At 44.6% G+C, this 144,179-nt stretch overlaps 2 protein-coding genes across 8 annotated transcripts in view; one reads left to right on the top strand and one right to left on the bottom strand.

Annotated features, from left to right (window-relative positions):
* Positions 1-41,992, bottom strand: part of N4BP2 (NEDD4 binding protein 2) — a 54,148-nt gene extending 12,156 nt beyond the window's left edge. For 2 of the 4 annotated variants that reach the window (XM_083164352.1, XM_083164588.1), the window contains exons 1-8: positions 41,824-41,992; positions 28,253-28,527; positions 23,471-24,443; positions 18,821-18,945; positions 13,295-13,383; positions 6,271-6,347; positions 4,635-4,772; positions 75-2,032 (exon numbers count right to left, since the gene is read on the bottom strand). In XM_083164352.1, the coding sequence (XP_083020478.1) occupies positions 75-2,032; positions 4,635-4,772; positions 6,271-6,347; positions 13,295-13,383; positions 18,821-18,945; positions 23,471-24,443; positions 28,253-28,460 (3,568 nt within the window). In that variant the 5' untranslated portion in view covers positions 28,461-28,527; positions 41,824-41,992. Of the gene's footprint in view, positions 1-74; positions 2,033-4,634; positions 4,773-6,270; positions 6,348-13,294; positions 13,384-18,820; positions 18,946-23,470; positions 24,444-28,252; positions 28,528-37,213; positions 37,239-41,823 lie in introns of those variants that run through there. The other 2 variants (XM_083164527.1, XM_083164441.1) reach the window with 2 other exon arrangements.
* A 16,484-nt stretch (positions 41,993-58,476) lies between these two features.
* On the top strand, positions 58,477-137,138 carry PDS5A (PDS5 cohesin associated factor A). Of its 4 annotated transcripts, none has more exons than XM_083164088.1 (34): positions 58,477-58,788; positions 59,206-59,357; positions 70,169-70,372; positions 70,911-70,997; positions 72,131-72,228; positions 73,813-73,939; positions 76,342-76,452; positions 78,606-78,746; positions 85,601-85,716; positions 89,354-89,448; positions 90,345-90,490; positions 96,148-96,299; positions 97,733-97,846; positions 104,886-104,967; positions 105,828-105,876; positions 106,528-106,667; positions 106,991-107,106; positions 107,582-107,687; positions 108,318-108,478; positions 115,808-115,931; positions 117,162-117,320; positions 117,420-117,488; positions 118,944-119,080; positions 119,216-119,339; positions 121,349-121,553; positions 121,841-121,955; positions 124,248-124,380; positions 126,064-126,183; positions 128,345-128,407; positions 128,785-128,930; positions 129,534-129,630; positions 129,808-130,160; positions 131,865-132,009; positions 133,203-137,138. In XM_083164088.1, the coding sequence occupies exons 2-34, from the start codon at positions 59,247-59,249 to the stop codon at positions 133,224-133,226; spliced, it is 4,170 nt and encodes a 1,389-aa protein (XP_083020214.1). In that variant the 5' UTR covers positions 58,477-58,788; positions 59,206-59,246; the 3' UTR covers positions 133,227-137,138. The 4 variants fall into 4 exon arrangements, with proteins under 4 accessions (XP_083020214.1, XP_083020142.1, XP_083020285.1 ...); XM_083164016.1 differs by having other exon boundaries at positions 131,862-132,009; XM_083164159.1 differs by having other exon boundaries at positions 58,478-58,788; positions 76,372-76,452; positions 131,862-132,009.
* Positions 137,139-144,179: the final 7,041 nt, after the last annotated feature.

Genomic DNA, 144,179 nt, shown 5'->3' with positions numbered 1-144,179 from the left:
GTCAATATTTGATTCCTGACACTAGCTCTAGGATTACAAGACTGTATGGTCTTTCACAGATCAGCATTATTTACCTGGATCGATTCCAACAGGACCAAACAGTTCAGTCAGCTGATAGGCAAATTCTGGAGGTAAAGACAATTCCAGGTAATCAAATTGCAAGGACTTCTTGGCCCGTGACCCAGAGTTGTTCGTTTTATTTTTGTTCTCCTCTCCAACAATATCTACAGTTTGTTCTACAGTCTTGTCAACCAACGGATCTTTCTGGTGAAGGACACACGTTTCTGGGAACATATCTGTGTTAGGAACATAGAATTCCTGAGCACTGTTACTTTTGGTTGGTATCATGCTGACAGAGGAATCTGGTGCACCAAGCTGTCCTTTTTCTAAATCAGGAGCACATGGCTTATGATCGGCAATGATGTCTGTTTCCATTTCCTTGTAAGGATGAAGACTATTTGATTCAGTGGATACTTTATGTTGATAATCATGGGTAGTATTTACTCCATTTGATGATAACACATTGCAATTTTTAAATTCTTCTGCAACAACTAGGTGCATATCATTTACAAATGTGACATTATCAGAAGCTTTCAGACTATCGTCTTTAAAACCACAATCATCCATTTTCAAGCTATCAAAAATTACTATAGAATCCTCATCAATTATCAAAGATTTGTTACTGTGTACATTGTCCTCATCATCGCCACAGATTTCTAGAGGTTTGCACTGTTCCTTCTCGCTTGTATAGTTGTCCTCCGACTGGCATTCTTCATCTTTGTAGATCTTTTCTCCAGAATCCAGAAGCAAGTTTGTTGCCCATACTATATCTTTATTGCACCTTTCAAACAAATCTTTAAGAACCTCAAAAGAAAGAGACCTAAAGAGCTTACAGAGAATATTAAGACTGTCTTCATCTCCTAGACTAATAATGTCGTCCTCTACTACAGAGGTACTTTTATGATGCACCACTCTGTATGGGATATGATCTTGAGCGTTTAAGTTGGAGTCCAACGACTTTGACTTGAACCGATTACTTTTTCCCGTCATAACTTTTATTGGGTCAACAATATCTAAGTTTTGTTTCTCTATTCTCCATGCTAGTGCAAACTCTTGAGGCTCAGTTTGGGAGGATTTGCAGAGCCCAATACTGGTTTGATCTAGGCCTACCAGCGATTCACAGACATGCTGTATCTCATTATCTTTTAATGAGCTGGAACTACCATTTGTGAAGGTTAGGGCTAATTTGCAATGCCGACCATTACGTTTGCTTGGACTGGACTTCATTTTAACATCTTCCTCAACACTTAATATGTCAACAACCTGTGCAACTAGCGAGGTCTTGTCAACATCAGCTCCATCAGATTGTAATTTCCCTTGGGCTCCCATCTCCTCTTCTTTTAGGTTTACTACGTTCTCTTCCGCACAAAGATTCCCGGTGGATGACTCAATATCGTTTTCAACTATTAGAATACTACTTTCTTTGACAGGATCATGATCAGTAGGTTCATCAATTATTTGATCCATACTATGATCTTTGGTCTTATTTTCTTCACTAGCTTCTTGTGAAGGAGGATCATGCATTTCAAGGTTTGTTTTGCCCTTTTTTTTCCTCCGTGGAGCCCTCTGTCTCATAGTTTGCTCTACGGGCCAGTCTCCAACAAAGCTTTGCAATTCTGGCCTTTCACCCAACTGCCATGAACCATATTTATCTGCAGTTAACGACTCCAAGCAGTCAGAATCCGCAGAAAACTCTATATTGTTCGCCTCCTCATCACTAATATTTAAAGCTTCTGTAAATTTAACTAAATCTCCACCGATTTCAGTTTTGTCATCTGCAGGTCTCAGATTTTCTATAACCAGCTGCGTAACATCATTTAAAATTTCAGGACCATCTTTCGACATTTCCAAGGCCAACTTTGTCTGAGATACTGCTACATCTAAGGCGGATGTATTTTCTGACTGAGCTACAGGTGCTTTAGAAACACAGATTTCTTCTTCCTTTGAATTAGGTGGTAACAAACTATCCGGCCTACAAATGAAACGGAACATCATTTTTAGTCTTTAAATGTTACATGCAATTAATCTTGGAAGCAAACAGAATAAAACATTAAGGGCCTTATTTTAGTTCACTCTTTCTGACAAAATCCTTCTTAGATGGGCAAAACCATGTGCACTGCAGGTGGGGCAGATGTAACTTGTGCAGATATAATTAGATTTGGGTGGGGTCTTACTTCAAAGTGAGATCTATATTGCAGTGTAAAAATAAAGCAGCCAGTATTTTCCCTTCACAGAAACAAAATAAGTCACCCAAATCTAATTCTCTCTGCACATTTTACATCTGCCCCCCTGCAGTGCACATGGTTTTGTCCATCTAAGAAGGATTTTGTCAGAAAGAGTGAACCAAAATAAGGCCCTAAATGACAATGGCCGCAAGGAGGAGAAATATTTTGATGGTTACTTACCATCAAAGGATTTATCCTACTGTCTATGCCGCTTGCAGCCAACACGTGACCCAGGAGTCAATCGGCAAGTGCTAGATTAAAGTGAGTTCAGGGTGGGCACCGATGCCATGCACCCACCCCTAGCAGGCTAAGGAATGCTTGAGTTCACCTGGGCACTCCCAACATTTCTAAGGGCACACCCCCCCACCTGTCAATCAGGCTGCGAGCTCCTTTGACAAATTTTGTCCATGCTCGCAGCCTGATTGACAGGGTGTGCCCATAGAAACGCTGAGAGGGCACTGGAGAAGTGCATTACAGCAAATGCGCATTTGCAGTGGGCAGACAATCGGCCAGCATCCGAATTTAGACCTGGCCGATCAGGTCTGAATCGGCCTCATAGTCTACATGCAAAAAAAAAAAACAGGGGTGTGTCAGACCTGCCAACTTTGATTGCCACAAGGAATCACAGAACGTTTTTACATGGCCCTGTCCCACTAAGTTAAGTTGCATGCAGATTAAACCTAAAAATTCTGAATTGAAAAAGCCGCCCTGAGCGCGGCGAAACATGTTTTTGAGGACTCTGATATATACCCACTACTGAGGATTGAGGACTGGAGAGACGTATCAATACTCAGCAAATTGTTAAAACGTCCCATTCCCACCTTGGCAACATCGGCAGAGTGGCCACACAGCCCGGCCATTATCCCGGATACCGGAGAGGACGCAGCAGCTGTGATCAGCTTAATCTACCACCTGCTTCCCTTCCGCAATACAGCAATCCGGCGTGCAGTAAGCGGGCGGCGCGAGGTGTCATCGGACCCCGCACAACATACAGGAGGCGCCCTGCTGGACACTGTCATAAAGCCACGGACCAAAATCAACTGCGGGAAGCAGTAAGTACCGCATCTGTGACTGTTAATCTTTCCCCAGACCTGGGACGCTATACATAAAAACAGCTGAGCACTTCAGTTACCTCACTGGGGGTTTCAAAAGTGGAATACAAATCATCCCAATGTGATGCTATACCATCTGATTGCGCACTGATGGGACATTTTCCCTATACCAGGGTTTAACAGCAAGTTACTTTGTTTGCTACAAAATCAATTAATTTGTTGCACTTTTGGGATTATATATCCCTGATTTTTAGGTTTAGGGGGATATTCAATCGCCGTCGAGCATCTCCCGTGGGGGAGATGCTCGACGGGCCCTATTCAATGCTGTCTTCCCCGACAGCATTGAACAGGGTTTCCTGGCAGAACGAGCCCGACATCTCTAGCTGTCGGGCTCGTTCTGCCGAGAACAGCCGGGAAGTGACGAGCTGCCGGCTGCATCTCGTCACTTCCCGGCCGCAACTCGCGGCCACGCCCCCTTCTCGTCCCGCTGCAGGCGGGACATTGAATCCCGCCTGCATGTTCTCGGTCGAGCTGACCGAGAACGGGACTGGGTCACGGCAGGCGAGCAAGCTCGTCTGCCGTGACCCGAAGATTGAATACCCCCCTTAATCTGCATGCATGCAATTAATTGTTTTTATTGTGATTTATTAAATTGTTATTAAATGTTCTCTTGAGTGTACATAAGGCGCCTAGTGGTATTTTTTCCTTGTCTTGTTTGTATTGAGGGCGGCACCCCTCAACCACAGGGCAGTCTCTGTACACGGCACACCACAACCAGCCCCTAGCGCTCATACTTTGTTTTGTTGTGGCCAATTCAAACCTGCTGATGACCACTGTAATAGCTCACAAATTTTCTGCACTTCATTAAATTCCAGAAACAAGAAGCTTTGTCTTGCCTTCATTCACCCGGGTATTTAACCCCAACCCTTTTAACTTGAAATCTGGAACTATTGGTGGAGTCATAGGTCTATTATTTCATATCCTGTGCGATTCAGCTTTATACGGGCATGGCTGCAGCAGCATGAGCTCTCATGCGGTTAGCATGTGTGACCGCGTATGAGGAGCTCATGCTGACAGCACAGCACATGTTGTAGAGGGGCTGCTGTCGGGGGGGTTGTGCGTGTGATCAAACTCCCCTCTGGACTTGCCCAGCTTGAGAGGCTTGCTGCCCCCCTAATCGGCAGCTGTAAAGAACAAAAAATTCCCACTAAGGGAATTAGGCCACCCCCCCACCTGGCGGTCCTTTTGGCAACACTGTATACGGGAATAGACAAAGATCAAAAAAACAAAACCTTACCTTTTTTTTTCACCTGGGATTTCAGAACTTTCCAATGCCTTTGGCCGAGACAAACTTAATATAGTATTCACTGTAACATGTTGAAAATATTCTAGCATTTTCTTAATCTTCTCTTTCTTTACACCATGACAGTTGCGCCTGCATGTTACATAAACGACATAGTGGTACAAATTGAATGTTAAAAATGTTAATACTAAAAACAAACTACTTGACATAAAAAATGCTAGGAATTATTATTCTTATTAACAGCTAGTTACAAAAAAAAAAATTCCATAAAATATATCTCATATTAAAAAGTAAATAGGGTACTTGTTTCCTAGCACGGCCACACCGATTCAGATCGGGGTGGTCGTGTCGGAAAAATCGGGTCGATCGCATCGCATGCGATTTGGTCGCATGCGATTTGGTCGCATGCGATGCGATCGACGCGACCGACCGATTTTTGACCCGATTTTTTTCATTGAATCCAATGTAAATTGGGTCCCTGGGACCCAATTTTACATTGGATTCAATGAAAAAAATTCCCAACCCCCCCAAATTTAAGCGCGTTAACCCCAGGCCACGATAGACGCCAACCCGAAGCGTGGCGAGCGCAGCGAGCCCGCGAGGGGCGGCGGTACGCGTCCTCCGACCTTTTCATGCCCTACTATCCACGTCGGCGTGGAGTGAGAATAGAATAGTGTGGCGAGCGCAGCGAGCCACCGAACCCGAAGCGTGGCGAGCCCCGCGAGGGGACGCGGATACCTTCACAGCTCGGTGGCTCGCTGCGCTCGCCACACTATTCTATTCTCACTCCACGCCGACGTGGATAGTAGGGCATGAAAAGGTCGGAGGACGCGTACCGCTGCGCTCGCCACGCTTCGGGTTGGCGTCTATCGTGGGGTGACGACGGGGACATCTATAATGTGAAATGGGTCATATTGGCCCATTTCACATTTTTTCACATTTTTACAGCATTTCAATGTTAAAATTTTTTTTAACATTGAAGCCTATGCAAAAATCGGGTGCATCGCGTCGCATCGCGTCGGGACCAATGTTAATGGTCCCGACCGACGCGATGCCCCCGATATTTTACCTTTCCCGACAAGATTTCAATGTTAAAATATTTTTTAACATTGAAGCCTATGGAAATATCGGGGGCATCGCGTCGGTCGCGTCGGGACCAATGTCAATGGTCCCGACCGACGCGATGCCCCCGATATTGTCTCCTAGCCGGCAAAATGGACCTGATTTCAAAAGAAATCGGGTCCATCGGGGGTAATCGTGTCCCTTAATTAAGGGACACGATTACTTAAGATTGTGGCCGTGCTAGGAAACAAGTACCGTAAATATTAATGCAGTGGAATGAACGAGGATATCTATCTGAAGATCAATTGATCTGTGCCCAGCTTAAGAGTTTGACAATGACATTAATATATGGGCATACGGGGATACACAGTTTGAATAATGACAGCAATAATTACACATATGTTCTATTTCTTGCCAACACTGCCCCCACAATATAAAACCAGATGCAAACACAGTTCAAAAACTGTCACTTTTGTGAATATATATCTACAGCCAAGCAAAGCTGGTGAGGGGTAAATGGGAAACGGTATTACGAGCACAATAATCACATTTGCATTCTGAATACTACCTTTCAAGTTCTTTAGGTAAATATTTCCACCAAGTGTCTGGTTCACGAAATGTTACTTTGTATTTGTATTTCACAGCCTAGGTTTAAACACAAAATGATATGAAATACACGTTATTTTCCTTTGCACGTATAGATAAAATGACTTTCAGTTCATCCAACACATTCACAAAATTAATATTAATTTGGGTACTTGTTTCCTATCTGGGCGCCCGTCGCGGGCATCGCGGGTACATTTATGTATGGACGCGACGCGACCGACGCGATGCCCGCGATTTCCCATTGAAACCAATGTTAAACTTGGAAATCGTGTCGGTCGCGTCGCGGCCGGCCATAAATGTACCCGCGACGCGATGCTCCCGATTTCCCATAGGAATCAATGTTAAAAGCCGCGATGGACCCGATTTTACTGTTAAATGCCTCAACCCACCCGATTTGGCCATAGGAATCAATGTTAAATGGGCCACAGAGCCCATTAACCCTTAAATGTCCCCCCCAATTTTTGACGCCACCCCACGATCGACGCCAACCCGAAGCGTGGCGAGCGCAGCGAGCCCGCGAGGGGCGGCGGTACGCGTCCTCCGACCTTTTCATGCCCTACTATCCACTAGGGCGTGGTGTGAGAATATAATAGTGTGGCGAGCGCAGCGAGCCACCGAGCCCGAAGCGTGGCGAGCGCAGCGAGCCCCGCGAGGGGACGCGGATACCTTCACAGTTATGCGCGTCCCCTCGCGGGCTTCACAGTGAAGGCATCCGCGTCCCCTCGCGGGGCTCGCTGCGCTCGCCACGCTTCGGGCTCGGTGGCTCGCTGCGCTCGCCACGCTTCGGGCTCGGTGGCTCGCTGCGCTCGCCACGCTTCGGGCTCGGTGGCTCGCTGCGCTCGCCACGCTTCGGGCTCGGTGGCTCGCTGCGCTCGCCACGCTTCGGGCTCGGTGGCTCGCTGCGCTCGCCACACTATTATATTCTCACACCACGCCCTAGTGGATAGTAGGGCATGAAAAGGTCGGAGGACGCGTACCGCCGCCCCTCGCGGGCTCGCTGCGCTCGCCACGCTTCGGGTTGGCGTCGATCGTGGGGTGGCGTAAAAAATTGGGGGGGACATTTAAGGGTTAATTTGCCCTATTTGGCCCCAAATCGGGTCCATTGAGGCATTTAACAGTAAAATCGCGGTCAATCAGGATTTTTAACATTGTTCCCTATGGGAAAATTGCGGTCATCGCGGGCATCGCGGCCATCCCAATTTACCCGCGATGCCCGCGATTTTTAATCCCGATGATCGCGATTTTGATCGTGGGCGCCCAGATAGGAAACAAGTACCTTAATTTGCAAAGCAACAGAATGCTAGCATGTGATGTAACCCTATCTCCTAACACAATTTTCATCAAGCTGTCAGACTATATTTCACAGTGTAGGAGTCAGTTACCAAATAATTAACTCGTTACTTGGTCAGCAATGAGGATGCTCTCGGTATGTTATGCATCCATTATTTGTCTACATGTGCTGCCAATAACAATATACATGATTTATTTTTGCCAATTACTTCTTTTATATGAGACTTTTCTCTGATCAGGGATACAAATAGATATATATTTTTTCAGAATTTGCTCAATGTTCCATTGCAGTCCACTAAAGATATTTAAAACTAACACCTACTAGACTTATGTAGGGTACACACCACGACGACCCGCTCACGGTGCACATCGTGAGCGGGTCGTCAGTGTCTCGTCCGACCTGCTCACGGTGACGCGCGGGGGGGGGGCACGACCCGCTCACGCTGTGCACCGTGAGCGGGTCCGATCCGATGGCGACCTGCACCCGGCTGTATGGTCGTCATTCAGATCCTACCTGCAGCAGGTAGGATCTCAATAACGACCGACCGACCCGCGGGACCGCGCATCGGATCGGTATCGGTCCACACCAGGACAGAAAAGGGCCCAATCACCACACAATCTACATCCAATTGGTCGGAATTGGATCTAGATTGAGGGGATCGGGCCCTAGTCGTCCTGGTGTGTACCCAGCATAAGTCCCTCCCACTATCTGGAGCCCAGCAGGCTGATGTGTGCAGCAGTTTTCCCAGGTAGCTCCTCTGTGCTGGGCTAAGAAGAGTGCACTTGGCCATAACACTTATTTAGGTGGTAGTGTAACTTTGGGGTAATTAGCTCCAACTGTGGATCTTTTAAAATGTGTCAGTCAGTAATGAGTGCACCTGTGCAGCAGCTAGGTTGTCTGGAAAATGTAAACTGTTAATAGCTCTCGAGGACCGGAGTTGACTACCACTGTTCTAGATGAATAAATAAGAAATAGATTCTGATTGGTTGCCAATAGTAACATCTCATGTGAGATAGTACTCCCACGTTAGTTAATTTCCCCCTTCATTTCTTCCTTCATATTCTGATTTACAATTGAAATGCCAAATGTTATTTTGCAGGGAGTATTACAAGGTGCAGAGCTGTTCCCTGTCAGATAAGCTGGGGTATGGCTTTCGCAGCACAGAGTAATCACTGTCACTGTGCTGATGAGGACCTGGATTCATTCTGGTATAACCAGGGATTTTAGGAGAGCTGAGGAGCAAGAGATAATAGAGGATGGTAGGTACAGAATCCCATGCTCTACACAGTGTGCGCCCCAGAAATGTAGTTTAAAAGGAATGATAAAATATAAACTAGCCATGTAACACTTATTGGCAGAGTACATTATCGCATTACAGTAAATGCTAGATAACATGTAATTTGTAGAGAGACCATTACACGTTACATGTCATGGAATGGCCCAGAGAGAAAAACAAAATGACATTGAGTTCTTCTGTAGGCCCACTGAATGCTGCAGCTGACATTCATCTAGGACAGGGGTCCTCAAACAAGTTGGACAATAAAAATGAATTACAGGACCCCAGCAAGTTACTGCAGAAGGTATCACATCACATGTGTAGTCAGCAGACAGCACATACATGGCAGTAGGCAGCATTTTGGAGGCACAAAATAATGGTAGGAGTCTAAATAACAGACAACTCAACAGATTTTTCAGACTCCTTAAATCACTGACTGAGATTAGAAATTCATCAGCCTGATGGTCAGCAACATGGAGTCACGACCCCATGCTGAGAAGGCCAGGACCCATTTTGGGGTCAGGACCCACAGTTTGAGAACCACTAATCTAGGAGAGTCCAATAATAAATAAGCAGATTAATACATTCACTTGTCACTATTCAAATACTAATGTCGTTATAGTATGGGAAGAGGAATCTGTTTCGCAACATAAAACATTTTAAAGCCAACAGGTCTTTTTGGTTCATGTAGCCATAACCGCAAACATAATAAACTTTCTCGATCTGACAAAATGTTAAATGTAAGAGAATAACTTACTGTGCTAAAGCCTTAGACCTATAATAAGATATAAATAAATTCAGCTGACTTCATAATAGGTCAATATACATAAAGTCGAAATGGTCAAAAGGTCTACAAAAGCAAGAGACATGGTCATCACCTGAAAAGGTCGATATGAGGAGTATTTTTTTTATTGTTTGTTTTTACGTTTTCATGCTTTACTGGCCACGTGGACTTCAATGCATAATGACCTTTTGGGGTTGACCCAGACAAACCGCAGCCCCTCACTGCATGAGGCTAAGCCTTCAGGCAGATCCTGACATAATGCTATCATCAATTTATTTCCCATTAAATGACAAACTCTCCTGTACACATAGCAACCAATTTAGCAGACAGAAGAAACAGGCTGTGCAGAATTTGAAGCAGTGGAGGAAAGAAAACCCTGGCAAGCCGTGTTATGTCTACAGTTCATGTGAGACGGAAAGACTGAAGTTCAAGGTCAAGTGGGACAGTGTAAGCAAACATCTCCTGCTCCCCAGCAGCATGTGCCTCTGCATAGAAATCTCTCTTTCATATCCTTAAAGAATGAACGTGGTACCAAGCTTATTAAGCGTAATGACAGGAACATTTGCCATACAGCATGAAAGAATCACTTTGATGTTCACATTTTATAAAAAGGTTTGTGTCAGGCATAGTCATCAAGCAGACAAATTTCTTGCGACTTGTGTGACTGAGAAAATGTCACAGCGGCGGCGTCAAGCAAGAAACCCAGCAGCACACAAATAGCAGCAAACAAAAAAAGTGTAAGGAAGAATTGCACAGAGTCTTTGGCGCTTTCCCTGATGCTATACTGCGCCTTCCTTACCGAATAGGGACCATTCCCTTGGTACACAAAGAAGTGTGTACAGGTGTAGCACCTCGTGCCAGAGGTCTGTGAGCCAGTATTAGAAGTTATCACGTCTGGTTAGGACAACTGGAAAGCTGCAACTAACGGCTGAATACAGGTGTTTAATCTACAGGCTAGGGAAAGTGGAGTCCTCTCCAGCTCCTGCTGCTTAACCCTTTGAGTACCAAGATTGCTGTGAGATGTGCAAAATATCCGCTAAAAATGCCAGGATCGTAGTCGAGGAACACAAAATCACTTTATTTATTGCCAGCAAGTGATTTGAAGTCAGCTAATAGAAATTTAGAGAAATATTGCACCAAAAACAGAACAGCTGTGAGTGACGCTGGAATTTTTATTGAAAAGAATCCCAGCATCCAAATGCTGACGGATCTCTATCGCTATGGCCCCAAGTGATGCAGAGACATTATTTAAGCAATCTAGTGAGATCGCTTAGAAAATGCCCTGACATTGCCCCGTGTATAGTCCCCATAACTCTCGCTGCACAGTTTACATCTGCCCCACCTGTAGTGCACACGGTTTTGTCCAGCTGGATTCAGGACCCATGTTCCAAACGCTTACACAGATTGCTGTCAGAGGCAGAACTAACATTCCCCTCTGGTGCACCCTTTGCAGTGTCCTGGCATGAAAGTGACACTATGCACCTAACTATCCTTTGGGAAATGTGATAAATGGGGAGATCAAAGTTTCTAAACAGTAAAACGCAGAAAACAAACTGAAGTTTGAGCAGGCGTCATTGCCAGAATTATCAACAAACCTTATTTACATATGGACTTCCATTTTGTAGTGAATAGTTTACACCAGGCATGCCCAAAGTCAGGCCCGGGGGCCAATTGCGGCCCATACTGTCATTTCAAGTGGCCCGCAGCCTCCAGCTGGAAGCGGACAGAGCATCCAATGTGGGAAGCACAGGACACTAAAGGTGGAGCCCCGGCAAGCGCGCCTTTACCTTGCTGTCTGCTGCAGTGAGGAGGTGTCGGCCGCCGCAGTCAGATGTGTTTGTACCCCTGCTGCTGCAATCGTATATCACCCTACTCCACAATTACAGTGACAGCAGTATTTGGGGAGGGGCGCAGCAAGGGGGAAGCTTGCTCCCGTAACATGCAGAGTGGAGGAGGGCAGCAGCAGGAACCCAAGCATCTCTGTCCTTGCAGTGCCTGCTTTGCCTCTCCTTCCTCTGGCACACACAAGGGGCTGGGAAACATACAGAGAATGGAGGGGGCAGAGTGGGGGACATACAGTGAAGGAGGGTCAGGCTGGGGGACATACAGTGAATGGAGGCAATGATGGCCATTCAGAGAAAGGGGAGCAGGGGCAGGCTGGGGGACATACAGTGAATGTGGGCAGAGTGGGGTACATATTGAATGGGGGTCATACAGTGAATGGGAGTCATACAGTGAAGGAGGGTCAGGCTTAGGGACATACAATGAATGGACGCATTGATGGATATTAAGAGAAGGAGGGCAGGCTGGGGGACAGAGTGAATGGGTGCAGAGTGGGGAACATACAGTGAATGGGGGACATACAGTGAAGGAGGGGCAGGCTGGGGGACATACAGTGAATGGGGGCAGGCTGGGGGAAATACAGTGAAGCGGCAGGCTGGGGGACATAGTGTGAATGGGGGCAGAGTGGGGGACCATTCTGATGTGATTAATGATTCAAAGAATGTCAGGCTGAATGTTCGGCCCCCCACATTTTCACCAAACCAAATCTGGCCCTCGTCTCAAAAAGTTTGGACACCCCTGGTTTACACTAAGGGTGTAATTCACTGATTGGCAATGCTTGTATTTTATAGTGCTCATCTATGCCATACGTACGGTAACATCAAAAACATGTATATTTTAATACTCATCCTTATGGAGTTGTGATCTGAACTTTGAAGCAAAATTTGTGCAAGTTGTGGCAATCACCGGCATTCTAACGCCACCACGGAAATGACCTCTATAGGTCAGGATTTTATTTTCCCGTTGCCCATATTTAGCTGTGAACTATTTTAAAAAACTGTTCTCTCATTAATGATTTAATCCAGCTGTACATAGGATACAATTACCTCTATTTCTGTACTCTTTAAATAAGAAACACTACATTAACACACGTGCACCATTGTACAGATAGTGAACAAGAACAATACCTTGGTCAATGAGACACTGACAAATCTACAAAACTATGTGTAGTCGCCCCAACACTTTGATGAGCAGGGCGCGAAAGCTATCCTTGGGTCAGAACTTTGTCTGTATTTAAATTACAACTGTGCATTCATTCAATATACTGGAATAATGTCAGAGACCACATGTTCAATTATTACCAATCAACCATCAGAAAAATGTTGGTGCATCTCCTAGTCTGCCATTAAAGGGACACACTCGATGGGCAAATTCTATGTTTCTATAAGAGCCACTGGTAGACATTATGGGGGGAATTTACTAAAGGAAATTTGTAAAAAATAGGTGTATTGTATTTAGAAATACACTTATTTTTGACATTTACAATCCCGAAAATACGGCAATTCGTATTTGTATTGATGTGCTATCAATACGAATACAAATTGCCGTATTTTCGGGATAGTAAATGTCAAAAATAAGTGTATTTCTAAATACAAATACACCTATTTTTTACAAATTTCCTTTAGTAAATTTCCCCCTATGTCACAGAGCATTCAGACTGCACATAGGGATCCTATTAAGTGACTGTATACTGGTATTTTCATTTTTGGACCACTACTTGCATATACAGACATATTACATACAGCACATTATTTCATACAACTTTTACATGCGGTTTGTTCAAGAACTCTGACCATAGAAACATATGGCTTCATTTCCCATCCGTTCAAGTTGGTGTTGTCTATTATGATGGGGGAGACATTCTTTTCAAAGGCATCTTTAGCTGAAACACAAGAGTACACAAGATTATGTCATTGCATCTTCATAATAACTGGGTGTTACAGGAGACTCTGCCTCAGAACAAAAATGAGCTACTGAATTGAAGAGAATCTAACATGAAACAAAAGGTGGTTATTATTATACTGTACTATGTAATTCAACAATAAACAGCTTTATTGTGAATTGACGCTGAAAAAAAAGTAAGTCAATATATAGATCATTGCCCTCTACCTCCTGCTGACCTAGTCTGTCAGTTGCTGCACGGCCCAGGATACTTATACTATATGTGTTTGGGATTTGCTCTCTGCAGCTAACATTAACCAAAGCTTAAAATAGAGATGTGATCGCCATACAAAGGGGACTGTGGAAGAGTCTGCTCTCTTCCCCCACTCTAGGCTCCATTTCTGCTTAATACCACAGAACGGTTCAGTTTCATATTGTGTGTTTATAGGCTAAAGCGTGTGGCACATTAAACCTAAAGACACCATGTATGTTAATGAAGGATGAACAGCGATCGCTCAGTCCTTTATTAACATCGTTCGATGTGTAGCCAGGTTGCACCGACATATTGGCTGGGTATCAGCTGGGCTTTTATGATACGCACCTCTACAAGGCCTTGGAATCACTTATTCCATGGAATGCAGGCCCTCTGCTCTGCTCCGCTCCTTTCCAGATTGGGGGGGGGATTTCTCTCTTTTTTTATTTGGCTGCTCAGTTAAGTACCTTTACTTAACTGAGCAGCCAAATAAAAAAAGAGAGAAATCCCCCCCCCAATCTGGAAAGGAGCGGAGCAGAGCAGAGGGCCTGCATTCCATGGAATTGTAGCAGGATTGTGGGACCACAGACCCTGAATGGGTTTACTACGGAATCTGAATCCTTGTCCTAAAGTGCTGGGAATTCGTGCTCGCACCAGACCCTCTGAAGTGGTATCAACATATCATTGACTTTACATTTGTTTTCTACTATAAAACCTATTATTGGTCAAGGACATTATACATCCTGCTTCCATTTGGTCTCTCCACAATTCCCTTTTAAAGGGTATTATTTCTATTCTCCGTAACCTTTTGTTTGCCACTAAATATGCCACCACGCCAAATCAAGAGCTGCAAGGAGGGTGCCCACTAGATGAGGACAACATAAATGTCTTGAAATCTTCTTCCTTGGCGAAAGAAACGGTATATACAATTTATTACAGGTGATACCTTGTCCCTGAAGAAAAGGTCACCTCAGACCAGTTATTGTGACATGTCACATGTAGGGTCTTTCCTCTACACCTTGTCCTTGTACCACACAACAGACACATTCTGCACATAGATGGCTTGTCTCCTTAGTGCAGCGCTACCAAGAAAACCACATTTTTTGTTGTTTTGATTGTGCGATTTAAATATTGGATAGTGACCTTAAAACTTTTCATACAAATTCAGGATGCTTCACTGCTGCTCATTGGAAGTACATTGGCACCATCTGGATAAAACATGGCCTAATATTTGCTCATTAACAAAAAAAACTCTCATAAAATGTTGCAGGGTTGGTTTAATTGGTTAATATACAATAGTTCCACATCTCAAGTTTCTCCAACAGTGGCTATTGTCTCTCATGGGGGACCACGATCCTCACAGAGGGAGAATAGAACATGTGGCAAGTGCAAAAGGCTTTTTTTGCTCTCGCCCCGTGTCGGAGGCCTGGCCAGTCATAACACACCCCTACTACTAGATTTCGCTCGGCATATATTCTGTCCCAACATACAAGTATTACAGTGCGTCCCTCCCTCCATTTTGCTGACAACTGCTGGGGACTCAGTGTCAGCCTTAATCCGTGACCTCAGCTCCACTTATTATTAACATTCATCTGCATTTAACCTTCTCCAACAGAGCATTTCCATGTTGGTTGCTTTATCCGATTGTTCTTAATATAGGCCACAGCAATTATTTATGGTGTGGCCTATATGGTGACATTTTCTAACAACTGATATTTGCATATTGCTTTCTGCTACTGCATGGGGTCACTCATATATTTGTTAGGTCTGCGAGGTGTTTGGGCTTTTGTTATTTGCACTTATTCTTTTTGGGGTGCGTTTGTATAACACAATAAAATACAATTTTAATTTCTACAGCTTGTGAAAGCAATACACATATATTTTACCTTTTTATTGCCTGGTCCTTGGGTGCTGGATTTCTGTTAACAAAACTTTATAAACTGAAGCAATTAAGGCGCTTTACCCCTCTGAGGGGTATTCAGTGTTATGGCCGAAAAACCCAGACATACCTATTCAAGGTGGCCATATTCGGACATTTTTACCGCCTATGCAGGTTTGACTTTGTTTAAAGTTGAATCTGCGCTGGTGGAAAACGGACACATTTTCGAATAAAACATGTGGATCTGCAATTAATTCGCGGATACACATGTTTTCCAACCGTGCCTGGATTCTAGATCCAGTGTATGTAGATTAACTAGTGCAGTGGTTCATAAACTTTTTGAATCACGGCACCCTAAAAGTATAAGATTATTTTTCACAGCACCCCTAGGCCAAAAGTTGTTTACTAATTTCCTGGAAAAATATTTAAAAAAAGTTGTGATTTAAATGTTTTCCTTAGGTCCAGTTATGTGGTGAAAAACATGATTCACTTCTGTTTACCCACATATTTTGCCTATTTCATTGGCCATAACTAACTTGAATTGAGAGGGAGCCCACGCGCACAGTTTGGGAACCACTGAACTAGTGTATAATTCACACACTAACCAGTATAGAGTTTCAAAGTATTGTGGACAAATAATAGCCACGCAGCATTTTCTGTAGAGAAAATGTGTAAATCCACAAATAGAAATTGTTACAGAACCTCGCCGGCACTGTGCGATAAGACCCTCGCCGGCACTGTGCGATAAGACCCTCGCCGGCACTGTGCGATAGATCGTTGTTTTGAAAAATAATGTTCTTTTGTCTCTCCCCACAATATTCTTAAATCTGAACAAAGGTCATCCCAACAGATTTCTCCGTTTAGAGCCAGGATCTGTGTATGTGGTGAAACCGAGGCCCATAGAGCGCATCTCATTACCAGAGGTACCAACGTACCTGTTAATAATCCTTTAGTTTTTAATTGGGCTATTATCAGCCATGGCTGCCGTTTAGGCCACTCCTACTGCGCCATTGTGCCTATTGCTGGATCTTTCGGATTATATTGCAGCATGTACAGTATATCACACATCGGTTGTGGTATGAAGTGTCGACAGTGTATAGATCGACATCTATTAGGTTAACACTAAAAGGTCAACATGCACATAGTCGACAGACAACAGGGTAACATGGAAAAGATGTCAGTACTGACTGTCAAGCTTTGCGCTGTCAACCATCATTTCCATTTCGACCTATTGTGTTGACATTTAGTTTATGTTGACCTTGTGCAGGTTAACCTTTTTGTATCAGCCTAATGAAGGTCAACGTAGACACTGTTCACCCTTTATACCATAACCGATGTGGGATATACTGTACATGCTGCAGGGATGGGGGAGCCAGAATGTCAGCATGTATGTTAAGTATATTGTAGTATGCTGGTGCTATATACAGAAAATGCTGATAAAATAATTACTATTACATATATACATTTTTGTTTCCGTCAGGTATTTCGCAGTAGACAAAACAAGAGCCGTTCAGTGTTACAAGTGCAATGTGATACTGAACAAGTAGTGTAACAATGTGTCAGATACAGGTGGCTATTGCATCTTATTGGTACCAGGTCCCCTTTCACACACATCATTGCTCAGATGACTCATTTTGGGAGGGTTACAATCCCAGCCTACACAGATATACATGAAATACTGTATTTCACTTCACAAATCGTGTGCTTTTTCCACAACAACATTGTTTCTAGAATACTTTTAAATTTTAAATTTAGCAGGGGCGGATTGCAGTGGATTCTGGTTAAAGGGCTAAACTTAAAAATGATGGGGAAGTTGGCTATAGGAGTTCAGTCGGGTAACTGGAGTGTGGTTACAGGGATAGACACTACGAAGAGGAGGGTCGGGGCTCACACTGCATGCTGGGGGTGTGTAGCTGAAGGCTGGCTAAAGCAGCTCACACAGTGGGTGTGGGGTGGTAGGCTGGTTAAAGTAGTACTCACTGGATAGAATGGGTGGCTGGTGACTACTGTGGGCGCTCACATATGTATAGCACATAACAGGACGGAGCTGCTGGGTGAAGGTGAGAAGCAACATTTGAGCCGCTTTGATAGGGTGTGGCGCAATTTGTGCCCTACCTCCCAAACCTTATAAAAGAGATGGAAACCGCTAGACACCCACCTAAAAATAGGTGTGTGTTCTCAGTAGTGTTGTGTTGTCAAATTATGCCACACCATAGCACAATCTTATTCACATTACACTGCATGTAGTGCCACTGATTCACATTACACTGCATGTAATGCCACTGATTCACATTATATTACACAGTTTCATTGTATCATTTTGTACAAATACAGGTACTAATCTTGGCAGTTTGAGAGTTTATGCTTAATGTGTGCAGGTAGTCGCAAATGTACCCTTTACAAACATTTTGCAACGCAGTAGTGCCCCTTACACAGATAATGCTCACAATAGTATTGTGAGTAGGGCCCCTTACACACAGATGCCCAGAGTAGCACCGCTTACACCCAATGACCACAGTGGTGACCCTTACACATGTCGTCCCCCTCCTTATCTATAATGTGCAGCCTGCCCCCTCCCCTAGTGACTAGTCACATTCTCTCCTGACTTGTTTCTCCCAGCAGCTAAGCTCCTCCCCCAGCCTTATTGTCTCTGCAGCAGCAGCTTCCTGCTTCTGTCTTTTATATCCAGTGACAGCAGCAACCACATCGCCTCTCAGTAACAGGCATATTGTTATGGCAGAACCTCAGTGATGCTGCTTATTGATAGCCACCTGCTTGGTACTTTGACAATGCTACTGGCGCACAGAGTCATATTTTGACTGGAGCAGACTGCGGCAGCAACAGAGACAGAGCTGCCGGGCTCCTTCCCCGTTTCAAGCTCACTTGCCATACTCCACCCCCAGCAGCTGCCGCACCATATTGTGCTGCACATAGGAGGAAAGCAGAACAGTGGGGCACAGGAGAGGTGTTGTGAGTGGGACCCTCTCACCGGTTGTTTTCAGAGCATAAGAATAAATACTTTTTTACATCTATACTGAAATCAGACACTCCGTATCTATACATCAAACCTAAGCGCCTGTTATTCACCCTCCGTGCATCCCTTGTTTTGCTTCCATTTACTTCTGGATGATTGAAGGGCGCATTTGATTTAATTTACACACCACATAGTGTACACATAGGGGAGAGAGCCTAGTGATAAAACAATATATAAATAACTACATGTGACCCAGAAGACTCATTTTATAATGTACATGCCAAGTAGACGTTGATTTGGTTAATTCTGCAACCGAATGTGCTTTGCCATACCTCGCTTATGATTCCACTCATGGGCCACCCCGAGGCAGTTCACATCATACTGGTAATGGCCATTTTGCTTAAAGTAATCATCAGTACTTAGAATAACTCCCCCTGGGTTCTGCTCCAGCAACAGCCTAAAACAGAAGGATATGGTGTAACCAGTCAGACGCATGTTCGGTACATAAAATCGGATACTACTTAAGTACAAAAAGAAACAAAAGTAAAACATTTGCATGCAGTATTTCAAAATTCTGATCGGATCGACCGCAAGCAAGCTTGTGACCGAGAGCTCCGGTGAGCGGGTGAGAGGTCCGGCAAGCACGGCTGTGTGCAAACGGTGCAGCTGGCGTCTTCTAAGACCGGCTGCTATCTATGCTCATGGAGAGACGCTCCGTTCAATTGTGGGTGAGATACCTTTACATCAGGTGTTTGCCACACCATCACATGCAAATATAGTAACATCTTATGCTACATGGACTGTGGTCTGGCTTATTGGTACATACCATTGACATCTGGGTCTGCTTACGTGTTAAGCATAAATTTGGCTATATGTGTAGCATGCATCCATGGATGAATTATGTTCTATATATCTTCACTAAGATCTGCTGATTACCCTCCATAGGATATAAATATTTACACAACTGTTTACCAGCTTTTAATTGTTGAATTGATTCAATAGCCTGATTAGGTTAGAGCAGGGGTTCTCAAACTATTTGCTCTGGGACCCCGTCAGACAATAAATACTATTACAGGACCCCAGCAAGTTACCACAGAATGGCCACCACATGTGTGGTCAGTGAAATGAAGTGACCGCTATTGTGACAGGGAGGCAGTGAGTAATGAGGGGTTGGAAAGGGGGGTAGGGGTATAGAAGAGGAAAGCAGAGGGTGTTTACTTAATGAGTTATCCCCTGTCCCCCCTCAACAAACACATTAGTATGATAGCCAGCAACATGGAGTCGTGACCCCATGCTCAGGTGGTCGCGACCCACTTTGGGGTCAGGACCCACAGTTTGAGAACCGCTGGGTTAGAGGATAAAGATAGCGCTTATTAAAGTAATCTGCTGGACTGGCCGAAATATACATATGTTTACTAGTGAGTGAAATCGGGTCAATAACACTGTTTTATTTTATGCTGATCAAGAAAACCATAAAGCTGTTTTTTATTAAATTGTTTTAGTGATATGTATTATGTATAATAAATGGATTATATGTGTTTTATCTGAGAGCTCTCTTTGTATTACTAATTCTTATATGGAACTGGAATGATTTATGATAAAGGAATGTTTTTTTCAAAGGGGATTTACATTAAATTGTGGTATGTTGTTTTTACTCCATTTTGCTTGCTCTCCAATATTCAGCCTGCGTCATTACCTTAGGAAAAGGAAGAGAATATAGGTGGGAATAAATGGTGTGCACCACCTATATTCTCTGTCCTTTCCTTCTGTAATATTGAAATAGGGAGCGGTAGCACCATCCCCTACATCATAAGGGTATAAATACATCAGGAGATTACATAGAGCCAATTTAAAAGGAGACAAAGGAGACAGAGACAAAACCCCTCCTCCAGTGCATGATTTCCCTAACTGCTTTATTATATGTATGACTATATTATAGGGGCCTGCAGCCGGGCAGCACCAGAGGAGTCTGTGTATGGACTACTTTAGAGTCTTTTATGCTAATGCATTATTAATACGCAATACTTGAATAGACTCGTACAATGTAACCGCATATAATTTTCAGTGACTGCTGCTTTTTTAGTCCGTTTTCTATTCAACACGTTCTACTTTTCTGCTCATAAACAATTAAATAACGCAAATAAAATGCATTTTGTAAGAAACAAAATAATAATAATAATAATAATAATAATAAAGCCTAACAATTTAGTTTCTCCTGGTGGTCCATTGGATGTACGTTTTTCCAGATCTCTACCACAGTGGGACACACTTGCTTCATGCATTACATTCTGACAAATAATGCACAGTTTGCTCACGTCCACAGTCAATTATGAAAGCTTATGTATTATATAACTTGCTTATTTAGAGCACGCATCACTGCAGGTTACTATGGGCCTGATTCAGACAAAGAAGATATTTCTAGAACCCAGCATACATTCCGATCACAGGGGGCCGGACCACCCCCACTCTAAGAACCCAGCATACATTCCAGTCACACTGCGCACACCAGTGTACAGAGAGGATGCTGCCCAATTTTAAATAGGTAAATGGTCCCTGCGTTGCGTTAAATCTATTCACATTAAAGGAAGAGCTTGGGGGAAGGCTAGCAATGATGCAGATGACAGGAGCAGGCCCCAGTAGTCATGTACAGGGGGCCGGACCACCCCCACTCTGCGCTTGCACACTTGCAGCATAGCGGGAACACCACATTAACTGTCTACAGACCCGAAGATGTGAATGCATTAGGGGACATCTCTGCGTCAGGTCCTATGTACAGTTTACAAAAAATGTAAAAAAACAAGATTCTGCTTCCTGGCGACCAGATTTTTTTGGGGGGAGGAAGCAGAATCTGGTCATGGCCGGCCGGGTGCGCTTGCGGTAAAAGCCGGGCAGAGTGGTGGACAACTCACCCAACTGTATGAGAGAGCAGAGCACTGCAGGTCCACCGCGGCTATTACAAAACTTGAGCCAGCGGGGGCATGGCCTAATCACTGCGCACCACTGAGCTCCTGCTGATCCCCACTGCATCTGAGGTCTGATCTGTCTTCCGGGTACCAGCCGCCGGATCCTCGCGGCCTTCACGCCGGGACTCTCACTTCCTACACACCTCATGCTTCGCTGTCTGCAGTTCCCAGGCAGCCGGGGGGTGCTAGCGCTGGCCGCCATCCACTCCCCAGTTCATTGCCCAGAGGCTGCATCCTCCTGTGGGGCAGGGACTGCTGGCTGGTCAGCACTGTGTGACAGCAGCTGGATCATGGCTCCTAGGAGAGGGCTCTAAGAACTGTCTGCTGCTGCTGATGGTGCTGCACCTTGAGACAGGTGCTGCCCTCCTGCCTGCTCTCTGCTGCCACTGTATTGCACCAAGAAGTGGACCTGCTGTCTGTGAGGTTCTGTCAGGTGCTCTTAGGACTCCTGCTACTATACCCCTCTACCTGCCAGTCTGATGAGTGTAGTCATCCCCATCCCCCCCCCCCCCCCCCTGCAGCTTCTGCCAGACCTCAGACTTCTACCACCCAAGGGTTTAGCATTTGTGCACCTTTCTAATGCTAGCTACACACCTGACCGATTTGATAAGCAGCGCAAGCAGGAACTAAAGAATGGTATAATGGGGGTTATACTGATTACATTTTTATCGTATGTGCATACGCCTGTTGCAAGCGGGCATGGCGAACTGCCTGTTCGCAGTCCTGCTCACACCTAGCAGTGCGGGAGTGGGACAGAGCCCATAGGAACACCCAGCATTTCATGGGCGTTCCCATGCAAATGGTCCAGTGGTGCTGGGGGCGGTCAGCTGACATCAGCAGGTGTCAGCTGCCCACCTGCTTACCGCGCAGGGCGCTCATAGATGTGAAACACCAGTCTCAGATCTGCAAGCGCTGTAGGATTCATTCGATAGTTGGTGACCATCGAATGATTTCCTCCCTGCCCGCAAGCTGCAAATGGATGTTTATAATAAGCATCCATTCGCATGCAGGCAGGGATTTTTGGCAGGCACGGTCCCTATCTTTTCTGGCTCCAAGAGTTAAGAGATTTGTCAAGCCCGGTCTTATACAATAAATAAGTGCAGTTCTATTTATAATATGCTTGAATATTGTACACTGACTGTGAAAACCTTTACAGATATTGAAATAATACTACATTGTTATACTGTATTGACGCGGTTTTGAAACTTTCATTTATTTTTTAAATGATCGCATAAAAATGTTTTTGTTTTTTTAAGAACATATGTAGCGTTCATTCTAGCACCCGCTATCTTTGAAAACCCATGCAGTTCCTCTGCCCTGCCTGGGGTGTCGCTGTCTGCTGTGGTGTTTCCAGCACAGGTCTGGTTTGCATATCAGTGCTGATATACAGACCACACTCTCCTAGAAGCACTGCAGCAAACAGTGACACCCCAGGCAGGGAAGAGGAACTGCATGGGTTTTCAAAGATGGCGGGTGCTAGAATGAACACTACATATGTCGTACCTATTCATCTATCGACCATTTGCTTGTCAACCTTCAGGTTGTGTTGACCTTTTGTTAATTTTGACCTTTTTCATGTTGCTGACCTATCAACCGGAACCACAGTCACACAAATTAATCAGTGCAGGCTTGTAAAGCAGTTGGGTGCTGAGTGATCGGTCACAGCCAGAGTTCACTTCTGAGAGAACCCTGGTGATGAATAGATTTATATAGCATACAGTATAAGTCTATTCAGGCGATAGGAGGCATGCAGGACTTTTAGTAAATGTACCCCTAGGTATTCAGGCAGCATTAAAAAATGTGATGCGGTTATAATGACCACAGCAGCAAACCTGTAGGCCAACCACAAGAGAACCAACCAAGGTCAAGTGGGCGGTTCCACACATCCTTACTTGCTGTCAATCCATTCCTCTGACCCACAATGCAAAAATGTAAGATTAGTGAAAAAAACAAGATTTATAAAGGAAAAGAAGCCAATATTTATTTATTTTTATACGAGCGTGAAAAGTAGATCCTTACCTTGCTAATGTAGACTTTCCAGACCCCGGGGCACCCCTCAGCAAAATGAGAACAAATCCTAAAATTTTTGTAGGTTTTTTAGCGATTGGTGGACCAATTGGTGGCCCAGGTTCAAACTGAATTCTGGGCCTCACACACTGAGCATGCCAGAGAGGGTTTGGAAGCCTTCGGTTAACATACCAGTTGTTAGACAAAGGTGGCATTTGAGGACTATAGTTCATTGCTCTAAAAGGTTCTCTTGGACCTGCCATCCATGGTGCAGGCATAGCAGCTACTGGTGTAAAGAACAGGCTATGTGAATTGGGCGTTGGATGGAAGGAGGATGCCATAGGATTCCACTTCATGTGGGACTGTGAAGGAACACTAGGAAATGTTGGTGTAAATACTGAGCCGGTGTTCTGCTGACTGACTGGCTTTTTACTGCCCTCAAAATTGAAAATCATTTCTGGTGTTTTTCTAAAGTCCACCTCTGGTTTGAACTGGTCAGTGGCTTTAGGTGCATCTGATGGTGGTGAAGTAGAAATGGTACCACTGTTACACTCAGGATGTGAGGGGTCTAAATACAGGTCATCTTGATGGTCTTCTCTTTCTGGATCTGTCTGGGATTGAACAATTTCTTCCTCATGCTTTGTTTGTAACAGTGGATTCTGAACCAGCTCTGGAATCATCATGCTACTAGACACTGTGGGTGCCGAATCCTCACACTGTTCTGTTTCTGCACTGTTTAAACCATACCTATCAAGTGTCTCATCTAATAGAGTATCCAAATCATCACACAGAGTCCCATCCAGGCACATGTCATCTTGGTGTTCTCCCACTTGGTCAGAAGCAGGGTCAACATTTTCTGAAATCTCTGTATTAGCCTGGAAGTCATCCAAAAACGATGCTATCTTGTGAAATCCTGTTGACTCCGGCTGGGTCTCCCCTTTAGTGGCTGTTGAAAGCTCCAAGAGGCAGTCCATTACTACCTCTACTAAAAAACACAAAGATGTGTAAGGCGACAACAATAAGACCATACGCAAACACTTTATTACAGACTCAAAGGGCATTTACATATCCACAGTAACGGCATACAGGAGATAAATTATATATTGCCGAACATTTTATTATTGATATTATTTCTGCACCTACAATGCTATTGCCATCTGCAGTAAATGTTGCTGGATTACATTCAAACCCACCACTGTTTAAATATAGCACCGTGTGGCATTGGAGAATGCAGCCAATCACGTCAGAGGGAATAAATGACATAATTAATGCCGGGCATACACAAGCAGATAAAATGCATGGCATACTCACAGGCAGTTTATCTGTCACTGCATATATCACATGTATACACCGCGAGATCTCTCACTGTGTATTGGCCGTGATATCGGCTCTCCACCGCTGGAGAGGAGACATGTCCCAGTTGCTTCCCACGTAAAGTACCAGGGTAAATTGTCCATCGATTGGCAGCGGCATGGCATACACTGACCAATGCAGCTGACATGACACTTTCAGAATATCGAACGGTACCGACATACTGTCCTATCTGGCATGTTCGACCGATTGATATTACCCACGTACATACAGCAATTATCTGGCTAATATTGGGCAGATCAGCCAGATGCTTGTAGCGTGTATGGCCAGCATTAGACATAAGGCACATTGTAGAAAACCGTTACATTAAATATAATCTTTATTTTATGAAAGATTGATGTTATTTTAAAGAAAAACTAAAGCATTAAATATTCTGTTAATACAGTATCTGTATACAGAGCACAACGGAACTTGGCATGAAAAAAACAACTAGGCACATCAGTTGTGCAGTGCAAGATTGTCTTTTAATATTCAAATTTGAGCAAAAAAAATAATAAGTTGCACAGGGTCCGTCACACAGAGAAGGGCTGTCTGGAGTGACTAGTGTTCACGCTAGGCTGTTTTAGTGGGGCGCCGTGTCCTGCCTAATTTTTAAAGGGCAAAACGGGCCCTGCCTGTTTTGCCCTGCTAAAAGAACCTAAGCCTGTCCGTCCCTGCTGCAGGCTTCTGCACGCCCCGCAAGAGACTTCGGCGGACGGGCCCGATCGCATTCGTGACGTTGCCGGGCAGGTACGCGCATATTAGTGACTTTGCCGGGCGGAATTGCCCACATTTGTGCCATCGGCGGGCGGACACGCCCATATTCGTGATGTCGCCGAGCGGACAAGCCCACATTCGTGACGTCAGTGGACCTGCCCCGCCGTGTTCAAAGTGCCCCATTTTCATCCAGCACCCTGCCCTCCTGGGATGCTGGAGTGACTGCAACTCTGCACTGATAAACACTGCAATTCCTGGCAAGAGCAAGTGATCAAACAATTTGACAATTCAGGTCAACATTTATAGAAGGGACTAGCCCTACTGTATCTCAGGGGTGGGCAATTATTTCAGCTGGGGGGCCACTTAATACTTCCAGCAGATATACAAGGGCCGCACTCTAGAAATAGGGGGTGTGGTCCCTCAAAAGGAGGTGTGTCTTTGACTGTAGCACACCATATACCCCTTTTACACATCATGCAACACAATAGTAGGCCCCTTACATTAGTAATGCCACACACCAGCTCCCCCTTAGCAATGCCACACACCTGCCCCTCTTTAGCAATGCCACACACCTGCCCCTCTTTAGCAATGCCACACACCTGCCCCTCTTTAGCAATGCCACACACCTGCCCCTCTTTAGCAATGCCACACACCTGCCCCTCTTTAGCAATGCCACACACCTGCCCCTCTTTAGCAATGCCACACACCTGCCCCTCTTTAGCAATGCCACACACCTGCCCCTCTTTAGCAATGCCACACACCTGCCCCTCTTTAGCAATGCCACACACCTGCCCCTCTTTAGCAATGCCACACACCTGCCCCTCTTTAGCAATGCCACACACCTGCCCCTCTTTAGCAATGCCACACACCTGCCCCTCTTTAGCAATGCCACACACCTGCCCCTCTTTAGCAATGCCACACACCTGCCCCTTTTTAGCAATGCCACACACCTGCCCCTCTTTAGCAATGCCACACACCTGCCCCTCTTTAGCAATGCCACACACCTGCCCCTCTTTAGCAATGCCACACACCTGCCCCTCTTTAGCAATGCCACACACCTGCCCCTCTTTAGCAATGCAACACACCTGCCCCTCTTTAGCAATGCCACACACCTGCCCCTCTTTAGATATTCCAAACACCTGCACGCCAACCTTGAAAAATGGCACAGATTGCAGCCCTATCCATTCACCCATCGTCGGCGACAGCGCTGTAGCTTTACTGACATGCAGGGAGCGGGCGGCTCGGCACTGTTGTATGTGTGCCTAATGGCGGCTGTGTGTGCACGCGGTGTAGTCCTGCGCCCTTTCCCACCTGCTACGCACAGGCTAAGCGTCGGCTACACAGGACTACGCCGCCCGCACACACAGCCGCCATTGGACACACATACAGCATCACTGAGCCAGTGCAGCACCTATAGCCCCACCCCTGGTATCTCCTTTCAGCAGCACAGCTGTATTCATTACGGAAACATTTAAAAAGGAGCCACATGTGGTTTCAATTATATCACTTATGAATATTCAAAGAGATTTACAAAAGCATTGCACTCTTAGATGTTCCTTAACCTTTTGAGTACCAAAGTTGCTGTGAGGTATCCTCAAAATATCTGTTAAAAATGCTAGCGCCGCTCACAGCGACTGTTTTTTTTTGGGGGGGCATACGGTCATTGGGTCACCAGCAAGTAGGTCGACATGCAGGAAGGTTGACAGGGTCATTAGGTAAAATAAAAGGTCACACTTTTTTCACTGTTTTTTGAGCCAACAGGCACTAGGGCATGGTGGGAGAATAAAATAGTGTGCCGAGCCAAGCAAAGCACCGTGCCTGAAGCATGGCGAGCGCTGCGAGGGGACATGGTGCTACGTTTCAGTGTCCATGTCGATTGTGTCGACATTCGGGTAAAAAAAAAATGACTTTTTAACTGTCGACTGTTCCCATGTCGACCTAATGACCCTGTCGACCTAGTGGTTTCGACCTAATGCTTGTCGACCTACTTGCTGGTGATCCATACCCCTTGTTTTGGGGCAATATTTAACTATACTTGGCTATAATTGTGCAGTTGCTGTGAGCGACGCTGGCATTTTTAGCGGATAATTTGAGGACCGTTTTAGGCTGGGCAATTGCGTCCCTCCAGATGTTTGATGAACTACACATACCAGCATGCCTTGCATCAGTTTCCGCATGGCCACATAGCAAAACTAATGCAAAGCATCGTGGGATGTGTAGTTCATCAACATCTGGAGGGCCGCAATTGCCCAGCCCTGCACAGCAACGTTGGCACTCAGAGGATTAAGGACTGTGGGACTGATTCATGTTTGTAAGAAAAGCAAAATAGCAAGCAACTGGGAAAAGCCATGTGCACTGCAGGTGGGTAGATGTAACATGTGAGAAAAGGTTCAATTTAGGGGAGTTATATTTTTCTGTGCAGGGTGACTACAGGCTGCTCTGCATGTAGTCCAAATACTGGACAGCTTTATTTTTACCCTGCAATTGAGATAAACACACTTTATCCAAATCCAAATCACTCTGCCCAGCTTACATCTGCCCCACCTGCAGTGCAACATGGTTTTGCCCAGTTGCTTGCTTGCTTTACTTACAAACATGAATCAGGACCTGTATTTTAGTGTCAAATAAAATCAGTGTCAAAAACTTTTAGTGTATGATGCAAGAAACAACCATTACCGGACTATTTATCTACATTCACTTTAATTTATGTTCATATAGCATTTGTACCTTCTTTATATTCGGAGAGCACCATCTCAACCAAGGCAGGGTCCAGGTTGGGAAACATCTCGCACATGCTGTAAAACATTTCCTCCTTCTTCTTGCTCATGGCTGGCGGAAGGGGCAGCGCAGCTGAGGGTGAGGAGGCTAATGAAGAGCTGGCAGTTGAAATCTTTCTCTGAGGACTGGCAGACAAACTCTTTCTTTTTCTAGGCATTTCAGATATATCTATTCCTCATAGTCCGTCTTCTCAGTTTAGTTCCCTTCTTCATAGGCATATGTACCTGGGAATGAAAGAATCATAGCAATAAGCGATGGCACTGCGGGAAACTTGGTGCAGTATAAATACATACAAATGAGAAAAAAACAGGAGATTGGAGACCAATACTAGAAGAGAATAAAGAACAGCATAACCGTCTACCGTGGTACACTTTCCTGTTCTCCAAAGTGGACAAATAAACAGTGTTTCTTATTGCTCCGGTTAGGAAATGCAGAATAGGGCGTGCCCAACATCATTGTAATAATGTATAAAGAAAGTGGACACTTATATGGTGCCCATGTCGACAGACACCAAAAAACATGAAAAACCCATGTCTACCTTGTCCATGTCGACCTTCTGTCGCTGTTTACCTAGGATATGTCAACCATTCTTAGGTGTCAACCATTAGTGGTCAACCTAGTGACTATAGACCTAGACCGATACCGCTTTCAGACCGAATGCACCGGGACTTTGAAACTGTTCAGTCCCAGTGCGACCCTGCATGTGCAGTCTGTTCAGATCGCATAAGCAAAAAAGCCGGTTCGCTGAAGTCTTGTAGGGGCGTGGCGGAGCTTCATCGGGGGCGGGGGAGGAGGCAGCGCTTAAAGCTGGTGCAGCTCCAAGAGCTGCCTTCTCCACAGTGTGAATGCGAAAGGGGTCGCTCGACCCGTTTAACCCGTTCACACTGCACAGCAACAAACCGGTAAGAACCCTTCTTTTTACCCGGTTCGTAGTGCCATGTTGCTACCGATTAGCTGTAACCAGAAACCCCTTTCACATCACACAATTTACCGGGTCAAACTGGCAAGAAACCAGCATGAGCCCGGTAATTTTGTGGGATGTGAAAGGGGTATTATCCTATCATCTATTCTATACCTTCTTCTCCCCATCCAAATTCTGGGCACTTGGCTAGCAGGCACAAAGATCAACCCTCTACATTTACATTTCCTCACTCGGCAAATAATCAGCCACGATGACGATCTTTACACTTTCTTCTACAACCGCTCTGGAATTCTAGGTCACATACTGTATAACAACTATTGCAGATAAGGAATAGTTCTCTAGTTTCACTGTTGTACAGTATATGAACCATTCAGCACAGGACACAAATGGAGGACACACCAGCCTGCATCACCTCTGGTTTCTGTGCAATACGCTTTAGGATTTCTCGGTGGTCCTTTTTCCCTTACATAGTTATATCTCCCACGTTTAATCTGTGAGCACGCCATATGGAACACAATAAATAAAGATAAATAAAAGTAAGCTTAATAAAATATTGTTGTATAGAGTCAATCTGTTCAATTTCATCATATCTTTCACTTCTTATATTTGAAAACATCTATGTTATAGAGGCAGCTGGTAATGGGGGTGAGATGGCTGGTCGAGTGGAACGCTATCACATCAGGTAAGCAGCAGCCCATCATGCACCCATCCCATTCCGTGGGCACTGTGGGGTAGATTTATGAAGCAGTGATAATGGAGGAGAAGTGATACAGTGCCTGGTAATTTATCACCGGCCAATCAGCACCTATTTAAACCCAGCCTGTAACTTAACAGTCAGGAGCTGATTGGCCAGTGATAAAGGACCGGGCACTTTATCACTTCTCCTCCCTTATCACTGCTTCATAAATCTACCCTTGAGAAGGAGAGGAGGCTGCAGTGTTTGCCTCCAGTGGCGGGAGTTCCACCCTGAGCTGGTAGCAGGTATCCTCTCTCTGGCAGGGGAATCGCTGAAGGAGTGAGCTGCACTATATTGCAGCCAATAAGCCACAGTGTTTAGAATTCAATGGAAATGTTCGACCTCCACGCTCACAGCTGCCAGCTACTCCACTTCTATCTGTTCAAGACCCCATACACTGCAGCGACTTCTCCCCTTGGAGAAGTCGCATGCAGTGCCCCCTAGGGGTGTCGTATAGCGTTCTGACAGTCGGGATCCCGACAGTTATGATCCCTTTGCAGGCTCGCTGCGCTCGCCACCTATTCTAGTCTCCCTCTATGGGGGTCGTAGACCCCCACGAGGGAAAATAGTCGGTGGCCGTCGGGAACCCGTCTGTCGGTGTTTTAACAGTCGGGATCCCGACGTTGGGTAAATGACTGTCGGGAACCCGTCCGGCACCCCTCACTAGAGCCACCCAGGTTCGTATGTGGTCTTTTTACATGCAATATATCGAATGCAATCCCAGCCAAGCAGACTCGGTTTAAAGTAAGATTGCTTCTGCAGCTGGGGCAACTCGAAGGGTCTGGTACTATGCGCATAGAACCACGCATTGCATCAGACCCACTGTCAGTCACATGCAACTTATATAGTGTGGAGAGCGCAGCGAGCCACCAAGCCCGAAGCGTGGCGAGCGCAGCGAGCCCCGTGAGGGGACACACATTATTTTACAAGTATTACGCGTCCGCTCGCCATGATTCGGGCTCGGTGGCTCGCCACACTATATAAAATGAACTCCACGCCAACGTGGATAGTGGGGGTATGAAAAGGTCTTAGGACGCGTACCGCCTGCTCGCCACGCTTCGGGTTGGCGTTGATAGTGGGGTGGCATTTACAATGGGGGGGCATTTAACATAGTGATTACCCATCAGGGTGGGTGTACAATCTAAAATCGGGTCTAGGGGGCATTTAACATAGGAATTAGGCATCTGTGTGCATGTACGACTTAAAATCGGTCGCATCGCATGCAATGCGATTTTTGGTTGTACAATGACCTGCGATGGAAATCGGGGGCTTCGTGATCATACACAAGTACCAAAAAAGATAACAAAAAAACTTTATAGTAGTAATAATTTCTCAAAGAAAAAAAACAAAACAAAAGAAAGTAAAAAGAGGAGGTGTTTAACGGTCTCGTGTGAAAAAAGATCTGAGAGTAGAACAACCAAAACAAAAATGTCGGTCATTAAATAAAAGATACACTGATTGTTTTATGTATATTATTAAATAACCAAAAATTACCCAATTACGCTGTTTAATTTTTCTACAGAATTAATCCACCGTCACTTGTAATCAACACCTTATGGGCCTTATTTAGATCTGAGCTCAGTACAAATTTGGGTACTTGTTTCCTAGCACGGCCACACCGATTTCCATCGGGGTGGTCGTGTCGGAAAAATCGCGTTGGTCGCGTCGCATGCGATGCGACCCGATTTTTTTATTGAATCAAATGTGAATAGGGTCCCTGGGACCCGATTTTACATTGGATTCAATGTAAAATATTCCCTAGACCCCCAATTTTACAGCGTAAACCCCACCCCACGATTGACGTGAACCCGAAGCGTGGCGAGCGCAGCGAGCCCGCAAGGCAGTGAGCGTCCTCCGACCTTTTCATTCCACTACTATCCACGTCGGCGTGGAGTTGAGAATATAAAGTGTGTCGAGCGCAGCGAGCCACCGAGCCCGAAGCGTGGCGAGCCCCGTGAGGGGACGCGTATAACTTCACAGGTATACGCGTCCGCTCGCCACGCTTCGGGCTCGGTGCACTCGCCACACTTTGTATTTTCAACTCCACGCCGACGTGGATAGTAGGGGAATGAAAAGGTTGGAGGACGCGCACCGCTGCGCTCGCCATGCTTCGGGTTCACGTCAATAGTGGGGTGACGACGGGGCCATATATAATGTGAAATGGGTCATATTGGCCCATTTCACATTTTTTACTATGTGAGATGGACTTTATCAAGTCCATCTCATCTTGTGCCATTATAATGGCACAAGACCGACGCGATGCTCCCGATTTCAATGTTAAAAATTAAATTTAACATTGAAGACTATGGGGAAATCGCGGGCATCGCGTCGGGGCCAATGTTAATGGTCGCGACCGATGCGATGCCCCCGATTTTCCCTTTGCCGGCAAAATGGACCTGATTTCAAAGGAAATCGGGTCCATCGCGGGCATCGTGTACCTTAACTTAAAGGTACACGATGCCCGCGATTGTGGCCGTTCTAGGAAACAAGTACCCAAATTTGTTTGGAAAATGGGAAAAACCATGTGCACTGCAGGTGGGGCAGATGTAACCATAGGTGAATCTAAGTGGTGGTCCGGGGGTGCACCAGACCACCCATTAGACCACCAGCCGCTTAAAATTTAAAGAAATGACAGCCGGCCAGAGAGAGCTGTGTGCTGCCCGGCTGTTTAGTCTACGGAATTGCTTGTTTCCAAGGGGGATGGTCGCACCTAATTGAAAGAAATGACAGCCGGGCAGAGAGCGATGTGCGCTGCCCGGCTGTAGTCTCTAAGCAGTGGCATTGATATTTTCAGTTTTCCCTTTGGACATTGGTGGTATTGAAAGCCGCTCCTGACTGGCTGCCGGACCCCAGCGCAAGAACTAAAAATATTGATGCTCCTGCAGAGACTACAGCCGGGCATCGACCATCGCTCTCTCTGCCCGGCTGTCATTTATTTCAATTAGGTGAGGAGTCCAGCGGCGTGTAACATCCCCCCTAGGCAACAAGCAATTCCTTAGACTAAACAGCCGGGCAGCACACAGCTCTCTCTGCTCGGCTGTCATTTCTTTAAATTAGGTGCAGTAGTATGACATACCCCTTGGCAATGAGCAATTCCCTCCCCCCTTGGCAATGAGCAATTCCCTCCCCCCCCTGACAACGAGCTAACCCTCCCCCCCTTGGCAATGAGCAATTCCCTCCCCCCTTGGCAACGAGCAATTCCCTCCCCCCTTGGCAATGAGCAATTTCACTCCCTCTTGGCAACAAACATGTATTCCCACATGGAATCGAGCATGAAGCCCCCTTGGCATCGAGCATGAAGCCCCCTTGGCATCGAGCATGAAGCCCCCTTGGCATCGAGCATGAAGCCCCCTTGGCATCGAGCATGAAGCCCCCTTGGCATCGAGCATGAAGCCCCCTTGGCATCGAGCATGAAGCCCCCTTGGCATCGAGCATGAAGCCCCCTTGGCATCGAGCATGAAGCCCCCTTGGCATCGAGCATGAAGCCCCCTTGGCATCGAGCATGAAGCCCCCTTGGCATCGAGCATGAAGCCCCCTTGGCATCGAGCATGAAGCCCCCTTGGCATCGAGCATGAAGCCCCCTTGGCATCGAGCATGAAGCCCCCTTGGCATCGAGCATGAAGCCCCCTTGGCATCGAGCATGAAGCCCCCTTGGCATCGAGCATGAAGCCCCCTTGGCATCGAGCATGAAGCCCCCTTGGCATCGAGCATGAAGCCCCCTTGGCATCGAGCATGAAGCCCCCTTGGCATCGAGCATGAAGCCCCCTTGGCATCGAGCATGAAGCCCCCTTGGCATCGAGCATGAAGCCCCCTTGGCATCGAGCAAGAACTCCCTAGCAATGAGCACGTAGGTAAGCGGCACTTATGTGTCAAATATGTAATGGGCATAACGTTTTGTTATATAGTATGTAATGGGCATTATGGTGTGTGGCCTTATGTGTAATTGGCATTACGGCATGTTGATTTATGTGTAATGGGTATTACGGAGTTGGGTAAAATGTGTAATGGGCATTACTGTGTGTGGTCTAAAGTGTAATACCACTCCCCATTTTGTGATGCCTTGCCTCCATCCCATGAGGTCACACCCCCTTTTCACCACACACAGGTCCGCCCTGCTTATAAATTTGGATTTGGGACCACCCATTACCATCATTCTAGATGTAACATGTATAGAGATAGTTAGATTTGTGCGAGTAATTTTGTTTTTGTGCAGGGTAAATACTGGCTGCATTCTTTTTTCACTGCAATTTAGATTTCAGTTTCAGCACACCCCAAATCTAACTCTCTCTATACATGTTACATCTGCCCCACCTGCAGTGCACTTAGTTTTGTCCATTTTCCAAACAAATTTGTACTGAGCTCAGATCTGAATAAGGTCATATGTGTTCTATGTGTTGTCTATGATCTTTAAATCTGTTTAAAACGTATTGTGTTTTGTATTCTTCATTTTCATATTCAGTTTTTTTATTTATTTAAATTGTGTTTTTTTATTGTCACTGGCCAGTGGGGGGGGGGGGGGGAATATATATATATCTCCATCCATCAGTAGTGGCCGGCACTCACATAAATGCTGGTAAACTGCCGTGGTGCCAATACAAAGATATAACTACAGCAGAGATAAAGGTCACTCCTCCGGACTTGTAAATGAAGAACATAGCACACAGGGTGGTGGTCAACTTTTCGGAAGCTTTACTTCCTTTTTCAAGACAGTGGGGTGCACTGTCTTGAAAAAGGAAGTAAAGCTTCCGAAACGTTGACCACCACCCTGTGTGCTATGTTCTTCATTTACAAGACCGGAGGAGTGACCATTATCTCTGCAGTGTATATGTATATAAAATATGTGCATAATTAATTGCTGAACAATTGTGCCTAGCGCAGTTTTTTATTTTATCTTTTATGCTACTAAAAGGGCCAAGCGTTCCCTTTTTTAAAATGCTGCATGACAACCACTGCCATTAGACCAGGCGCCTTATCATAAATATGCGGTTTTTACAAAAGATAATCTTAAAATAAGTTTTAAACTTTTTTTCCAATATTCTGTCAGTTATGTGGTTAATCACTTATACCTCCCTTCTAAATACATTACCATTAATTGGGAGGAGGCACCAGTGGTACTGCACTATGTCCTGTTATTTTTTTTTTGCAATATATGTTTATTGGTTTTAGAAATTGTTACAAAATTATAGCATCCAATGGCAATGTAATCAACAAGCCAGAAAGTACAGATCACATGTTATAAGGACAAGATAATAAAATATTATATCCTGACAGATCGACTTGAATAATTTGAATTGTACACATATCGCGCCTCTGGAGCACATAACACACAAAAAAGCTGAAAAGATAAAAGACAGAAAGAAGGGGGGGATAGTAGTTAGGGAAGGAAGATGGGGGGGGGGGGGGGAGTGCGGCTGGGGTCCACAAAAGTTTTTTAGACTGCCAATTAGTTATTGTCTAAGAAGACCTGTGAAGACTTAAACTCCATCCACGGGAACCATATTGCTGTAAACTCCTGAGTACGTTCAGGGGCACTCTCATGTCCTCCATGGACATATACAAATCTATACGAGTAAACCATTCTTTAATCGTGGGAGGGGATGTGGAACGCCAGCGTACTGGTATGACCGCTTTTGCGGCACCATTCAAAAATTTCAGTAGGGATTTTTTATAGGAACTCACCGATCCGGGGTACAAATTTAGTAACCAGAACGTGGGAGTCGTAGGGATTTCTTTGCCCACAATAGACTTAGTAAGTGACATAACTATGTCCTGTTATTACATTACATCCCTAGTTTTCACCTAGTTTGGAGGCGAGATAACAGGTGCCATTTCCCCACTGCAACTTCTGTTATCACAGATCTCTAATTGAATAGCAAAGATAGTGTTCATTCTAGCACCCGCCATCTTTGAAAATCCATGCAGTTCCTCTTCCCTGCCTGGGGCGTCGCTGTCTGCTGCGGTGTTTCCAGCACAGGTCTGGTTTGCATATCAATGCTGATATATAGACCACACTGTGCTAGAAGCACTACAGCAGACAGCGACACCCCAGGCAGGGAAGAGGAACTGCATGGGTTTTCAAAGCGGGTGCTAGAATGAACATTAAAAAAGTTGCTGCTGCAGGTTTTACTCACAGTAAATAGTTACACAACTAGTAGTCCGCAGAAATATTTCAAGCTACATGTAGGTATATTCCCCAAACAAGCACATATGCAAGCACTACTGCTTTGATTATTGCAATTCCTTTCTTCCTGCCCTAATCGGACTTCAACAATTTATTTCAGTGACCAGACGCATTTTCCTTTACAAAGACTTTGTCTATTTGTGTTTCACACGGTCAGTCCCAGCATTGTTTAATCTACTAGAAAATGCTCCTTGCTCTAGCGCTACACATTCCCTGCCTGTCTAGGAGGCTTTAGCTATAAAACATGCTTGCAGAGTATTTACAAATTAATTCATGACGTGACAAGGAAACTGTGTAAGTAAATAAATGCAGTGTGTCACTACAGTGGTTCGTGTGTCACTACAGTGGTTCTGCCAATAGACTTCCAGCTATAGACACCCTACTAGCCTTTAATTGTGCTGAATGCATTCATCTATAATTAGAAATGAAGTATAAATATGCTCTTCTGTGTGACTGAATCAGCACATATGCAGGCGTGTTCCTCTCTGCCTTCACATTTAATCACGGGACACTTTTGTAATGAGTGATGTCACATGAAATCGATCTGTTTATTGAGTGCGTGACAAAAGCAAACATCATGCACACAAGGAATTCTAGGACATTGGCTATAAGCATGAGCTGGCATTACAGTGTGTAAACGATGCCAAACTGCATGGGAACTCACCCCCAAATCCTGCCGCAAGATAGAGAACATGTGGCAAACAGGATTGAGCATGGTAATTATATATATATATATATATATATATATATATATATATATATATATATATATATATATATAATGGAAAGATGGGGGGGGGGGGCGCACAATAGTGCAATAAAGGTTTTTTTATTTAAAAGAAAAAAAACCATAAAAAGACCCAGGCAGCGCTCAATCACTGCTACTCACATTCCTAAATTCTAACATCTACTTGCTGTACACTTGTTAGAAGACAACAAAAATAAATAAATTACGTTGATGGGCTGACATGTTATATGAACAAACAGAGGAAAAACCCTAAGCTACTTATTTACCCCATGTTCAAAAGTAGTCCTATAATAAACTGAAATAGTATATGCAGGAATCTTTACCTCTTGTCCCTGTACAAAACGCCTGCAGACTGATATTTTCCATCAACTTATCAGTCCCCAGCAGCTAGCGGCCAAGGTCTCCTCTGAGCATATCAGTTTGTTACAACTAGGCAAATATGTTATCAGACAAAACAAAGCATACTTTCTCATCGTTACAGTATTAAACAAATGATTGTCCGTTCATATCTGCGACAGTCAGTCATCACACTGGGTCATTCAGCCAAAATCGGTGCGTGGATACTTAGGGCTAGTTTGTACCCGGCTTAACATCTGATATTTAATGGGGGGGGGCATGATATTTATATAGCGCACACATTTTCTGCAGAGCTTTACAGAGGGAATAACCGTCACAGCAGTCCCTGCCCCAGTGGAGCTTACAATCTATATTCCCTACCACATATGCATGCACACTCAGACATTCTAGGGTTCATTTTTTTTGGGAGCCAATTGACCTACCTGTATATTTTTGAATTGTAAGAGGAAACCGGAGTACCCAGAGGAAACCCACGCAAGTACGGGGAGAATATACAAACTCCACGCAGTAAAGGCCATGGTGGGAATCGAAGACATGACCTCAGTGCTGTGAGGCAGTAATACTAACCATTACACAGCCTGTGCTGCCCAGGTAAACGTACTTTCAAATACAGGTGTGCACTATATAGCTAGGCTTACCAAACTAGCTTTTTAAACTGTGACATACCTGAATTACACCGGCCCTGCGGATGGAAAGGTTTCAAGCCTGCACCTACAGTAGTTTTAATCAGCCACATAACCTGTGTACAGTAATTCATCAGTAAAGGGAAAGTATGGTAAGATCAAGTATACCCAATACTGTGTTTACAGAACACAGTTTTTATTTTAATTAAATAGCGGAGACCTTGGAGAGTCACTTGAGACTCCAATACAGAGGAGTCTGCATACCTCATTGCTCATATCTCATTTGGTCTGCAGCGAACTTTGCCATTTAGCAGAACTAAATTTCTCACCAAAGACTTTATAAAAATATGCCTCCTATTAGCATCACTGCTGCAACAAATGTACAATGTAAGGGTACACTGACTACTAGTGCTGGCATTTCATGTACCGTGTACATCATAGTAACTAAACCCGCGTAACCAAACACAGACCTGCGATACGAGCAACTCGCACTGCATATCATTGTGCTTAATCTGCAAATATATACTAATTCCTTCCTCCATGTACTGGTATTTCTGTTTTACCCACTTTGTTCTTTCAGTGTTGTAAACTGTAAATAAATAAAAGTACTAATTTAGCATCCCTAATACACTCTGAGCAACTTTCTACGCGGCCACTATGCAAAACAAGATGCATGAAAAAGTAGGACACGCTACCCATGACGGAGCGTATAAGTCATTCCAAGCAACTTGTGCCACATGTGACTAAGGATACACGTGGGATGTCTGCACTTGTGCAGCCAATGACATTGGATTTAATAGAAGGCCTAAATTACAACCATTTTTCAAACAATCCTTTACTTGGGAGGCGCAATTCACACTACCATATGATCACAGGATTCCATACAGACCCTTCAAAGGTCCACATTCATTAGTCCTCCGTGTTTGCCACCAAAATGTTGTAGTGTTATATACTTACAGACCACATCTGTCCGTCTTATAAACAAGGCTGGTATAAGAATACAATGAAAATGTACCAACCTACATTAGGAGTAATGGAATACACGGCTGCAGAGGGCAATGTACATTTTAGGGGCTTGGTAGCATTCACAAATTGCGTAGCATTCACACAATTTTGTCTATGCTACACAGACATCTATATGCCCCAGCGGACAGTTATTTTATGGCTAATGATATTCTATAGATGGATGTGAATGGATAAAGATGCACTAGATCAGCAGTGTAACTGGAAGAAGATGTCAGTGTTGGTAACTCAGGCCTCTTACCAGTGCTTATTAGAAGGGTTGCATCAACCAAGTATTCCCAGGGGTGATCAATAACAGAATACAGCACTGCACACAGTCTGCACACGATCCTACCCTACGCATCAAGAGAGCTTTATGCGTTGCTGATATTTCAAACACGACCCATATTGTTAGAGTTAACTCAGGACTCGTGCCCAAATTTTGAATCAAGTCCATTTTCCTTTGCCATACTATGCACAATGTAAGGGTGATTCTATTGTTTCTGAGCCTGTCATTTTAGAAGGGTTCATATTTTACTTATTTAATTGATGGGGCCAGTGGTTGTAAGTAAACAGGTGTACAATACTTTTCACCCATCTAAAATATGGGGACAGGACAGGGAAAAAATTGCAAGCAGCCATACTTTTGGTACATTTCTGCTCACCACCTCAGGATGGAGTTCCCAGAAATAAATATGTTCTGACAGTATTACCACCTGATCAGAGAAACAACTGAATTGCTCAGTCTGGTGCAGGGTGCCCAAAGAAAACAATTGGACTCCTCTCTGTGGGATTGGTTCAGAGTTGGGAGCAACGCAACTTTGCACCTTACAAAACCATGCTGCAATGCAGGTGGGGCAGATGTAAAATGTTCAGAGATGTAAGCCGGGTACACACTATGATTTTTTTTTTTTTGCAAACGATAAGCATAACAATGTCAATAAAATATTATCATACATATCATCTTCTAGTGTGTACTCAATACACCGTTTACAATGCGTGCACCAGCGGATCATTAAGAATCCCCTTTCTGAACACGCGTTGCTACATCTGAGCACAGTGATAGGAAAGTACAGGAGGAAAGTACAGGACAACTGCCCCGCAGAGCACTAACATCAGCTGGAGAGTGACATATCCGGCTGTGGCACTGCTCTACCCCCGCCAGCCGCTCTCGACTTCTGTGATTGTCCAAGGGTGCAGCAGAGGAGGGAAAAGAAGGGCCGGTGGAGTGCACTCTCTCCTCCCTACACCCCTGATCACTGGTCCCAGTGGGCTCCTTAGGAGATCATTACGGGTATGGGTAAAATCCGGAATCGGATAAGACACCGGAATGCCGGACTGGACATCAAACTCTGCATTCCGGAGCTTGTAGTATCCGGTCCGGGGGTGTCCTGTCCGGGGGTGCTCCATCTGATGAGGCTGCTCTCGCACCTGTCACCTGGGAGAGGAGAGGGGGGAGAATACAGCCTCACCGCATGGTCCGGGGGTGTAATAAAAACTGGAACGGTCCAGACCACACGGGGAGGCTGTAATCTCCCCTTCCCCATGTCCCTGGTGTGAGCAATCACAGGCATCCCCCCGGACAAGACACCCCCCGCATGGGACACCCCTCGGACCAGACACTATAAGCTCCGGAATGCAGAGTTTGATGTCTCGTCCGGCGTTCCGGTGTCTTATCCGGGTCCGGTTTTTACTTAGTCCCGATCATTACTTCTGGCTAGATTGAGCTCCATTCCAGCAGGCTACCACATTCCTGGCAGATGGGTGCCGCCCAGCTCTATTAAAATACTATACACGTGCCTTACACCCGGATACTCTTGTATAGGCCTTGTGACAGAGAATTCCGGTAAATTATATTTTGCTGAGTAAAGACAGACTGGACTACATTGAGAGTCTATACAGCATTAAACTGTATACCATCCCCTGTTGGTACCAATAATATCTATTTATTTGGAGACTATAAGCTGCTATTGGACACTTTATTTGTGTTTACTAAAACATTGTCATTCATCTTTTCATGTATGTATTTGTTATTATACTGTTTTTTTAACTGCTGATACAGTGTTATACTTATTTCAATGATATTATGTTGATCAAAGTATCTTCCTTTTATTCCAAATAGTGACAAGCTACTGTATGTATAATGTGCTCAGCTTGTGCTACAGCAGTGCTGCTGTGTTTTTTCGGTCATGCGGTCAAATCTGACTTCATCGTGAACAACTGCATGTGCGTAAGACGTAGCGTTACTGAACGATATCGTTCAGTGTTTTAGCGTGAGCGTTCATGTGAGAGTTCAAGCGTTAACAATATTGCATAATGCATACTCTTACTTAGACTTGGGAGTGGTGTGGCCAAACTTTTAATCTAATGTAAACACAATGCTGCCCAGCATTTGCGGGCTACATGCAAATGCAGCCACTATTTATCCTGCATGCATAAACGTTGCCCGGGTACACAGTTACAAGCTGTAGTTTGCTGGTCACCTTGAATCAGCCCCAAAATAGTTTTTCATTACAGGAAGCACAATATGTTTACGCCATAGCAGGTGTTTATTTTTCCACACCGCATTGCGAGTCATGAAGCTGCTGGACCTGTATGTGGCACGCATCTGTGCCCTGCATTATTTCCCAACCAAGGACCCCAAGCTGTGAAGCAAGATGCATTGTCTGGTTTATTTGTGTCCAGGCATCCTGGCTGGGAATGCAGTGAGGGAATAGGCACATACACTGCACACCCCCTCTAACAAGTAAGGGGTATAAGGTTTCCTATCCCAGGCTTCTTTTTACTCTTGGCACTGACGATCACAGTGGCTTCTAGAGCTTAGGATAACAAGTCTCCACAGAGAACACTGGCAATGTAAGCAGCTGCTTCAGAACTACAAGTCCCAGAATCCACTACTCCCATCTGTCTCGCCGCAGCTCTCCCACTACACGCTCCTGCGGCCTATTTACCTCACAAGGCAAGCACGACTCCCCCTCACACCCCGCGGCTTCCAGCACCCGACACCGTACGGAAAACCCGAACACTCGCTCGACAACCAGGAACTTCTCTCTACAGAGAAAACAGGTTCGCATCACGTGACCAGGCCCCGCCTCACTCCCCGAAAACGCATGGCGAGAGCGTTCCGTACAATAACAGATGCACTTCCGCCAGGCACGCAGCCGCGGGCGCCCCCATGCGGCGCGGAGGGTTTACAGCCAGTCTACACACTAATGATTTCCTGACACTAAAGAGGAATTGTTTTAGAATTACATCGAAGACATAACTATATCGTCTATCTATCATTAGAAAAATACACTTCATGCAACGATCTGTCCTTTTAAAAAAGCTTGTCTGTAGGAAAAGTCAGACTCGCTCTATGGTGCGAGTAAAGGGGTCCATACATCTGCGGAGGCGATTCCCCAACCCACCGGTACTGCTGTTACGCTGACAGGATGAGCCAGTCAGTGGGCAGCGTTGATCGGAAATCTTTTGGGGGATCAGGGATATTGGGGAAGATGTATTAAGCCTTAACAAGAGCTAAATGCAAGGGTGATAAAGGGGGGGATGGTCTAACATCAGTGCCCCCTTACCGCCGCACATCGCCTACATAATTATCGCATATGCTCTAACATATGCAATAATTATTTCAAAGGACAGCTCTTCCGTTAAGAGCTGCCCTTTGCGGTGAGAGACAGCAGGTCCCATCGGGACCTGGCAGACCCCGGCTACTCTCCCCTCCCTCCCTTAAACGGCGCTGCTGCTGCTTTGCCGGGATCTCCTCCTCCCTGCACCCAGAAGAGGTTTATAGTGCAGGGAGGAGGAGGTCACAGGTCGGTGCAGCACAGCACTGTGCTGCCCGGACACAGGTGAGGGTGGGGTCGGTGCGGGGCGGCGGTTGGTCACGGTAAAAGCCCATAGGCTTCTATGGGGCATGGCCAGATTTTTTATAGACTTTGTGGTAGCAGATGCAAATATAGGAAAAGATTAATATAGATATAGATGTATCATGAATATCAGCTCCTGTCTTGCAATTTATTTTTAATAGATATAACAAAGTACAGGTGGGAGACATTCTGCACAGGAAGAGGAGCAACAGAACACGAGGACATGCACTGAAACTAGAGGGAGGAAGATTCAGGGGAAATGTGAGGAAGAATTACTTCACAGAAAGAGTAGTAGATAAGTGGAATAGCCTACCATCAGAGGTGGTAGAGGCAAATACAGTAGAACAATGTAAACATGCTTGGGTTAGGCATATTGATATCCTTACAAAGAAGTAAGGATCAAATATGACTTGAGGTAACATGTTTAAAAAAGGGGCGGACTAGATGGGTCAGGTGGTTCTTAACTGCCGTCAAATTCTCTGTTTCTATTTGTTGTAAAATAATTTCCTGTTGTTCACAAATTCTCTATTTTGTACAGATGTACAGTGGGAGAGAACAATAGGCCTTTCAAGGGATTGTAAGATTGTAACACTGTCATAGTCAAATGTGTGCAGTATTTTTATGTTATACTTTGTATCTGTAAAAAAAAGAGATACACCGCAGTACAGTTGTATCAATTAATGTGACGAATCTAACTCTCTCTGCACAAGTAACATCTGCCCCACCTGCAGTGCACATGGTTTTGTCCATCTAAGAAGGATTTTGTCAGAAAGAGTGAACTAGAATAAGGCCCTTAGGGGGTTATTTTGGTTCACTCTTTCTGACAAATTCCTTCTTGGATGGACAAAACCATGTGCATTGCAGGTGGGGCAGATGTTACTTGTGCAGAGAGAGTTAGATTTGGGTGGGGTTTTACTTCAAAATGAGATCTATATTGCAGTGCAAAAATAAAGCAGTCAGTATTTACCCTGCACAGAAACAAAATAACTCACCCAAATCTCACTCTCTCTGCACATGTTACATGTGCTCCCCTACAGTGCACATGGTTTTGTCCATCTAAGAAGGAATTTGTCAGAAAGAGTGAACCAAAATAACCCCCTTAGTGAGGCTCCTTGCAGCTCCTGCTGGCTTACTACTTAGCTATCCAATCAAAGCTGAGAGTACGGATCACAGTAGCCAGTATAAAGCTGGACCTCTGCTGGCCCTAGTTAGGCATGCCCTAGGAATGGGCAAATGCCCTAGGAATTTGCCTAGCTTGCCTATGCCTAGGGCCGACTCTGCTAGGCCCACCACCCCTCCATCTGACAACAAAAGAACTGCCACCCTGGGTCTACCTCTCAAGGTGAGCAGGGAGCTAAATGGAGAGAGCACTGGGATTACGCTCAACAGGGACATTTCCATTGGCTATTAGTGTGCTACTCTCATTCTCATACCGACCCGTACTGATCCCATGAGAACAGGATAGTTATAATGTTATCAAAATAATGTTATCCCAGCTTTCCCCCTTCTATTGGCTACCTGCAAAAGTGTACTTACCATGTACTTTTATTTTATAAACAGTGCACTTCAGCCCCACTGTCTGCCATTCCTGTTATGTGTATCTCCACTGTCAGTACACCCTGCCAGCAGCAACCTACATAGTGAACCCCAGATGGTTTTCTCGGATGGTTCCTCAGCGTGCAGGTTGTTAGGCATGTGGATCTGTCCATGCAGGGTACGATACTACGGTACTACACAAGCAGAGCACCTAAGTTCATCCCAGTTGCCCCTAGGCAAGTTGGAGCTTGATACCCCTCTTTTACAAAAAAAAAAAAAAAAAGATGAACAAATATGGGTCCAAATGTAATATTTAAAAAAAAATGGTAAAACTCTCCCAAATGCTCTCAATTTCTGATTCTCACACCATATTACTGTAAATTTGGCCCATGGTGTGTGTGTATATATATATATATATATATAGTGTCAGGGGGGGTGTCCGGCACTCGTCGCACTCAGACGATATCTGCCCGGGTGCCTTCCTTGGTAGAGCAAAACTACCGCATGTATGGAGACAAACACAGGCGTCACTCCGGGGCTTGAGGTGAAAAAACTTTACTGTGTGGCGGTCAACGCCGTTTCGGGTTTCCCCGTCGTCAGGACCAAAATACACAAACAACAAGTGATACAACGTGCAGTGTTTAAATACAAAAAAACTTACAATTGGACGCCCCTCTGCGCCGCTCCGTCACCCGACCGAGGCTACCGTCGACACTGCTGGCACCAACCAGGAAGTGAAACGTCAGAACTCCGGGCGGGGAGGTCACAGGCTGCTGGGGGAGAAAAGTGCAAAGTGCATGTTTAGTGCATAACATTGATATAAGGCATGATATTGCAATAAAATAACAGAAGACATGCATCTATAATGAAATGAATAAAAAATGTAAAGTGCTAGTGCAGTACATATAAAAACGAAATGTTCCCAGCTAACAACCTATCTGGCCACTAGATCTAGTGGCCAGATAGGTTGTTAGCTGGGAACATTTCGTTTTTATATGTACTGCACTAGCACTTTACATTTTTTATTCATTTCATTATAGATGCATGTCTTCTGTTATTTTATTGCAATATCATGCCTTATATCAATGTTATGCACTAAACATGCACTTTGCACTTTTCTCCCCCAGCAGCCTGTGACCTCCCCGCCCGGAGTTCTGACGTTTCACTTCCTGGTTGGTGCCAGCAGTGTCGACGGTAGCCTCGGTCGGGTGACGGAGCGGCGCAGAGGGGCGTCCAATTGTAAGTTTTTTTGTATTTAAACACTGCACGTTGTATCACTTGTTGTTTGTGTATTTTGGTCCTGACGACGGGGAAACCCGAAACGGCGTTGACCGCCACACAGTAAAGTTTTTTCACCTCAAGCCCCGGAGTGACGCCTGTGTTTGTCTCCATATATATATATATATATATATATATATATATATATATATATATATATATATATATATATATATATAAAACACACGACTTATATAGATAGTGCAGTCATGTAAGTTAATTCCAGGTGCCAAGAGGCAAGATAAATATTGGTGTGTCCCCCCTCCAGACACACACACACACACACACACACACACACACACACCACCTTATAGAAATATATGTATGTAAGGTATCTGCTTCTAGTGAACCAGGACATGGGTTCTAATACAGGATGTGACGTCTATTGTCCTGCTAGGAGCGGGAGTCAGATACAGACACTATATCAACGACTTTCAATTAACTGATTCAAACTCGCAGGGGAGGAGAGGTGTCCCATTGGGAGCAGGAGCCCGGCGGCAGATACTCCATTGCCTCCCAGAGTTCCTCCGCTGAGATAGTGCATTCCGCCATTGTACAGGGGCCGGAGCCCACAGTGAATTGTCAGGGCTCCAACTACGCCGTGTGACAATGGCCAGTGGGTCAGCCATCTACAGAATGCAATGAACCCCTTACCCACACTGCAGCTTGACAAGGCATCTCATATACTCCCTTGCGCCCCCATAATTTCTTGATAACTTGTTATCAACCTCTTTCATCTACAAAATGCAGACTCCTTTTGCAGGCGTTTTAGGGCTCCTTGGACAGAGCCAATTAATTCTGCAGCAGCAGGGATAGCACCTCAGAGCTCCGAGGGAAGTACTGTGGTCACTTGGATCCTGCTGTGAACCAAACATGTGCTGCTATACATGCAGGTGCCCCTTTATGCCTTGGAGCCCAGAGACAGGTACCTCCAATTCCCCTGGGAATTATACCCCTGTACACAAGTGTCAGTTTTCTGATATATGCATTGGGTACTTGTATGGCTCTGCCTAATATGGCTGCTCCATCTAGTATGCTTGCTGATAGGATAAAAAAAATAATAATAATACATGGATGCAATGGTTTTGTTGGTACCCTACTCTGAGCGTTTGAATGCTGCAACCACCTGGTTTGTGTCATCTCTTCTTCGGCAACCTATTCCACCCAATCCTACATATTGCACCCAAGATGGCTGCCTCACCTGGGGTGGGATGTACCAAGCATTTGCGGTACATCCTGCCACAATTCGCATTGATACTAATCGCATATGTACTAACATATGCGATTAGTATCGCAAAGGGCAGCACTTGCGATAAGAGCTGCCCTTTGCAAAGCAGCTGGCGGAAGGTGAATGGCAGCCTCCTGCTCATACGGCTACAGGGACTGGTGGGCTCCTCCTCCCTGCACCCGGAAGGTGCTAGGGAGGAGGAGGTCACTAGTCCGGGCAGCAAAGCAGGAGGCTGCCTGGACATCAGGTGAGGGAGCGGCGCGTGTAGTGCAGGGCATCAAGGGTCAGTACAGGGAAGCAGTGGACACGAAAAGAAGCCTAAAAATGTGGTAAAACCACCAATAATCATAGCGGGCAGTAGCGCACGCAGGGGGGGTTTCTGAGTACCCAGAAACCCCCTCAGGAGTCTAAGGGCCCTAGCCTGAAAGCTGAGGTTCCCCTCTTTCCATGGGTACAAGAATTTTGAAAATCGGCCCTTGGGAACCGGAGATATCTGACTTCAAAGCAGTGGTCCCCATCCAAGCCTGTTAATTGCTATTCCCAGTCAGATATTTCAGGTTCTGTCTGACTTGGAGTTTTGATGAGGGTATATTCCAAAAGCTGGGACTCTCCCCCTTTGATGGACACTAGTAGCTTGTCTCTACTGTTCCCAGAACCAGAGATATCAGCCTTCCAGCAGCTGGTTACTGCTCCAGCTCTACACACCTGGTATGTAGTTTTATATTCTTGTTGGCGGATTGCTCTGCCACCTGAAATCTGATCCCCTAGTCCCCAATATCATTTGGTAGGTGGGATTATCTAGTTTTATTTCCATTAAAATCTAAGAAATCTATTTCTGGGAACTGGAGATATCTGCAGTCAAGCAAGCTATCCTACCACCAGAAAATTATGAATAATAAGCCCACTACCACCCTGGAAGTTATTTACAGTATCAGGGTCCCTTCATTCAGCCCAATGCCCCCTTCTCCCACCCCATCTCCCACCATCTGTGCAGTAAAGGGGTAATTAGTGGAAATTACTGATCCAGGCCCTACATGCTGAGCGTTTGATATAATACCCCCTACCACCCGCGGGACATCAAAGCTTCCCCCACCCCTACCGCTGGAGGATCGGTAGGGGCCCCAATACATTGCTATGCCCAGGGGTCTACACTGCTTTTATATAATATATATATATATATGTATATATATATATATGTGTGTGTGTGTGTATAATTATTATTATTATTTTTATAAATTTGGTCTATCTATAATAATTTAACTGACCCGGCATATACTGGGTCACCTAAGTGTCCATCTCCGTGCTTTACTCCGCCCCTCTGGAAACCCCCTTCTGAAAATCCTGTGTTTGCCACTGGCGGGCGATAGCGACATGCAGAACCGCGCATAGTCATTGCTGCAGGGCATACACTCGGACCCATCTCTGCCCCTTTTCTCAGTGGAGTAACTAGGATTTTTGCCCCCCCCCGCCATTATAGGAGGCGCCGCCCCCCCCCCTAGGTCTTCCAACCGCCCGCGTAGTTAAACACACACACCCCCCCTTACCCCTCTGCATGCCGCCGCCACCGCATTCCCGCAGCGCAGATCTCCTCCAGGCTCCAGACTGTCTCCTCCTAACGTACAGTGCTAATGAAATATTACCATCACAAAATGGCTGCCCCCTAATAGCAGACAGATTTTAAGGATGCTAGAGGAGGCCGCCGCCTCCTCTAGCATCCCCACAAAAACTGATGTTTGGGGGCAGCCATATTGTGAGGGGCGGTTTTCAATAGCACTCTACGTCAGGAGGAGACGGTCCGGAGCCTGAAGGAGATCTGTGCTGCAAAAATGCGGTGGCGGCACGAGGAGGGGTAAGGGGGGTGATTAACTGTAAGAGGGCGGGCGAGGGGGAGGGGGCCGCGCTGTCTGCCCACATGTCCCGGCCGGCCACACACAGAGCGTAACATAGCCCCGCAGCGGAGACCGGCGCCCACAGTTACTCAGCGCCTCCCCGCCATGGCGGGGGCTGTGGGCGAAAGTTACGCCACTGCCTTTTCTAAGTGATCTAGTCAGATTGCTTTGAAAAGGGGCTGAACTGTCCCTTAACTCTGCCTATGGTTTGATCTACAAGTCACAGTACTCCTGAACAGACAGCTCATGAGACAACCAAATGAGGTACTCTGGAAAGAGCTATACAGACATACAGTATACAAAGTCAAGATTTGTGGATTCCTGGGTGCAGCCACTAAAGAGTGTAGTAAGTGGACTAGCTGCCCACATTGGGTAGGTTTATAATTTTCTGCAATAGTGTAATTAAAGTAAGATTATGTTTTAAACTTGGAATCCGATGATTGTAGTCTATTGGTGTACCACTGACTGAGCGTCTACTAACAGTGACATCAGAAATGTCCTGTAAGAAACAAACAGTAGTTGGCAGTAATGTTAGCAGTTGTAATACCCGGTAAGATGTAAATATTGTTGTCAAGCAAAATTCTACCAGTAACTATACCCCTGATATATGTAAGTAAGTATGTTTCATTTATATAGCGCACTTTCTCCACATAGGCGAATCTAGAATTCTGGTAATGGGTGGTCCCAGATCTAGACATAATAGCAGGGGGACCTTTGCGCGGCGTAGCCGCGTGATAAAAAAGGGGGCATGGCCTCATGGGAAGGAGGTGTGGCATCACAAAAAGGGGTGTGGTATTACACTTTAGACCATACACAGTAATGCCCATTACACATTTTAGCAAACTCCGTAATACCCATTACACATAAAGCCACATGCCGTAATGCCAATTACACATAAGGCCACACACCATAATGCCCATTACACATTGTGCCACACATCATGAAGCCCATTACATACTATATAACAAACCGTAACGCCCATTACATATTTGCCACATAAGTGCTGCTTACCTACATGCTCATTGCTAGGGGGTTCTTGCTTGATGGCACCATAGTACCCATTACACATGATGCGCACACCATAGTTCCCATTACACATGATGCCGCACACCATAGTACCCATTACACATGATGCCGCACACCATAGTACCCATTACACATGATGCCGCGCACCATAGTACCCATTACACATGATGCTGCACACATAATGTCTCTTACACATGATGCTGCACACATAATGCCCCTTACACATGATGCTGCACACATAATGCCCCTTACACATGATGCTGCACACCGTAATGCCCCTTACACATTAAGCCACACATTATGTGTAATGCCCCCACATACCGCCACTTGTAGCGTCCCTTAAGCAATGCCCCCAAAAGTGCCACTTAGTGTAAATTATTATATGAGCCTTCGCTGCTGCTGCAGGGAGAGATGGAGAGCGGTGCAGCTGCCTCTATGGGGAGAGGAGCAGAGCGCAGCGCAGAGCACGCTCCCACTCCCGTCCTGGTGTCCCCTCTAGCCGAGTGGACAGTTGAAATATTGTGCGTGCTGTTGTTGTGCGTGACGTCGGGGGAGCACGCCGGGCGCCGGCACCACATGATTAAAGGGGGGGCGGGCTGAGGTGAAAGCAGGGAGAAGAATTGGAGCGGAAGCTGCAGGGGTGACAGTCATTGACAGCTGGGCAGAGAGCAGGGGGCTAAACAAAAAGACAACGTGTAGAAAAGTCCCAAGGCGCTATTAGTCCTTGCTGCCGTAGACCCAAATGGAGGACCACTGGGTAATCCTCACTGGTAGATACTGGGAAACAAAGGAAGGTCTTGCTGGCGCTGAACTTGTGTGTCCCACGAAAAGGATGATTCTCGTGAAATAGAAAAATGCAAATATATGAAAAATGTGTTAGAATTTCCAAAAATATTCAAGAAGTGTTTATTTAATAAACACTCAAAAAAACCGGGGAGGGAATTCGTACCCAAACTCACAGGTGAGGGATGTGGTAAAAGTGTATAAAGGTATCTTTTAAAGGTTCACCCGTGCAAATGCTCTGAAGATGAAATACCAATGGATAAGGTGTGTCCAAACTATGCGTACCGTACTCACTGTATATACAGGAGCTAGATGCCTATAAAGGTTTCTTTATATGTTGACACCATAAGGTATGGAATATTCAATAATGAAGGTGCCTACCGTACTCACTGAGCATGTAGGTGAGATACACACATTTCTTTGAATGAGGCCTGGTCCTTCAAATTTTCACTAACCTCATCCCAGAGGTATATATGAAAAAAAGGGAGGAGGAGGACCGGTCTCAGTAAACAAATTTAATAAATCGGTACAAATGCAATGTGGCCAATTGGCCAATAGCCACATACAAATGATCCAATGAACAAAGTAAAGACAAGGTAAAAGTAACTCACTTCTCTGCCAACATGTTTCGGCGGTCGCAGCCGCCTTTTTCAAGGTAGAGAGTGAGTGACCTGGCAGTGGTTATATAGCAGTCTGGAGGAAGCACTTCCGGGTTAAATTAATTAAAGTATAAAGGTGCAAAAAATGGTATAATAAAAGACATATACGCAATCCTTTAACGGCGCTTAAGTAGCAGCAACAAAAAACAAAACGGTTTAACCTCAATATCCCTGGAACCAATTAACCCATATGGATCCAGCCTGGTATCAGATTGAAGGCCCAGCGATTTGGGTTTGACTGAGATCAACCTCAAGCTTCAGTGATGCCGAAGGGGGAACTGGCAGCCGTTGAACTGGATGGTGGTCGGAATTAGCGGGTCCCATGTTATCCTATAGGGAAAACGTTCCAGCTTTGCCTGGCAGTATCTCCGGTTCCCAGGGGGCTAGAGACACAGGGCTGGGCTCGTTGGAAATCCCCATCCCTCAGCTACAAAATGGGCTAATGAGTGGTCCGGTGCACCCCCGGACCACCCCCTAGATTCGCCTCTGTTTCTCCAACAGGACTACAATTTAGATCTGAGTTTAGACATGCCCATCTCATATCTAACTCTATCTGTTACATCTGTCCCACAAGCACAGGGACATTGACAGGGGCGTAACTTGATATTCGTAGGCCCCATAGCAAATCTTTGTACAGACCCCCTATTTAGCAACTGATGGTGATAAATGTATATAAAACATATTACTCAGACAGTAAAGATGGGCCCCCTTCAGCTCTGGGCCATATAGCAGCTGCACCCCCTGCACCTATGGTAGTTACGCCCTTGGACAATGACAGTTCTGTCGCTCCCAGGTCAAACGAGGGGGCGTGACCAATGGGAGAGACGTGACCAATGGAGGAGGCGCGGCCACAACCATTAAAAAAACACTTATTTTGTGCGGTCGCTTCACACAGGGGGCGCTCTTGTCTAAACTGGTGGGCGGCAGAGTGCTAGTGTGATCGTACACCATGCAGAGAGCGGGAGGACAGCCCCTATAACCAGTAATATCTATTATATAATTTGCAAACATTTATCACAGAGAATTGACACACGGCCCTATATGTGTATTGTTACCATTTCTGTATGTGCATTATGAGTATTTAAAAACAATAAGGTTGATATGTGAAGTACATCCTCATCATACTTTATATGAGTGCAAGGGGGTGCCAATTATCCAGGAGACATGTGCACTCTTCCAGGGATCCGGGGGGAGCCACCCTTTTTTCAGCAGCCTCCTGGCTGATTTGGGAGAGTAGGCAAGTATGATCCTTATTAGTGGAAATTGGTTTAAAATAAAGCTCTATATTCCAGCATTTCACATTATGGTGGGGATTAAATTGTAATACCTCTATATGGGAGTTATTAATCTGACTCTACGTAATAATGCATATATATGTCGTACCACAGGCAGACCACATTTTCCCACAGCCTCAGTAGCTGGGAAAGAAGAGCACCTCTCATGCACAGTGTCATGCAGTAAGGCATGCAATGGTTGGAAGAAAGGGCAGTTGGTCCAGGGGAGTCCTGACGTGTGGACTGGGAGAACTGAGCTTTGCTGCTGAGATGACCATGGCGGTGACTGTGTGTATGTGTGAGCTGTGTCTCAGAGATGAGGATTGCATGAGTCGACAACTATCTAAGGAGAAATTGATTAGTGCAGCAGCCCACCAACAGCATACCTGAAGCTGACAGTTGCTATTCCTGAATGCAACCGCTAATCTCCAGCTGCTGTAATAGGAGGGACTGCTGCCAGCACCTGCACTAGGGGAGGAGTGGACTCAGATCTCCATTAATACAGCAGTGAAAGGGTCCAAAAGATCTTTACCAGAGAGTGGGACTTGGAAGCTACTGAGGAGCCGGTCAATTATAATACTATGCAGACATTGCAGAGGAAATCAGCTCATAAGTGACAGAGGGCAGATTTATTAAGCCCGGAGAAGTAATAAACTGGAAGGTAATATCACAGCAGCCAATCAGCTCCTAACTGTAATTTTTCAAACCCAAGGGCAGTTATTAAGCCTGGTGATATGATTAGATGGAAGGTGACAAAGCACCAACCAACCAACTCTTAACTGACAAATTATAAACTATGTTTGAAAAAAACCAGTTGGGGGCTGACTGACTGATGCATTATCGCCGGCCACTTCACCAAGCCTATTAAATCTGCCCTAGGAAGACAAGTGCAGAAGGTAGGAATTGGCATATTCATATTCAGTCGTATTCGTATTGTGAAATAACGTTAGTATTCTGTATTTTACGACCATAACCTGTCATATTCATATTTGTACAAAAATACGAAAACGCCATAGAAAGAATACGCCTTGAATTTTACATTACTCCAATGTAATTTTTTAATTTACTATCAAGTCGTATTTCCAAATACGAACGTTTACTAGGCGTATTCTAGTACAAGTTGTTAAAAAATACTCCAAAAAATACACCTTAATTTGCAGGTGTAATTCACAAAATCAGTATAGTAGGCGTATTCTAGCAGAAGTTGTAAAAAATAAAACTCCATAAGACATTGAAAAATATGAATCTCAAAAATACGACACCTTTGTATTTTATGCTCTGGAATACGAATGTGTAAATTAAACTTCACCGATAATAGTCGTATACAAAGTATACAAAATACAGTACTTGTTTAGTTTCACGGCGGTAGCTCTACGCTAAGTTTTCAATGTAGCCTAAGCTACGTTGTTAGCTTAGCCACCGCCATGAAACTGCACTGGGAGCAGGGGAAGCAGGGTGGTGGGTGGCAGAGGGAGCAGGGTGGTGGGTGCTTTGTTTTATACTCCGGTCGGCGATCCACGCGGGCAACGGTCACTCCCTGGCGGCAGCTTCCAGTCCCCCTCCTCCGGCAGTCACTCCCAGGTGCCAGCAATGTAAGTAATTCAGCGTATTGCAGCTGGGGGAGCATCACATGGGGCCTTATTTTGGTTCATTCTTTCTGACAAAATCCTTCTTAGATGGACAAAACCATGTGCACTGCAGGGGGGCAGATGTAACATGTGCAGAGAGAATTAGATTTGGGTGAGTAATTTTGTTTCTGTGCAGGGAAAATACTGACTGCTTTATTTTTACACTGCAATATAGATCTCACTTTGAAGTAAAACCCCACCCAAATCTAATTCTCTCTGCACATGTTACATCTGCCCCACCTGCAGTGCACATGGTTTTGCCCATCTAAGAAGGATTTTGTCAGAAAGAATGAACCAAAATAAGGCCCATGGTTTCCCTGCTCCCCCAGCGGTACTACGCTAATTGCGTACATTATCCACTGCCAGTGCCGGAGGAGGGGGACTGAACGCTGGCGCCATGGAGTGACTGCCGGAGGAGGGGGACTGAACGCTGGCGCCATGGAGTGACTGCCGGAGGAGGGGGACTGAACGCTGCCCATCGGTGGACTTGATGGACGCGGTGGCCGGGCCAGAGGAGGGTAAGTATAAAGCACAACACACACATTTCCCCCACTATCCACGTCATGCCCCCAGTATCCACGTCGGCGTGAAGTTGATTTCCTAAAGTGTGGCGAGCGTAGCGTGCCACCGAGCCCAAAGTGAGGCGAGTGGTCATGTATCTGCGTCCCCTCGCTGCGCTCGCCACGCTTCGGGCTGGGTGGCTCGCTGCACTCGCAACACTTTAGAAAATCAACTCCACGCCGACGTGGATACTGGGGGTATGACGTGGATAGTGGGGATATTAACCATTGTGTAGTGTCAGGGCTCCAGAAGCACGTAATTTACATAGGCAGCATAGTGCTGTATTGGTATTCTCAATACAGCACTGCGTTAACAACGTAACTGCTGCCGTGAAACTAAACAAGTACCCAAAAATACGAATATGACATAGTTGTAATCTTAGTAAATACTGCCCTCTGTATCTATAAAACTGAATGTTGTAAAATAAGCGTTAAAGGCAGATTGTGAAATTGTATATTATCTTTATAATATATTGTACTGATTGGGTGTTATATTGTTTAATAAATGTATCACATTGGTGCTGTAGTAATGGTGTTGATCAGGGCCGCCTGGGGTACAGGGGGGTGCCAGGGGTACAACTGTCCCGGGACCCAGCCTCTGGAGGGGCCCGGGCAGCTGCCCACAGTGGCATGGCACCACCCACCCCCCGCACAAATGCCCCCACCCGTCGCCGGCGGCCAGGCTCGCACAATACACAGTGCAGCCTACAGAGCGCTGAGCCTAGGATACAGAGGGGCTTGGCGCTCTGCAGGCTGCACTGTGCAGTGAGTGGTCCGAGCCCTGAGAGAAGATGCTGCTGCGCTGCCGACACCACCGCTGGTAAGTAATTGGGGGGGGGGGGGGGCGGCGCGTGAGGGAGGGTGCCGCGGGGGGCCCAGGCTGAAGGTCAGTCCCGGGCCCCAACATTACTAGTGGCGGCCCTGGTGTTTATTGCCATATAGGATTGCTACTACTGTATATCAGTTCCAGTGTTATAATACTGAATTTATTGTAGACACCTGTGTAAGTGTTTTATATTCACTGTGTATGGGGCAGGTTGGCATTTTAGCACTATGTTAATGAAGGAAAAGAACCTACCCTGTTCACTGGGCATTGATGGTGAGGGTTACAGAATTAGTTATTGGTGGGATTCAAATAGCTAATAGATTAGCTGTGTGCTATCCAATTAGCCCCAAAAGCCAGCAGCATTGGGGATTGTTTTTGAGATGTTTGGAGGCAGGCAATAATAATCCCCATAACAGACTGAAAACCATGGTGCAATAATTGTGAAAACAGCCTGTTATTGTGAACAATTGAATTCCCCACTATGTCTTGAAAAACACTGGATGGTGTTGAATCCCGTCGCCTTGGAGAAGTGTACTGCATAATAACATCAGTGTGGCCTGCTAGGAATGCACTGATAACTAGTTTTCCCCTCTTAGCTTGGCTGGATTTCCACCAATGAAGAACAAAGCCATTGCAGAAATTTACTAAAATGGGAGTTGTATTTCAGATGGTATGTTACTATGGGCAAGCAATCAGATACTATCTATTATATTTTAGAATGTGCTAAATAAATGAGAAGTAGGTTCTGATTGGTTGCCCATAGCAACATGCAATGCCAAATACAAATCCCATTTTAGTAATTTCTCCCATTGGGGTTCCTAAGCCTTGGATGGAGATAAAGGTAAATGCTGCAACGCCCTAGTGCAGTGGTTCCCAAACTGTGTGCCGTGGCTCCCTGGGGTGCCTTGGGACACTTGCAGGGGTGCCTTGGGTTGGTGGACCAGGATCAATTCAAATAATTTATGATCAATTATTTATGGATAAAACCAGTGCTGGTGGCTGCCAATCATAAAATAAGTGTACATTCAGAAGTAAATCATGCCCTTTAACACATAACTGAACCTAAGAAGCACATATAAAAACAATATACTTAATTTATATTTTTTGGGGGGGGGCCTAGGGGTGCTGTGGAAAAATTCTGAAACTCTAGGGTGCCGTGATTTGAAAAAGATTGGGAACCCCTGCCCTAGTGGCTTACCACCCCTGAGCATGGCTACGAATGCACTCGCAGCCATGTACATAGGGAGAAATCCATTCGCAATGACTCACCATCTAATAGATTGCCCCTATTCGCAGCCACCATTAGCATGCGCAGCTCATTACATTAGGGTGCGCACTGCTGAGGGAAAAATATATATATACAGTATAGTATATACAGTATAGTATAGTTCCAGGGCTGGAAACAGAAACTGTGAGGCCTGGGGCACTGAAACCTCTGGAACCCCCATATATATGCCCTCAACCTGCCCTTGGCCCCCAACCTTATAACACGTACCAGGGACCAGGCATCTGGGCTAATCAGCCCTTTACCCTGGGCTGCAAATTCGCTGACTACAGCGGCCCTCCCTAGCCTTCAATTGCTGCCTTCGGTCGGCTTACTGTTTAAACTTGACCCCCCCCCCCCCTACAGTCCTGACTCCTCCCCTTCTTATTCCTGACTCCTCCCATTGTATTACTGTCCCCCCTCCCAAATAATAATAATAATGATAAAAAAACTTGTGTATTATCACGGCGCCCATCGCATACCATAATTAAGGTATGCGATGCGATGGGACCCGATTTTTGGGTCGAAAGACCCGCACTGTACAATAAAATATTGCATCAATTTTTAATTAATTGTACAAGCACCCTGATGGGTTATTACTATGTTAAATGCACCCCCATTGTTAACGCCACCCCCACTATCAGCGCAAACCCGAAGCGTGGCGAGCGCAGCGAGCCCGCGAGGAGCGGAGGTACGCGTCCTCCGACCTTTTCATACCCCCACTATCCACGTCGGCGTGGAGTTGATTTTAGATAGTGTGGCGAGCGCAGCGAGCCCGAAGCGTGGCGAGCGGATGCGGAATACATGTGAAGTAATACACATCCGCTCGCCATGCTTCGGGCTCGGTGGCTCGCCACACTATCTAAAATCAACTCCATGCCGACGTGGATAGTGGGGGTATGAAAAGGTCGGAGGATGCGTCCCGCCACCGCTCGCAATGCTTCGGGTTGGCGTTGATAGTGGGGGTGGCGTTAACAATAGGGGTGCATTTAACATAGGAATCACCCATCAGGGTGCTTGTACAATTAAAAATCGGATCGCATGCGATGTGATGACCTACGATGGAAATCTTGGGCGCGCGCCAAATTTTTTGGGGCGTGGCCTATAATGGCGTCGCTATCGCGAGGCCACACCCCCGTTTTTCGCCACGGTGGGGGCATGCCCGGCAGCTCTGTGAGCTGCTGGCAAGCCCCCAGCCCCTCTGCCTGCAAGAATAGACGCTGTCTATTCACGGACCACAGGGGGGACTCCCAACTGGACCACAGGGGGACTCCCAACTGCCCCCCCGCCGCGGGATACTGCTGGCGGCGGGAGGGACGCGGGAACGTCCCAAAATATCGGGACGTTCCCGCGATAAGTGGGACAGTTGGGAGGTATGGTATCCCCCCCCCCCCCCGCGGTGATTCCACTAGCCTAGGCCCCCCCCTTAAATCCACCCCTGCTTGGAACTGTGTTCCAAATACCAGGTTGGATCTGGGATTTTGGTGTAAAAAACAAGATCCTGGTTTGCTGCACATCACCTGCAAATAATCGGGGATATTGCTGCTAGTCTGAAAAGGATATAGGGATACGGGGACTTCAGCTATTGTGGAACTACAATTCTTCCCAGCATGCATCCCAAGACAGCTTGAAATCTACATGCAGTTAAGGAGTATGAGGGAGGCTTTGGGAGTGAGCATTGTGTACACTATAGCAGTGAGTGGGGCGGCGCTGGCTGGCTGCAGAGCTGCTGCTGCTACTGCGATGTCACAGTCTTCCTAGTTCGTGTCCTGGAGGTTTTGGCGCCAACCGCCAGGGGTCGCTGTGCGCTGTGCTGGGCGCCGGTCTCACACACTCTGAGCAGCGGCAGCAGCCCCGGGACAGGGGGACGCCTGACAGAGAGAGAGGGAGCGCGTGGCCAGTGAGCGCGTGTCCGTAGCCGTACCACCGCCACCTTCCCCCAACCGAGCCCGGCCTTCTCCCCAGCGAGGAGCCCCGGTATCGGGGTCACGTGCGTCCGGCTCCTGACAGCCGCCTCTACCGGGACAGAGAGGTCCCCGTTCCCCGACACAGCGGGTGCCGGATACATGCGGGGGGAGCCCGCCCTCCTCTGACTGGAGGTAAGAAGCCCGGCCGTGCGGAGTGCGGGGGTCCCCGGCCTCTCCTCCCTAGCTGCAGACTGGGCCTCGGCCTCCTTCTCCGACCAGGAGCCTATCCAGCAGCTGTCCCTGTCCTCTGCCCGCCCCCCCAGTGCTTGATTCACCACACACCCCCTACCCTCCCCCCTCCCGGGACAGCCCCGGCTTCCTCTCCGGCCTGCACTCAGGCTTTGCAGGGTGGCAGTACCCACAGCCCTGTACCCCACTGCGCAGTCGGCACTGACCCAGCTGCACCCGGCCCCCACATCAGGTATCCCCAAGCCCCCACCCCTCTCCCGGCACCCCGTACCCAGAGGCCCCGCGCTGTGGGGGCTATTATTGGGTTTCTGTTGTTGTTCCATTTGCCGTGTGTGTGACGTTCTGCTCTCTGACCACTAGAGACCGCTAGAGGAGCGTGGCAGACACTCCCGGGCAGCAGGATGGAGTTCCCTACCCAGCAGAAAGCCGCCGACGGCAAAATCATCTACCCCCCAGGGGTGAAGGAGATCACGGACAAGATCACTAACGATGAGGTGGTGAAGAGATTGAAGGTGAGGGATGCCGGGACCCGGCCCTGTGTATACACACCCCGGGGTGCCACTGGCTTATATGGTGTCCATGCTGCCAGCTGTTTTACAGGTGGCTGCACAGGTCACTATTGGGGGCATATGTTGTTCTGCCCCACATGGGCTGCCTCCATATGGTGCAAAAGTTCTACCAGCATGCTATCAGTTGTTTAGGGTCCCACCTGCTGTGTTATAGTATGGGGTCAGGTCAATGCTGGTGATGCCAGCTAGAGTTCACTACAGTGCTGCCTGTTCACCACATAGATCACATGACTTAGTCCACAGCCCCATAGAGGTGCATATTAAAATACAGTTTTGTATAGGTGTGCACTAAATCAGAGGCTTCCCTTGTAATTGAATTGAGCCCTATGTGTAAGCAGGCAGCGTCCTTGGATAGCCTTGGTTTTCTCTACATCGTCATTGGGCAGCAGAGTGCCCGGGGCCACAGTTCTTTCAAGCCTTATTGTTGAGTTTGCAGTCTCTCTGTGTACAGATGTATGTTAACGTTTTACTAAAGCTGAGCACACACTTAGCAGTTACTGATTGTTAACGCTGTCGGTGGTGCCATAGGGGGAACAGCAAAGTGCATACAGTCCAGGCATATCCAAACTATGGCCCTTATGAAACAACACATCCCAGCATGCCTTGCCATACTTTTAGCATTCTCTAATTGCAAAAATGTGGCAAGGCATGATGGGACTTATAGTTTCAAAACAGCTGGAGGGCCATAGTTTATACATGCATGGCATACAAGCTAAATGATCGGTGATGCTGCTCCTTGTGCAGTCTCTGATATGGTCAGATTGAGCTGCATGGTTGTACAACAGGTTAGGTAGTTAATGATATTGAGCATACATTGAACATCAGTCAATGTGACATGATTTATACCCCTTTTACACCCAAATCCTGGATCCGATCCGGTATTTGGAACACTGTTACAAGCTAGATTGGATCCGGGATTTGCACTATTTACACTGCAGTGCCGACCTGCAGTATAAACGCAGGTGGAGCTTGGAGATGACATCATCTTAAAGTGCTGGGACCGCCGATCACCCTGTCAGGACCGCTATTCGACGTACTGGGGGTAAGCCCAGCAGACAGAGGCTGTCTCCATGTTGACCGAAGGGTGCTGCGACCTCTGGACCCCCCCATTGCTGTAAACGCGAGCCATTCGGATGACCCGGTGTACCAGTTTACACTGCCCTCCACCCAGGTACTGCCCGTGTTCTACCCTGGTCAGGACCTGCTGTGTAAAGGGACACTGATTAACCCCTTTTACAACACCGCTGACCCGGGTTTTTGCGGCTGTGTAAAAGGATTATAAGTAAACTGATTGGCTGTACAGAGACAACCTCAGCATGCTGTTCTCCCTCACAACAGATCTATCCGTGGTAAATTGGCTGTGTTCGCTTTACCCACCCACCTCCAGTAATCTGTCAGAACAGCTGGGATGAAATATGTGCCCAAGACAGATTTTTTCTGTAGATTTGTGGTCCTATAGCTGATGAAGTCATGTCTCTATTTTTGTTCAAATTATATTGTGCCATTCGTTTAATCTGATGCTTTAAATTGGGAGTCTGTTAAGTGTTGTGTTTTCTGAATTGAAATATAGTTTTTTTTTTTTAGCTAAAAAGGGTATGCTAAAATATCAAATTATTGCAGGGATTCAACCTGCTGTTGGTTGGCAATGGAATATAGATATCTCACATAATGTTGCCATCCTATCCAGCCAACAGTAGAGGTGATTGAGGGCCATGCCCACAATCTTAAAATGGGTATGCACCTATAGATTATCTGTCCAATCTGTCTGGCCTGGACTAAAATCTGGTAATGAATGACCATGACAATCATTTGCTCCCAAATGGTGGAAAATAGACAAAAAGATTATTTGGACAAATCTGTTAGATTAAATGTATTTAACAGATTTGACTGAATGGCCATTGTCTGTTTTTCAGGGTTTGGAATTGCATTCTATAGGGATTTAGAGTACATGAGATTACAAAACGTTTCAGTGGCCTGATTGATCCAATTAGCAATTTAGATCTACAGGGGGCCTTTTTTTTGTGTAAAAGAACACATGTAAAGGCCCCCATACACTAGGGTGACTTGTCCTTAGGACAAGTCGCCCCCGACTTCCCCCTGAGCTTCCCCGGCTGCCATTTTTTACATGTGATAAATCGTCTCGATTTTATCACATGTAAAAACCCGGGGAGCAGGGGGGGCTGCTGGTGGGAGCAGGGGTGCTGGGGACGCTGCGGGGGACACAGGTGGCATAGAGCCGGGCAGAGGGAGCCGGGAGCTGTCAGTGCTAGAAAAAAAAGCCTACTGTATTCAATGAATGGGCAGCCTGTGATTGGCTGAGCGCTCTCTCAGCCAATTGCTGACTGGCTGAGAGAGCACTCAGCCAATCACAGGCCGCCCATTCATTGTATGGGCTTTTTTTTTTTTTTATTCAGTGCTGACGGCTCCCCCCGCCCGGCTCTATGCTGCCTGTGTCCCTCGCAGCGTCCCCAGCCCCCCCTGCTCCCTCCACCGCCGCACCGCCCCACTAGGTCCCAAGTCGGGTGGTCGGACGTGCAGCAGGTCCGACCACCCGACGCAGATCCGATGCGCACGGGACCGCGCATCGGATCTGAGGGGACATCAAAACTAGCTGATTTTGGTCTGATTTAGGCCAGATCCGACTGATCTGGCCTAAATCTGACCAAAATCGGCTAGTGTATGGGGGCCTTAAGTTTTGCCTGAACTCTGTAGAGGGGAGGTAGTGGGTCATCCAGTGAATGAACTATTTCAGTTTTAGCGCATTAAAACCAGCTTTGAAGTGAAGTTGTTAGTCATAACGAGTATCTATTTTTGCTTTCATAACATACGTCACTTTGTTCATTCATTGTACAGATCTTGTGTGTTCATTTGCTGTATAGTGCGTTTAGTTCCTGGTCATTTCTGCACTTCTCCAGTTTTTTCATTGTAAAATTCTACGTCAGTCTTATGCTGCCCATACACTGTGCGATTGCATTCAATGGGATCTCTGGTTCGATTTCCCTTGAAGCTCAGCATTCGATAAATCGCATGAAAAAAGCATTTTTTTGCATTCGATTTTGCATTCAATCATGCGATTTATCAAATGCACTGTTAGATAAAAAAAGAAGAGGAGGGCCAGGAAGTGACCAGAGCTCTTCAAGAATCACACATCGCCGTTTAGAAATATCGCATGCGCACAAAACCGCATTCGACCGCACATACAATTCGAGAAATATTATGTGCAGCACATAAGACCGCGAGACGCGACATTTGAGCGGTCGTGGCTGCGCATTGCGTCGAATGGTACACATTTTGTGCATACAATCATTCGATTTCTCGGCCAGATGAGTTCGACATCGAAGGATTGTATACAATATCTCACAAGTGTATGGGCAGCATAATATCTACTTTTAAAAGAAAGTTTAAGTTTAACCTTTTTACTGATGGAAAGGCATGTCTGAAAATAGTTTTTGTTGTCTTCGCATACACCATTCTCTTAAACAAGAGAATTCCTGTACATATATCTGTTTTAGTATACTGTTCAAATTTATTTCTCAAGCAAAACATTTCCGTCTTATTGGGTAGAATATATATATATATATATATATATATATCTATATATCTGGTCTGGCACTCCCCCACATATACAGTTACCCGGGTGCCTTCTGGAGACGATTGTAGTAGGTTTGAAATAACAGGCAGCGGCACTCAGTCGGGAAATTTTCAACGTGTATTTAAAAAATCACAGCATAAGGCAACGTTTCAGGGATTAACCGCCCCTTTGTCAAGGTGTAGTCACTACACCTTGACAAAGGGGCGCTTAATCCCCGAAACGTTGGCTTATGCTGTGATTTTTGAAATACACGTTGAAAATTTCCCGACTGAGTGCCGCTGCCTGTTATTTCAAACCTATATATATAATTTTTTTTAAATTCTTTTTATTGAAAAGCAAAGACATATCACATACAATAATTGACCACAATAAGTGAATCGTTACATTTGAGAGAAAAACATTTTCGCAGGGTATGTGGTTCTTAACATAAATTGGGGGATGAAGAAGAGGAATAACATCCCTATAGATTCATGTTGAGTAAACTCGGTCATAAGTATAATAGCTTTGCGTTTATGATTTTTTTTTTATAGTAAACATTAACCATAGGAAGAAAAAGGAGAGGAAACAAAGAAAAAGATACAGCAGGAATGGAAAGAAGGAAGGTGGAACACCACTTACCGGGGGGTGGGGTGGGGGGGTGTAATCTATAGTCAGTTAGGTTTCCATTGCGTTAGTCATGTAGTCTTTATATTCCAACCAGGCCGTGAGAGGATGGGTCTTTTGATTCTCGGTCTCTTAAGCCAGATGAATTCTATCACGAGGTGATGTACTGACCTGAACCAGGAACACGGAACAGAGATGGAGCATATAAAGCAATTTGGGGAGAGTGTTCATCTTAACAACATTGATCCTGCCTATCCAAGACAATTGTTTGTTGTGCCATCTGCTGTAGTCATGGCGAAGGGTGCTAAGAAGTGGCTGGAAATTTAGGGGAAGCAATTGGGAGAGGTCATTGGGTATCTTCACTCCTAAGTATGTTATATGAGGATTGCCAGGAGAATGGAAATTTGTGTTTAAGATAATAAGTGTAATAGAGGAGGAGGGGGCTGATATGTTAAGTGCACAAGATTTGGTCATGTACATTTAAAAATTTGAAAGTTGGCTATAGGTGTCTAGTTCGTGCATTAGATGGGCTAGTGAGGTATTTGGTATATGCTACAACAGCAGAAAAACCTGGGTCGATGCACGGGGACATGCATCGACCCGGCTTTTTTGCTAGTGGAAATACAAATCCTCTCCAAGCCGGTAGTTATTAAGTTGGACCTGTGAAGGTCCAGGGGCGGTGGAAACTGGTAAACCCGGATCCCATTCACTGCACTGTAAAGGCGCTGCTGGGAGATGCTATCAGCTCCCAGTGCTGCCCTGCCTCTCGATGTAACCTGCCCGTCTTAATGCTGGGTCAGGCTTCTAAATCCCAGGTGCGACCCGGCTTGCTAGTGGTGAAGGGTATAGGTAACACATGAATGTTTGGAGGCTGTAGTAAAACAGTGGGCACAGCCTGAAAACGTCCTGTGTGTGGGAGTAGGAAACGAGGGTTGATTTGAGATGCAGATCTTGGGCATTATATATCAAGTACTTGCGCTACATCCCGCCACCCATCGTGACGATACTAATCTCATACGTACTAACGCATGCGATTAGCAAGGCAAATGGCAGCTCTTCTCATAAGATCTGTGATTGCCTCTGGTACCAGGACTTCTGGATCTATGACCTTGGAGTTCCTCTGTGCATGTGCAGAGTGAGGCCAGTGTATGCTGGGAGGGATCTGTGAGATCCCTCATACATCTCTGCCGGGAGAAATCCATAGACTTCTATGGGGGTGTTACCCTCTGCAACTGAGCCCTGCTGGAGGGGCTTTAGTGCGTTCGGAAATGCAGTAAAAAAAGGCCTGTTTTTATCGCATCTCTTCTTTAGTATAATCATCCTGTGCCTTGTGTGGAGAGGATGAGTTGATAGAAGAGCAGCAGAAGATGAGGAATATCAGGCTTATTGCTGCGTTCAGAATAGACCATTGGGGTGAAAGTCTGTTTAAGAAAAACCTGTGAAATGAATATATAAATCCACAATTTTTTCAATGTCTTGTGTCAGAGATGCATTTTCTGGAACTATTTCTAGAATATATACATAAAAGAATTTGCAAACAGGTTGAATGTGGAGAACAAAGTACAATTTTGAGTCAGGGGTGATGGCTAGTCAGTAAGTCTGGATGTTTTTGAATCCTGGACTTTGTTGGAAAATGGTATGAATAATTAGGTTGACAATCAATAGGTCGACCGCTATTGGTCAAGAAGCAAAATGTTGACACAGGAAAAGGTAGACGTGAGTTTTTCTGGAGTTTTAGTGTCTGGCATACGTCCACATAGATCGCCAATTAGTGTAAAGCGTCCTCTCACATGGTGAGCGAAACTGCGTGCTCGGTGCCTTGCTATTCTTACTTGAGATGGATGGAGATGCAAGTTGGTTTAAAAAAAAAAAAAAAAATCACAACAGTCTATTAGCGGATCTGCCTTTCAGCCCAGTTTTCCAGTGTATATGGGCCTTAAGTTTGATGCCTTGTATAATATATTATCTGCATCTTTAACCCTTTGAGTGCTCACATCTGTGAGATGCGTAAAATATCGACTTTAAAACATTACAGGTCATTATGATGGATAAAGATATTTGCTTGACAATTTTCACACCAATTTTGACAAATTCACTTGGCACTCATAGGGTTAATACGAGTGCATAGGATTTTTTCATGGGCAAGTTGTCCTACAGCCTTCTTTACAGTGCTGTTCTAAAGTACTTTAGTAAAAGTACATTTGCTTAAAAGTAGAATTAGGAAAGTAAAACCTACATAATTATAAGATGTTTTGTACAAATATTTCTGATCCTTAAGCAAGTTTTGCACTTTTTTCCTCTAATGCCAGAACGGTCTCCTGTACTACGGCATAACCATCACATTAGGTGCTTGGTATTATATGCCATGCCTTGTGGCTTACTGCAGTCTCCGCTGCATTTATTCATTTGCTAGTAAACCTGTAACATCCTAGGGGGAATGCCATTCCCTGAAGTAGTGTCAGGATGAGCGTCATGTTGGGGATTTATCAGCTGTTCACATTACCCAGATAGAACGCTTTGCTGTGTCTTGCTGGTGATTTGGACTTTATGGGCGGTATTCAATGCTGCGGCGAGGGGGTTTTCTACAGCATTGATGGCTTATTCTCGGCGAGGAAATGCCGTCCAACCCCCTCGCAGTATACAAACGTCGAGGTTTGTCGCAAATGCAGTGAGTCCGCTGCATTTTTGTGGCGACCCCCACCGTTTTAATGGCCACGCTTGGTGTTTCCACCTTGCCAAAGGGAACCAGCGAGGTGGAAACAGTGAGTGAAGGGAAGGGGAGTTCAATACTTGATGGCGTGCTTTTCGCCGCTATACTGTAGCTCGCTGTCGGGGGCATTGAATACCCCTCTATATCCTATTGTAGCCTGTAAATCACTTTTTTAATAATTTTGTAATGTAGAGGTTTTGTCCCATTCGTTCATTACGTTGTATGTCACATTGTGTATATCCCACTTTATATTGAAAAGTTACTGGCCTCTTATATTTGGATCTGGGCTCCCTACATTTTGGAGAGGTTTGTCCAGTCTGGAAGCTAGGTCCCCCTTTGTGGCTAATTCACTTGCTTCCCATGGATTTAAACCTTTCCAATTTGCCCCTTATTTTCCAGTGCAAAGTTTCCCCAGTGTTTGTTTTATCACATTGCAAAAGTAATGAATGATTTAAATGTTGTAGGATTGTACAGGAGCCTTTTGGTGTATGCAACCTTAATACCATGTTCTCATTGCCATCCCAGCAAAAGCCTGGATTTTTGCTGTGGCACAAATCATCTCCGCTCCCAAACCCCCTTCACACTGCACCTTGGGCCCAGGAAATTCACAGGTCTGCCCCGTTCACACTGGTTCCCGAGTCTGCCCTACCAACAAGTGTAAGGAATCTAGGAACAGCTTTGGCTGGCTGTTGAAGGAGCAGCTTTGGCTGTCCACACGTGCACCACCACTCTTCCTCCGCTTGAGATCCTGCACCTTGGAGTTCTTACGAAGTGCTTTAAATTTGTTCATAACCTGTTGCAGGGTTTTATGAATGCCACGGGCAGACAGTATTTTTGAAATGTAGTAGCACACTGACAGTGCCATGCACTTGCTTCACTCCCCTCTCACAGCCAGCAGCTCCAACACCACCTCATCCCTCCACATGTCACCTGATCTCCTTCATCAATCAGATTGCTTTTTCAAGTACTTTGTGAAAAACCCAGGTTCACACTGGTGGACACCCGTGTAATTCCCAGTAATAACCCTGCAAAAAACCTATGTACAATTACTGGGGCATTACACCCGGGATTTTCACTCTCACCCGTTCACACTGAGACATGACACAGGAAACTACTGCTTGCCCTGGCCAAAACCCGGGTTTTTGCGGCAGTGAGACCATGGTTTCTCTACCGTCCAATGGGAAACTGGGTTCACTACTATGGGGATTGAGACCTCCGCAGGAGAGACAGGCACATAAAAGAACTTTCAGTGTGGGTGCACTGGCTCCTCCCCTCAATCTCCCTCCACTAGTCAGTTTTGAAAAATGTGCCTTAGGAGAGGCAGTGCTTTTTTTACGTCTTTTTTTTGCATCTGCAATAGCCAGCCAGCTGCTGCTAAGCGCATGCCTTCTGTCACCACTCACATTCCTCATTAATCTGACTGGTTAACTGAAGATAATGATTTTGCATTTGCTGGAAGGGCCAACTGTTTTATAACGGTTTGCCGGTGTTGACAAAACTTAATGTTATCTATATCAAAAATAGGGCTGGATAGGGTTGGAATCCTCGTTGTCAGAGGACAGCGAGGATTCCCCCAAACAACGAGGCTCGTGGCTAATGTAGGGAGCCTGCTGCATTTAGCCATGAGCCTGTTTTAAATACCACACACGTGGAAATGGCATGTGCTGGGGGTCAGTTGAATACTGACCATGTGAGCTGTGACAGAGAAAAAAAGTCAGCACTGTCAGAGGCACAAGTTGCATCAGATTTCCCTAGTACTACCCTGCCAGCTCCCTGGGAGTCCTTCCATCCCAATTGGGATGGAAAGACTCCCAGGGAGCTGCCAGGGTAGTACTAGGGAAATCTGATGCAACTTGTGCCTCTGACAGTGCTGACTTTTCTCTGTCACAGCTCACATGGCCAATATTCAACTGACCCCCCTGCACATGCCATTTCCACGTGTGTGGCCTTTAAAACAGGCTCGTGGCTAAATGCAGCGGGCTCCCTGCATTAGCCACGAGCCTCGTTGTTTGAAAAAAATAAATAAATACAAGGTAACATACAGGGTGTGTTGATAAAATTCAGCATGAATAGGGATATAGCTGGTAGAACTAAAATCAGCATCAGTTCTGAAGTAGGTGTCGAAATTGTCGAGGAGACTGAAGATGAAGTAGAGGAAGGGAAGAACAGGGCAGGAGCGCTGGTGAGGTAAAGAGGTAGGGTGAGTACGTGAGGAAGGAGGACACTACTCATAAGTTAACAGACTAAAAGGAGGTGGGTGGACCAACGAAAAACAATAGGATAAGTAGGAACGGATGGAGAGGTAGGGTAGGCACGATAGGAGGAACGAAAGAGGTCCAAACTGTGTCCAAATTTGATGTGCCATTTTTACATGCGATTTATGAAAGGGCTCCCAGGGAGCTGCCTGGGGGAGTTCAAGGGAAATAAGATGTGATATATCACAGATGCTAAAAAGCAGCCGCAATGTTTACTGATGACTGCAATTCCGATTTTATTATGTGCAGCAGTTTCAAACTCCAGATCCAATCCAATGCGCATGGGAACGCGCATCAAATTGGATTTCAAGCACACGTGATTTGGGGGGCGGCGGCGCAGGTTATATTACAATACACTGTATTCTGTGCTTTTGCATATAATGTATCCTATGCGAACCCAGTCATGGCTGCGGAATTCAATAAATCTCTGTGGCAGCCATGACTAGCTCCTGATCAGATGCTCACAGGACAATATATCGGAGGTAAAACTCAGGCGATGTGGCACTTTTCCTGCGGCTTATCAGCCTAATGGGTCGAAATCTTGTGAAAAAGGGCCATAATGTAAAAGTGTATGGGCATGTTTAGCATTTCCAGTAGAAGTACTGGCTGTCTGTTTCAATTTAGAACTCCAATCAGGTTGGCTGGTTTAAACCAAATGGTTAGTGTTGGTTGTTGCTTTTGTACTATTGTAAAGGTTCCCCCTGGTATTCCACATTCTTGTTGCTTATAGTCTTCATTTGATTGAGCTGAACTAATGCAATTATACATTATACAACTGAACTATTGGTAGGGGAAGCAGGTGAAACAGATAAGAGAGGTGTTTGTATTCAGGTGCGCTCAACTTTATTTGTGTCCATATGATGAGGGATGCATTTTGTGTTGTATATGGCTGCATGTGCTTGGATCTATGGGGGGAATAGACCAATCTCAATATGGTAACATAAGATCAGAGAGGAACTAAATCTGCCTAGCATCAAGACACCTCAAACTCCTCCCCTAATAATCCTATAGGGCAGGAGAAAACCACAACAAACCTTCTCAATCTTAAACCACTCCAACACATTAAAAAGGCAATACACACAAACACCTTGTTATAATCTCATTCAAGTTCATTTCAAAACCTCCTGTGTATTGTGTTTTATTATGTTAAATCTACTTAAATGTATTCTGATTTAATAACAATAATTAGTAAAAAAAACAATGTTTAACAGTAGTAATGGTAAGAAGGAATTTTTTTTTTAATCTTTGATACAAAAAAAAATAGTTTTCTTACAAACTTTATTTTTTTAAACCTGGTGACAGATACCTCCCAAAATCTTTAGCTTGGCTCATTTGTTGTGGGTTTTTGTTATAATTAAATACTTTGGTCCCAAATCAATATTATAGTAACATTACAAATATTCAGGTTGATTTGTTGTAGCATGGGTTACCTTTACTCATCTGGCCATTTTGAGTAAATAAAGAGGAATCATTTTTTTTGTAATCTTCGTTCTAACTTTCCTATAAATATTTTCCAAAATAATGATTTATTAATACAAATTGTACTGCAAATTGTAGTTGTATTGGTTTAATAGATTTGTTTTTCCTCTGTTAGATGGTGGTTAAAACATTTATGGATATGGACCAGGATTCTGAAGATGAAAAACAGCAATATCTCCCTTTAGCCCTGCACCTGTCTTCTGAATTCTTCCTCAGGAATCCTAACAAAGATGTCCGACTCCTTGTAGCCTGCTGCTTGGCTGATATCTTCAGAATATACGCACCAGAGGCACCATACACCTCACATGACAAACTAAAGGTGAAGTACTGGGAGATCAGGCCCTTCTCTAGGGATGTGAGGCTGGGTAGATGAAAATGATCTTAAGAGCGGTTAGAAAATGAAGTAATAATAAAAAAAAGTTGTCAACCCCTCCCTGGTCGTTTCTGTATGAAAGGTGTTCACTGGCTGATTCAACAATGTGATACGGTCTGGTGTTAACGATTATGCTGGCAGGGCAGATTAAGCGAATGGAAAATGAGGAAAATAAAGATGGGGTGAGGGTTAATTAAGAGAAGATGATTGGAGGGTGGGTGATAGTGACAGTGTTAAGTTGCCCATACACGGTACAATTATTGTATACAATTTGGACGAGATTGCATAGGTTTTGTAATGAGATGAGATCTAGTACAAAAAGTATGTACAGCCGCTCTGTTTTATTACTACCTGAATTTGAAAAAACGTAAAATTTGCAGAAAATCTAAAAAATTTTGAGTAAATTATAGAGCTTTCATAGAGCTTTCATTATGTTTTATTCTTATTGTCAGTCTGTCATTTCTCTCCTTTCTCTTTTGTGCAGGATATATTCCTATTTATAACAAGGCAACTGAAAGGCCTGGAAGACACAAAGAGCCCACAGTTCAACAGATATTTTTACCTGTTAGAGGTACAGATTTGTTTTGTCATATTTTTTAAAAGTGGTGTACATGTGCGGAATGCTGTTTCTGGTGCCTGCTTGTATGTCACCGTTGTGAAAAGATCCGATTGTGTCCAAGTTGGTTTGTCCTGAAGAATCTTACAGTATTCTTACCATGGATGTAGTTGATTGGCAGCTGCATATGAAGTGCTCAGGAGAAGTACATGCGACCCTGCTCCCCGAAATCCCATCCGCCCAACCCTCCACTGCCGGGTCCTTGCAACCGCCAATATTGCTTAGTACACACCGGCTAGTGTGTACTTAGGTTATCTTAAGATATACCTTAAGACGGTTCAGGCAGTGTGTATCAGTCCTGACCAACATTTACATACGCCACCCAGTTGCTCTGTCAATCACTGCCGGTTTGTGCACGTGTGTACAGTCAGTTGGTAAATCGCCCATACGCACAGCACGAACGGATGTGCTACACTGCAAACACCTATAGGTGTGTGAACTACATATTTAAGACACATTGTTGGTACATATTGGGCCCGATTCAGATCTGCTTGCTTGGCTGCGTTCGGTTCCCAGCAAGAAGGTCAACGCTGCCTCACCAGTCTGTCCCCTCACCCCTGTGCACGGCTACAAATGCGTTTGTAGCCGTGCACACAGGGAAATCCATACATAAATCTTAATCATCGAATGGATTCCCCCCTGCTTATAGCCGCAGTCTAGGCTGACTCTGCAGCTGCCAAGGCCGTGTGGAGAAGGTCACTACTGGCATCAGCGGCCCTCCCTCCCAATGGCAGGCAATGCCTGCTTTTTCCGGGGCACCAAAATGCCTGGCGCCTGACAAACACTTTGCATACGGCCTGCGAAGGCTAGCTTTTCCATGGTCCGTTGGCAAGGGGACCCTGGTCGTGCGCACAGTGTTACTATGTGCGGTTTACGATGATCAGAATGGCTGTGAATTTGCAGCCCTCTGAACTGGGCTGAATCAGTCCCATTGGCCTATGGCCCAGCAGTATATCAGCCATTCAATTGAACTGCTTTTTTATCTGCCTGTGTGATAAGTTTGTCAAATATTATTTACTGCAGTTTTACTTGACTAATCAGGTATCATTAAATTGTGTTTCTAAATGCACTTTCCTCTCATCTTTCAGAATTTAGCATGGGTCAAATCTTACAACATTTGTTTTGAATTGGAAGACTGCAATGAAATATTTATTCAGCTCTTTAAAACTCTATTTTCAGTTATTAAGTAAGTTATATCCTTTACTATGTGCTTTCTCCATGACCTTTTTAAATACAAATACTTCTACTTTTTAACTTGTGCCTCAAGTTGATATTTAATTTATACATATTATTTCTCAGTATTTAATCAGGTCTCATATTTCGCCTAGGTGTGAAATCGGCACTTTTCTCTATTTTGGCAGGAAAGTGGAAACAAAAACAAGGATTGGCGGAAAATTTGCCGACACAGGTGTTTGCACCGGTAAAAAAAACGTAAAAAGAAAATCTGCCCTTAAACTGAATAGAATGAATCCCCATTCACCCTTTTAAGTTTAATATGGGGTACACTCCAGGACGATTTGGCCCAAAATGAGACAATTTAGATACAATCTCGACCAATTGTATGTAAATTGGCCATGTTTTGGGCCATTTCACTGCCGTTCTGATGCGATCCCGATCCGATGCGCGGCCCCGTGGGTCGTTGGGTCTTTTCTGAGATCCTACCTGCAGCAGGTAGGATCTGAGAAACGACCATTGAAGTGGGTGCGGATCGTGATCACATCAGGTGCATTTTCTAAATGGGCCGTAGGCTCCGTCAGCGTACGTTCCTGTAACGACCCGCTCATGAGCTGCATCGTGCATTAGGGCGGATTTTATTTTGACTTTTTATTTTTACCGCTGCAAAAAACACCTGTGTTGGCAAATTTTCCGCCAATCCTTGTTTTTGTTGCCACATTGCTGCCAAAGTTGCGGCTGTTTTCAAAGCTTTTTGAGGCGTTTTTTTGCCTATGCAGTTTGGCTGAAAAGCATTGACAAAAAATGCAATATTGAATGCAATTCAATAGTGGCAAAAACAGCAGCAATTGAATAGTCTGAGATCAATATGGTTCAGTTTTTTGGCTGTGTGAATATATGTAACTAATTGAATATCCCCCTATGAGGTATTCAATGCCCCTGACAGCAAGCTATAGACGGCGAGAAGCGCCGATAGCTTGCCGTCAGTATTTAACGCAGTACCCTTCACTCGCTGTTTCCACCTCGCCCTTTCTCTGGGGTGAGGTGGAAACAGCGATTGTGACCATTAAAACGGTGGTTAATCTTGCCGTTAAAGGGGATCAAGATTTGTCCCTTACATTGAATACAAGAAGGGGGTTTTGGAGGCAAAGATGGCTTGTTTTCGGCTACGGAAAACCATCCTCTTCGTACAAACCCCCTTGCCGGCTGCATTGAATACCCACCTATGACTTCAATCTATATCCCCATCTAGTGGTTGTTAAAAGTTTAAGCTTAATAATAAATCACTGAAACATTTCGGCCACTTCTATGGATCTCTGGTCTGAGGAGTTAGTCTAGTGCAGGCCTGGCCAACCAGTGGCTATCCAGCTGTTGTGAAACTACAAGTCCCAGCATGCGTTTCCACTGTTTTGCTAGTAGGGAATGCTAAAACTATGGCAAGGCATGCTGGGATGTATAGTTTCACACCAGCTGGAGGGCCACAGGTTGGCCAGGCCTGGCCTAGTGGTATAGTAACAGTGTAGATAATACATTTTCATTTGTTTTTATAGTTTTAGAGCTAGTACCTAATTCTTGGACATTTTCTCCATTTATTTAGTAACAGTCACAACCAGAAGGTTCAGATGCATATGTTAGATTTAATGAGCTCCATTACCATGGAAGGAGATGGCGTAACACAGGAATTGTTGGATTCTATCCTCATTAATCTCATCCCTGCTCATAAGGTCAGTACCCAAGTATTTTAAAATGAAGCCTCTTATTTTATTCACTCACTTTGGTGTTGACTGTGTAAACTAGTGTGTATGATATATTTTAACAATGGTCAGACAGTTGCAAAAGGAAATATATGTACTTGCTGATTAAATTGTTAAGTCTTAAGGTGCCCATACACTAGTAAGATTTTTCTTCAGATCTGGCTGGTTGGAATTAAACCATGGTTATGGATGAGTGACAGTTTGTCAGTTTTCCAGCATCTCCAAGCAAATGGTCAACTGTCATTTGCTCTCATCCATAACCATGTTTTTGTTCCAACAAGACAGATCTGAAGATAAATCTGCGTGTGCATGGCCACCTTTAATTTCCACTTTGAGTGAATGAAAAAATGTAATTATATCAAATTGCATAAAATGCAATAACTAAAAATATATATAATAGGTTGCATTGTAAAAGGCCGCCATCCACTAGTGTGATAGATTGCAGCATTCCGTCCGAATCGTATAAATCAGGCATGTCCAAACTGTAGCCCTCCAGCTGTTGTGAAACTACACATCCCAGCATGCCTTGCCATAGTTTTAGCATTCTCTAATAGCAAAACTGTTGCAAGGCTTGATGGGACTTGTAGTTTCACAACAGCTGGAAGGCCATAGTTTGGACATGCCTGATTTATATGATTCTGACGGAATGCTGCAATCTATCCCATTGAAAAGTGACACATCGCGTGTGATTTATCTGCGATTGTGATGCAAAGCGAGTTCCCATGCGCGTTGAAGGTCCTACGGGTGTCCATGAATATTCATGGCAGCCCATAGCCCTTGCTGGGATTGCATGCAATACATTGTATGTAAAAGGAACACCGGGTGAGTTGGCGTGGGGTATTACATGCGGGTTACTGCAGCTATACATTGTCCTAGTGCAGCGGTTCTCAAACTGTGGGTCCTGACCCCAAAGTAGGTCCCGACCTTCTAAGCATGGGGTCGCGATGTTGCTGACCATCAGGCTGGAGACTTTTCTAATCTTGGTCAGTGATTCAAGTAGTCTGCAAAATCTATTGAATTGTCTGTTACTTCAGACTCCTCCCATCATTTTGTGCCTCCACAATGCTGCCATGTATGTGTTGTCTGCTGACTACACATGTGATGTGATGATCTTCTGCAGTAACTTGCTGCGGTTCTGTAATTATTTTTATTGTCTGATAGGGTCCCAGAGCAAAATAGATTGAGGACCCCTGTCCTAGTGGATGAGGACCTTAACCTATTGCTTTGACTTTGCCCAAGAACCATGCTGTAAAGGGAATCGTTATTTTACGGTTACTATTGTAATATTTGCAGTACTGCTGGTGGAATACTTGGCTGACAGTGTGACCTTAAAGCATTATCTATAGTGTTCACTCCAGCTTTTTTTTTTTATTTTTGCTGGGCGCTGCAGCCTACCTTTTTTTTTTTTTTTTATAATTAGTCACAGTGTCCTTTAAATTTCTTCACTGTGCGCTCTTCCGTCACACTGACAAGCTGCTGAAAGGGGGAGGTGAATGCAGCTAGAAGAGCTTACCGGCTGCTCCACTCAGAGCAGTGTGTCGGCTCTTCCGGCCGCATCCCATCCCTTACCGCCCTGACACGCTGCTGAACTCCCCTGCTGAGAGCAGCGTGTCCGCTTTCCAGGTGCTCCCCTTCACAGCATATAATCTTGGGGGTGAGGGAATGGCCTGATCAATTTGGGGGGGATCGCCTGCTCGATGGGCAAGCACCCTGTCCTAAATATATCCTGGGGTGAACACTAATCTACATAAGAACATTTTGTATGGCTGTGGGTGTCTACAAATATATATTTTAGGCTAAGGATACAAGTCATGTGAATGAATTTGATTGGTTGTCAGGATATATATAAAAATGTTTTTGGTCCTTGTGTCTGGAACCAAGTTGCATTTCTAGTTATAAAGTTACAATGGTTGTAAAAATGGGGTAAAAAAAGTAATACTTAGGTTCTTGTTATAACAGAAGTATAATGTTGTGTATATTGTAATCAAGAGATTTTCGTATGCACAGCTTTGCTAAGGTCACAGTATGTGAGTGAGGGACAGTTCTTGATCCAATGTGAGGGACCCCACAAAAGCTTAGCTGCTAATGATGCGAATTCCCAATTATACAGGAATGCTTTCTAGGTGAATAGGAATGCACACGTGGTGAGGTGGAAGTAGGCAGTAGGATAGGGTTGGAGGGTAAGGCAATGGATGTATGTGGGTACGGCATAAGAATAGAGGCAGAGGGGTTGGTGTATAAAGAGACTGGCAGTGTGACTGGGTACATTTGTGGTGGTCATGTGTACTACTTGTTTAATTGTCCAACTTTTGTCCTTGTATGTTCATTCATTGTTGTTCATTCATACATATACTAAGAACTTTACCTTACAGAGTGTTACACACTCTTTTTTATATTATCAGAATCTAAACAAGCAAGCGTTTGATCTTGCCAAAGTGCTCTTAAAGAGGACGGTCCCAACAATTGAGCCATGCATCGCAAATGTAAGTATTGGCCACGGCTTATGTGCAACTGTTTGTTTGTATTCTGGTTCTATTCATATATCAGGATGTACTGATGTTACTGTCCCTGTAAGCTCCACATTCCAGTGCTTCCTTGCTGACACTGCTTGGCACCAAGAGGCATTTGTTGGGCTCATACTTCAGATATTTTCCATCTTGGTAAAAGCCCCTACTTATTTTATTAACACAGTTTGTATAAAGCAGTGCTGCGGTCTGCTCACGGTCAGTACTAGCTGTCATATTTTACCCCATTGTTTAGGTTGTGGGGACAGCGCTTTTACTATGATGTGATAATGGGCTGAAGTTTATTACAAAAGTTTTAATTTTCAATAAACAAATGTGGTAATGTGATGGCCTCTGAGTACTGACAAGCAAATAAAATTGCTTTGTCACTGTTATATCAGCCATGTAGCTATGTGTGATACAAACATGGGTCATACACAGGGTTAGTTAAGCCCCATTACTGAGCAATCTAGAAATAAAACACTGATTGGTCCGTTGTATTCCCAATGGCGATGTGCGGTCCTACGCCTTGCAATCGCCCGCAGAGATAGACATTGCATGCTTAGAAAAACACTGCTCAGCACAGATCGTGGGTGCGTCGCTTGTGTGCTGACCGATCTGAGTTTAAGCACCTTGCTCAGCACGGAGGTGGCGAATGGGGCTTAATAGCAGCCTTCTTAGAGCAACCCCATAGTGCTGCTCCATATGGCATGTCAGGACCAGCATCTCATGCACTATACTAATGCTAGCTCCCTTATGCCTCTCACAACAGAAATATATACTGGTAGACGCTCAGTCAGTTTAGAGATATAACTCAGGTGCCTGAAAGGGAGGGGTTATACGGATTAAGAAAAGACAAATGGGTTTCCTCCAGAACACTGATACCCTTTTCACATTGCACTTGTATGCCGGTATATTGCCATTTTTTTTGCATTTTGAAACAGTCCCCAGTCAATTTACCGGTTACAGAATAACGGCATTTGAAAACGTTTTAAAAGCAGGATCCTACTCGGTTCTGAGATGTTTTTCCTGCAGTCTGAACAGCCCAGAACCGGTTTGAACTACACATGATAATCTGCACAAGGGTCATTGGTTGTCTCCCTGCATGTTGTCACTGCCCACAAGCAGGAATTGCACAATAGTTTTATTGCAAAGAAACCGTTTTTTTTTTAATGGGTGAAACAGGTTGAATGTGAAAGGTACAAAAACGGTATATAAACAGTAATATACTGGTTACAACATGAAATGTGTAGGGGTTTAACTGGCTTTTGACACGTTTTATGAAAAAACTGGTTGAAAGCAGGGTTGCAATGTGAAAGCAGTATGAATTATGTCAGTAACCAGATTTAAAAACCATATGGTAAAGGGATTCAGAGATCTTGGTTACATATATTTGCAAATACATGGTTTTGAGCCATTAACATGTGGCTCTATATTAATTAATTATAGGACCCACATTGGGGTTAGCATGGGTTTATGGTGCGGTGCCCATGGATTGGTGATGCTTGGTGCCTCTGAGGTGGCACACTATTACATTCTACTTAACACTTCTCTCTTGCTAGTAATCTCCCTAACACTATGATTAATACTGTATTTGCATTTAGCACTTTTGTGTATCTTTTTGTACACAGCTCTGGCTTTTTAACACGAACACTTATAAACCTTTTAGTGTGCTGCTCTAGGCTTATGCTAATTGTTGGAGGCACCATGCGGCACCTAGATATAGCAATAAAGACCCCCAATACTCAGAGAGGCCTTGGCCATTAGTTTTGGGGCTTCCTCATGTAATATCAAATATATGTAACCAAGATCTCTGAAGCCTACTAACATGTCATTTTACACTTTGGTTAATGATCTTATTCAGTGTGCTGGGGCAAACAATAATTATTATAATTTTTTTTTTATGGCCCAGAAATTGCATATCTTTTATTCAAAGCCCATAGGGGTGCTTTCAAAAAGACAAAATCTCTGGACTACTGCAAGTGCGGCATTTCTGCAGTTGAAACTACCCCAGTCTGGTCATCTGCCAGCTGAAGTTGTGCTCGTGTTTGTATAGAAACCTTTCCCTTTTTGTTTCATATAAAATAACAGTTTGAAATGTTTTGCTTATTTTCTACCCCATCTTTTTTTAGTTTTTCAACCAGGTTTTGGTGCTCGGCAAATCATCTGTGAGCGACCTCTCGGAGCATGTGTTTGATCTCATTCAAGAACTTTTTGCAATAGATCCTAACTTGTTGGTTTCTGTGATGCCACAGCTGGAATTTAAGCTAAAGGTAAGAATGCTATTTTGAGTTTCTTAATACAATTACCAAAGCATGTACTCACAGCAATTACTCACAGGGATCTAGTAATGCAGTATATGATGCTTTTCTTTTAAAGTAGTTTCTAGCTAAAAAGGATCAACACTAAATTCTGCTAATTCACACAGCAAGTCTCCCATACTCTCAAGCACTGTCTCCTTCATATTACCTCCTCCTTACTATCAGGCAGCCTACTGTAGAGGAATAAGTTGGGAATACTTAGTAACATGTTTTATACAGCACCTTTTTACATTTATTAATGTTGTTCTGGCTTCCTCTTCGTCCTTTTGGCACTATTTCATTAAAAAGAAATGTCCTTCTTAATCATGTAATGTAAGCGACAGAATAAATGATAACTGATATTGATGAATTTATAAAACTGAATAATTTCTGCATGTAAAGCTTTAAAGTGTATATTAATTTTTCATTCATGCCAATGGTGGTCACTGGGACAGTGGGGTGTGGGTGGAGCTTCAGCTACAGGCACCAAGTAGAATAGAGTTCTTCAAGTGCAGCCCAGGCTCCTCCTCCTCCACGCCCCTACAGGCTTCAGTTGTTTCTTGGTGCCTCAAGGCACAGGTACCATGGGACAGGGCTCCGTGCCCTGTCTGATATCTTTATTTTTTTTTTTTTTCTATTTTTACACGGAGACAGCGTTACGCTGCTCCCCTGTGGCTGGCAGCGGCGCGCTGACTTCCATAGCCAGACCCGCCGCTCTCCTCATGACACGGAGGACGCCGCGCTCCACCACAGGTAAGCGGGCCCTCCATGTGAGGTGACGCACACACCTTTTAAGTGCGCACCGCTAGCGGTCGAGTCACCGGGCGGGGTGCAGCCCGGGTGACCCTGGCAGTGGCACCCAGTCCTTTCTGCGCGGCCACTAGACAATCAGGGAGCCGTACTGTGGAGCGCCATTTTTGTTAATGGCGCAGGGCACTGATGGTTCCAGGGGAGGCGGGACCTTGATCCACAGCTCCCCGCCTCCACGCTCAGAGCGGCATAACGCTGGTTTCCCGCCTGAGCTTAGCTTCCCCACGCCCCAGCAGCGTACTGAAGACGCCATTACGCGGGACTACACGGTGGGAGAAGTGCACCAGAATCCCTGCTCCGCTACACGCTACAGGAACAGGTTTTTCAGCAGCCCTCTGTACCTCAGTATTTAGCTGAGAGTCAGAGAGTATAGTGTCTTTTCTACTGTCATCCATCTGTATACCTTTATAGTTTCAGAGGGTGTTACTGTCCACTGTATTATTGTTACTCAGTGCACACAGGGCCTGTCTGTGTTAACATGTCACAGAAAAACCCCAAAGCAAAGCCAGCTAGGGATACACCTAAACTGCATGCTTATACATGCGCTAACTGTAAGGAGAATTATTCCTCCATACAGGAGCAAGCTGGTTTGTGTGAACGCTGTTCTGCACAGGACTCCCTGGGGGGCCCCTCAGTCCCAACACATGGGGAACCCAGTTGGGCTTCCACTCTCTCAGCAGCCATGAAGGAGTTAGCAACTCAGTTAGCTGCAAACAGAGAGTCTGCTGCGCAGCCATTGCCAGCTCAGCCTGCTGTTGCTGCATCAGAGCCATCCTGGGTACAGGGTTTATCCTCCTCTGTTCAGGATTTAGTCCAAGTGTCTGCTTCTCTGCAGTCTGCATTGAGGGCTCCACCTAAACGCAAAGCACAGGCCCCTTTAGCTTCTAATCAATCAGATGCTGGGGATGACCTGGACGACCAGGTGGGGGTCGACACAGACGATGATCCTGACATAGATGATGTCGACATAGATGAACCTGACAAGGAGGAAAGGATGACCCAGTCCAGAGTAGACTCCTTAGTTAAGGCTGTTAGGATGTCTCTCAATATTCAGGACACCCAGGCCACAACACCTGACACACTTCTTTTTAAAAAGAAAAAGGAGTTGGCTCTTTTTCCCTCAAATTCAGACTTAAATGAGGTTTTATCTGAAGCGTGGCAACACCCTAACAAAAAGTTTTTAGTGTCCAAACGCCTGATTTCCTTCTTTCCGTTCGCGCCAGCGGACCGTAAGAAATGGGAGGAGCCTCCACAGGTTGATGCTCACGTGGCCCGCCTAGTTAAGGCTACTACCCTTCCCATCCCTACAGTGGCCTCTCTTAAGGATCCTACTGATAGGAAGATTGAGCACTGCCTAAAGTCTGTGTTTTCCAATGCTGGCGTGTCAGCAAGACCGGCTATGGCTTCAGCCTGGGTGGCAAAGGCGATTGCAGCTTGGGCTGACTCCCTACAGGAGCAGATATCCTCAGGTACACGTCGCTCTGAATTGTTATCAACGGTGGACCTCATTAGGGAAGGGGCCACATACCTGGAAGAGGCAGCGATAGATGCAGCGGCACTCTCCTCAAAAATTTCTGCCTCTTCAATTGCTGCCCGACGTGCACTGTGGCTGCGCACTTGGAACGCAGATTCTGATTCCAAAAAGGCATTAGAGGCCCTTCCATTTTCAGGGGAGGTACTGTTCGGCTCTGAGCTGGACAAGATTGTAGCCACCATTGCAACGTCCAAGACAGCTTTTCTGCCTTCGGCACCAGCTAGGCCTAGATCTCAGTCCTTTCGGACCTTCCGTCCACAGGGGAGACCCAGGGGTCAGCCTTCATCAAGGGCGCAGCCCGCCACAAGGCGTCCATCCGCTCCCAAGACCAAACAGTCCTGGGCGGGTCGCCGTCAGGCCCCAAAACAGGCCGACAAGCCCTCAGCATGAGGATCAGGCGGCCCACCAACCACATCAGGTGGGCGGTCGCCTGTTGTCATTTGCCGGGGTTTGGCAGGCCACTACCACCGACAGGTGGGTAAACACCATAGTGACCCAGGGTTACTCCCTCTCCTTTCAGGGACGTCCGCCATCTCGGTTTTTCACAACAAGCATGCCCAGGGAGAAGGACAGAGCGGCTGCTCTGACCAGCTCCATTCACTCCCTGCTGGCAGCAGGGGTCATAGTGCCTGTCCCGCTTTCTCAGCGAGGAGCAGGTTTCTACTCAAGCCTGTTCCTGGTGACAAAGCCGGACGGGTCATTCCGGCCCATCCTCAACTTGAAAGGCCTGAACAAACACCTCTGCATTCCCAAGTTCAGGATGGAGTCCCTCAGGTCTATCCTGCAAGCTCTGGAGCCGGGGGACTTCATGGCATCCCTGGACATCCAGGATGCCTACCTCCATGTGCCAATTCGGACGGACAGCCAGTGCTACCTCAGGTTTGCGGTCAAGAGCAACCACTACCAGTTTATAGCCCTCCCCTTCGGGCTGTCAACCGCGCCACGAATCTTTACAAAGATTATGGCCACCATGGCAGCGGCCCTGAGGGCCCAGGGCGTTCGTCTACTACCATATCTGGACGACCTTTTGATACTGGCTCAATCCGCACAGACACTCCTGGGGCATCTGGAGCTAACGGTTTCCCTCCTGCAGACACACGGCTGGCTCATAAATTGGAAAAAGTCCTCAACAACCCCATCACAGCGGATGGTGCATCTCGGAGCTGTGATAGACTCCAAAACCCTCAGGGTTTACCTGCCGGAGGACAAGTGGATACTTCTCAGAGACCTCATCAAGCTCTTCCTGAAGCAGCACAGAGTCTCGGTGCACTTGTGCATGAAAGTCCTAGGCAAGATGGTCTCTTGTTACGACATGGCGGAATTTGCGCAGTTCCATTCCAGGCCACTGCAAAGGGAAATGCTGCGTCACTGGAACCGTTCCCAACCAGGCCTAAAGTCACAGACCTTTGTCCTGTCCAGGCAGACACGTCTATCGCTCACATGGTGGCTCAGTCCTCTAAACCTTCAAAAAGGGCGCCAGTTTATCATTCCTCAGTGGGTGATGTTAACGACGGACGCCAGCCTCCGAGGGTGGGGAGCTGTTCTGGCAGAACACTCCTTCCAAGGCCGTTGGTCAAGGGAGGAGGCGCTGCTCCCAATAAACATACTGGAGCTAAGAGCCATCCTGCTAGCCCTCAAGTCGGCAGGCCCTCTGATTCACTCCAAACCGGTGAAAATACAATCGGACAATGCCACTGCGGTGGCATACGTCAACCACCAGGGGGGGACCAGGAGCCTAGCTGCCATGAGGGAGGTAACATCCATTCTGCAGTGGGCAGAACATCACCTGTTAGCTCTGTCAGCGGTACACATCCCAGGGGTTCAGAACTGGGAGGCCGACTTTCTGAGCCGCCAGGAGGTACAGTCAGGCGAATGGGGGCTCCACGAGGACGTGTTCCAGGAACTAGTCAACAAATGGGGTCTCCCGCAAATAGACCTAATGGCCTCAAGCGTCAACAAAAAGTTACCCCGCTACGGGGCTCGCTCAAGGGACCCGCAGGCATATCTGGTGGACGCCCTGTCGGCTCCATGGCCATTCTCCCTGGTCTACATCTTTCCCCCAGTAGCACTGCTTCCAAGAGTCCTCAGGCGCCTCAAACAAGAAGGAACCACAGCAATCCTTCTAGCCCCAGACTGGCCCCGCAGAGCCTGGTACTCGGACCTTCGGGAGATGTCTCTGCAGCCACCTTGGAGGCTGCCAGCTCGTCCGGACTTGCTAGTACAAGGACCATGCCTTCATCCGAATCTAGGCAGGCTAGCTTTGACGGCGTGGCTCTTGAAACGGAAGTTTTAAGAGAGAAAGGTTTTTCTTTACCGGTCATAAAAACCATGATAGCAGCAAGGAAACCGGCTTCTTCCCGGATCTACTATAGAATCTGGAATGCCTTTTTCGCCTGGTGTGCAAAGAAAAACCTTCCGCCTAGGGAGTTTCGTCTTTCCAGGATCCTGGCCTTCTTGCAGGCGGGCCTGGATTTGGGCCTTAGGTTGTCCTCCTTAAAGGTCCAAGTTTCCGCTCTCTCTATTTTGTTTCAGCGGAAATTAGCGAAGAGGATGGCTATACAGACCTTTTTACAAGGCGTCCTTCACATACAACCTCCCTTTGTGCCCCCAATCCAGCCTTGGGACCTCACAGTGGTGCTCTCAGCACTGCAAAAACCACCGTTTGAGCCCCTAGAATCTGCAGAGCTCAGGTGGCTAACATGGAAAACGGTGTTCCTACTGGCTATTTCTTCAGCCAGAAGAGTTTCCGACCTGTCAGCATTATCCAGTGCATCTCCGTATCTGGTGTTCCACCCGGACAGGGCAGTCTTAAGAACTAAAAAGGAGTTCCTGCCCAAAGTTATTTCCAGTTTTCACATAAACCAGGATATTGTTGTCCCTGCCTTCTCCCAGTTGGAGGACTCCCCAGAGTTACGCTCTTTGGATGTTTCAAGAGCTTTAAAAGTTTACGTTAATAGGACTCAATCCTTGCGCAAGACAGAGGCCCTGTTCGTGCTCTATGATGCAAACAAGAGAGGTTGGCCGGCAACGAAGCAGACATTGGCTCGATGGTTGCGGCTAACAATAAAACAGGCTTATGTATCTTCTAATAAGCCAGTTCCATCCTCTGTCAGAGCCCACTCCACGCGTTCGGTAGCAGCCTCTTGGGCGGCTCATCAGGGAGCCTCAGCAGAACAGTTGTGTCGCGCGGCCACTTGGTCCTCTCCACACACCTTTTTAAAATTTTACCATTTTGACACGTTCGCCAGGGCAGATTCTGCTTTTGGGCAACGCGTCATCAGTGCAGCTCAGGTGCGTTCCCTCCCGTAAAAGGGACAGCTTTGGGACGTCCCACTGTCCCAGTGACCACCATTGGCATGAATGAAAAAAGGGGATTTTGGTCCTACCTGTAAAATCCTTTTTTCTGAATCCATGGTGGACACTGGGCGCCCGCCCTCGCACACTGATCTACAGTAATGGGGGTCGGCTTACACCTTCCTGAAACTTATTCTTTCTTTGGGTTGCTGGTTTCTTTCCTATTTCTCTTCCTTTTCCTGTACCTTGCGGGTAAGCTGTTGAACAAACTGAAGCCTGTAGGGGCGTGGAGGAGGAGGAGCCTGGGCTGCACTTGAAGAACTCTATTCTACTTGGTGCCTGTAGCTAAAGCTCCACCCACACCCCACTGTCCCAGTGTCCACCATGGATTCAGAAAAAAGGATTTTACAGGTAGGACCAAAATCCCCTTATTTTGAACTTTTGATCTGGCGTAATCATACTGCATCCACTTTATATTTGAAGTTTCTCTTTATTTACTGAAATTATGGTAGATCATTTAGTTTCCCTATTTAATAGACGTAGTGCCTTTTTTCATTTAATATTTAGCTGTAATTGTACCATTATAACCCCCGTGAAAGGTGTTTTTGGAAGGTATATTTTACACTTGAAAATGCAGCCAGCAAGGGGTGTGCTTGAGTAACCTAAATCTCACTGTAATAGTATAATTATGAGAGAAAATGACACTGCAGCATCAAAGACAACCATTTGCTCCCGAACACTGGAAAACACAAAAATGCTTGGTATGAATTTAATAACTTTGTCTGAATGACCACTGTCTGTTCTCCAGTGAACAGACAGTGACAGTCTCCCTATGTTTCAGTGGGAAGTTCATGGTGAATATCATATGGATTAACATTTAGGATGTGTAAAAGTTTCCAAAACTTCCATATTAAGCAAACATTGTACAAATGTTGAATGCAGTTTACATTCATCTTATTGCTTAAATATTAACACGGCTGAATTCAAAGTCCACATTCGCAAAGACAGTAGTTCATCCTCTGGAGGTTGTGCAGAAGCGCCATCACCCCGGCCTTGGCATGGTTGACCTTAATCTCATTGTGGCATGTAATGTTTTAATTCAAGCTGCATTTAGCTTTTTGTCTAGTTGGCATTTACCAAATCTTTGTTTCTTCACTGCAGTTTTGTCTAATTCTCCCTTTTTCACCAGAGCAATGATGGTGAGGAGCGTTTGGCGGTTGTGCGACTCCTTGCAAAACTGTTCGGTTCTAAAGATTCTGACCTTGCTAATCAGAACAGGCCACTATGGCAGTGCTTTCTGGGGAGGTGAGTACTCCTGCTTTTGTGCTAGAAAAATGAGCTGAGATACTGGTACAGGTTGAGTATCCTTTATCCGTATATCCTATATATCTGGAATTATTATTATTAATTTTTTATATCCCCCGGGGTCCACAGCGGCCATCAGAATCCTCTTCAGCGGCATCCCTGGTACCAAGGATGCATTGTGCGGGTGCTTGTCACCGGCACACCTGCGCAATGCATCCTTGGGACTGGGAATGCTGTGGATGTCGGGGGACCACCATGGGACCAGGTAAGTATGTAAAAAAAAAAATAATAATAATTCCTAAATCCGGAATAATCCCTTAACCAAAATGTTCCTGGTCCCGAGCATTTTGGATAAGGGATACTCAACCTTTTGGTAGATCTGTTACAACTGACAAAGTGTAACTTGTAATTCATTTTTTATAATTCTACTTTATGTGCTTGTCTTATGAGATGTTCTATTGTATTCTCCGCACCTTTCACCCATATTTAAAGGGAGGGTTATTGTGTATATAAATGATTTGTCATCAGGCTTACCGTCCTATTAAATATCTTCCCTGACTAACCTGTAACTGTTACTAGGTTGGTAATTTTAGGTTGCTAGTTGTGTGTAAAATTAACTTCTAAAATTGGGTATGTCCAAAGTTAGGTCTCTTGGACTCCTATAGTCATATTGACAGTTGAACCAATATTTTATTTTAGAGATGATTGTATGGGTCTAATTCAGACCTGATCCCAGGACAAATTTGTTGTCAAAATAGGCAAAACCATATGCACTGCAGGTGGGGCAGATGTAACATTTGGGTGAGGTGTGATGAAACTGAAATCTAATTTGCAGTGTAAAAATAAAGCAGCCAGTATTTACTCTGCACAGGAACAAAATTACTCTCCCAAATCTAACTGCACACATTACAATTGCTCCACCTGCAGTGTAACATGTTGCCCATTTTGTGAACAAATTTGTCTGTAATCAGGTCTGTATTAAGCCCTATATCTCCAAGCAAGCAGCCACCCCTTTGTCAAGGTGAATGGCTGTGCCGCACACTAAATAAATCAGCACAGTCTCCTAGTCACATTGCATTGTGAAGACACATTTTCGGCTGAGAGTTTTCACTCTACCGCATCCAAGCGAACAATACGTCTCAGTAAAGAAGTGAAGCAGGAAACGTTATACCTGCATATATAATACCTTTACCCCAAAGTGTCAGTAAATATATCAAGGTTATGTCAATGAAGTGGATACTGTCTGGCAGATTTATATCTTGTCTGTCTCTCTCTCTTTCTTTCTTTCTTTCTTTCTTTCTTTCTTTCTTTCTTTCTTTCTTTCTTTCTTTCTTTCTTTCTTTCTTTCTTTCTTTCTTTCTTTTGCTTTTACCTTCTTTACTGGCCCTTCTACTTACCTTGCTGTTGGACCCTGTAAAACAGTACCACCATCGCCCCCCTCCCCTGCTTTCAAAAGATGTAATTTCACTCTCTACCAACAGATGGCAGTGTTAAGGAGACACACAGACACTAGAATTATATATAGATGATCATAGCGTCCTTGACCAGCTACTCTATACTACCTGCCAAGTTTTATTTTCTTACTTTTAAGTACTTTGAAAAACAGATGACTTCACTTATCAGGGACTTAAACACATTTTTGATAAAAAAAAAACCTTGTTGAGAACCATTTACCTTTTATTTTGAAGCATGATGGCTTCTGAGTCTGAGAACAGAATGGCTGCCAGCCAAGTACAGTAGGAGCAAGTTTCATCTTTGCTCCTTTGGCCATGGCTAGCCATGGCTATTCTATTGTTCTCAGCTGCAATACGTATTGTATTGCAGTTGAGAACAATAGATTAGCCATGGCTAGCCCTGCCCAAAGGAGCAAAGATGAAACTTGCTCCTACTGTATGTTCCCACTGAATAGGGAAGGGAGGGCTTTGTGGGAGCACTCAGATGGTGAATCTATAGAAGAAAGTTCACCTGTCACTTCAGCATTTAGAACATTATACATATATTAATGTGTGCTTCATGTTTCATTCGGTTTCGTATAGAACATGAATTATACAGAATGCTGGTTGTATACGGTGATCTATACACTGCAGCCCGCTTCTGGTTAGGAGGAGGATTTTACTCTAACTTTTTTTTCTCCTCCGCTTCTCTGTGATTTTTGGATGGTTGTCTGTTGAACAATTAGTGACATGGTACCAAAATGTAATTAGAAAGTTCTGTCCAGATGGAACAATGATGCTTTTAAAGAACTAAATGCTATAGACTGTTTTGATCATGTTTGATTTTTCCTTTCAATCATAATGTGTTCTATTTACTGAGCTTTGGAGAGAGATAAAGTACCAGACAATCAGCTCCTAACTGTTAACATTGTTGAAGTGTGTTTACGTTTTGTATGCTGACAGGCATTTGTCTGGATGTCAGAGCGAATACCGGTAACTCCAGTGTGTACCCAGCTTCACAGATCAGTCACTTAACACTTCACCAAGCAGCTGCCGTTTTGTTTTCCTCTTGTTTTCAATAAAACGTGGTCCTCAAAACAACTAACACTGCATTGCTGACATTTATATTTAACAACACCTAAAGCCCTGTACACACAGGGCAACTCAGCTTTTTGTGCTGAGCGATGCACATGTGCTGAGTGGGACTTTTTGTAATAGGCAAAGCCCCGCAATCTGGGAAAAGCCATCGCTTAGAAAAGGGGCTCAATTAACCATTATCGGTGTGAAAATACATCTTTTGAATATTGACCTGCTATTTCCCTTCACTTAGATGTGAGTTTGAGGGCAATATAACTGAATATGGACCATAGACTTATAGTATGTATTTGATTTCACTTGCAGATACACAAGTAGTAATGCTATATTTTGTGTTTGCAAATCATTGTTTGGAATGGGATGTGTTTTTGCCAGCTTTGTCTAATTACTAGCAGTATATAAAAATATCTAAGTAACAAGACACATTGTATGTAAGTGTTAGGTTTTAATGTTGCGTCAGTTACAATAAAGGACTTAATACTTGTTGGTGTCCGCAGAACCTAGTAAATATGGCATGGTTGTGAGTAAGAGCGCACTTATTTCTATGGCCTGCATACGAGCTTGTGTCCGCCACAATAAGTTGTAATAAAGGTCCATACATACTGAGCGATGTTACCCAGCCTGTATTTTTACCCTTCTGAGCGGTTTTCCCAGGGGTGAACGTCTTTCCACAGCAGGATGCTATGGAAAGCCATCCACCCTGCTGCTCCTCTGCTGGTAATACCAGCAGAGGAGCGGCAGCTATCGGTGACCATGTGGCAGCACACCTCACCGCTCATCGCCTGGCCGTACACACTGGGCAGCTTTTGAGCTGAAAGCAACTCCAACTTCAAAACTGAGTTTTCAGCTCAAAATCTCCCGGTGTGTACACACTGGGCCTTAACACCTAAAAGCCTAAAGTCTGTTTATCAAATAGTGCATCAAATTAAGACGGCTATACAGTATGTTTCGGAGATCTTGTTATCCCTGTTCTGCATGTATTGTATTAATGTGAAGCAAAATGTATAAAACAATCTTTAAATGTCATTGCTGAGCTTATCTATAGAAAGAAGCATGATCTTATCTAACATAATTAGTTTAGTGATTTGTATTTTTTTTTTCTTTTTTAGATTCAATGATATCCATGTTCCTGTGAGATTAGAAAGTGTCAAATTTGCCAGTCACTGTTTAATGAACCATCCAGACTTGGCTAGAGATCTGACTGGTAAGCTAATACTAGAAGGACATTTCTGGCAAATGATTGTTAAAGTGCTTATAGACTATATCAAGTGCTCAGGGTATATTTGTATGTTATCCTGCCCCTCTAATCTGCTACAGAACCTTTAATATACTTAAGGTGGCCATACACACGGAGATTTATCTGCAGATCTGTCTGGTTGGAACAAAAACATGTAATGGATGAGAGCAAATGACAGTTGACCATTTACTTGAAAATGCTGGTAAACTGACAAACTGTCACTCATCCATAACCATGTTTTTGTTTCAACCAGCCAGATCTGAAGATAAATCTTACTAATGTATGGGCACCTTTAGAACATCTATTCTGTAAAACCATAGAGGAAGTATAAAAAACAAATCATGTCGCACCTAATTGTGCCCGGTGTGCTCTGGTGTAGAGGCATTTTTTATTTTATTTCATGTATTGCTCCCATATGCATCCTCCCTTGCATGTTAAGAGGATAGCGAGAGAGTGAATGAAGGGTCATGACTGCTATATGGAGAAAAAAGTGATGGTATAGAATAAAGTTAGGTTCATCACTGCTCAGTAATCTTTATTATCCTATGGGATGACTTTCAGTTTAATTTTTTTTTTTTTTTTTTTACTAATCTTAATGTTAATTTTATCAATTGAATTGTGTAGAAACACTTTAGGATGTGTACCTCTCATCAGAGACACAGAAATATATTGTTGCAGCATTTTAAATATTCTGGTGTTATCATTGCCACCTTTTTTAGTGTGATTTTAGTCTCTCTACAGTATGCTTGCAAGCGGTGCCCCTTTTATGTAGTTCAGACTTGTTTTTTGTTCTCTAAGCATTGGAAATGCATATTTTAAGAATGAAATATAAATTTCTCACTCTTCTGGTTGTTAATCTGCAGAGTTCCTGAAGGTACGGTCACATGATCCTGAGGAAGCTATCCGCCATGATGTTATTGTTACTATAATCACTGCTGGGAGGAAGGATCTCTCTCTAGTAAATGATACGCTGCTCGGCTTTGTACGTGAGAGAACATTAGACAAGAGGGTAAGAATATAAGCAATCGGTGTGTTTTTGAAAACTTTCAATATAATGAAATCTTTGTCTTGTAGGATATAGAAGAAAACGGTTTCAGAGGCAGCGCTGATTCAAATAATCATTTAAAATTTATTATGGAACAATAAATACAATTTTGTATTCAGATACCGGCCGGTACTTCAAATATATAAAATACACATTTAAATCACAAAAAAATAAAAAATTATAGCAATAATACGTGATACAATTGGTTAGTGGCTTGCTGCAATGAATGGTAATCCACTCTCTTTCACTCCAGTTTTAGTATAGATGTAGTTGTTAATGAATAATGAACAGTTAGCTCTCTCACAGCTTAGTCCAAGTTAGTAAGTTATGGCATGCATGCTTTTATGATTAGAATGGGTTAAATGGTAAAAAAACATGGAGGGAATGAATGATGCTCAATTGAGCTATAACCTGCTTTCCTCCGATTCGATCACTCAGTCAGTCTGTGGGGAGATTTTTGTATCCAGCTGCTGATTCCTTGCGGTATATGCAAAACAGCTCCCAGTGTTGGGTCCACAGGCGGGGGTGCGATAGCGGAGGTAGGGAATATGCAGGAAGGCACAATGCAGGAAGGCACAATGAAGTAGCGGTCAGCGTCTGGTCTCCTTAACGCGTTTCTCGGCCTGTCACGCTCGGCCGCTTCATCAGAAGGATGAAGTGACTGAGTGATCGAATCGGAGGAAAGCAGGTTATAGCTCAATTGAGCATCATTCATTCCCTCCATGTTTTTTACCATTTAACCCATTCTAATCATAAAAGCATGCATGCCATAACTTACTAACTTGGACTAAGCTGTGAGAGAGCTAACTGTTCATTATTCATTAACAACTACATCTATACTAAAACTGGAGTGAAAGAGAGTGGATTACCATTCATTGCAGCAAGCCACTAACCAATTGTATCACGTATTATTGCTATAATTTTTTATTTTTTTGTGATTTAAATGTGTATTTTATATATTTGAAGTACCGGCCGGTATCTGAATACAAAATTGTATTTATTGTTCCATAATAAATTTTAAATGATTATTTGAATCAGCGCTGCCTCTGAAACCGTTTTCTTCTTTGCACCTGTGTCTAAGGGGCTGGGGTGTCCCCTTATCAGAGACAGCAGCAGATTCAATTATATATAGATTAGCGCTCTGCCACTTCTTTTTTCTTGTAGGATATAGGTATTCACAGACATTTTCTGTGTTTTCAGTAAACAGTGGTATGCATGCGTAGAGGAGAGATTACTTTGTTTCTTTTTCAATTTGCCCACGCCTCATGTCAAGCTGTTATTTTAAGTGATAAACAGGAGAGATTTATAATGCAAACTGGTGGAAAAGTTGCCTATTGCATCCAATTAGCCTCTATCATTTGTCAAGGTGATGTTTGGTTGCTATGGACACTTTTTTTTTTTTTTTGTTTTTTTTTTTACACTGCTTAATTTAAAAACCTCTTCACCTTAGTTACCAAGCAGTCCTAAAAAAAAAAAAGTGCAACCTATAAAAGCTTGGCCTCCTAAGAGGATAGCCAATAAATCTAAAAAATATACCCAACAATGTGACAGTGGGGGTATGCATCATTCACAAAAGAGAAACCTAGAAACCCCAGTAGAAATGACAGAAGTTACATTAGTTTACGTTGAAAAAAGTGTTGCATTCAAGTTCAACCTTTGATTATTGGTGACCATTGAATGATGTGGGAGGTTCCCACAGGCATAAAACATCCATTTGTATGCCGAGCGGCCGAATACGGCGTGCGATTGGGTGGCGTCGGCGATCCATTTGCAAGGGTGGGTTTGGTACATTCAGGTTATGCAAGAGGAATACCCGCACAGGGACTAGTTATTTTGTATATTTTCCAAGGATACCCCTTATTAGATTCGTGCTGAATTATTCCTTTTCAAGGGGGTGCAACCTCAGACTAATGGGTTAGAAGTAGACAGGGAGAAAGAAGGTCTGTTTGTGGCACTAAAGACAAAAATTACTATTAAAATATAACTTTTAGTTATTTGTAAAACAATGATCTGTTGCCAGAGCGAAATTTTTAAAAAACTGTTTGTAGATTCTATGGGAGAAAGAAGATAATTAAAAATAGAACTGTGTGACCAAGCCGGCAAGGTGTGTGTGTCTAATTTCCTTTCCTATTTTGTCACAAAGATGAATGGGTTCGGGTTGTGTGCTTTATCACTTTAAATTTTATTTACATTTTATAGTATCTTTATCAACACAACCTTCACTTTATTGTTTTTGTAACCAGCTGAATTTTTATACTTTAGTTTGTGTTACTTATTACAATGTAACACTTGCAGTTTTTACTGGTGTTTTGGGTTTGTGCCCAGTTCCTGCTGAGGATATAACCCCAGACCAAGCTTCTATTTCACTGCGGTGTCTATGCTCTCACTGTATATTGATATTATTTATACATTGACCAGCTGTTATTCAGTGGGTCCATCAAGCAAAAGTTAGTTTATTATACTGCTGCTTGTTCATAAGCTTATTGGGACCACAAAAATATTGGTTCAATATTGTTACTGAACTGCCCGTATTTGTGCCAGCCCGTTGATTCATTTTGGATACAATAGTTACATTTGCAGTTTATCGGCTGGTACTGTACTATTGAGCATTTATTTGCTTATGCGCTCCAGAGGTGCACCTGGATCGATGCTACCTTCTGGTTAGCCAATATCCTCCACTACAGATTATTTATTGATAGGTGCATCCAATTTCATGAATCCCCATTGCCATGCACCTGCTCAGTGCCAGGAGCCACATCTTTAAAGGAGATTTCAGATCGAAAACTTGACCGCTCCCTGAAATCTATTTACACAGGGGCAGGTGTACTGTTGTGTTCGGCAATGGTGGTTTGTTGGGTCAACAAAGCTGTTGAAACATGGCCATCTCAGCTTGCTGAAGGCCTGCAACTGGAGAAGGCCGATGGAGGATCTAATCTCTTTCGAAGAGCACATACAGAAGTTGATGGCTTATCTTGGTGACGCTTTCTGGGATATCTGTTCTCTGGCTTCCCAGTCATCGTGGCTAGCTATTTCTGCTCGTAGGCCTCTCTGGATACAACAGTGGGAAGCTGATTCTGAATTCAAAAAGGAAGTATAAGCACTGCCATTTTCAGGAAAGGTCCTGTTTCAAGGTGAGTTAGTTATGGCTTTTCCAGGCTACAGGGGCAATTCTACATTTTTTGTGCAGTCTGAGGACCCTGTCGTAGAAGGGTTTTTCTGGCACTTCCTTTTGGTACTTTCGACCCTTTTCTAGAGCTGTTCCTGGAGGCAGCAACTAATTCCAGAGGATTTAGAGGCTGTGGCAGAGCTGCTGCAACATTTGCCCACCAGGAAAAAGGGATCACTCCAAAAGGGGGTGATTTCCAGACTGCTCCTAGCAGGAGTAATAACTCCAGCTCCCTTGCAGGTGAATGGCTTTGTAAGCCCTATTCTACAATTAAAGGATCTCAATTATTTTTGCTAAAATACCATTTCAAGATGGAATTCATTTGATACATCATTACAAGGTTGGAAAGGGAGGAGTTTCTTGGTATCACTCGATGTCAAGCTCTCATAGTTACACATTGCCATCTACCTTCCTCACCAGCAGTATCTGAGGTTTGCGTTGAAGCAACAACATTAACAGTTTAGAGCCCTTCAGTCTGTCTATGGCTCCCAGAATGTTTACAATGGTCAGGGTGGTAATGACGATGTCGTTCTGTCTGCAAGGAATCGCAATCTGGACAACCTTTACATAATGGCTCGTTCAGTGGATCAATTTCTTCAGGATTTAGCGACAACACAGCCCATTCTCCTTCAACATGGTTGGATTCTCAATTATCCAAAATTCCACCTACAACTGATGCAAAGACTTCTCTCTTTTTTTTTTTTTGGTATGCTGTTGGATATGGCTCAACAATGGATTTGTCTTACACAGGACAAAGTAACTGCTCTTCAAAAAAAAAAACAAAAAAAAGATCCGTTTGGAGTTGCTCCACAGACAGATTCCGGTGTATCTCTGTGGCGGCCTTCAAGGCACTTCCTAATGGCTGTTTCTATTCCAGGATTTTCCACCTCCTGTGGCCGGCTTCCCTTGCATCTATCCCACTCTTGGCATCCAGTGGATGCGCTTGTAGCTCCTTGGGAGTCTCAGCTTGTCTATCTGTTTCTTCTGTTGCCTCATCTTCAGCAAATCAAGAGGGAGCCACTCTGGGTTTTCTTGATGGCTCCTGACTGCCCTGTGGGTTTGGTACTCCACCTCCACCCTCTGCTGGTGTATGAACCATCAGTTACAGCACCTAGCCCTCAATTTCTGCTAACCTAATGCTAATATGTCATGCCCCTCTGTTTTATATATCATGTACTTCTCCTGCATTGACTTTTACTGTAAGCTGTGGTTTTCCTGTGTTGCCTTTTTTTTACGTACATAGTAAAGTGCTGTGAAACCCTTGTGGAACCATATAAATAAAGGATGATCATAAATGGATTATGAATGCACACACAAGTGGAACTAAAAGCATAATTGCTGTGGTATGACAGCAGACTTTTTAATATCCCATTTTTAAGCATGCATGTCATATATCATGTGTTATACCATGATGAACACAAAATAGTTGGTTAGCTGTAAATAATTGAAATCCGCTTGAAGAAAATGTACAGAATGTGAAATATTCTGGGGTTTCTTTCCATTAAGTCAGTCACAAACTTTTCACAGCCCCCCAAGTTATCTTGGACACTTGGTTACCAGAGTCAGTAACCTGTGCAGGAACCTCTTTCACACTTTACAAGAGAGAAATAATTGGTGAGAATGTAAACTGTCGGTCCACACTAGTTCATACTTTACGTTGCTGAGTAGTAGGGGAATGGAGGGAAGTTGAAGCAGCACAGTCTCACACAAGTGGCTGTCTGCTACTGCTGTAAGAGCTGGCAGGGAGGCAGTGTGTGGCCTGGCAAGAAAAAAAAATGCTTTCCCAAATGATTTTATTTGCGAAAAGGACCCCACTGCCTCCTCGTTTGCACTCTAAGAAAGCGCTTTGGCATTCCTGCCAGTTTTGGAACCACTTCCCTAAGTGATTTGTGTTTTCTAACATAAGGTGCTCGTACACAGTACAATATTTTCATGCGTTTTGAACTAGATTGTGATGCGATCCGAAGCTAGTTCAAAAAGCACGGGCTGCACAGACTTTGTGCTGTGAGATGGGACGTGCGTGGGAGCATGCATTGCACAGCACCCTCGCACCATGTATGGGCACCTTAAGGTAATCCAGCACTTTATTTAAAATTCAGTCTGTTTTGTTTACTTCGGTATCCAGGTATACATTTAAAAACATTTTCAATTGTTGAGGGGAAAAAAAAAAATCTCTTTGTATTTGTGCCCTGTACAGTATCTTTCCTTCACATCTCATTCAGGGGGAGATTTATTAAGCCTGGGAAGTGATAAAATGGCCAATGATAACGCATCAGCCGGTCTGCTCTAAACTGTCAAGTTAGAGTGGGTTCGTGAAATGACCGCTAGGAGTGGATTGGCTGGTGCCTTATCACTGTTCACTTCACCAGGCCTAATAAATCTACCCCTCAGTCTATAGAGTATTGATCTGAAACACTGAAGTAAATGTAATGTATCCCTTTTCCTATTCCTGTAGTGGAGAGTAAGGAAAGAAGCTATGATGGGTCTTGCTCAGCTTTACAAAAAATATTGCCTGCATGCTGAAGCCGGGAAGGAAGCTGCAGACAAAGTGAGCTGGATAAAGGACAAACTCCTACATATATATTACCAAAACAGCATTGATGACAAGTACGTATCTTCTGTTCTTTTGGAACTGGATCATGCATTGTAATGAAACACCTGGTAAATGTATAATGTTTGAAAAGACTTGAGGCAGATGTACTTAAGCCTTGGAGAGTAATACAGTGGAAAGCGATAAAGTACCAACCAGTGCTTCCATATGTTACAGCCAGTGTGGGTGCTAGGACCTTCTCACATACCCATGAAAAGAATATTGTGGGCCACATAATGCCACCCTTAATGCAAAATATGCCCCACCGTGCAAAACAACCCAAACCTCCCCAAAAATGTGACAGTGCGCGCCACAAAAATTTAGGGCATGGCTTTGTGGGACAGGGGATTATGCACACTGTAATGCCCGTTACACATTATAGTGTTACCTCTAGAAATCTTTGGGGGCAGTGCAATGGGGGTGGACCTGGCCGCCAATGTCAGTTGTGGGCGGTCCCGGGCCGCCGACGTCATCTAAAGGGTCGTGCCAGGGCCGCAACTTCATGAAAAGGGGTGGTCCCGGCCGCCGCTGTCACTAAAGGGGGTGGGCCTGGCCCCACCGAAGATGCTGAGCTGCCGGGGAAGCGCCGGTCATCGTCGTCTACGGCGGCGCTGGGCTTCCCCGTGCAAACAGTCGGTGCCGGCACCAAGCTGTTTTAGCAGGGCGCTGCTCGAGGGGCAGGGTGCAGTGCCCCGCTAAAACAGCCTAGTGGGAGCAATACATTATGCCACACACTGTAATACCCATTGCACAATATGCCACACACTGTAATGCCTATTACACAATATGCCACACACAGTATGCCACATAAGTGCCGCTTACCTATGCTCATTCCTAGGGTTTTCTTGCTCAATGCCAGTGGTAACCTGCTCGGCACCAGGGGTGTTAATACATGGGATAACATGCTCCTTGCCAGAAAACGTGCTCTGTTCCAGTGGAGAAGTGTGTGCACTGCACTCACTGGGCGGTAAATGAGACAGCCGGGCAGAGTGGTGGAAACCCGGCTGTCTCTCTTAGAGCAGATACATCAGTCTGCGGTGAGGCTATTTAAAATTACACACCCGGCAGGCAGCGGCAGCTCCGATTCTCTCTCGAGCCAGGTGCATCATTTTAAGTACTTGCTCTAAGAGAGACAGCCGGGCACCATGATTCTGCACATCGGTTCTAAAACCCAAGGGATATGCAACTTTCCATCCGATTTCTCAGCCCGATGCGTCGAAATTGGGCAAATTCACAGTAGTGTATGGTCCGCTTGAGGCTTATGACATCTGTTTCTTGTAGTAAATGGTGTGGTTGAAATTGACAATTATTGGTTGTTTGCTTGTCTGCGCTGCTTGTATCAAAAAATGTTGCGTTTTTTTTTTCTCATGGAGTTTTATACAATATTATATGACTTGGCATATGTATTGAACTAATCACTCTATTAAAATTTTGCTTCTCTCTCTATTAGGTTACTTGTAGAGAAAATTTTTGCTCAATACATTGTCCCACACAATTTAGAAACAGAAGAAAGAATGAAGTGTCTCTATTATTTGTATGCTAGTTTGGATCCCAATGCTGTCAAGTGAGTATGCACCATTCTGGAAACTTACACAATTATGAATTGTGTATGGTTTTAAACTTTTGTCTTATGAGTTATTTTTCTATCCACATGGCTTACAAAAATAGGTACTTGTGTATTATAGCGGCACCAATCGCATACCATATAATATGCGATGCGACGCGATATTGTACAATGTCATACAATTTTAAAATTGTATGACTGTGTATGGCATACAATGCGATGCAATTAAAAATTGTATAAGCACCCTAATGGGTGCTTACAATGTGAAATGCACCCCCACGCCACCCCACTATAAACGTGAACGTGAAGCGTGGCGAGCGCAGCGGTACGCGTCCTCCAACCTTTTCATACCCCCACTATCCATGTCGGCGTGGAGTTGAGAATAGAAAGTGTGGAGAGCGCACCGAGCCCGAAGCGTGGCGAGCGCAGCGGATACCTTCACAGGTATCGGCGTCCCCTCGTGGGCTTCACAGGTATCCGCGTCCCGTCGCGGGGCTCGCTGCGCTCGCCACACTTTCTATTCTCAACTCCACACCTATGTGGATAGTGGGGGTATGAAAAGGTCAGAGGACGCATACCGCCGCCCCACGCGGGCTAGCTGCGCTCGCCACGCTTCGGGTTCACGTTTATAGTGGGGGGGGGGGGGGGGGGGTGGCGTGCTTACAATTTCTCATTGTAAGCACCCTTTAGGGTGCTTATACAATGTTTTATCGCATAGGGGGCAAAAATCGCATCGCATGCCATCGGGTGCATGGCATGCGATAAAAACATTGCGCGATGTACATCGGGGGCGCCGCTATAATACACAAGTACCCAAAAATATATTCCTACTTGTTTGTTAAACAATTGCAGGAAATATATTTCATAAAGTCAATACTTACATGTTTTCTTGACCTTTTAAACAGCATGTTTTGAATACTGTTATTTTTAACTGTGTTGTACATTTATTATTTGATTTCACATCTTTTGCTTTCTCTTTCAATGGTCCTGGTGACACAGCTCAACACTGGGATGTAGGAGGGTCCGAAGGAGCCAGGCACCTATCCTAAAGTTTTAGAGGGTAGGCTCCTCCCCTACTGCATCCCTGGACTCTTCAGTTCGTGTTAGGTGCCCACTGGAGTGGGTGCTATTCTAAAGGGCTGCAGGAGCAGCCGAAGAATTAGAGTAGTTAGGGGATTTTTATTGTTTTATTAACTTTCACCCTAGCTAGGTAGGCACAGTGTGAGGATTCTCATAGTGAATCCTCACACTGCTAGCGCAGCAGGAGCTGACAGAAGCGCGTCCTGTCAGCTCACTGTGCACAGGGGAGACGCTGTCTGGTCTCCCTGTGCAGCGCTTATAGCCTTTTCTAAAAAGGCTGCCTGGGCTCCGGAGTACCCTGAAACCGGCTCCACATTTAGGTGGGGATCATGGGGGACAGGCGCTCCGTGATGGCGGCGGCCATTTTATGCGGAGCTTACACGCTGAGCTCCTAGATGAGAGGACAGCAGCGTTGTGACAGGCATGTTCCAAGTGATCCCCAGTTGAGGGGGAGACACTGGAACTAGGAAATCCTACCTAAGGAGCGGCTGGCTGGGGGTGGTTGGCGCCAAAAGGTCACGGACCCCGCAGCAGCAGGGACCTGTGGTCTCTTCCTTCACTCTGACTTTGGCGCCTTTCAGAACGCTTGCAGCGGAGCTGAGCTGGCTTACTGATCCTGGCAGAGTGACTTGGATTTCCTGGGCATCGCTTCCCCGCAATTGAAACCAACAGACAGATAAGTGACTGGGTGCATTGCCTCTGTATAAACGCTTGTACATTGTTTGCACTGTGTATACTGATAGATATACATTTATCACTTGCATCATGTCTGAGCATCAGGCTGTGGTTTTGGGGGAAGGAGCCCTCAGTGCACTGAGCGCGTGCAATGTTTGCACACAAAAGTTTGTCCCTGAGCAGATGGCCAAGGGGGGCTTATGTATTACTTGCGCTGATGTGAGACCCATGGGCAGTGAACCCCATAGGGCAGAGCAGATGGAACCTGCGTGGGCCAGGGCCCTAGGCAGGTCAGTAAACGCTTTGGTGCAGCTTTTGGACAGGCAGAGTGATGGGCTGGTAGAATCACAGAGACCTATGCCATCATCTCAGCAGTCGTCCGGCTCCTTGCCTCTTACCCAGGCAGATCCTGCACTGATTCAGGTGATGCAGGATACTGCTAAAGGGATCAACAGGTTCAGTGAAATGCTGGACAAAATGGATGATGTGGCAGGGACCCCTAGAAGGTCTTATGCTTTAACTACTGTGGTAGATGAAGAGGAAGGAGAGTATACTGACATCCCCTGGGATCAGGGTGATGATTTGGAAGAGAACTCTGCTGCTGGTATAGAGGATCTCATTGTAGCTGTGAAGCAGGCTTTAAAGCTGTCTGTGGAGGATAAGACTCCTGTTAAAGGTGTTTTTAAGCGACAGCGGAAGGAGGCTGTTACTTTTCCTTCAGATGAGGGGTTACAGGAATTGTTAGAAGGGGCTTGGAAAACTCCTGATAAGAGGCTTCAGATGCCTAAGCGATTCCTTAGTCTGTACCCCATGCCAGAGTCTCATGCGGAGCTCTGGGAAAAGGTCCCAGTTGTGGACGCTTCAGTGGCACGTTTGTCCAAGGCTACTGTATTGCCAGTACAGGGCGGTGCAGCTTTTAAAGATTCTGTGGATAAAAAGCTGGAGGGAAACCTCAAAGCTATCTTTGAAGGGGTGGGGTTTACCTTACGGCCCCTTATTGCTTCAGCCTGGGTCTCTAAGGCCATGATAGAGTGGGCTGGTGAATTATGCACCATGCTGCAGGCTGACCCTGGAGCATTACTGCTTGCAGAAAAGATTAAGGCAGCGGCAGAATATGCAGTGGAAGCAGAGGAGGAAGCTATTAAAATGGCAACCAGAGTGTCCACAGTCTCCATTAATGCCAGGAGAGTGCTTTGGCTTAAAGCCTGGGAAGCAGACAATGAGTCCAAGAAGGCTCTGGAAACATTAGCCTTCAAAGGAAAGGTACTCTTTGGTACCGAATTAGAGGAGATTATAAAACAGGCTACGGGCGGCAAAAGTACATTCCTGCCGGCCTCCTCAGCAAAGCAGACGTCCAGATTTTCTGCTTTTAAGCCGTCCTTTCGGCCCTCCCCTAGAGGTGGTGCGTCCTTTCGAGGACAGTCTTTCAGGGGAAGGTTTCAGTCCTCTAGAGGCAAGACACAAAAGTCAAAATTTGGCTCTTTTCACAAGAAGCCTGCCACAAAAGGAGAGGATAAACCCTCTGCATGACTGTCAGGGGCTTCGCCCGACAGTGACAAAAGTGGGGGGGCGTCTCACACTCTTCAGGGACGCTTGGGCTTCTCTAGGCCAGGATGCCTGGGTGTTAGATATTATAACACAGGGTTACAAAATCCCTTGCAGAGGGCCGCCTCCGAAGAGGTTCATCCCCACATCCTTACCAAAGGAGGCATGGCTGCGTACAGCTCTTGTGAGAGCAGCTCACTCCCTTTTGGAAAAAGGGGTGGTTACACCAGTCCCCAGGGCAGAGTGGAAGAAAGGCTTTTACTCCACGCTGTTCCTGGTGCCCAAACCAGACGGGTCTTTCAGACCAATACTAAATTTGAAATCCCTAAATGTTCATTTATGGGTAGACCATTTCAAAATGGAGTCCCTACGGTCAGTACTCCTGAGTCTGGACCAGGGAGAATTTTTGGCGTCCATGGATGTCCAGGACGCATATTTGCACGTTCCTATACACCCGGAGCATCAGACCTTGTTGAGGTTTGCCATAGGAGACCTGCATTTACAATTCCGGGCGTTACCCTTTGGGCTAGCAACCGCGCCAAGGGTATTCACAAAGATAATGTCAGTAATGGCGGCGGTGCTGAGGCTCAGGGGAATCACAGTAATACCCTATTTGGACGATCTCCTGTTCAAAGCAGAGTCAGCAGCCATGCTGCAGAGTCACTTGGCAGAGGCCATAAGTTTTTTGCAGGCTCACGGCTGGATTTTAAATTTGCAAAAATCTCAGTTGGTACCGTCACAAAGGCTCCAATTCTTGGGAGTCATACTGGACACCCATCTTCATCGGGTATTCCTCCCGGAGGTAAAGGCCAGGGATCTGGTCACCCTAGTCCAGGAGATTCTCAGGGCTCAGAGCATTTCAGTATGGAGGTGCCTCAAGCTCCTGGGGAAGATGGTGGCGTCATTCGAGACGCTTCAATTTGCCAGGTTCCACTCTCGGAGGTTCCAATGGAACATTTTGTCAGCCTGGTCAGGAAACACTTTGACCATGAAATCCGAGATGATAGTGCTGTCTTCGGACACCCGAGAATCCTTGAAATGGTGGACAGAAGTAGATTCCCTTCAGTGGGGTCGGTCATTACAGACCTGGGACTGGTTGATAGTAACTACCGACGCCAGTCTCAGGGGCTGGGGGGCAATAGTCCTGGATCTCAGGCTTCAGGGCCTGTGGACGGCAGAGGAATCAGCGTTACCAATCAACATCTTGGAGCTGAGAGCTGTCTGGAAAGTGATTTCCTTGGCGGGAGACAGGTTACAGAACCTCCCTTTGAGGATTCAGACCGACAATGCCACAGCTGTGGCGTATCTGAATCACCAGGGAGGTACACGCAGCAGATTGGCCATGTGGGAGGTATCCAGAATCTTCCTATGGGCGGAACAGAATGTTCCAGCTGTATCGGCTATATTCATCCCAGGAATAGAGAATATAGAAGCCGACTTCCTGAGCAGGGAGGAGCTCAAGGAAGGGGAATGGAGCTTACACCCTCAGGTGTTTTCAACAAATCACTTCGATGTGGGGAACTCCGGATGTGGACCTGATGGCATCCAGGATCAACCGTCAAGTGCCCAGGTTCTATGCCAGAACAAGGGATCCACTAGCGGAGGCAGTGGATGCCATGACTATTCACTGGCAGGGAGATCTCCTTTATGCATTCCCACCAGTACCAATGTTACCGAGACTTCTGAAGAAAATACAGGGGCAGAAGGTTCCAGTGATCTTAGTGGCCCCAGATTGGCCAAGGAGATCCTGGTACTCGAGGCTTCAGAGGTTGTCTGTGGACTCATGGCGTCTACCTCTGAGACCAGACCTTCTAAGACAAGGCCCATTCAATCACCTGGATTCAGATCGATTGATTTTGACGGCCTGGCTATTGAAACCACCATTTTGAAAAGAAAAGGGTTTTCTGAGGCAGTAGTACAGACGATGATAAAAGCCAGAAAAGCTGTATCTTCGGCAAATTATTATAGAGTCTGGAAGACTTACATTCGATGGTGTGAGAGAAGAAAGGCTCATACATCTCATTTTAAGCTATCAAGAATGATGGAATTTTTACAAGATGGTTTTTCATCGGGCCTAAGCCTTCAGTCACTGAAGGTGCAGATTTCGGCCTTGTCCATCTATTTCCAGAAAAAGATAGCCATTTTGCCGGAAATTCAAACCTTTTTACAAGGAGTATCCAGGTTGAAACCTCCATACAAGCAACCAGTAGCACCTTGGGATCTATCACTGGTTTTGGAATGCCTTCAAAAGGCACCTTTTGAACCTTTAAGGTCGGCTGACTTTAAGTTTCTCACGTGGAAGCTAGTGTTTTTGTTAGCAGTAGCATCTGCTAAAAGAGTTTCAGAATTGGGAGCTTTGTCATGTAAATCTCCCTTCTTAATTTTTCATGATGACAGGGCTGTTTTAAGAACAGTGCCTCAGTTTTTACCGAAGGTGGTATCTACCTTCCATTTAAATCAGGAGATAGTTCTACCTGTGTTTCAACCCCCAGAGGGTTCTAAGAAAAGGGACAAGTTGAGAACTTTGGATGTTGTGCGTGCCTTACGCATATATGTGGACAGAGTGAAGAGTGTCAGGAAGACTGACACATTGTTGGTATTGTATGACGTACACAAAATTGGTTGGCCTGCATCTAAGCAGACTATTGCTAGGTGGTTGCGGTCTGTGATAGCCTTTGCATACACCAAAGTGGGTAGACCAGTACCGGCCAAAATAAATGCGCATACCACCAGGTCAGTTGCCACCTCTTGGGCGGTTCGACATGGGGCCACAGCTGAGCAGGTTTGCAGAGCTGCCACTTGGTCATCTGTTCACACATTTGCCAAATTCTATAGATTCCATGAGTTCGCGTCGGAGGACGCATCATTCGGGCGAGCAGTGCTGAGAGCTGCAGACCTGAGCGTACCCTCCCAAAGGACCGGCTCTGGAACGTCCCAGTGTTTAGCTGTGTCACCAGGACCATTGAAAGAGAAAAAGGGATTTTTGTAAGAACTTACCGTTCGAATCCCTTTCTCTGATATGGTCCTGGTGACACAGCGATCCCTCCCTTACGCTCAGTAAGTATGCCAGAAGTTTCATGATGTTCATGTTAAAATGGTTAAAAGTTGACAGTTTTCTGTTATAAAATGTGCATATAATATGTGCAGGCGTTTGTACTGAGTTATGTATTCCAGTGGCTTTGAAAGATTGAACTGAAGAGTCCAGGGATGCAGTAGGGGAGGAGCCTACCCTCTAAAACTTTAGGATAGGTGCCTGGCTCCTTCGGACCCTCCTACATCCCAGTGTTGAGCTGTGTCACCAGGACCATATCAGAGAAAGGGATTCGAACGGTAAGTTCTTACAAAAATCCCTTTTTAATTGTTTTACTGCAAAATAAGGGATTATTTCAGGGCTATCCTATTATCTGTGGTAGTTGGCGGCATGAAAAAAAAAAAAGCTTTTATCAAGTTTGTTGCCTGATGGGCGGTTTTTCATGTGACCAATTACCCATTTTTGTAAGGAAATGCAAAGGATCCACGTAAAGCCGCTGATCATTGTGTTTCCGCAGCAGTGATCACAAACGCAATGTGATTTGTCGAAACAAAACACCTGAAAGTGCAAGAATTAGTGCAAATAGAATAGCCCCAGTCAGTGAGCTGCGATAAAATACTGTGGCTAATTTGATACTTCGCTCAATCTCTTTGTTTTCTGATAACTTTCTAAATGTAATACATGGCTGTTGGTTTCCTCAATACTCAGGGCACTAAATGAAATGTGGAAGTGTCAGAATATGTTGAGAAGTCATGTTCGGGAGTTGTTGGATTTACACAAACAACCAGCTGTAAGTTTTTTTTATTTTGAAGTTCAGTGTTTTATTCATATTACATTATCTGTAAAATGCAAATGTTAACCTAGATAATTCTAGAATTATGCCGCCCTCGCTAAATAATGCATAAATATTTAATGCTTGGTGCTCTTGCTGGCATAGAAGAAATCCTAAAATGACATAGTAAAATATTTTTGTGCATTAGTTTATACTACTTGCCTTACATGTGTAACAATGAGCTTTACATACTTTCTTCATTAAATAGGGCTTTAAAAAAGAAAATACAATAGCATACCTCCCAACATGTGACCTTCTCCAGAAGGGACAGAATGCTCTGTTCCTGGACTTCCCGCTTAATTTATGATTGCCATCACCTGTGGTGAAACCTTTCATATCAATCAACTCAGGTGATGGCAATCATACATTCAGGGGGAAGTCCAGGAACAAAGCGTTGTGTCCCTCCTGGAGAGGGTCATGTTGGGAGGTATGCAATAGTATGGTTCTTATCAGAGCTTGCAAGTAAGCCCGTGACTTGCTCATCACAAATACCCTTTGTACTCATAAACTTGAAGGGGGATATTCAATGCTGGGAGATATTTCCGATAGTCGGAAATATCGACCAGCACCTATTTCGCCGGGACTTGCAGCGGCAGATTGAATTAGCTTCTGTTTCCAACCGAAAACATTTGCAGATTTTAATTTTTTTCCCAACTTTAAGAATGTTTTTGAAAGTCTGAAGATCCAAACAGACATTGATTAGGTGGAATGTACTTTAAACCTATTGTCGAAAACTGACGATTTTTCTGATTGGATAGATTCCCCCCAATGTAACAAAAAGCAGAGTATTCTTAAAGGTGTCTATTTTTTATCCACAGTCAGAAGCAAACAATTCAGCCATGTTTGGGAAGTTAATGACAATAGCAAGTAAGTATTTCTGACAAACAATTTGTTGTAGTGTTGATAGAAAAAGTTGAGATTTATAAGTTACATTAGATGGATATAAAACCATCTTTGCTCTCCCATAACACAAAGGTCAGCAGTCTTCTATTTGACTCATTTACCCATAGGTGGGACTTGTAACCCACTTGCTGGATTACAGGTACAAAAAAAGTGTGAAACATTCACATAATAAAATGTGCATAAGCTGGGACAATACCATATACACCCACCCAATAATACAATATATATGTTTTGTATGATGTGTGTTGTAGTGGTCACTATTAATGAGGATGCAACATATATGAAGGTGAACAGCATTTTCAGGCATTATTATAATGGTTCCCATGAATTTTTGGCACCACAGTGATTTGGAAGTGTACATCTTGGTTATATTACCGTTCACCAGTACATCTGTTTAATGGTTATTAAATAGTAGTATATTTACCTCAGCAGTAAGCCCTCTGGTGGTAAAACAGAGCAATAGCACTTATAAATATGCGCCCTTATATATAAGCAAAGGTCTCCAAAAGTTCTTGGACCCTGTTGAATGTTGTTTGTTTGTTTTTGTTTTTAAATGGAACGGCATAAAGTTGATTCTGCATTGTATTCTTATTCCATACTTTTTTCTTTTCGCAGAAAATTTACCTGATCCTGGGAAAGCACAAGATTTTGTCAAGAAGTTCAATCAGGTTTTAGGGGATGATGAGAAGCTTCGTTCTCAACTGGAACTGCTCATAAGTCCAACATGTTCATGCAAACAGGCCGATGTCTGTGTGGTAAGAGACTAGTATGCTGTTTGTGTGTTTGTCATTCTAAGTAAAATGTTCATTCTATGAATTTTCCAGAAGTTTCTGTATACAAAATGTATATAAATGGAACTGTATTAAAATGTGTGGGAGGCCTGTTTTAGTTCTCCAGTTTTGAAGAAGAAAACAGTAACAGTAACAAGTTGTTCATGTACTGAGGCTGCTATGATTGCTGCTTCTTAAAACAAAGAAAAAAAAGATAAATGTGTATCTTTCATTTAGGATTATTTTATACAATGTTTAGCTTTGCCACTTCTTGTGCAGAAGTAGTTTCATCTATTTTTGTTTTTTAGAGAGAAATCGCCCGGAAACTTGCTAACCCCAAACAGCCTACAAATCCATTTTTGGAAATGGTGAAATTCTTGCTGGAAAGAATTGCCCCTGTGCATATAGATTCAGAGGCAATCAGGTGTGTAATACAATGGATGTATAAGGAACACTGAAAGGCAGGGAATATAGTAACACACACCTACGTACGCTTGTGTTCATTTGTAGACTTAATTATTTAACTTTGACAATTCATTACTTATATGGGAGATTTGATGAATGTATTTACTATTATTTGTATTACAGTCCTCTATTGGCTACAGTAGCTGCCTGTGCGGTGTGGCTATTTGCAACCATTTTTCCCAGGGTGCTCTCTCCACACCTTCTAAAAACAGGAGTGGTTGAGGGGCTTACAGGAGGACCATTGATTCATGCTTCTGTATAAGAGAATCATCTAGACCCTGGGCAACATGGCTGCAGGTGCACCTGCTATGTTTATGTGGGGGTATATAAAGTAGAAAGTAAATTGAATTTACTTTAGTATTTCATTAGAAGTCTTTCTTGTTAATAAGTCATAGCACATTGACCTGATTTGCGGAATACTTTTTATTTTACAGTGCGTTAGTAAAATTGATGAATAAGTCTATTGAGGGTACCATAGACGATGAAGAAGAAGGTGTGAGTCCTGATTCTGCTATAAGAGCAGGACTGGAACTTCTAAAGGTAAACAGTAATGTACTGTAATGAATTGTTTAAGTGATAAAAATAAGTCATAGACAAATTTTTGTTTTGACCACCCAGCGTCTACCAGCACTTAAGGACTACGTGTGGGAGAGCAGGGGCCTATGTGAATAGAAGCAGTTTCTGAAAACTTGTCATATTCTCTATACGTTTTCTGTGGCCCGTATTCAATGCGGCTGGCAAGGGGGTTAAATGGCAGGGATCGTAGAAAACAAGCAATCCTCGCTGTTTAACCCCCTCACTGTCCGCTCACCCTTTTCTACGTTTCGGGGGAATACTTCACAGGATGGCGAGGATTCCCCCCAAACAGCGAGGCTCATGGCTAATTTAGCCATGAGTCTCGTTGTTTCAGCGGCCGCATACGCAGTTTCCCCCTCACTCCAAAATCGGGGCGAGGGGGAATCAGCTTATGCAGAGGGGGGGGGGGTCAGTTGAATACTGACAGGGCGAGTAGGCAGCACTGCTTGCCCCCGGCATTGAATATACCTATTAGTGTTAAATTAGTTATTTTCTCCCTAAAAGGGGTAACATTGTGTTTGCAAAAGTATGTCATTATACATATAGCATGACTGCAAGACATTCAGCTGCTATAATTTTTTTTTATATATTTAGGTGCTGTCCTTTACGCATCCAACTGCATTCCACTCTGCAGAGACATATGAATCTTTCCTTCAGTGCCTTCGTATGGAAGATGACAAGGTGGCAGAGGCAGCTATCCAGATCTTTCGCAACACGGGGCACAAGATTGAAACAGATTTGCAACAAATCCGATCGTAAGCACCAAGTCACCATTGCATTATTTGATGCTATAGTATTGTTAAGCTGGATACGCACTATAAGATTCTTTCCAATCTGGGTGGTTGGAATGAAAAATTACAATCAACCATTTGCTCCTAAAAGCTGGAAAATAAACAGTCATTTGCATAAACTGTGTTAACCAACTTGTCTTACCATTTTTGTCTTTTATCCACGTTTGGTAGCAAAGGCTCAATTGTCATTTACTCTCAGAAATGACCAGATTTTCTTTTTTTTTTTTTTTATATTTATCTTTATTGAAATTTTTTTTTACGAAATGACCAGATTTCTCTTTCAATGGTCCTGGTGACACAGCTCAACACTGGGATGTAGGAGGGTCCGAAGGAGCCAGGCACCTATCCTAAAGCTTTAGAGGGTAGGCTCCTCCCCTACTTGATCCCTGGACTCTCCAGTTCGTGTTAGGTGCCCACTGGAGTGGGTGCTATTCTAAAGGGCTGCAGGAGCAGCCGAAGAATTAGAGTAGTTAGGGAATTTTTATTGTTTTATTAACTTTTACCCTAGCTAGGTAGGCACAGTGTGAGGATTCTCATAGTGAATCCTCACACTGCTAGCGCAGCAGGAGCTGACAGAAGCGCGTCCTGTCAGCTCACTGTGCACAGGGGAGACGCTGTCTGGTCTCCCTGTGCAGCGCTTACAGCCTCTTCTAAGAGGCTGCCTGGGCTCCGGAGTATCCTGAAACCGGCTCCACATTTAGGTGGGGATCATGGGGGACAGGCGCTCCGTGATGGCGGCGGCCATTTTATGCAGAGCTTACACGCTGAGCTCCTATACGAGAGGACAGCAGCGTTGTGACAGGCATGTTCCAAGTGATCCCCAGTCGAGGGGGAGACACTGGAACTAGGAAATCCTACCTAAGGAGCGGCTGGCTGGGGGTGGTTGGCGCCAAGAGGTCACGGACCCCGCAGCAGCAGGGACTTGTGGTCTCTTCCTTCACTCTGACTTTGGCACCTTTCAGAACGCTTGCAGTGGAGCTGAGCTGGCTTACTGATCCTGGCAGAGTGACTTGGATTTCCTGGGCATCGCTTCCCCGCAGTTGAAACCAACAGACAGCTAAGTGACTGGGTGCATTGCCTCTGTATAAACGCTTGTACATTGTTTGCACTGTGTATACTGATAGATATACATTTATCACTTGCATCATGTCTGAGCATCAGGCTGTGGTTTTGGGGGAGGGAGCCCTTAGTGCACTGAGCGCGTGCAATGTTTGCACACAAAAGTTTGTCCCTGAGCAGATGGCCAAGGGGGGCTTATGTATTACTTGCGCTGATGTGAGACCCATGGGCAGTGAACCCCATAGGGCAGAGCAGATGGAACCTGCGTGGGCCAGGGCCCTAGGCAGGTCAGTAAACGCTTTGGTGCAGCTTCTGGACAGGCAGAGTGATGGGCTGGTAGAATCACAGAGACCTATGCCATCATCTCAGCAGTCGTCTGGCTCCTTACCTCTTACCCAGGCAGATCCTGCGCTGATTCAGGTGATGCAGGATACTGCTAAAGGGATTAACAGGTTCAGTGAAATGCTGGACAGAATGGATGATGTTGCAGGGACCCCTAGAAGGTCTTATGCTATGCCTACTGTGGTAGATGAGGAGGAGGGAGAATATACTGACATCCCCTGGGATCAGGGTGATGATTTGGAAGAGACCTCTGCTGCTGGTATAGAGGATCTCATTGTAGCTGTGAAACAGGCTTTAAAGCTGTCTGTGGAGGATAAGACTCCTGTGAAAGGTGTTTTTAAGCGACAGCGGAAGGAGGCTGTTACTTTTCCTTCAGATGAGGGGTTACAGGAATTGTTAGAAGGGGCTTGGAAAACTCCTGATAAGAGGCTACAGATGCCTAAGCGATTCCTTAGTCTGTACCCCATGCCAGAGTCTCATGCGGAGCTCTGGGAAAAGGTCCCAGTTGTGGACGCTTCAGTGGCACGTTTGTCCAAGGCTACTGTGTTACCAGTACAGGGCGGTGCAGCTTTCAAAGATTCTGTGGATAAAAAGCTGGAGGGTAACCTCAAGGCTATCTTTGAAGGGGTGGGGTTTACCTTACGGCCCCTTATTGCTTCAGCCTGGGTCTCTAAGGCCATGATAGAGTGGGCTGGTGATTTATGCACCATGCTGCAGGCTGATCCTGGTGCGTTGCTGCTTGCAGAAAAGATTAAGGCTGCTGCAGAATATGCAGTGGAAGCAGAGGAGGAAGCTATTAAAATGGCGACCAGAGTGTCCACAGTCTCCATTAATGCCAGGAGAGTGCTTTGGCTTAAAGCCTGGGAAGCAGACAATGAGTCCAAGAAGGCTCTGGAAACATTAGCCTTCAAAGGAAAGGTACTCTTTGGTACTGAATTAGAGGAGATTATAAAACAGGCCACGGGCGGCAAAAGTACATTTCTGCCGGCCTCCTCAGCAAAGCAGACGTCCAGATTTTCTGCTTTTAGGCCGTCCTTTCGGCCCTCCCCTAGAGGTGGTGCGTCCTTTCGAGGACAGTCCTTCAGGGGAAAGTTTCAGGCCTCTAGGGGCAAAACTCAAGTCCAAGTTTGGCTCCTTCCACAAGAAGCCTGCCTCCAAAGGAGAGGACAAACCCTCCGCATGACTGTCAGGGGATAGGCCCGACAGTGATAAAAGTGGGGGGGCGTCTCACACATTTCAGGGACGCATGGGCTTCTCTAGACCAGGATTCCTGGGTCTTAGAGATTATTACCCAGGGTTACAAAATCCCTTTCAGAGGGTTGCCTCCGAAGAGGTTCATACCCACACCCGTGCCGAAACAGGCGCTCCTTCGCACAGCTCTTATGAGAGCGGCTCATTCCCTTTTGGAAAAAGGGGTGGTTATTCCGGTTCCCAGGGCAGAGTGGAAGAAAGGCTTTTACTCCACGCTGTTCCTGGTGCCCAAACCAGACGGGTCTTTCAGACCAATACTAAACTTGAAATCCTTAAATGTCCATCTATGGGTAGACCATTTCAAAATGGAGTCTTTAAGGTCAGTACTCCTGAGTCTGGACCAGGGAGAATTTTTGGCGTCCATGGATGTCTAGGACGCATATCTGCACGTTCCCATCCACCCGGAACATCAGACCCTGTTGAGGTTTGCTATAGGAAACCTACATTTACAATTCCGGGCGTTACCCTTTGGGCTAGCGACCGCGCCAAGGGTATTCACAAAGATAATGTCAGTGATGGCGGCGGTGCTGAGGCTCAGAGGAATCACAGTAATACCCTATTTGGACGATCTCCTGTTCAAAGCAGGGTCAGCAGCCATGCTTCAGAGTCACTTGGCAGAGGCCATCAGTTTTTTGCAGGCTCACGGCTGGATTTTAAATTTACAAAAATCTCAGTTGGTACCATCACAGAGGCTTCAATTCTTGGGAGTCATACTGGATACCCATCTCCATCGGGTTTTTCTCCCAGAGGTAAAGGCCAGGGATCTGGTCACTCTAGTGCAGGAGATTCTCAGAGCTCCGAGCTTGTCAGTATGTAGGTGCCTCAAGCTCCTGGGGAAAATGGTGGCGTCATTCGAGACGCTTCAATTTGCCAGGTTCCACTCTCGGGTGTTCCAATGGAACATTTTGTCAGCTTGGTCAGGAAACACTCTGACCATGAAGGTGGAGAGGATAGTGCTGTCTTCGGACACTCGAGACTCCTTGAAATGGTGGACAGAAGTAGATTCCCTTCAGTGGGGTCGGTCATTACAGACCTGGGACTGGTTGGTAGTAACTACCGACGCCAGTCTCAGGGGCTGGGGGGCAGTAGTCCTGGATCTCAGGCTGCAGGGCCTGTGGACGGCAGAGGAATCAACATTACCAATCAACATCTTGGAGCTGAGGGCTGTCTGGAAAGTGATTTCCTTGGCGGGAGACAGGTTACGGAACCTCCCTTTGAGGATTCAGACCGACAATGCCACAGCTGTGGCGTATCTGAATCACCAGGGAGGTACACGCAGCAGATTGGCCATGTGGGAGGTGTCCAGAATCTTCCTATGGGCGGAACAGAATGTTCCTGCGGTTTCAGCTATATTCATTCCAGGAGTGGAGAATATAGAAGCAGACTTCCTGAGCAGGGAGGAGCTCAAGGAAGGAGAATGGAGCTTACACCCTCAGGTGTTTCACCAGATCACTGTGATGTGGGGAACTCCGGATGTGGACCTGATGGCATCCAGGTTCAACCATCAGGTGCCCAGGTTTTATGCCAGAACGAGAGATCCGCTTGCAGAGGCAGTGGATGCCATGACTACTCAGTGGCAGGGAGATCTTCTTTATGCATTCCCTCCGGTTCCAATGTTAGCGAGACTTTTGAAAAGGATACAGGACCAGAAGGTTCCGGTGATTCTTGTGGCCCCAGATTGGCCAAGGAGGTCCTGGTACTCGAGGCTTCAGAGGTTGTCTGTGGACTCATGGCGTCTACCTCCGAGACCAGATCTACTAAGACAAGGCCCATTCAGTCACCTGGATTCCGATCGATTGATTTTGACGGCATGGCTATTGAAGCCGCCATTTTGAAAAGGAAAGGGCTTTCTGACGCAGTAGTGCAGACTATGATAAAAGCCAGGAAAGCTGTTTCCTCGGCGAATTATTATAGAGTCTGGAAGACTTACATTAGATGGTGTGAGAGGAGAAAGGTTCACACATCTCACTTCAAGTTAGCAAGAATGTTGGAATTCTTACAAGATGGGTTTTCATCGGGCCTAAGCCTTCAATCATTGAAGGTGCAGATTTCGGCCTTATCCATCTATTTCCAAAAAAGAGTAGCCATTTTGCCGGAGATTCAAACTTTTTTACAAGGGGTATCCAGACTTAAACCCCCTTACAAGCAACCAGTAGCGCCTTGGGATCTGTCACTGGTTTTGGATTGCCTTCAGAAGGCACCTTTTGAACCTTTAAGGTCGGCTGACTTTAAGTTTCTCACGTGGAAACTAGTGTTTTTGTTAGCAGTAGCATCAGCTAAAAGAGTGTCAGAGTTGGGAGCCTTGTCATGCAAATCTCCTTTCTTAATTTTTCATGATGACAGGGCTGTTCTGAGAACAGTACCTCAGTTTTTACCGAAGGTAGTCTCTGCCTTCCATTTAAATCAGGAGATAGTTCTACCTGTGTTTCAACCCCCAGAGGGTTCTAAGAAAAGGGACAAGTTGAAAACTTTGGATGTTGTGCGTGCTTTACGCATATATATGTGGACAGAGTGAAGAGTGTCAGAAAGACTGACACATTATTGGTACTGTATGACGTACACAAAATTGGTTGGCCTGCTTCTAAGCAGACTATTGCTAGGTGGTTGCGATCTGTGATAGCTTTTGCATACACCAAAGTGGGTAGGCCTGTGCCGGCCAGAATTAATGCGCATACTACCAGGTCAGTTGCCACCTCTTGGGCGGTTCGACATGGGGCCACAGCTGAGCAGGTTTGCAGAGCTGCCACTTGGTCATCTGTTCACACATTTGCCAAATTCTATAGATTCCATGAGTTCGCGTCGGAGGACGCATCATTCGGGCGAGCAGTGCTGAGAGCTGCAGACCTGAGCGTACCCTCCCAAAGGACCGGCTCTGGAACGTCCCAGTGTTGAGCTGTGTCACCAGGACCATTGAAAGAGAAAAAGGGATTTTTGTAAGAACTTACCGTTCGAATCCCTTTCTCTGATATGGTCCTGGTGACACAGCGATCCCTCCCTTACGCTCAGTAAGTATGCCAGAAGTTTCATGATGTTCATGTTAAAATGGTTAAAGTTAACAGTTTCTGTTATAAAATGTGCATATAATATGTGCAGGCGTTTGTACTGAGTTAATGTATTCCAGTGGCTTTGAAAGATTGAACTGAAGAGTCCAGGGATATGCAGTAGGGGAGGAGCCTACCCTCTAAAGCTTTAGGATAGGTGCCTGGCTCCTTCGGACCCTCCTACATCCCAGTGTTGAGCTGTGTCACCAGGACCATATCAGAGAAAGGGATTCGAACGGTAAGTTCTTACAAAAATCCCTTTTTTCATTCCAACCAGTCAGATTGGCAAAATAATCTTATAGTGTGTAAGTATCTTGAACAGTTTCATTCCCAAAATTACTAGGTGTATTTTTAATGCTTGGGTATGTGTTTGAGCTTTCCCGCATATTTTGATAAGCATGCTAAACTAGTGAGCTAGATTTGTATATTTATCTCTTGGCTTACCATCTTCCCTACAGGGGCATAGAATGGAGTCATGACACACGGAGCAGGCTCATGTCACAGTGCCCCCCCCCAGTACACACTCAATTTGCAAATGTAAACATGCACAGGCACATCAATACTTGCCAGAAAGATGGAAGCAGCTCCTCATTGTATTCTAGTGGGCCTCCTTGGGTAGCAGAAAATGACTGAGGAGAGGGAAGGGGTGGCCACCACACTTTCTGCATGTTCCATGTCACTGAATGCAGTTACCTGACAAGGCTCCAAACCTCCTGTTGTCCCCAAACACCACTCTGCACTTTACTGGACTGTCTGCACTGCAGTCAGTGACCTAAAACATGCAGGCAATGTGGGTGGCCACCCCTTCCTTCCTTAGTCCTTTCCTGCACTGATTTCCAGGTCGGAGAACCAATGCCTTCTGTCCGTGCAAGTGCCCATAACTCAGGCTTCACTCGCTCTGCATTGGCTATGCCCCTTCTTTCATAATCCTATACAGAGATCTGTTATCTAAACAAGGAGGCAGTATCTCTCTAGGATTGATTTGTACCCAGGAGACACCATTAGAAACTCTCCAGATATAGGACACATGGATAATAGAAAGCATGTATGCTTATAAAGTCTAAAGGAAATTCTCTGAAATGTACTAATAGAAGAGAAGTCTGCAGTCATGTAACGTATGCTTTGTCTAAGCACTGTCATCCATAGTGCTTAAAGATATGGCTTGTATTTTGCAACAGTGATACAAATGAATATTTCTGGTTGAGAATATATATTTTTTTTAATGCAGTCCCGTTATTGGATTTGTATGTGTTTTTCATGACATAGGAGCTAGCACTGTGAAACTGGCTGAGCAAACAATGATCTCAAATTTCAGTTAATATGCAAAAGTTTAAACCGCAGCATCATGTGCTAAAAAGTGCTATAGTTTAAGAATGCTCTAGTGTTCTAGCAGCAAAGCACATGTCTTTAAACTTAAACTATGGTTGCTTGTTGTCCCCCCCACCCCCTTAACAAATTTGCAACAAAGGGTAAATAACAAGATGATGCAGGAGAGTGGGTATAATACTTGCTCTACAAATCTGTGTGTGTATATATATATATATATATATATATATATATATATATATATATTTACATTTATTTTTAATTTTTTTTATAGGGCCCTTATTCCAGTTTTGCACCAGAAGGCTAAGAGGGGTACGCCACATCAAGCAAAGCAGGCTGTTCACTGTATCCATGCTATATTCTCTAATAAAGAAGTACAACTTGCTCAGATCTTTGAGGTGAACATTGTTGTTGGTTGTTGTACATTGTAAGAAAAAGAAAATGTTTTTAGATAAACACGTTTTTTTTTTGTTTTTTTTCTGTTTGTGTAAGTAAACCATTTAGATTATTCAGAAGTAGGATATATGTTATTTACAAATGTTCCTATTACATGTACCATGCCGCACGGATTCTCCTTATGTGGGATCGACCGATCCTGTGGGCATATTCTTATATGGAGGATCAGATTTAGGGGGGTATGCAAACCCAGATCACAACCGTTGGTCCGTCACGATAGCTGTGATCCTGGCCCGTTTGGGTTTTGCTCAACAGCAAATCGGCAGGTGGGATTCAATGTCCCACTTGCTGATCAGCAAAAAGGGGACGTGGCCGTGAGAAACAGCCATGGATCCTCGAGATCTGCCCGTGAGCTCGACAATCCACAGCAGTTCTCAGCAGAACGGGCCCGACAGCTTTTAAAGTCGGGCTTGTTCTGCCGGGATGCCTCATCAGTGCTGTGGGGAAAGACAGCATTGAATAGGCAGCCAACAATATTTCCCTTGGCGGAAATAGCGACGGGATTGCATACCCCCCTTAATGTGGTTAACTGTAAATAGAACACTCCATTTGCAGATTGCTTGCCCATTACGTTTTGCAGTTAGATTTTGTTTTAATATAATCACTTTTATCCTGTTAATTCTTTTGCACCACATATTCAGTAGCTTTATTCATTTGTGAATTGATATGCTGCTATTCTGTTGCATATTGGCGCAGCAAAAGTTGCTGCATGGTATGTGTAGATGTCTGGTGTGTTACCAAGGAATACCTCCACAATTCACCTTATTCTGTATATGCGTTCCTACTTCCCAGGCTTTAAGCACTGGGGGAAGCCCATGACTGAGGCTATTCCACTTATCCACTACCCTTTTTGTGAAATTTAAGAACAAATCACTTCACAAAAAGGTTATGATAAGTGGAATAGCCAGAGAGGCGAAGACAGAGCCGTTTAAGCATGCTTTGGATAGGAATATCCTGACAGAACGAAGGATTAAAAAGGGTTGAGGTTCCCTAAAGGACAAGAAAAAGGGGCAGCCTAAATGGGCCAAGTGGTCCTTATCTATCTTCGAATTCAGACACTGAGTCCTGCAGCTTGGTTTATGCAAAAATGTTATTGTTGGCATGTGATATGAACTTGTCCTGTAAATTAATTGTTCAATTAAGAAATATTTCTGTTTCTGTTCTTCTTTCAGCCGCTCAGCCGAAGTCTTAATGCAGATGTACCGGAGCAGTTAGTCACACCTCTTGTGTCACTGGGTCACATTTCCATGTTAGCACCGGATCAGTTTGCATCTCCGATGAAGTCAGTTGTGGCAAATTTCATTGTGAAAGACTTACTAATGAATGACAGGGTGAGACTCCTCATAAGCATTTTTTGGTTGAGCGTTTTCACAATTAAAAATGCCTATTTTATGTACTGTGGTCTTTCTTTTACTTTCTCCCATGTGTAGACCAATGGTGAGAAGAATGGCAAACTCTGGTCCTCAGATGATGAAGTTTCTCCGGAAGTTCTTGCAAAAGTATGGATGAGTGTATTCCTTGCTGTCCTTCCTGTGGCTCTGTAGTGTAAACAATAGTGTGCACAAGAATGTGTAGTCCTTTAATTCGTGGTCGGACATCGGAAAGAATATTTGTGATGTTAAGGAAGCATTGGATACTCGCCATTGCAGATTAAGGGGGATATTCAATCTCCGGCGAGCACCTCCCATCGGGGAGATGCCCGCCGGGCCCTATTCAATGCTGTCTTCCCCGACAGCATTGAGCAGGGTATCTCGGCAGAACGAGCCCGACATCACTAGCAGTCGGGCTCGTTCTGCCGGGAAGTGACGAGCTGCCGGCTACAGCTCGCCTCTTCCCGGCCGCAACTTGCGGCCACGACCCCTTTTCGCTCCCCGGCAGGCGTGACATTGAATCCCGCCTGCGTGTTCTCGGTCGAGCTGACCGAGAACCGGGACTGGGTCACGGCGGTCGAGCAAGCTCGACTGACGTGACCCTCAGATTGAATACCCCCCTTAGTCATCAGAATTCAACATTTGATTCCCATTTTTAGTGGCGAATATTCTTAAAAATGTGTAATCTTAATTGCAGCAGGGGCATTTCCTGTGCCTTTCATTGTAACTGCATAGGGTAAACAAAGCAGAAAATTGAAGAGATCTGACAAGGTTTTTCATGATTGTTTACATTTTATTTTTAAACCGTCATGTTCTTCACCATCTATGGTCTGCCTATAGGGAGAATATAATACTGCAGCATGGTGAGTGCGCACATTACACTAATTAGGGGTCCGTGTCGAAAGTTGACCTTTTGACTCTGACGACCTATTGACTTTCCATCTAAACACTGGGGATGATTCAGGATCGCTCACAGCAATCCGATATACAGCCCCTGCCCCGATGGTTGGGGCTTGAGCATGTTTGCGCATGTGCAATCCCCAAAAGCGAATGGCTTTGGCGAGTTACAGACTCTCCAGGCCGTTCGCTGTGGGGAGGGAGGGCCAGGGGCGGACACAAGGCCGGACCAGGGGAACATCCAGCATTTTATGGGTGCCACCATAAAAACCTGGGTGGGCCGATGCCCGCCGGGGGTACAGTATGTGACTAACGTCACAGGACATCAGCCATCCAACTGACTTTGTTCAGACTGACTTTCTTATTTGCGGAGGCAGGAGAAGTCATTTGATGGTCGGCAACCATCATATTGTGTCTCCTATTAGCGGCTGCATACAAGGGGATGTGTTCTTGTACAGAGAAGGGAAAGTGTCCGTTTAGCACCTCGCTAAGCAGCGAGCGGTGTAGAAGCTTAGATGTCCTCTGCTGGTTCCGTTTTCTTGTATAAAAGTGTGCTCATACATGAAAAAAAACAAGTCTGTGCCAATGTGTTTTTTCTATTTTTAGTTAAATTACCATTAAATAGGTTACTTTAAAATTCCTCCTTCATGACCTTTCTTCTTTAACCCTATGTATTTCATTCTTTAGGTGCAGGCCATAAAGCTACTGGTGCGTTGGCTGCTGGGTATGAAGAACAATCAGTCGAAGTCTGCAAACTCCACATTGCGATTGTTGTCTGCTATGCTGGTCAGCGAAGGAGACCTGACGGAGCATAAAAGAATAAGGTGAGTTAGCTAACTTTACCCACAGATCACATGCTCGTCTTAGACAAATAGCAAATGATATATAGCAAAATGAGATTTCTCTATTAATGCTATGGTCTGAGTAGGTAATCCAATGTGACTTTATCATTGTTTCAGCAAATCTGATATGTCTCGTCTGAGACTGGCTGCTGGGGGTGCCATAATGAAGCTGGCACAGGAGCCTTGTTACCATGAAATAATCACCCCGGAGCAGTTCCAGCTGTGTGCGCTGGTTATTAATGTAAGTGCTTTGACTGTCCCTTGTCTCTATTTAAATGTCCCGTCCCCCCCCCACCCACTGGGCATCTATGGTAATGGGTGTTTATCAGAGCTATTCAATTATTGCTTTGTTCGGACACCCATTAGCGTGTTAATATACTGACGGCTCCACTTTGCACGTCTAAATCAGTCTAATGTTTCCTATGGACTTCATACTTCTTGCGTAGGCTACTAGAAAAAAATGTGACTGCTGTAGGTAAGACAATATTGGGAGTGATAGAATACTATCACAAGGTGGCGCTGTTCTACCACAAAGTACAATTTACACAGTACTGTGATATTCACTTGATTTAATAATAAAAAAACACCTTAAAATACAATTCATATACATACAAAATAAAAACATATAAGGCATATATTGATTATGCAGAGCGAGGCATTATTTTTGTTTGAGGCTTTTGATAATGTTCAGATGTATTTTGTGAGGCAATATGACCATAGTTACCAGTCCCTTAGATGCTGTTCCTTTGGGTTTTGTATAATATGGAGGTATTGTCCACTTGTATCCTTTATCTGAGCAATTCAAATGGGTCCTGTAATGCTTGGACCGGCCCCAGGTTTAAGTGTCCAATTTGTATCTCCTTTAGGCTCTCTTAGCCAATTTCAGCTCACCCCGATCTCAGCAATGTATAAGGCTGGTAGTTGCAGCGTGTCAGGGTGCTGGTACCAAGCTCTAATACGCGTTTCTCCGCCTTAGTAACGCTCGGCGGCTTCCTCATGTGAGGAAGCCGCCGAGCGTTACTAAGGCGGAGAAACGCGTATTGGAGCCCGTTGCAGCCCGGTACCAGCACCCTGACACGCTGCAACTACCAGCCTTATACATTGCTGAGATCGGGGTGAGCTGAAATTGGCTAAGAGAGCCTAAAGGAGATACAAATTGGACACTTAAACCTGGGGCCGGTCCAACCATTACAGGACCCATTTGAATTGCTCAGATAAAGGATACAAGTGGACAATACCTCCATATTATACAAAACCCAAAGGAACAGCATCTAAGGGACTGGTAACTATGGTCATATTGCCTCACAAAATACATCTGAACATTATCAAAAGCCTCAAACAAAAATAATGCCTCGCTCTGCATAATCAATATATGCCTTATATGTTTGTTTTTATTTTGTATGTATATTTGAGTGTATATGAATTGTATTTTAATGTGTTTTTTTTATTATTAAATCAAGTGAATATCACAGTACTGTGTAAATTGTACTTTGTGGTAGAACAGCGCCACCTTGTGATAGTATTCTATCACTCCCAATATTGTTCTACTAGCAGAGGAACACAATACCTCTGACAGGAGGCGGCAGTTATACCCAAAGGGAATAATAGATTTTAATATAGCAGTTTGGTAAACACTATTAAGAGTTTTTTAGTTGTGTAGACACACTAGCGCTCCTGTGCGACCCTAGGGTCACCCTTTGCTGTAGGAAAGAGTGTGTGGTATGACTGGCCAACTGTTGGGATCCCAACGGTCTGTATACCGGCGTTGGAATCCCAGTCGCCGGTACTCCGACATGGTGCGAGCGTAAAAATAGCCACTTTTGGGCTCATTGTGCTCATCACGCTGCAGGCTTGGTGGCTCATTGCGCTCACCACAGGCTCTATTCTCCTTGTGGACCCCCGCAGGAAATAATTGGTAGGGCAGTCCAATAGTCGGGATTCCGATGTCAGTATACTGACCATCCGGATCCTGACTGTCTACCAATCATCCGGCACCAACTGGTAATCGGTGCTCTACCAGACAACAATTGAATAGCGCCAATAGATGCCTATTCCTCTAAGCGGCCAGCAGGTGTCACATACCACAATTGAATTACCACCATTTAATTTAAGATTATTGTATCCTGTGTGGTTTGTTCAGACTCCCATTCTATAATGTTCAGTGAGTCTGTAATCATGTTTGTTGGCAGCTTTTTGTAGTACTGTGCTGAGTAGCTACCAATGTGGGGTCTGTATCTGTGTCTTCTGCAGGATGAGTGCTACCAGGTGCGACAGATATTTGCACAGAAGCTGCACAAGGCACTGGTGAAGCTGCAGCTCCCACTAGAGTACATGGCTATTTTTGCTTTGTGTGCAAAGGATCCAGTTAAAGAACGAAGAGCACATGCCAGACAGTGCTTACTAAAAAACATCAGCATACGGAGGGAGTTCATAAAGCAAAACCCAATCGCAAGTGGTGAGTTCTTGGTTTATTTTTGTTTATTTTTCCATATAAATGCCACCAAGTCATTTATCTTTTTTTTTTTTTTTTTTTTTTTTTTATTTGCTATTCATCAATTTGATTTTGTGTACTGATCCATGAGCGGTTCAGTGTGTCAAACTTTCCATAAATACTTTCCGCATTGCATCATCCTGGTTGGCAGCCCATTCTGCTTTGAGTGTGTCCTTGTCTATAAAAAGTAATAAAGGTGTCTTTTCACATTGAAAAGTCTTAATATCATAATTTGTATAATGTTTCCGCAGAAAAACTGCTGTCCTTACTGCCGGAATATGTTGTCCCATACATGATTCATCTCCTGGCTCATGATCCAGATTTTACGAAACCTCAGGATATTGACCAATTACGTGATATTAAAGAGTAAGTTTCTAAAATGAGACTATTTTTTTTTATTAATAAAATTCATCAAAACTCTCTCCAAATCCCCTTGTGTAAACGTATAGTGCATCCAGGAAGTGTTCACAGCGCTTCACTTTTTCCACATTTTGTTGTAACAGCCCTATACCAAAATGGAATAAACTCATGTCTTCCCTCAAAATTCTACACACAATACCCCATAATGACAACATGAAATAAGTTTTTGGGAAATTTTTGCAAATTAAAAATAAACAAAGGAATCGCGTGTACGCAAGTAGTCTCAGCCTTTTCTCAATACTTTTTGTTATTGCACCTTTGGCTGCAAATACAGCCTTAATCAAGTCTTTTTGAATATGATGCCACAAGCTTGGCACACCATTCTTTGGGCAGTTTTGCCCATTCCTCTTTGCAGCACCTTTTAAGCTCCATATGGTTGGATGGAAAGCTTCGGCGCACTGCCAATTTCAGATCTCTCCAGAGATGTCCAATTGGATTCAAGTCTGGGCTCTGGCTGGGCCACTCAAGTACATTTACAGAGTTGTCCTGAAGCCACTCCTTTGATATATTGGTTATGTGCTTATGGTCGTAGTCCTGCTGAACGATGAACCGTCGCCCCAGTCTGAGGTCAAGAGTGCCCTGGAGCAGGTTTTCATCCAGGATGTTTCTACATTGTTGCGTTCATCTCCCACTCTATCCTGACTAGTCTCCCAGTTTCTGCTGCTGAAAAACATTCACACAGCATGATGCTGTGTAGGGATGGTTTTGGCCTTGTGATGTGTGGTGCCTGGTTACCTTGAAACATAACGCCTGCCATTCACACCAAAGAGTTCAGTCTTTGTCATATTAGACTAGAGACTTTTCATGGTCTGAGAGTCCTTCAGGTGCATTTTGTCAAACTCCAAGCGGGCTGCAATGTGCTTTTTAGTAAGGAGTGGCTTCTGTCTGGCCGATCCACCATACAGGCCTGATTATTGGATTAGGGCAAGGACGGTTGTCCTGGAAGGGTCTTCTCTCCACAGAGGAATGCTGTAGCTCTGATAGTGACATTGGGTTTTTGGTCACCTGCCTGACTAGGTCCCTTTTTACCGATCGCTCAGTTTAGACAGCCGGACAGCTTTAGGAAGAGTCTTGGTGGTTCTGAACTTCCATTTACAAATGATGGAGTTTACTGTTCTTATTGGGACTAGGGTGGCCAATCCTGTAATCGGCGGGATCCTGGGTTTTGGCCCCAAAATGTCTGGGATTTCAATCCTGGGATTGGCGTTTCCAATCACAGGATTTTGGGATTAGTTGCATGCATCATTCACGCAGCCTGCTCCCCTCCGCCGCTCCCGATAAGTAAGTCATTGTTGCATTGGAACCTGCTTGCCGCCGGGCCTCCCCCAGCCGCACATGTCATACTCTCTGCCTGCCTCCGCACCGCTGCCGCCTGCGCCCCTCTGTCGTTTCCCAGTCAGTGTGGAGCACAGGGGCAATTTTCTTTTAGAGATGCCAATACCGTGATTGAGCATTATTAATTTCATTCTCCCGAATCCCGGGATTGAATAAATGCCCTGGCATTGGCATCCCTAAATAGGACCTTTAAAGCGGTGGATATTTTTCTGCACCTTTCCCCAGATTTGTGCCTCGAGTCAATCCTTTTTTGGAGATTACAGACATTTCCTTTGACTTCAAGCTTGGTCTGGTCTTTGACATGCAATGTCAAGTGTGGGACCTTGTATAGACAGGTGTGTGTCTTTCAAATCCTGTCCAATTAAGTGAATTTACCACCAGTGGACTTCAATTAAGCTGTAGGGACATCTCAAGGATGATAGTGGAAAAAGGATGCTCCTGAGCTCAATTTGGAGCTTCATGGCAAAGGCTGTGAATGTACATGTGATTTTAGTTTATTTTGAATACATTTGCAAAAATCACCCAAAAACTTTCTTCACATTGTCATTATGGGGTATTGTGTGTAGAATTCTGAGGGAAACAATTTATTCCTTTTTGGAATATGGCAGTAATATAACAAAATGGTAAAGTGAAGCTCTGTGAATACTTTCCGGATGCATTTTATTTTACGCAAATTCTGTAGGAATTGAAACATTATGCCAAAAACATTTTAAATTATCAGCACAAATTGTGACACCCCCCACCCCCTCAAAAGTACAAAATGTTGAACATGCCCTCATGAATACCAATGTATGCTGTCGTTGATTGAACCACTTGGTCTAGTACAATAATCAGTATTTAGGTTGCATTTATGGTCGAGAACAGTATTGGATTGTGTACTATAGTAACCTTTCCTATTATCAGGTGCCTTTGGTTCATGCTTGAAGTTTTAATGGCCAAGAATGAGAACAACAGTCACCTGTTCATGAAGAAAATGTGTGAGAGCATTAAACAAACCAGGGACGCTCAGTGTCCCGATGATCCGAAAGTGAATGAAGTAAGTTTTTTAATCTATTTAAATCTTTGACAGAATAATACATTTCATAAAATAACATTATACGGTACTGCCTGACAATGAGTAAACTGGGGAAGTGGAAATGTTTTACCACAACATGTTTGCTAAGGAGATTACTTGGGATTACATGGAGTATGTTAAGTTGCTAAACTGGACTGTCTAGTGCTGGCTCTTAATGTCAAAGCATTTAGAATGAGTTCCTCCGACAACATCCCATGCACCACACTTTTCACAGAAACCTAAGATTTGAACACATCTGTCTTCTGAAGGCTCTTGTTGATCCTGCATGTTTTTCAGTTAGTGACTGCATTAAGGCAGACCATCAGAAGCCTACCCCACTGTGCTACACCCTGGGGAGACTGCTTGATGCTAGTTTATCATAAGCCTGCCCCAGTGTGGGGCACCCTGGAGAGACTGCATGAAGTCCATCCATATAAGCCTGCCTCAGTGTCCTACATTTTAGGGAGACTGCATGACAACAGTCCATCACAAGTCTGCCGCAGTGTGGTACGCCACATCAGGTTGTGTTTAACCCTTCGTTGCATGATTTGATTTTTAAAATATTTTCATGCTTCTTGTGTATTGTACTGACAAGGAAAAAATAATGAAAAAATCACAGGCAAAAATTAAAAGATTTATTAGGAAAAAATACTCTGTAGCAAATGGTCAACTGTTTTATGTTGTGTACTGAGTGTTTGTATAGTGAGATATTTGGGTATGTATCAAATTTGCAACCGTATTCAACAAAGAGTTAATGGGGCAGATGGATTAACCCTTAACCAGAGATAAAATGCAAGGGTGATCAAGAGATAAATGTCCAGCCAATCAGCTCCTTACTGACTTTTTTCAAACCATGCCTGTGACATGGCAGTTAGCAGGTGATTGGCTGGATGTTTATCTCTCTATCACCCGTGCGTTTATCTCTTGTTAAGGCTTAATACATCTGTCCTAGGGATGCCAATCTCGGGATCGGCGGGATCCCGGGATTTAGGGCATATTTGGATCCCAGGATTAAAGGCTTCCTTATGTGTACCGCTGAGCGGGCCGGGGAGGAGGTGGTTAACTTAAGTCCGGGCAGACGCGGCGGTGTTTGAACTGTGTGGTTGCGCATCGTGACCTCTAACATCACGCTGCGCTGCCTGGCAACAAGGTTGTGTGGCTGCGCAGATCGATGTGAGAGATCACATCACGTTGCGCAGCCACACACTGATTCCCACGCCTCCGCATTTTGCACGGACACAGAGTTACCCGCCTCCTCGCCGAGTCACCTCGCCTCCTCCAGCCCGTCTGCCCGGAGACATTGTTAACCGCCTCTCCCCCGGCCCGCCTCAAATGCCGCCGGCCTGCCGCACATATACCCTCTATGCTTAAAAGTAATTTATCAATTATTGGGCATATCTGGCCTCCCTAATCTGCCCCAATGTAACATTTCTCCAACGGAATGTGCTGCGATTTGTTGGTCATGGCATTTGTACTAAGTTGCTGTTGGCTAACTGTATGTAGAAAACTACAGAAAGATGTCACCAGTATTGGTCTTTTTGTACTGTGGTTAAACCTCTGCATATTAGTGCTCACCAAATAAATGTTTATTGCATTTACAAAGTTAGAGTTGTGTGCAGTTATGGTTGCTGGACAATAGAAACAGCTGGATTTTCTCTCTATTAGAAATTGTACACTGTCTGCGATGTGGCCCTGTGCGTCATGAACAGTAAGATCGCCATCACGCTTGCAGAAACGCCTAAGGAACCAATGTTGCCAAGTAGATTTTTCACTCAGCCTGATAAGGTAGGATTTTATGCTGGTTTTTACTGTTATAAGGTATGTAAAAAAAAAAGTGTGTATATGTATGTATGTATGTATACATACATATATATACATATACATACATACACACACACACACACACACACACACACACACACACACACACACACACACACACACACACACACACACGTATGGACGTGTATATATAATAGTATTTTAAAAATGAGCGGAAATTTCTTATCTGCACTTTATAACAAGATTAGTGACAGCAGTTCTGCATTGGGAACACTTTTTAATTGCTATAAAGCTGATTTGTAGGAAACTAAATTATTAGGTACTTGTGTAATAACTGGGCGCCCGATTTTAACATCGGGTCGGAAAAATCGAATCGCATTGAAATCTGATGCGATTTTTCCATAGAATTCATGGTCCTGTTCATTTCCTCACCATCCAAGTGGGCATAGAGTTGATTTTATATAGCGTGGCGAGCGCAGCGAGCCACCGAGCCCGAAGCGTGGCGAGCGGCCGCAGATTATTTAAAATGTATTCCGTGTCCCCTCGCGGGGCTCGCTGCGCTCGCCATGCTATATAAAATAAACTCTATGCCCACTTGGATAGTGGGGAAATGAACAGGACCTTGTTAACATTGAATGCTATGCGATTTTGCCGATAATCGCGTTGAATCACAGCAGATTGTATGCCTTAAGGTAAGGCATACAATCACAAAATCGGGCGTCCAGATATTACACATGTACCAATTATTATATATTTTTTTTATAAACTTTTTTTATTGAGACATTGTAGATATAGTAACAAATACATTTAAAATTGTACAGTGTATAGAATTTTCATTAACAGACTGTAGTACATAGTCAATCATTAGGGTGAGTCCAATCATCAGTCATATTTATAAATGCAGATGTATGTAGTCAACACAATATTCAGTGTTGACACACTATCCTGTAATCTGAATGCTACATCCTGCACACTTATTACATACAATATGGTAGTAACTTACTGCAAGTCTCTCCCCAGCTGGAAGCAGCATCCAATGAATGTGGAAAATCACTGAGCACACAGTGGTGGTTGGGTGAGGGAAGCGGTTATCCATCAAGCGTTTGCTTTCACAATACAAAGTGAAACCATTTCCTAGGAAGATTTTTTTCAAATTTGTGCCTTTAGGAAATGCATGATATTGCTGCAGTGGTTATCTCTTGCAAATCTCCATCTGGATTTTCATGAGGATAGGGCTGTTCTTTCGTACTAAATCATTTCCACCCAAGTTTTCCATATTCCGGTCATGGATTTCTGTCCTAATCCACTTTCAGACGGGGATTCACTTTATTGGCTGTACTTAATGTACTTAGAGGACATTGTTTAGGAATACAGATTAATGTTTGTACAAGATTGACCTGCGTCCAGCCAAGGGGAATAGCTAGATAAATCTTTGGTTTTCCACCCCTGGTTTATAAACATTCCGAGAAAATGACCCCAAAAATATGTTATGTAAGATAGAGACGATACCATGGGAATAATGGGCGTGACCTAGCTTCCACGCGGCCACACCCTATTTTTAAACAAGCAGCACATTTATGCTATATAAAATCATATTGTGACACCTCAGCGGCGTGTCTGCACAGCAGGGAGCAGCAGGAGGAGCAAACTGCTGCTGACAGGAGAGCGTTTACTGGTGTTTTCACAGAGACCACAGTGATTGTGCCCTGCTCTGCTGTGCGCTGGCTCCTGCACCACCGGCAGTGCACAGAGGAGGCAAGTGGCAATGTTGCGTGTGTGGGAGCCTCATCTCCTTAAGAAAAGAGCCACAGTTGGCCACCCCTGTTCTAAACATCCACTTTGAAACGTGGAATCCTTGCACGTGTCGGTGAGCACAACATGACATGGAGCCTAATCAGTGCAGCTATGTTGGCCAGGCCGCATAAGATACTCTGTTCATGTCCAAGCACACACCCCTACTTTTACAGAAGATTTGTGTCCCCATGGTGTAGTTTTCCCAAAATATGAAAAGTTTGTAGCTCAAATAATCCTGTACAATCCAGTTAGTCGTCATAAATTGCTTTCGACCTGCATACTTCCATTAGATTGCTTTGTTTAATAACCTGGTAACATATGGTCATTGTTTAAAAGTTAGATATATAAACCAGTTTGTTTTTTATATCAGGATTTCTGCAATGACAAGAGCTATATATCTGAAGAAATGAGGGTTCATCTACTAACGGGAAAGGTAAACTTGCAAACAGGCTTTTCTCCGCCAGCATTTGCTTATCCTAATCTAACACATGAAACATATCTGCACATCTATCTTCGCTAGGGTGTGGTTACTGATGACAGTCCGCAAGTGTGGCTTGGAAATAATATGGTAGTTTTTTTTTATTTTATTTGGGGAAGATTATCCCATGATTTTTTTTCCCAGCATCCACACCACGGTTCTACAAACATCATTCTATATTGTTTTTTTGTTCAGATAGCAGTGCCCCTTTAATAAGTGCCAGCTAATAGTAACTCAGAGTTCTAGAGCAAGCCAGTGCTTGCAGTATATTCTTACCGTTCTGCACTGTAGGAAAATAAATGTAAGTGTCCATCTACATTCTGTTTTCCCAGCCAAAGCCAACCACAGTGCTGGGTGCTCTGAACAAGCCTCTGTCTGCCACCGGCAGGCGGCCTTACCATAGAAGCACGGTTTCCGACGCGGTCACCAATGCGAGCATCATTTCAGAATCTGATTCTTCTGTTCTTATACAGCAAAGGTAAATCCATGTCTACTATTTATTTTTCTTATTACAAAACTAAATTATGTCTTTAATACGGAAGCCTATCACAGTTTTTAGATGTGTCATTGGTAACCTAGTTACCTTTATCTTGCTACGTCACAGTAACTTGGGTAGTAATGTGACTGTAATGTTGGGCCAGATGTATCCAGCTTCAAAAAGTGGTAAAATGGAGAGCGATAAACAGCCAGCCAATAAGCTCCTACAGGCCGGGTTTGAAAAATGACAGGTAGGAGCTGATTGGAAGGTTTTTTATAACTGTCATCTTTTGGACTTTATGAAGCTGGATACAGCTTGTTCATTGTCTGTTCCATTGCTTAATAAAGTCTTATTCTAAACATATTTGCCACAAGTTTAATCTTACCGCTTTTCCTTACGTCCGCTCAGGCTCTTGGAATAGAATCCAAGTAAAACGTTTGTCTTAAGTATTTCTATAAAACAGTGGTACTGCTGGGGTTCCAACCCAAACGTTTACTCCTGCCACCCCTCCAGCACCATGCCTTACTGCGATCTCAAAGTGTAAATCCTCAGGAAGCTGAGCTTACTGTTAGGAAGCAATGTAACCTGGTTATCTCTTTATAGGGATCCCAGCTCAGAAATTGGAGTCAGTGAAAATGATGAACATCTGGTTACAATGATTTCTGTCACTCCAGTCAAATCTGACACGGTTAAAAACAAGGTACAGTAATGTCTCCATTTGTTTTTGTTTGTTTTTCATACTTTTATAATTTAGGTCTCATTACAAAGTAATCCTGATTTATTAAACTTGTATTTATGGTTAGAGCTTCCATGTTGCACATTTCTGAAAATGGTTAAAAAAAAAAAGTACTATTTATTATTTATTTGTTCCTCTTAGGAGGTGAATTCGGATCAGACAGTGACACCTAATCTTGGTGCAGAGCGGGGTAAGAAGAGATCTGCTGCGTCACTGGGGGCAGAAAATATCCACAAACAGTCTGAAGAGAAGAAAATGGACGATGTGACGCCGACGCCACCACCGAAGCCCAGGAGAGGGAGGCCGCCAAAGTCAGAGTCTCAGGGCAGTGCAGCAAAAAATGACGACACGAGCAAGCCATCAGGACGAGGGCGTAAGAGGGCAGCAGCTAATCAAGAAAGCTCTGCAGGAATAGAGGCGGGCAATGCCAAGGTACCAAAACAGCAAGAACTTGCGGCCAAAAAAACAGCACAAAGGCAAATGGATTTACAAAGGTAAACCCTGGGGAATGTGTAAGCTTCTGCACATGATCAATCTTTTTATTTTAAATGTTTTTTTTTGTTTTATTGAAGCAGCAAATGTCATGTTCACATACATTGCATCAAACAATAATGGAATAACAAAAACATAAGTTCACAAGCAATAACCTAAATATAACTGCATTTTGGAGTAGTAAATTACAATACATAGAAATGGTAAAAGATTTACCCCAACGTTTCGATATTATTCTTCGTTCTAATCAGTCAGTGTCTCACCATCTCCTCCCCCACCCGCACAAGGGGTGTATCAAACGTGCAGCAATAAATCTCATTCACCCTTAAATACTACATTACAATTTATAGTTTGCTGCTATCTGTAGTGTATATACTAGGATGAGGTTTTTAAGCTCGTATGTATTTGTATTTTCAACGGAGTTGATAGTGGCTATGTTTCCCACGTGAGAGAATTTTCCTGTTTTGATTTCCTTATCCAAAATGTCCAACCCACGGCGTTCTGAGCGTAAAATGTCATTTAGCTTTGAAAAGTGAAAATTACACATTAATGCACTACTCAAATGCACCGGACTCTGCAGCTTTGTCTGCAGAAACGCTGCAATTAGTCACCACGACCTGCTACATATATGCTTACAAAATAGCTGCTTTTAAAGAAGTGCTTGTCCTAAAAGGGTGATGGCATTAATGCACAGCTTATAGGTCCCGAGTAGTTGGCAATGAAACTGGCACACCTTATATTTCAGCTTCCTTGAGTAAAAAAGGTTGGGGAGAAATTCCACAAAACCATATGGAAAGCTGGGTAACTAAGAGTGTATAGCAGGGATGTATGTTGAAACGAACCCTAGCAACATACTGTGTTCAACATACAGCTTCAAAAACATGATATTGGTTAGAGAATCTCTTCTAGAGCAGCATCAGCTAATTAAGGGTGGCTACACATTTGAACGATGGGCAGTCGGACAATTTCTACTTCGGCCAATGTCGTTCCTGATTGCCCGCTCAGTATCCGGATAGTAGATGTTGTCTAGGTGAACGTCTTTAGGTTGGTGGCATATAGTCGACATACATTTGGCCCTACCTCCACGTCAATTCTGATTGATAACAGTAAAGTGTGTTGAGCACCGCAAGGCACCTGGTCCGAAGCGGATACACTTAATTGGGAGCCCACTAGCGTTTTCATGTGTTTCCATGTCAATCTTTTGGTGTTAACCTAGACATTTGTCAACCTCATATACAACAACCTGTCAGTACACACCAGGAAGATTTAATGAAAGACATGGTCTACAGGAAGAAATTGCGTATGACCCACGGAAATGTATTCTTGCGGGTACACACAGTGATACCTGACTGATATAGTGGCATTGAGATAGATTGTTCAGGTGTGTGCCCACCATAGGCGTTTGAAAGGTTTGTTGAGCACCAACAGTTCATTCAAATCTTAGTGTTTTTTCTGTTGGAGAATCTGTTGGAACTGCTAAGGGCACACGCGTGTAGAATAGGCCTCTAGAAGGACAGAGTTCAATGGTTTTAACAAGGTAGGCACTGCAACCCATCTTTTGGTCTTCTGTACCAAAAATAATTACAAACTGCTCCAAAGAATAACTTGCAACAAAGTAGTATTTATACACCATTGTTTCACTGTTTGATGGAAGTGCAAGTAGTGCGTGCAGGCTCATTAAATACAGGTTCCAATTCTTACAGCAGCAACGGTCTGGGCAGTGAAGGAGATTTCCTATGGGAAATAGATTCGAGTCCAGGATACACATCTAATGATGCAGATCTATTTAGTGCATGTGCGAGCAGCCAGGACACGGAAGATACAGCGATAGAAGAGACAGGTCACTTGAAGGTGCAGATTACTCCTAGTACAATGGTGTTTTCACATTCATCTGTAAATATTGATTTGGGCAGTTGCAAGATGAGCTGTATATAGTGTGTTCTTTTATTTATTAATAACCTTGGCAAAATGAATATTTCATCCCAGTAATCTGTATATAGACAATGTTGCGTTAATACAAAGTCATCTTCCTGGTGGGTTAAAGGTATAAATCTAAATCAGCATGCTTTACACAGACTGCAAGTGCTGCTTTAAGTTTTCACCTCCAAATGCTGATCATAAAGCCTGAAATATTAAGAACTAACCAGTGAAAGAAAAATCTTATTTTAAAGCCTAATTTCACCTCTTTGTCTGCACACTAAAATATAATTCAGTGCACCAACACCTGTCATATTAAGGGGGGTATTCAATGTCAGTCCCGTTCTCGGTCAGCTCGACCAAGAACATGCAGGCGGGATTCAATGTCCCGCCTGCCGGGGAGCGAAAAGGGGGCGTGGCCGGGAAGAGGCGAGCTGCAGCCGGCAGCTCATCACTTCCCGGCTGTTCTCGGCAGAACGAGCCCGACAGCTAGTGCTGTCGGGCTCGTTCTGCCGAGATACCCTGCTCAATGCTGTCGGAAGACCGCATTGAATAGGGCCCAGCGGGCATCTCCCCGATGGGAGGTGCTCGCCAGAGATTGAATATCCGCCTAAGCCTTCAAAGCAGCTCTTACAGAGGACCACATGCTTAATACCTCTTTCACATTGCACAAATAACCCGGGTCGGACCCGTTTGCTGCCTGGTGGACCCGGGGTAATATGTGGTGGGAACGCACCACACAGAAATAACCCAGTTCGACCAACCTGTTTTTTTTACCCGAGTTATAAGAGATTAATTCTGGCTTGCTCTCTGTTTAATGGGCGACCTTGGTTTAATCTGAAAGCGCCGTACCGGGATCGCGATCTCTTGTCCAACCCTGATTTGCCATGTGAAAGGGGTATGAGTCTTCATGGCAATTACTTCACCCTTTGCCAGCAGTCTTACTGCATTAATAACAAAAAATATTTCAATGTAACATGAGCAATGGTTTTGACCAGTTATTGTCAACGTGAATCGGGCACTATGTGCAGCTTTCTACTCTATTTCCCATTACTTGCATTTGTTAACGCTGAGCTGTCCATGTGTAAGACTACTATGCAGTGACTGTTTGTCTTTTGAATTGGTAGGTAAGAAGAAAGAGGAGTAAATGAGTTGCTGTAACACCAAGCATTGCTCCACACTTCAAGATTTGATTCCATTTTTTTTTTATTATTATTATTTCGGGAGATGAACTTGCTGATATATTTACTGCTTTCTACTTTTAACAAAAAGAAAAAGGAAAAAAAAAAATTTAATGTGATAAAAGTCACCAGAAAAAAATGTTTTTCAAACTCATCAAATTCTCTCAAGACAACATTTTTTCCATCTGTCGAAATGACGCTACGGTTGTACGGAGCAAAGGATTAACAGCAAGACTTCAACACATCACGCACACCACGTGGATTGGGTCTCAGCAAGCCGGGATCTACACTGTATTCTGCTTGATATGACCTAACTACGGCCAGCTTCGATTTGAATAAATTTGACCTGCGCATAGACTTGTTCTACTGGTATAGAGATATATATATATAGAGGGACGGCTGAGGCCAGGGTAAAGGGAAAGCTTGCTGGATTTATCTGTTGGTAACAGTCCCATGTAAAATTACCCAGCAACTCTTTTTAAATAGAATGAAATGTACAGTTTTATTATTTTATAATTTTTCTCCCCTCCCCATCTTCGTACCATCAATATTTTGTTTATTCGTTTGACTCAGTGTGGGAACCACAGCTTATTTTAAAAGAAGACACTTCTTGAAGCAATTTCTCTCATCCCCTTTGGGTTATTATAATATGTGATTAATGTACATATTAATATGTTGTTGTTTTTTTTTTTCTCAAACCATATATCATGATCATTAAAGCCGTTTTAATGAAATGCTCATGATAAATACTGTACTGGATTGCAAGACAGTCCAGCATTCGGTTTTATAATGTTGGTTGCCAGATTTTAATAACAATGTAAAGAGAAACTTTTTTTTTTGTTTTATAAGAGAAATAGTTGTGTTAGGCAGCTTTATAAAGAGAACTCGGAAACGCTGGCTCTTCAATTTTTAGGTGTTTTTTTTTTTTGGTGGCTTTTTTTAAAGTCCATGTTTCTTGATTGTCTCAGAATAATTTTTCCAAGGTTTTATTTTAGGTGGATAGATGTGCACACTGCATTTTGTCAATGAATTAGTGGACACTTTTGTGTATCCCCAATGCTGTCTGTGCATCTTGTATGTACACATGATCATATTTAAGTTTTGTTGCATACAATAAACGCTTCTAGGTGTCTCATTGTGTCCATCGTTTTTTTGTTTTTCTCTTTCCATCCTCACTACAGTCCTGTCTATTTTCATTTCAAAGAATTTTCTCCGATCATCTTCTGTAGTATGTTCACCATTAATGACCATATTAAATTTGCAGTCTTTCTGGTCACTACAAGATCTATCAATAAATAGTAATGCTTCACCCATCTGCCCGGATCCCTCCCTTTATTATGTGTACTCAAAAATGTCTACACATATGTATTCAACATACAGCCCTCCGGCTGCCTTTGAACAACACCACCGAGCATGTCCTGTCATGTTTTTAGCATGCCCTATTGGCAAAACTGTGGCAGGGCATTTTGGAATGTCTAGTTCCACAGCAGCTGGTGTGCCACATGTTGAATACCCCTGCTCTGCTCTAAAGTCTCTCTAATTACTGGCGCAGTAAATGGACTTCTAATACATTCAGGAAGGGTATGCAATTGATTTTTTTTTTTTTTTTTTGTATGACTTTCAATTCGGCCTATTCATTGACAGTGTGATTGTCAAATTACTCATTGATCCACATGCTTTTGGTACAACTTTTTCAGCGATTCCTTTTTCGATGACCGCCACCACCCCAAAAAATGGAATAGGCATCAGCGAAAAATGTTTTAAAAAACTGATTATGCCCACAATTGAATAGGACAAATTAAATATCCCCTTTTACGTAAAACTCAGGTAGTCTACAAAAAACAAGCTTGTTAATAATCAGTCTTTATATAATGGCTACCTTATGTTATGCTCTGCTTGCAGAGACTATATCTCAATCACACCAGTGCCCTGATGGAGCTTGTAGTCTATATTTCATAACACAAGGATTCTTTTTGTTGGAGACTGTGAACCTGTCGGTATGTTCTTTTTGAGTTTGTGTGGAAACCCCTACACACCTCCACACAGATAGTACAGTTAAACCCATGTATAGGTTTGCCTTTCATTTTGAAATCTAGCCAAAATCATAAATCTAAACTGCCTTATTTTATAAATGTAATATGTAATGGGAAGTCTATGAAATCTGTCTGTTCTAAGAAGTGTAGAAAAAAAATACTGTCCTTTTCTCCAGTGTGATTCTAAAAGTCGCTGTACACCCTTTTGTTTCAATAATTCTCCCACTGGAAATGGGAGAATTTGAGTGAGGTGTGCTATCTTTTAGGGTATGTACCCAACATGGGTGCCATCTTAAATCTAAGTCTGTCATGTTTCATGCACAGTTTTTGAAACAAAAGGGGGTACTGCGACTTTTGAGTCACCCTGTAGTGCCGTTTAGAAAATGAATCTAGTCTGGTAGCCACAGTTTTTATATTTACTTACATAAAAGATTTTTGCAGATGTCACTCATTAAGCTTATGATTTGTGATTGCACTATAAAATTAGACCTAAGAATTGGATGTCCAATAAAAAATAATCTAGAAAAGTTGTTGAATTCCAGTTTTCTAATGGTTTCAGCCACTTTTGACTTACTCTGTATTGAGTTGCAAGTAATTAAATAAGCCCTACTTATTTTTGTAAGTACCATTTAACCATCAATGTGTTTTCTGTATCCTTCTCCAGTTTGCAGAATGGCCACTAGTCTATTTTTAGGACAGTGCACACAATACTGCTTGTAAATATTAAATGCCTTTGTATTAAATATGTTTTCATGCAGCATCTGTTTTTTTAATATAGAGGTTTAAAAATATTTACATGTCATGAGTAGATTATTAGAGGAATTTCAAATCCCCATGTCACCTCACCCTTACTTTAAACCACATTGAAATTGGGGAACAGAGACAATTTAACTGGAAAAATAGAATTCAGCGTTTCTAAAGATTTAAATTGCACTTAGGAATACATACTGTCTATGCCTTCCTTAATAATGCTGAAAGATGATTCTGACTATTGAATCCAAATTTCGTTTCGGGTCCATTGGAGCCATTTCTATTATGTACCAACTACTTTTGAACAGGTCAGAGATCAGTTCTATTTTGTAAAATAACCGATTGCTGACAGATGTTCTGTTCTCTATTAAGCATGATAAGGGTTTGGTTAAGGTCCATCTTTCCCTTAAAATTTTGCCTGCAGAACTGGCGTACCTTTATTTTCCTTGTGCCTTATTGCATAAATTGTTGTTCTGAAACCGTGCCCCAGTGAAGGGAGGGGGGGATGTATTCTACATCATCCCACCTCCGGAACTTATTCCATTTTGGCAAATAGAAAAAGCACAACCAAAATATTATTCTAGAAGGTTTTAAACATTTTTATTCCTACTACGAGTTGTAGCTTTTTTTTATTTCTGCAGCTAATCTGTCCTGTCTAAAGCTTTGAAATTGTTTGATTAATTGGAACCTTTACACTTCTATATTTTTTTGCAATATATAATACATGTATTGGCAAGAAGATGAAACAAACTTTTGAGATGCTGCTGATGGTAACAAAATGTGAATTGACTATATATGAATGTAGTTAATCCCATGTATGTTTGAGTTTTCTGTGTACAACGTAGTCTATTAACATGCTATGTTTTCAGATTTCTTATTTGTCTTCCTTACTATCCACATGAATAAGTTGTATCGCTCTCTGCTGAATATTCTACCAATTGTCAATCTTTTGTATCTCTGAATCTGCACATCCCATTAGATTTTCTGGCCATCATATACATTTATTAATTAAACCAGGTTTCAAAAGGGAAAATAGCCATTTGTATTTTCCCTCCAAAGTGTACATACAGCTATTTAATAAAGTTCAATCTCTTCTTAACATTTTGTTCTTGGATTTTTATTTTTATGTATTGAAACGCCGACCTCCAAATCATGAAACAGGTCACACACTACTGCATGAAGTTATTGTGTTTTTTCGGAACCAAAAAATAAAAGCATTCCCCTACATTTGCAGCATGTGCCCTGTATGTCTCTCAACATATTTGTATTTTTTTTAAATCAAGAAATAAAGTACAAACCATGCAATTACTTCCTCCACTGATTTGGAAAATGTGTTGAATTAAGCAGCCTATCAGATTTTGGCTACCTTTATAAACTGATGTTTCCCAAACTCTGTCCTCCGGGTGCCCCCAACAGTTCCAGGTAACCCGGAAGGTGCACTCATTACTCACTGACGTATTTTAAAAGATCCACAGATGGATCTAATTATTTCACTTGTGACTCTACGGGGAGACCTCGAAAAATGTGCATGGTTAGGGGGTACTTAAGGACTGCGTTTGGGAACCACAGGAAAAGAAAACATGGTTGCTATATATATACTGCTTAGAAAAGTTTTTCCTGTTTGTTTATTGTACAGCTGACTCATTAGAAAAGCAAAAAAAACTTTTGTAATGATGTATCACATTGTGCTTGAGGAATCAAATCTTTTGTCTTCGTAAGCTACTGTATTGTCAAGCACTCCAAATACATTTCCTTCAGCAGCCTAAACTGATGACCGCTTTATGCTACTAAAGCAGTGGTTCCTAAACTGTGCCGTGGCACCCTAGGGTGTCTCAGAACACTTGCAGGGGTGTACTGAGTTAGTGGTCCAGGACCAATTCAAATTATTGATGGCCAATAAAATAGGCAAAACCATGGCTCATGGCTTCCAATCATAACATATGTGAACAAGCAGAAGTGAAACCTGACCCTCCCCTCATACCTGACCCTAAGGATGAAATACAGATGTAGCGCCGCTCATTCTTGCAGTGGCTGGCGATTATATTGCCAGGGTGCGCAGGCGCACAAGACACTCGCGCGCCCCAATGCGATGGAGCTCCCCGCCGTCTGTCCCCACCACTGCCCTGAAACCCCTCTAACCTTTCCTGTCTCCCTGAAGTGGAGACTGATAGGGTCTGGACGTACGAGAGACTGGGACGCGTGTGTGCCCCAGTCTGATGGAGTCCCTCTCTGCCGGCGCTCACCGGCGGGGAAGCTATGGTGAGCACCGGACAAAGAAGAGAGGGGCTCATCTGTATAAACACAATTTATTTCGTTTTTTTTTTTTTCTTCTAAATTTCTCAATAAGAAACTTTTGGCCTAGGGGTGCCAAAAAGAAATTTGTGAAACTGTAGGGTGCCCTATTTCAAAAAAGTTTGGGAACCATGGTACTAAAGCATTTTGTTCACTGAAAGTGTTCTCTTTAACTATTCTAGTAACTGTTCCAAAACTGCACTTGTGAACTAACAACCATTGTTTGTACAGAAAACTATCATTCTTTCTATACATTAAACTGCTGTTCATTTAATCTGTCAGTACTTGGATAGGTAATGCATTGCCACAGTGTCCTTTTTAATGAATGTGAGTGTATACTTTTGTTTACTGTACATACTTTTATAATCCTGATCTATCATCCAATACCATCTTTAAACTTTGCTCCATTTAAAAATATGTACATTCTGATGAATGTTACATAATAAAATATCAATAAAAACGTGAAGTATACACAGGGCAAAAGGGACCAGGAAAGATGGGGAAGGAAGGAGAAAAGTAGGTAGCTGAATTTTGACAAAATACTGACACCTGTCATGCAACATGCCATACAAACTTCTCAAATGCCTTACCAATCTGGGTTTGATTGGCATGATCTAGCAAATCAAAATATAAACCCCAATTCCTTCAAAGCCTTCCCCCCCCCCCCCCCTCTACCTGGGTTACGCTACTTGTGGTGTTTCACAGTGACTCACGATATCGCATGGCATTTGCATGCAATTCCGTGTCCGCTCACCACGCTTCGGGCTCGGTGGCTCACTGTGCTCACCACACTATATTAAATCAACTCCATGCCCTATTGGATAGTGGGGAAATAAACTGGATACTAAATCGCATGCGACCTAGTGGCGCCTTGAAACTACACAAGTACCGTTTGGCGACTTAGAAAGTCCACCTCCCAATTCAGGTCCCCCGATATAAAGATTGCTGACAAAACCAGGTTGTTCCTTTCTGCCCAGAGGAAGATGCCATTTGCCTCTGCCATGGCCGTCCAACTGAGAGTGCCACCCTGATGATTTATGTAGGAGATGGTCATTTTATTATCGGACTGGACTTGAACCGGGTGATCCTGGAGCAACGGCTGTGCTTGACAAAGAGCTCTGTATACCACTCTAAGCGCTGCTGTGGCTTTCAAATACCCTGGAATGTCTCATGAAAAATACCTGCTCCCCACCTCCAATTCCAGATCCAGGAGAGATGGCCTTCCTGCAGTTTCTGATCGAGGAGCCACCAACAAAGGGAAAGACGCACCTCTGGTGAGAGGCTAATGAACTGGGATGGTACCCCTTCTACTTGGAAAGACTCTCCCTCTGCAGAGGTCATGAATGAAACTGGGTATACTCCACCATGTCAAAAGCAGAGAGCATAGACCCCAAGACCCTCATGAAAGAGTATATGGATAAGTTTCTCTGGCTGAGCAAGCTCCTGATCCGGGACTGAAGCGTTCTGAGTCTGTCTAACTGAAGGAAGACTCTTTGCGCCCTTGAGTCCAGGCTGGCTCCCAAGTGAAGCATGACTCGGCTATGAGTCTGTAGCAGATCCACTACCTGATGCAGGTAATATCCTGATCCCTTGTCGTTGAAGGTGACACTCCATGACAGTCATCGTGAAAACACGAGCAGTTGAGAGTCCAAATGGCAGTGCTCAAAACTGAAAATGATTCTGTCATACAGAAAACCGAAGGAACTGCTGGTGTTCTGGACAGATGAAGACATGAAGATCAGCATCCTGGATGTCCAGTGATGCCATGAAATCCTCTGGTTCCAGAGAGGAATGGATGATAGAGCAGAACTTCTGAATTCTGAGGGATTTCTGGTTGAGAATTGGTCTGAAAGGCCCATTGGGGTTCTGCACCGGTATTGAGCTGGCACAGAAACCCAAGCCTCTTTGAGCTGCGATGACCGCACAATGACCCTGGTACCCAGTAGATTTTGAATGGCATTCCATAGGACCTGTGCTTTATTCAAGTCCCTTGGTAACCTTATGGAGAACGAGCTGGGTGGCTGATATCCAGGGTGGCCCCTGGGGACACGTCACGCACCCGGGCGTCTGTTGTGTCCAGCCAAATGGACAAAAAATGCAACAGGTTGAGGCCCGCCTCATCATGCTGAGGATTTATCTGTAGGCTTAATGTCTGGTCTTTTGCTAAACACAAACATCCACCTATATCTTTTGCTAAACACAAACATCCACCTATATCTTTTGGTAAACACAAACATCCACCTATATCTATCTCTCCTTTCTAATCTTATTAGCTGGTGACATATCACCAAACCCAGGCCCCAACCACCTGTCCTACTCAGGGCCGCCCCAGGCGAGGGGGGGTGGGGCGCCCCGATGCCTACGGGGGGGGGGGGGGGTAGTGGTACCTGCAGCACTGTGTGAGTAGGGTCCCTGCAGTGATGCACACTATCCGGCAGCCAGGCGGCGGCGTGGGAAGCGCTGATGCGTTTGAAAACTCGGCGCACGCTGATTGGCTGAATCTCAGCCAATCAGCATGCGGAATGTTTTTAAACCCAGCAGTGCTTCCCGCTCCGCTGCCGGATAGCGCGCATCACTGCAGGGACCCTGATGCCAGATCACACAGCGCCGCAGGTACCCGGCACGGACACCCCTGCAGCCTCCATGCGAGAGGCGAGGGGCGAAGTGCTGCCCTCCAGTGGCTGGCTCCCTAGGCAAATGCCTAGATTTGCCTAGTGGTGGCGCCGGCCCTGGTCCTACTCAGATTTAATTGGTTCTAAGCCTAGATATTCAGCTAACCGCATAAATATCACATGCCTTCCACCACACACCAATCAACTTAAATGTGCCCTATTGAATGCACGCTCTGTTTGCAATAAATTAACAACATCCATCCATGACCTCTTCATCTCTCACAACTTCAACCTGATGGCCATTACAGAAACCTGGCTCACACAAGCAGACACGGCCTCGCCTGCAGCACAGTCACATGGTGGTTTCCACTTTACTCACACCCCCAGGCCTAGAAACTGTAAAGGAGGTGGGGTTGGTATATTATTGTCACAAGTCTTCACATACTCCGTTCTACCACCAGTTCCTTCACTCACATTTACATCATTTGAAGTTCACTCTATTAGGGTTTTTTCCCCATGCTCTCTGCATGTGGCTGCTATCCATTGCCCACCTGGGCTTCCCAAAATTTCTATTCTATAAATTTCAATTACTAGAAGATTTCTCTGCCTGGCTCCTCCATTTCTTATCCTCTGACATCTCCACTATCATATTGTTAGTTTAACTGCGCTGGGATTTTGAGCAGCCTTAATGGTATAGTTTATGGTGAGAGATAATTATTTAAGGTGCTTGTTGGGTAATAGAAAAAATATATATATATATATATATATAAATAAAATGGCAAATAAAAATAAATATACAGAGATTTGGAGGAAAATATATATAGTTAAATAAAACCGCAATAAAAATAGAATGAAAATAAATAAATAGTGAGAAAGCAGTGAAAGAGCGATGTGCTTGCCTGTTGAAAAAAACGGGGTTAGTAAAAATATGTTTACAGCCCTTCTTTGAATATATGGTGGTAGCGTTATTTGTTGAGAGAGAAGGTAGCTCCAGGGAATGGAATGAAGGCGGTCTACAATGTCCCTACAATACCTTTTCCATTGTATGGGATAGGGCAAGGCAGGTCCGTGATGTAGCGCTTTCGTAGATTTTGTTCAATGTCCCGTGGAGCTCCGTGCGGCTTCAGCGCGGCTTCAGCGATAAAACCGGAAGTTCGGGCAGCGTGTTTCCGGATCACGCTCCCGGCATCCAACGCGTTTCGAGTGTACCACTCTTTGTCAAGGATGATGCTCCCTTGCAGGAGCTGGCTTTTTATTGCATAAAAACTTTATTTAAACGTTTAAAAAGAACACTTCTTTTTTTTGTGTTATCGGAAGTGGTCACAGGAAGTGGTCATACTTCCAGCGGCAAGCACATGTTTGTGAACTGTGGCTGTAACCTGTAAGTGAAGTTGAAGCTGGCTGTAAATTACTCAGTGTCTGAGTATACAGCAGGGTTTCCTACCTGACCCTCTCCTTCAGGGAAGGAGAGCCAGCTTCAACTTCACTTACAGGTTACAGCCACAGTTCACAAACATGTGCTTGCCGCTGGAAGTATGACCACTTCCTGTGACCACTTCCGATAACACAAAAAAAAAGAAGTGTTCTTTTTAAACGTTTAAATAAAGTTTTTATGCAATAAAAAGCCAGCTCCTGCAAGGGAGCATCATCCTTGACAAAGAGTGGTACACTCGAAATGCGTTGGATGCCGGGAGCGTGATCCAGAAACACGCTGCCCGAACTTCCGGTTTTATCGCTGAAGCCGCACGGAGCTCCACGGGACATTGAACAAGATCTAGGAAAGCGCTACATCACGGACCTGCCTTGCCCTATCCCATACAACGGAAAAGGTACTGTAGGGACATTGTAGACCGCCTTCATTCCATTCCCTGGAGCTACCTTCTCTCTCAACAAATAACGCTACCACCATATATTCAAAGAAGGGCTGTAAACATATTTTTACTAACCCCGTTTTTTTCAACAGGCAAACACATCGCTCTTTCACTGCTTTCTCACTATTTATTTATTTTCATTCTATTTTTATTGCTGTTTTATTTAACTATATATATTTTCCTCCAAATCTCTGTATATTTATTTTGATTTGCCATTTTATTTATATATATATTTTTTCTATCACCCAACAAGCGCCTTAAATAATTATCGGTACTTGTGAGTTATCCGGGCTGCCGATTTTTTGATTGTATGCCTTAAGTTAAGGCATACAATCAGATGCGATGCGATATCGCATCGCATGCGACCATCGGATGCGATGACCCGATTTTTCCATAGGAATCAATGTTAAAATTGACTGAGTCCATTTTAACATGGAATTCAATGGGAAAAAGGGGTCCTTTTCATACCCCTACTATCCAAGTGGGCATGGAGTTGGATATAAACCTGTGGCGAGCGTAGCGAGCCACCGAGCCCGAAGCGTGGCGAGCGGACGGTATTCTGTGTCCCCTCGCGGGGCTCGCCACGCTTCGGGCTCGGTGGCTCGCTACGCTCGCCACAGGTTTATATCCAACTCCATGCCCACTTGGATAGTAGGGGTATGAAAAGGACCCCTTTTTCCCATTGAATTCCATGTTAAAATGGACTCAGTCCATTTTAACATTGATTCCTATGGAAAAATCGGGTCATCGCATCGCATCCGATGGTCGCATGCGATGCGATGTGCCCGACCCGATTTAGAAATCGGCAGCCCGGATAACTCACAAGTACCTAATTATCTTTCACCATCTCCACTATCATCCTGGGTGACTTCAATATTGCTATTGACAGTCCACCATCTTTGCATGCTTCCGAACTCCTCTCTCTGTAACCTCCTCCCTCAGCCTCTCCCAGTGGTCCGATGCCTCTACTCATGAGGAAGGACACTGCCTTGACCTTGTTTTCACCAGGCTGTGCTCAGTCTCTGATTTTACTAACACTCCCTTCCCTCTCTCTGATCACAATCTCATTACCCTCTCGCTCTCCTCCATTACCCCAAGCTCACTGACACTGAAATCATGCAAGCCTACTCTAACCCGCAGAAATACTAATGCTATTAATTTTCCACAATTTTCCACAACTTTCCACCGACCTGCAACAACAGCTCTCACTAATTTCTACATTTACCTCTCCTGACTGCTGTTTCCCACCTCTACCAGACTCTTGAAACAGCCCTTGATGAAGTGGCTCCAGCTACCCATTACACCCCACGTAGGCTTAGATGCCAACCGTGGCACTCCAAAACAACAAGACAACTACGAAATCAG

The sequence above is a fragment of the Crinia signifera genome, chromosome 1 (genome assembly GCF_055691185.1).
Source record: "Crinia signifera chromosome 1, ASM5569118v1, whole genome shotgun sequence".
Classification (NCBI taxonomy): Eukaryota; Metazoa; Chordata; class Amphibia; order Anura; family Myobatrachidae; genus Crinia; species Crinia signifera.
Note: the sequence above shows the minus strand (reverse complement) of the source record. Positions and strands in the feature narration are given on the sequence as shown.

Coding starts and splice junctions, on each gene's coding strand:
- PDS5A (XM_083164016.1), top strand. CDS start 59,247: ATGGAGTTCCCTACCCAGCAGAAAGCCGCCGACGGCAAAATCATCTAC. Junction 128,408..128,784: donor TTCATCTACTAACGGGAAAG/GTAAACTTGCAA, acceptor CTGTTTTCCCAG/CCAAAGCCAACCACAGTGCT. Junction 129,631..129,807: donor CTGACACGGTTAAAAACAAG/GTACAGTAATGT, acceptor TGTTCCTCTTAG/GAGGTGAATTCGGATCAGAC.